This window comes from Triticum urartu, chromosome 5A (assembly GCF_056163025.1).
Source record: "Triticum urartu cultivar PI428250 chromosome 5A, HENAU_Tu73, whole genome shotgun sequence".
NCBI classification, from domain to species: Eukaryota; Viridiplantae; Streptophyta; class Magnoliopsida; order Poales; family Poaceae; genus Triticum; species Triticum urartu.
In genome coordinates this window covers 507302745-507446923 of record NC_141877.1, presented here as the reverse complement: position 1 = coordinate 507446923, position 144179 = coordinate 507302745, and the positions used below count along the sequence as shown (strand labels likewise).

The following is a 144179-nucleotide window of genomic DNA, read 5'->3' as shown; positions in this document are numbered from 1 at the left end:
GCGTTTTCTTCCACGGTCCTCTCGTATGGTAACTTCTCTAGAGGCTTGAGAGGTGGACCGAATCTGTATTGCCTCCCGCCTCTGGATGTACTGCTAGACGCCGGAGCAGACGGAGCGGATGCGGCTGTCTTCTTTCATGCTTTCTTATGAGGCAGAGGAGAAGGACTACGACGCGCCGGAGCAGCCGGGGCGGCGGCGGGTCTCTTCCGCCCTTGTTGGCGAGGCGGAGAAGGAGGAGGCTGGTGGCTGCTCGGGCGTGCCGGCGCAGGCGGAGAAGGAGGCGAGTGCCGCCACGCGCCGGAGAAGGAGGCGAGTGCCGCCACGCGCCGGAGAAGGAGGAGGCTGGTGGCTGCTCAGGCACGCCGGCGTAGGCGGAGAAGGAGGCGGAGTGCCGCCACACGTCGGAGAAGGAGGCTGAGTGCCCTGATCACTCGCCGGAGGAGGAGGCGGTGGAGGAGGCGGAGTGCCCTGACTCGCCTGAGGAGCAGGAGGAGGTGGAGGCGTCCAGTTCGGAAGGTTGATGAGCTCCTTCCGCCATAGGCATGGAGTCTTCAGACAAGAACCCAGCCGAGTCTCCCCGTCACCCGTAGGGTGGTCAAGATGGAGGTCCTTAAATACTTCTGTGATTCCATCCACCATCACCCTAGCATATCCTTCTGGAATCGGCCGACAGTGAAAAGTTGCGCCAGGTTCAGGAGGTGCAACAGAGCCAACAGCCGCCTTAACTTTAAATTCCACCCACTGCATCATAAGGTGGCAATTCTGAGACTCCGTGATAGCATCCACGGGGTAGCTAGAAGGATCTGTGAAGACAGGCTCCTGAAGCAGCTCTGTGGAAGCCACGCTGCTTCTCTGCTGAGATGGCGGGGTAGCTTCGGGTGTAGCAGCTTCGGCAGGTCGCGCGCTGCGGCCTTGTCTCATTCCTCTAGCGCTTGTACCCTTGTGTGCTGCGCCTGTAGTTGGGTCAACTCCTTTTTCTTCTTCCTCTCCCGGCGTTTGTAACCGCCTGCGTCGGGAAATCCAGCCTTCCACGAAAGGGAGCCTGGCATGCCTCATGTCCGTCCGGGGTGCTCAGGATTCCCGAGGGCCTCTATGAGCTTGTCGTTCTCTCTGTCCGGAACGAACGTCACTTGCTATGCCTTTTCGATATACTACTGAAGCTTCTCGATGGGTGTGTTCAGCTGCTCGTTGGTCCAAACGCACTTCCCTGTTACAGGGTTCAATTTTCCCCCAACCCCGAAGAACCAAGTCCTGCAACAGTCTGGCCAGCGTCGCGTCTCTGGTTCGATCCCTTTATCAATGAGGTTATTCTCAGCCTTGTCCCACAACGGCCGGGCTTTCAGGTAGCCACCTGACCCCGTGCGATGGTGATGCTTCTTCTTTGCAGCATTTTTCTTGTTTGTCGCTGACATCTTCGCTGCTCTCTCAGATTTCTTTTTGGTGACAAATGCGGGCCACTGATCTTTGATGTTCTCAAATCGGCCGATGAATTCTGGAGTCTTGTCTTGGTCGACAAACGATGATTTCAGCTCATTCTTCCACCTCCTGAATAGCTCAGCCATCTTCTTAAGAGCATAAGCCTTGATCATTGGCTTTTTAACTGGATTCTCCAGACCCTCCTCTGGCGGGAAGGTGAAATTTTCCTGCAGCGCGGTCCATTGATCAGCTTTCTGCCTATCGCTGACATAACACCCCTGAGAGTCTTTGTCCTTAGGCTTCAACCATTGCTCGATGCTGATCGGGATCATGTCCCTAACTAGAACCCCACATTGAGCATTAAATTTTTGCTTGGTCCAGAGGGGTTCAATCGGTTGGCCAGTGCGATCAATTTCGATGATCGTGTACCTTTCATCCGAGCGCAACTTTCTCTTCGGGCCTCATCTCGTTACCAAAGTGTTGCTCGATCCGGAGGGCTAGAAAAGAAGAAAAAGAAGAGAGTTAATATGTGTACATACCAAAAACAATTAATGCATCAATTAGCTATAGTCAGCACATGCTTAATTAATTAATATATATACCTGGCCGGACTCCGTTCGGTCACCGGAGCCGTCATCACGTGTCCTTCCCCCTCCATTCGGTCACCGGAGCCGTCATCACGGTGTCCTTCCCCCTCCATTCGGTCACCGGAGCCATCATCACGGTGTCCTTCCTCCTCCATTGTTTGATCATCATCGTAGACTGCTTCTTCATCCTGTCTTTCCAGACCAGCGGGCATGTGTCGTTGAGAAACGACAAGACGGCATCACTTCCGTGTGCGATTATCTCCCCCAACACCACTTCTTGTGCTTCGTCTCGGGGGTGCGAATCCATAGTTTCTACAAATATTTACAACATGGCAATTATTATTCAAACATGACCGATGGATATATTAGTGGCAAATGTTGAACTAGCTAGATAAGCACAATAAGGAATCATATTAGTGGCCTGGCCTCGACGCTTCTCTAGGGTTTGGGGTGGCCTCGACGACAATGCTCTTTTAACTTGGTAAATTTGGGTGGCCTCGAGATAGTTTGTCGGGTAGGGGCGCGACGGGAGGGGGTAGGAGACCGACATCGTTTTTCCCTAGGGTTTGGGTGTCCTCGAGATTTTTGGTCGAGCGAGAGGGCCCGGGGGGGGGGGGGGTGCTCCCGTGGTATAAGTTATCACGGTCGAGAGGGGGTATATATATCGACCGCCCCTCAGGTCGAAGTTATCCGTAAGGGGGTTATATCGACAACGATGACATACATACATGGGAAAATAATGTTATTGGGGAGGGGGTATATCGACCCGCCCCTCGTGTTGAAGTTATCGGGAGGGGGTATATCGACAACGACATACCCGATAAAAAAATAAGAAGACGAAGAAGAAATAAAAAGAGGAGAAGAAGAAAGGAATAGAGGAGAAGATCGAAGAAAAAAAACAAGAAGAAAAAAGAGGAGAAGAAGAAAGGAATAGAGGAGTCTTCTTTTTCTTCTTTGTTCCTCTTCTTATTTATTTCTCCTCTTCTTCCTCTCCTCTTCTTCTCCTTTCTTCCTCTTCTTATTTTTCCTTTTCTCTCATTGTTTCTCTTCTTCTTCCTTTCCTAGCTAGATATATAAAACTTTTCTAAAAATGTAACTTTTGCATATATAAAACTTTTTCTTCTTCTTCCTTCTTCCTTCTCTTCCTTCTTCCTAAATATATAAGACTTTTCAAAAAATGAAACTAACCTAAAATGTACTAAATCAGAGAACATATATACATAAAACTTTTCTAAAAATCTAACTTTTGCATATATGTATTTTTAAAACATCATGCATATTACAATTGAAAAAAAACATACATACATAGAAAAAACATGTAAAAAATACATACATATATGAACATACATAAAAAATACATATATCTAAAAAATACATACATATATGAAAATATAAAAACATGTAAAAAATAGCATGTATAACTAAAAAAGTACGGCGACGGCGGGGCCGGTAGGGGTGCGATGCTCACAGAGGGACGCGTCGGAGTAGGAGCGCGCGGCGGGCGGCGTCGGGGCGAGCAGGGGCACGGGGAGTGGCGCGGCGACGGCGTCGGGACAGGAGCGACGTTCGTCGGGGCAGGGGCGGCGTGCGGCGACGGTGTCGGGCGAGGGCGACGGCGAGGGCGCGGGCGACGGCGGCTGACGGTGGGGGTGGCGGGTGGCGTCGGGGCAGCCTGGCGGCGTCGATGTCGTCGAGGGGTCGTCGGGGGCAACTACGAGATGAAGATGAAAATTTTCACAAGTGTTGGTTATATACCCAGAGCTTTGGTCCAAAGGGCGGGAAGCAGAGGCCTTTGGTCTCGGTTGGTGGCACCAACCGGGACTAATGGGGGGGCATTGGTTCCGGTTGGTGCCACGAACCGGTACCAATGCATCCCTTTAGTCCTGGTTGGTGGCACCAATCGGGACCAAAGGCCTCTTGCTGCCCGCGTCGCGGCCAAAAGTTTAGTCCCACCTCGCTAGTTGAGAGGGATCGAGAGTGATTTATAAGCACTGCTGCGCCCACCCTCTCGAGCTCCTCTCAACTGCAGGCTTTCGGGCCTAATCTGTCAGTATGTGCCTATGGGCCTACTGGGCCTCCTGCGGGCCTGAAACCTGGCCCATGGTTAGGTTTCTAGTCGTATTCAGGCCGTGGGGGCCCAGTAGGTGGCACTTTTTTATTTTTTTGTTTTCTTTGTTGCTTTATTTATTTTATTTTGTTTCTACTTACAACAAAATACTTACTGTTGCTATATTTATTTATTTTATTAAAGTTTATTTATTTTACTTTATTAAAATTTATTTTGTTTCTACTTATTTATTTTATTTTATTTTGTTTCTACTTATTTATTTTACTAAATTTTAATTTAATTTATTTTGTTTCTACTTATTTATTAAAGTTTATTTGTTTCTTTCTGCATTTCATGTTTTGAACAGAAAATACTTATAATACTAGAGGTTTATAAAAGCTTTTTAGTTGATTCCTTTTGCTATTAGAGTTTTATAAAAGTTTTTAGTTGATTTTACTTTTGCTATTAAAGAATATTATAGTTTTGTTGTAGTTGATCATAACAGAATATTTTAATTGATTATTTTTGAGCTAAATGATGTGGCCTTTTAGTTGATCAGGGTTTCATACGGAAACTCATCTGTTACACAGGGATTTCATTTTTTTTTGAAATTATTTGAACTCCAGACTTTTTGTGTGCTCCAAATGCACCATTCAAAGCCACATCATCAATTTTCAACCCTTTCTGACTTCATTTGTTATTTTTCATGCATTTACTGAATTTTTTGAGCTATAAGACCCTGAAATTCAAAAGCATTTCAAATGAACTCTGAAAAGGTTGAAAGTTGGCATGGTATCATCATTTCACCCACATAGCATGTGCTAAAAAGTTGAGAGGGTTACGGCAAGAACTAGATGGACTTCGTGTACAAAATGGACAATCTTTTTCGAAGTATCAGGGTTTCATACGGAAACTCATATGTTACAAAGGGATTTCATTTTTAAACTTATTTGAACTCCAGACTTTTTGTGTGTTCCAAATGCACCATTCAAAGCCACATCATCAATTTTCAACCCTTTCTGACTTCATTTGTTATTTTTCATGCATTTACTGATTTTTTGAGTTATAAGACCCTGAAATTCAAAAGCATTTCAAATGAATTCTGAAAAGGTTGAAAGTTGGCATGGTATCATCATTTCACCCACATAGCATGTTCTAAAAAGTTGAGAGGGTTACGGCAAGAACTAGATGCCCTTCGTGTACAAAATGGATAATCTTTTTCGAAGTATCATGGTTTCATACGAAAACTCATCTGTTACAAAGGGATTTCATTTTTAAACTTATTTGAACTCCAGACTTTTTGTGTGTTCAAAATGCACCATTCAAAGCCACATCATCAATTTTCAACCCTTTCTGACTTCATTTGTTATTTTTCATGCATTTACTGATTTTTTAGCTATAAGACCCTGAAATTCAAAAGCATTTCAAATGAACTCTGAAAAGATTGAAAGTTGGCATGGTATCATCATTTCACCCACATAGCATGTGCTAAAAAGTTGAGAGGGTTACGGCAAAAACTAGATGCACTTCGTGTACAAAATGTCAATCTCTTTCGAAGTATGAGGGTTTCATACGGAAACTCATCTGTTACAAAGGGATTTCATTTTTTTAAACTTATTTGAACTCCAGACTTTTTGTGTGTTCAAAATGCACCATTCAAAGCCACATCATCAATTTCAACCCTTTCTGACTTCATTTGTTATTTTTCATGCATTTACTGATTTTTTAGCTATAAGACCCTGAAACTCAAAAGCATTTCAAATGAACTGTAAAAAGGTTGAAAGTTGGCATGGTATCATCATTTCACCCACATAGCATGTGCTAAAAAGTAGAGAGAGTTAGCCTCAGCCACTTTGAAAAACATAATTATGTGTGTCTGTCACCGTACATCCATTGCCAGTTCATCTACGTGCATTATATATAATTATGTGTGTCAAAAACCATTACATGTTCACATGGATAGATAAGTGACAAAATTAATAGAAGTTCATCATCACATTAAAAACAAAGTACATACATAGTTCTCATTGAACAACATATAGCTCTCCAGAGCATCTAGTTAAACCATACATTGAAACTATGTAAAACCATTCAATGCAACAACAAATGCGATCATAATCACAACCAAGGTAAAAATTGATCCAACGGCATAATGATACTAAGCCTCAGTATGAATGGCATATTTTCTAATCTTTCTAATCTTCAACCGCATTGCATCCATCTTGATCTTGTGATCATCGACGACATCCGCAACATGCAACTCCAATATCGTCTTCTCCTCCTCAATTTTTTTTTATTTTTTTCCTTCAAGTAATTGTTTTCTTTTTCAACTAAATTTAACCTCTCGACAATAGGGTCGGTTGGAATTTCCGGTTCAACTACCTCCTACATAAATAAAATCTATGTCAACTTGATGGGCATAATTGTCATAAACAATAAATGAACCAAATAGTTGTAAAAGATAATATATATATATATATATACCACATCCGAATCATAGCCAGGACAAGGGCCGACGGGGGCGGATGCCAAAACCATCGCACTATATAATAACAAGCAATAATGAAAATAAGAAAATTAGACAAGTATCTATCTAAAGTAAGAATTTTTTCTTTCAGAAGAAGATAAGAGGCTCACCACACTGGTCTAGGTGACGAGATCGGCGCGGGCGATCGATGGCGGTGAGACGGGGACGGGACGTGACGGACCGCTAAACCTAGACAAATCTCGGGGAAGATGGAGCTTGGAGGTCGAGCTTCGAGAGGAGAAAGCTTAACTAGCGTGGCTTGGGCATTTCATCGAACACCTCGTGTGCATAGGAGGTGAGCTAGAGCACCCAAATGGCCTCTCCTCGCCGGCCAGAAAAAACAGAGCACTGTGGAGTGCTCTGCTGCGGCGACGGGGTATACATAGGCAACTCATTTGTCCCGGTTCATGGCTGGAACCGGGACTAAAGCCCAGCCTTCTGTCCCGGTTCGAGCCAAGAACCGGGACCAATGTTTGTGGGCGAGGAGCGAGGCCCATTGGTCCTGGTTCGTGCCTAGAACCGGGACAAATGGGTCCATACGAACCTGGACCAATGCCCAAGAGGCCCCGGTCGGCCCCCTGGGCTCACGAACCGGGACGAATGCATCCATTGGTCATGGTTCATGGAAGAACCGTGACTAATGGGCTGGCCAGGCCCGAACGAAAGCCCCTTTTTCTACTAGTGCCATATCCTCTTGTCCACGCCACTCCATTTGTTGAACTTGTCTGAAATATACTAGATAAAAATATTAGTCCAACAAGAGATATGTTGACATTAATTACCAAAACCACCCATGGAGCACTTGTGCTTTCAATATCCCCCTTTTTGGTAATTCATGATAACATACATCAAAGCTTTAGATAAAGATATATAGAATAACAACTAAAGCTTTGGAAGAACATGTGACACTCATAGGCTCCCCCTACATGTATGCATCCATGTAACACAACTGGAATCTAGTAATTTGCCGTCTGCCAACTCTTTGCCGTCCGCTTCCACATAGCGGACGACCATGAATGGGCAGATGGCAAAAAGTCTATTTGCCGTCAGCTGGCTGATGGCAAACAGCTAGAAGGCAGACGACAAAGGGCCAGGTGGGCCCCACAGGGCACGGCGTGGCTAGGTCAGCTTCTTTGCCGTCTGCCTGGTCTTTGCCGTTTGCCTTCTGGACCTTTGCCGTCCGCTGGCGGACGGCAAAGAAATGGCCCAGCTAACGGCCGTCTCCCCCCTCATATACTTGCTCTCTGTCTCTCCGGCCCCACCCCCTCTCTCTCCCCTCTCTCCCAACTCAACCGCGCCCGCGCCCGCAACGCCGCTGTCGAACACCGCTGCCGCCCGGGCGCAGCCGCCACCCACCGCAGCACCACCCCGCCGCCCCGGAGCCCCGTCGCCACCACCGTCCGGCCAGCGCCGCCCCGCCGCCGCCCCCACGCTGCCACCACCCCACCCTGCCGCAGCACCACCCCGCCACCTGGAGTCCTGCGCCCTCGTTGCCACCACCGCCCGGCGCCCCCTCCGCCCGGCTAGTGCCACCCTGCCGCCCCGAAGCCCCGCAGCCCCGTCGCCACCACTGCCCGGCGCCTGATACATCTCCAACGTATCTACTTTTCCAAACACTTTTGCCCTTGTTTTGGACTCTAACTTGCATGATTTGAATGGAACTAACTCGGACTGACGCTGTTTTCAGCAGAATTACCATGGTGTTATTTATGTGCAGGAGCAAACGTTCTCGGAATGACCTGAAACTTCACGCAACCACTTTTCAGAAAATAAGAAAAATACCTGCAAAAGATGAAGGCCAGGGGGCCCACCACCTTGCCACGAGGATGGAGGGCACGCCTGCCCCCCCTAGGGCGCGCCCACTACCTCGTGGCCCCCCTGTTGCCTCTCCGACTCCAACTCCACCTCCATATATTGAGTTTTGATGAGAAAAAAATCAAGGAGAAGAAATCATCATGTTTTACGATACGGAGCCGCCGCCAAGCCCTAAAACCTCTCGGGAGGGCTGATCTGGAGTCCGTTCGGGGCTCCGGAGAGGGGAATCCGTCGCCATCATCATCATCATCAACCATCCTCCATCACCAATTTCATGATGCTCACCGCCGTGCGTGAGTAATTCCGTCGTAGCTTGCTGGATGGTGATGGGTTGGATGGGATCTATCATGTAATCGAGTTAGTTTTGTTAGGGTTTGATCCCTAGTGTCCACTATGTTCTGAGATTGATGTTGCTATGACTTTGCTATGCTTAATGCTTGTCACTAGGACCCGAGTGCCATGATTTCAGATCTGAACCTATTATGTTTTCATCAATATATGAGTGTTGTTGATCCTATCTTGCAAGTCTATAGTCACCTATTATGTGTTATGATCCGTTAACCCCAAAGTGACAATAATCGGGATACTTACCGGTGATGACCGTAGTTTGAGGAGTTCATGTATTCACTATGTGTTAATGCTTTGTTCCGGTTCTCTATTAAAAGGAGGCCTTAATATCCCTTAGTTTCTATATGGACCCCGCTGCCACGGGAGGGTAGGACAAAAGATGTCATGCAAGTTCTTTTCCATAAGCACGTATGACTATGTTTGGAATACATGCCTACATTATATCAATGAACCGGAGCTAGTTCTGTGTCACCCTAGGTTATGAATGTTACATGATGAACCACATCTGGCATAATTCTCCATCATTGATCCATTGCCTACGAGCTTTCCATATATTGTTTTCCGCTTATTTACTTTTCCGTTGCTATTGCTATCATCACTAAAAAATACCAAAAACATTGCTTTTACTACTGTTACCTTTTTCTACCGTTATCACTACTATCATATTACTTTGCTACTAAACACTTTGCTGCAGATATTAAGTTTCTAGGTGTGGCTGAATTGACAACTCAGCTGCTAATACTTGAGAATATTCTTTGGCTCCCCTTGTGTCGAATCAATAAATTTGGGTTGTATACTTTACCCTCGAAAACTGTTGCGATCCCCTATACTTGTGGGTTATCAAGACTTTTTTCTGGCGCCGTTGCTGGGGAGCATAGCTCTATTCTTCGAGTCACTTGGGATATATATCTGTTTATCATTATGAAGACCTTAAGAGATCCAAAAACCAAGATCTATCCCTCAACTACGAGGGGAGGTAAGGAACTGCCATCTAGCTCTGCACTTGATTCACCTTCTGTTATGAGTAAATTTGCGACACCTACACCTGCTTCTGCTATTCCTTTTGATATGTTGCATGTTATTGATGATGCCACTTCTGCTATGCATGATACTTATGATGAAACTACCTCTATGCCTGATACTATTGTGCCACTTAGTGATTTTCTTGATGAACAACTTGCTAGGGCTAGCGAAATTCAAAATATTGAATCTGATGATACTGATGAAAGTGATGATGAAGAACCACTTGTTATTCCTAAGGGTTACGTTTTTGATCAAGAAGCTTCTTTCGCTATATTAGCTTGCGAAAATAGAAATGAACTAAAAAGGTTATTATCTAAATGGAGTAAGCAATCTCTAAGTGCTAGAATGAAACCTGACCCTGCTTTTACTACTTCACCTATCTGTGTTATTGATAAGGATTATGAATTCTCTGTTGATCCTGATATAATTACTTTGGTAGAATCTGATTCTTTTCATGGTTATGAATATGAAATTGTTGTGGCACATCTTACTAAATTAAATTATATAGCCACCCTGTTCACTAAAGATGAGAGAACCCATTACTTTTACATTCTTAAAATATTTCCGTTCTCATTAAAGGGTGATGCTAAGATATGGTTTAATTCTCTTGATCCTGGTTGTGTGCATAGTCCCCAGGATATGATTTACTACTTCTCTGCTAAATTTTTCCCTGCTCATAAGAAACAAGCTGCTTTAAAGGTAATATACAACTTTGTGCAAATTAAAGAAGAGAGTCTCCCACAAGCTTGGGGGAGGCTTCTCCAACTACTTAATGCTTTGCCTGATCATCCTCTTAAGAAAAATGAAATACTTGATATATTCTATAATGGACTAACCGATGCCTCCAAAGATTACCTGGATAGTTGTGTTGGTTCTGTTTTTAGGGAAAGAACACCGGATGAAGCTGAAATTCTATTGAATAATATGTTGACAAATGAAAATAATTGGACACCTTCGGAGCCAATTCCTGAGCCTATTCCTAAACCAACTCCGAAGAAGAGGAGTATTCTATTTCTCAGTCCTGAAGATATGCAAGAGGCAAAGAAATCTATGAAAGAAAAGGGTATTAAAGCTGAAGATGTTAAGAATTTACCTCCTATTGAAGAAATACATGGTCTTGATAATTTACCGCCTGTTGAAGAAACATATGATCTTAATCCATTACCTATTGAAGAAACTCATGGTCTTGATAACCCGACATAGGTAGTAAAGGTAAATTCTCTTTATAGATATGATAAAGCTGAAATCCCATTTACTAAATTTGCTAGCCCATGCTTAGATGAGTTTGATAAATTTATGGCTAAGCAAGAAGATTTTAATGCTTATTTTGGTAGACAATTGAAAAATAATTCAAATATGCTTGAACACTTGGGTGATTATATGGATAATGTTAAAGGTGAACTTAAACTTATTAGTAAACATGCTTCTATGGTTACCACTCAAGTAGAACAAGTACTTAAAGCTCAAAATGACTTGCTCAATGAATTAAATAGTAAAAATAATGATTATGCTGTTAGAGTGGCTACTATAACTGGTAGAATGACTCAGGAACCTTTGTATCATGAAGGCCACCCTAAGAGAATTGAGCAAGATTCTCAGAGAAATAATATAGATGCACGTAGTTCGTCTAAAAAGAAGAAAAAGAAAAATGATAGGACTCTGCATGCTTCTAGTGATCCTATTATTGAAACACCTGAGAATCCAAATGATATTTCTATTTCTGATGCTGGAACACAATCTGGTAATGAACCTGAAACTAGTGATAATGTTAATGATAATGTTCATAATGATGCTCAACCTGGTAATGATAATGATATAGAAATTGAACCTGCTGTTGATCTTGATAACCCATAATCAAAGAATCAACGTTATGATAAGAAAGACTTTGTTGCTAGGAAACACGGTAAAGAAAGAGAGCCTTGGGTTGAGAAACCCATGCCTTTTCCTCCCAAACCATCCAAGAAAAGGGATGGTGAGGATTTTGAGCGCTTTGCTAAAATGATTAGACCTATCTTTTTGTGTATGCGTTTAACTGATATGCTCAAAACCAATCCTTATGCTAAGTACATGAAAGATATCATTACAAATAAAAGAAAGATACCGAAAGCTGAAATTTCCACCATGCTTGCTAATTATACTTTTAAGGGTGGAATACCAAAGAAACTTGGAGATCGAGGAGTACCCACTATACTATGCTCCATTAAAAGAAATTATGTTAAAACTGCTTTATGTGATCTTGGAGCCGGTGTTAGTGTTATGCCTCTCTCTTTATATCGTAGACTTGATTTGAATAAGTTGGCACCTACTGAAATATCTATGCAAATGGCTGATAAATCAACTGCTATACCTGTCGGTATTTGTGAGGATGTGCCTGTTGTAGTTGCAAATGTTACTATTTTAACGGACTTTGTTATTCTTGATATTCCCAAGGACAAAAGTATGTCTATTATTCTTGGGAGACCCTTTTTGAATACTGCAGGGGCTGTTATTGATTGCACTGAAGGCAATGTCACTTTTCATGTTAATGGCAATGAGCATACGGTACACTTTCCGAGGAAACAACCTCAAGTTCATAGTATCAACTCTATTAGAAAAATCCCATCGATTATATTTGGAGGTTTTGAATTTCCTCTTCCCACTGTCAAGAAGAAATATGATATTCTTATTATTGGGGATGTGCATATCCCCGTTGAGGTAACATAGTGTTATTCGAAATTTCTCCGGTTCCATGATTATTCGGAATGAGTTCGTTAACAAGACTTGATCAACCTTGTTAGAGGATTCCTTTTGATGACCATGAGATGGATGAAACTAGAAGGCACAACCTTCTGTACCCCACTTTTACTTTCTGTTATTTATATTAAATAAAATAAAATAAATATTTTTCTGTCTATTATCTGATTATCCATGCAATATAAAAATACTTCGAAAATAAAAGTTCTCCGAATGCCCTGAAATTTAAATATGATTTTTTCTAGAATATTTGAGGATTTATGGAACTGAGAACACACCAGGGGGGTTAACCACCTGGCCACGAGGGTGGAGGGCGCGTCCACCCCTCTAGGGCGCGCCCCCTGCCTCGTGGGCCCACGGTGGCCCTCCTCCACTTATTCCTGCACCCACACACTTCATCTTCCTCCCACAAACACGAATATCCAGCTCAAGCACGAGCTTAAGCTCATTTTGCTGCCATTTTCGATCTCCTTGCTCAAAGCACCTCTCACAAAACTGTTTGGGGAGATTGTTCCTTGCTATGTGACTCCTCCATTGGTCCAATTAGTTTTTGTTCTAGTGCTTTATTCATTGCAAATTTTTGCTGCTTAGGTGACCCTATTCTTGAGCTTGCATGTCAAATTTATATGGTTAAAAGTTGTTTTGATGCATGATATAGGCCCTAGGCACTTGTAGGAGTAGTTGCTATCAATATTATTGAGTTTGGTTTACTTTTATTTTCAAGTTACTAAAAAATTTCAGAATTTTTCAGAGGAAGAAAAATGCTTAGGAAAATGTTCCAAGGTGGTTCCTCAAGGAAGCAAGGACCCAGGCTTGCAATGCGTGATGCTGACGAAGAGCCACCAAGAAACGCTCCAGTGCGTCCTTGTGAATGGCCTTCTGAGAACTTTATGGATCAAGCAGGAATTAAAGAAGAATTTAAAGCATATTTGCGTAACGCTGATCTTGTGAGCTTCGAGGAAGAGAAGTGCAGCCAGTATCACAATCTCAGTAGTTCCTTTGTGAGGAGGTTTGAATTTTCAACTTCATGTAATTCTCCAACTGTCCTATTTGATCTTTATGATAAATCTTACACTATGGACTTAGAGGATTTTACCACTGCATGCAAACTTCCACAATGGGGTAGTATAAGGGATCCTCACAAATCTGAATTTAGAGATTTTCTTGCTAGCGTAACTGTGGGAGAATCTAGAGATATTACACAAGCTACCATAGGGAGCATTCACTTTCCTGCTATACATTATTTTGCTCTCTTAATAGGTAGATGCATTAATGGTAAAGATGAGGCATGCCTCATGTGTGTCCCTGATCTCAGTATTCTTAGGAGTGCTGTGTTAGGAGACTAATCATATAATTTGGGAGCCATTGTTGCACGTAGGTTGCACCTTAATACATATAATGGAGATTTCTTTGGAGGAATTTATGCAACCCGCATAGCTCATTTTCTTGGTATAGACATATGCGAAGATGATATTGAATTACCACCTGCTTACCTAGACTTTAATGCTATGGTTCATCACCAGTTTGTTGAGAGGAATGAATCACCTCTCCAGTACCGACTAATCTTTGACAGACGCCGTGCTGTCCATATTACTCTCCCAGCCCCTACCTTCTTTGATTATCAGGAAAGAGGAAGATATACTATTACCAGAGAGGAGGCAGATGAGTATGAGAGGAGAGAGGAGGCCGCTCATCGCCACGCTGCAGCTCAGCAGGCGATAGCCGCTGCATCGCAGTACGACCCCAGCTACTATTATGGATATCCGCCAGGCCAGCCGTGGCCATAGACCAACTTAGGCCAAAAGCCTAAGCTTGGGGGAGTACGTATTTCCCACCGACATTACATTTATGTTCACACACTCATTGCTAGATGTCGGTGCTCATACTTTTTCATTGTATCATCCATGCTAGTTTAATTTCCTTTTTATGCTTTCTTCTTGTGTGTTTAATAAACCTTAAGAAAAACCAAAAAATTAGTAGTAGCTTTTAGCTAGTTTTACTTTCCATGCTTGCTGTAGTAATTAAAAGAAAACACAAAAATATTTCCTATTCTTCTTTTGCTTGCTGGGAGCTTTCCCGTGTAAATAGTTTTATTTCTTTTCTTTTCTTTGGGGGTCGATAGGAGAAGACCATAATTAAATTGTTGAAGTGGCTCTTATATGCATTATTGTTGATCTGACAAAAGAGCCCATATTGCCTTGTCTTCTCCTATTTATTGAATGCTTACAGATTCCAGCTTAGTCAAATGCATGTGCACTATTATTATCATTCACATTATTCGGTCGTGCAAGTGAAAGGCAATTATGACGATATATGATGGACTCGCTAAGATGAGAAAAGCTGGTATGAACTCGACCTCTTTTGTTTTTGTAAATATGATTAGTTCATCGTTCCTGATTCAGCCTATTATGAATAAACATGTTTGCAATGACAACTAGATATCATAGTTTCTTGTGCCATGCTTGATTAGCTATGAGTTATAATGGTTTACCTTGCGTGCCAACATGCTATTGAGATGGTTATGATGTGGTATGATAGGGTGGTATCCTCCTCTGAATGATTTAAGTGACTTGACTTGGCACATGTTCACGCATGTAGTTGAAACAAAATCAACATAGCCTTCACGATATTTATGTTCATGGTGGATTATATCAAACTCATGCTTGCATTCGGTGTTGATTAATTTTAATGCATGTTCATGACTGTTGTCGCTCTGTAGCTGGTCGCTTCCCAGTCTTTTGCTAGCCTTCACCTGTACTAAGAAGGAATACTGCTTGTGCATCCAAACTCCATAAACCCCAAAGTTATTCCATATGAGTCCACCATACCTACCTATATACGGTATGTACCTACCGTTCCAAGTAAATTTGTATGTGCCAAACTCTAAACCTTCAAATAAATATCCTGTTTTGTATGCTCGAATAGCTCATGTATCAACTAGGGCTGTCTGTATCTTCCATGTTAGGCGGGTTATTCTCAAGAGGAGTGGACTCCGCTCCTCATTCGCAAGATAAATGGCTGGTCACCGGGATGCCCAGTCCCATGCTTTATGCAAACTAAATCAAAATAATTGCAAACAAAACTCCCCCTGGGACTCTTGTTAGTTGGAGGCACTCGTTGTTTCGAGCAAGCCATGGATTGATGCTTGTTGGTGGAAGGGGGACTATAAACTTTACCATTCTTTTTGGGAACCACCTATAATATGTGTAGCATGGAAGATATCGCCATCTCCTGGTTGTTATGTTGACAATGAAAGTATACAGCTCAAAATATTATTCACCTCTGTTTCAAAACCGAGCTCTGGCACCTCTACAAATCTCTGCTTCCCTCTGCGAAGGGTCTATCTATTTACTTTTATGCTGAGTCATCATCCTCTCATTAAAAAGCACCAGTTGGAGAGCACCACTGTCATTTGCATTCATTATTGTTAATTTACATTGAGTATGACTGTACTGGATCTCTTTTACCATGAATTACAATGTCTAGTCAGTCCTTGGTCTTTAAAGGTGCTCTGCATTTATGTTTTGTGGTCTCAGAAAGGGCTAGCGAGATACCATCCTGTTATATCATATTATGATTGTTTTGAGAAAGTGTTGTCATCCGAGATTTATTATTATGGCTCGCTAGTTGATTATGCTATTGATATGAGTAAACTTGAGACCTATGCGTTATTGCAAATGTGGTTAGTTATAATCTTTGCTGAAAACTTGAATGCTGGCTTTACATATTTACAACAACAAGAGCAAACAGAGTTTGTAAAAGTTTTTCTTTATCACTTTCAGTTTGTCAACTGAAAGTCTTGAGGACAAGCAAAGGTTTAATCTTGGGGGAGTTGATACGTCCCCAACGTATCTACTTTTCCAAACACTTTTTCCCCTTGTTTTGGACTCTAACTTGCATGATTTGAATGGAACTAACTCGGACTGACGCTGTTTTCAACAGAATTACCATGGTGTTATTTATATGCAGGAGCAAACGTTCTCGGAATGACCTGAAACTTCACGGAGCCACTTTTCAGAAAATAAGAAAAATACTTGCAAAAGATAAAGGCCAAGGGGCCCACCACCTTGCCACGAGGGTGGGGGCGCGCCCCCTACCTCGTGGGCTCCCTGTTGCCTCTCCGACTCCAAGTCCACCTCCATATATTGAGTTTCGATGAGAAAAAAATCAAGGAGAAGAAATCATCACGATTTACGATATGGAGCCGCCGCCAAGCCCTAAAACCTCTCGGGAGGGCTGATCTGGAGTCCGTTCGGAGCTCTGGAGAGGGGAATCCATCACCATCGTCATCATCAACCATCCTCCATCACCAATTTCATGATGCTCACCGCCGTGCATGAGTAATTCCATCATAGGCTTGCTGGACAGTGATGGGTTGGATGGGATCTATCATGTAATCGAGTTAGTTTTGTTAGGGTTTGATCCCTAGTGTCCACTATGTTCTGAGATTGATGTTGCTATGACTTTGCTATGCTTAATGCTTGTCACTAGGGCCCGAGTGCCATGATTTCAGATCGGAACCTATTATGTTTTCATCAATATATGAGTGTTCTTGATCCTATCTTGCAAGTCTATAGTCACCTATTATGTGTTATGATCCGTTAACCCCGAAGTGACAATAATTGGGATACTTACCGGTGATGACCGTAGTTTGAGGAGTTCATCTATTCACTATGTGTTAATGCTTTGTTCCGGTTCTCTATTAAAAGGAGGCCTTAATATACCTTATTTCCGTAAGGACCCCGCTGCCACGGGAGGGCAGGACAAAAGATGTCATGCAAGTTCTTTTCCATAAGCACGTATGACTATGTTTGGAATACATGCCTACATTATATCAATGAACTGGAGCTAGTTCTGTGTCACCCTAGGTTATGACTGTTACATGATGAACCGCATCCGACATAATTCTCCATCACTGATCCATTGCCTACGAGCTTTCCATATATTGTTTTCCGCTTATTTAATTTTCCGTTGCTATTGCTATCATCACTACAAAATACCAAAAACATTGCTTTTACTACTGTTACCTTTTGCTACCGTTATCACTACTATCATATTACTTTGCTACTAAACACTTTGCTACAGATATTAAGTTTCCAGGTGTGGTTGAATTGACAACTCAGCTGCTAATACTTTAGAATATTCTTTGGCTCCGCTTGTGTCGAATCAATAAATTTGGGTTGAATACTTTACCCTCGAAAATTGTTGCGATCCCCTATACTTGTGGGTTATCATCGCCCCCTCCGCCCGTCCAGCGCCCCTCCGCCGCCGAGCAACCCCGCCGCCGAGCAACCCTGCCGCCTGGCGCCCCTGGGCGTGCCCCAGGTGAGCCCCGTCTGCACCCCTCTTCTCCCCTTTTTTTGTTTTGATTACTTTTCGTTTTGTTTTAAATTTAGTTTAGTTTAGATTGCTCTTAGTTTGGTTCTTAATTTAGTTTAGTTTAGATTACTTTTAGTTTGGTCTTAGGTTTAGTTTAGTTTTAGGTTTATGTTTAGTCATGAAAAAAACTAAGAATAATTAGAAGAAGAGGAGGAGAAGAAGAATAGCTAGGTTTAGGTGTAGTTTTTCCTGTTTTGTTTTAGGTTAATTAGTGCTAGGTTTAAGAAGAGGAAAAAGGAGAAGAAGAAGAAGAAGAAGAGGAGGAGGAGGAGGAGAAGAAAGAAGAAGAATAAGAAGAAGAAGAAGAAGAAGAAAGAGAAGAGGAGGAGGAGGAGGAGAAGAAGAAGAAGAAGAAGAAGAAGAAGAAGAAAGAGGAGAGGAGGAGAAGAAGAAGAATAGAAGAAGAAAAAGAAAAAGAGACCCCGAGCCGACCCCCGACACCCGACAACCTGACACCTCGGCACGACACCCCGACCCCCGACACCCTGACACCACACCCCGACCCCGACACCACGACACCCTGACACCACACCCCGACCCCGACCACCGACACCCCGACACCTGACACCCTGACCACCGACACCCTGACACCACACCCACCCTTAATTACCCCGGCCCCCGACACCCTGACACCACACCCCGACCCTGACCCTGACACCCTGACACGACACCCATCCAAATTTTTTATGTGGTACTAATTTCGTTTACTTTTTGTCATTGCAGGTGTTGACAGGATGGTGGGCAAGGGTCCAGAGCGCCCCGATCCTCCCGCGAGCGCTACTGGGAGGGGTGGTTCCATTATTCCAGCCCAGCCCCTCCGGAGAGCGCTGCTAGACAGTATGCAGGCAACTGCGGCGGGCGCTTCTTCTTTGGCTGGGAGAGGTCGGGGGAGGACGAAGAAGCCTGCTAGAGGTGGACGTGGTAGTGGGAGAGGTAGGAAGGCTGTTATGCCTTCCTCGCCGCCACCCTCAGCTGATTCACCCGACCACATGAGTGCTCCGTCTGACATGGACCCGTCTCGGACTCCGGTCCATGAGCCTCCAGTCGCTGATCCTTCCCCCGACCAGACTCGGGTCGCCGATCCTTCGCGCCACGTGAGTCCGGTCCCAGAGTCTTTGTCTCAGAAGACTCCGGTCACGGGGTCTTCGTCCCAGAAGACTCCGATCACAGGGTCTTCAGCCCACGAGACTCCGGAGGCTAGCGGCTCAGAGGATGGTAGCGAGGACACCTTTTCAAATGATAGCTACAGCGACGATGAGCTGGTTGAGAAGGGCAAGAAGGTCTACAAGCGTGGCGCTACAAAGCTCCCGCCTATGCCGACGACCCCCGACCAGAGGTGGTTGATTGCACATAAAGGGTTGAAGTAAGTGCATTTACTATTTTTTAACCTTTTGCCTTCATGTTCCTTCAAATTAATATCTAATGCGTTCGCCTTTTCATACTGCAGGGGATGGGTACGCCCCAGTGGTTCCCGTAGGCCCAACTAGGTCCTTGGTGTGCTTTGCCGGCAGCACTTCCCTAGGTGGGTCACGTTGCCCGGTGAGGGTCAGGTTCCATAGCTAGCACTGACCCGGGAGCTGTATTCCGTTGCCCCGGCCCCACCAGAGGAGAGGGTCGACGGTGTCTTGTGCGAGATGGTGGCCGACACTGTGTTCCGTCGGTTTTGGGTAACTTCTCCTTTAGGGAATTAAAAATCAACACTACCTAGTGATTGTACTAATCAGTGTTGTCTTGTTTGATTGCAGACCTTCTACAGGGTTTCAGAGGGAGAGCAGGAGACCGCGTGTATGGTTGTCGAAAACAAGTGCAAGCGCCTACTTCAGAACTTAAGGCACGAGGCTCGGGTGCAGGCCGTTCGAGACTACTACGCCTCGAAGGGTATTAGGAGGGGCAAGCAGAAGTGTCGCGGCAAGTTTCTGAGTAAGTTGAAGTACATGCAGGTAATTACCTATTCTTAAGGCCTTGAACTTAGTTTTCTTGATTTGATTTGTAGGTGTAGCGCTGAAATTTCTCTTGACTCACTTAGGTGCCCCCGAGATGGTGTGTGTGGATAAGATGGACTATTGGGAGGCGTTGGTGGATGTGTGGTGCTCTCCCCAATGGAAAGTCGAACACCAAAGGGCCAAGGATAAGCTCGACCAAATGGAAGGTGTGCCACACCATCAAGGGAGCTCCGACCTATTTGAGTACGGGGATAACTGGGTATGTGGTTTTCTACATGATTCATGCAATTCATTCTTCATGCTAGCATTTATCCCTTCCAAAATGACTTAATATTCTATAGTTAGCTCTAAAATGACATAATGACCTTGGATAGCTCAATAATGACATAATTAGCATAACTTGGTCAAAAATGGCATAATAATCTTGGTTACCTCGAAAATGACATAATAACCTTTCTTAGCTCCAAAATGACCTATTTACATAGCAATATCATTCTTCATGCTAGCTTGAGCCCTTAACTAATATTTTGTTCCTCTCTCTCAGGCGCGCTACCACAAGAAGCCTGTGCCAGGTCTGTTCGACCTTTATGGCATGGCCCATATGGCCCCGTACAAGAAGGCCAAGCCATTCACGGAGTCTGACCTAGATGATCCTGAGAGCATCACCAACAAGACCTCCCACCACAAGCTTGTGAGGTACATAGACGAGGGGAAGGCGAGGAAAGGGGAGGACTTTAACCCGAGCCAGGATCCTTTTGATACAGAGCTGGTGATGATATCTGGTGGCGGGAGGTCCCATGGCTCTCAATCCATTGGTGATGGACTGATACGTTGTCCTAAGACTCTCCTGCTAATCAAGAAGCGCCTGAGTAGCTCTGATCCTGATATAATGCCTCATGCATGGCCCACGGAGATCGCCATGGCGGTTAGTTATACAGACTCTCTCACCTTTCCTCCATTACATTGTGTGTGCGTCCGTCGATGATTACAATGCTAATGAGGAGTGGTGTGTTGCAGGCTATTGTTGAGAAAGAGAGATTGAAGACGAAGGAGCTTGTGGAGGAGGCAAAAAGGAGATGGAGGAGAAGACGGCTAAGCTGTTGGAGGAGGAGAGGAACCGGAACGACATCGCTAACCGGGCCCTATACGAGCTCATCATGGTATGTTTCTCATGCATATTAGCCCAATCATGCACATAATGTTCGCATTACTATCTAATATGACTGAATCGTGAGAACCAAATGTGCAGACCCTATGCGAGAAAAATGGTCAGGCCCCTCCGCCGATGCCCCAGATTGCTCCGGCGAACACGGTGAGTTTGATTTGAATGGTCGTTGCTTACTACTATTCACATTTCAGTTTGCGAACTTGCTAACGAGATATTATTGGAAATGATCTTTGGTGCAGCATGGCTCCCGACAAGCATCAACCACTCCTTCTGGCAATGCTGGAACCCCGACCGGTCCTTCACCTCCGTCTGGCACTGGCGCAGCCCCGACCATTCCTACATCTCCGTCATAACGGTATTTTTCTTCTTATTTAGCGTGTTTAGTCCATTTATGACATAATTTAGCCTATTTAGTCCACAAATGACATAATAAGATGAAGAAAATCAAGGAAGAGGAAGGAAAGGAGGAATAGGAAGAAAAGAAGAAGAAGAAGAATGAGAAGAATAAGAAGAAGGAGAAGATCTTCTTCTTCTTCTTCTCATTCTTCTTCTTCTTCTAGTTTTCTTCTTCTTCTTCTTATTCTTCTCCAAAAATGAAGTTAGCTCTAAGTTATATCAAAAAATGGCATAAATATGCTTAGTTAGGTCAAACATGGCATAATTAGCTAGGTAAGCTCAAAAATGGAATTTTTCTTCTTATTTAGCCTATGTAGTCCATTTATGACATAATTTAGCCTATTTAGTCCACAAATGACATAACAAGATGAAGAAAATCAAGGAAGAGGAAGAAAAGAAGGAACTTCTTCTTCTTCTTCTTCTTCTTCTTCTAGTCTTCTTCTAGTCTTCTTCTTCTTCTTCTTCTTCTAGTTTTCTTCTTCTTCTCCAAAATAAAGTAAGCTCTAAGTTATATCTCATAATATGCTTAGTTAGGTCAAAAATGGCATAATTAGCCAGGTAAGCTCAAAAATGGCATTTTTCTTCTTATTTAGCCTATTTAGTCCATTTATGACATAATTTAGCCTATTTAGTCCAAAAATGACATAATAAGATGAAGAAAATCCAGGAAGAGGAAGAAAAGAAGGAATAAGAAGAAAAGAAGAAGAAGAAAAAGAAGGAGAAGAATCTTCTTCTTCTTCCTCTTCTAGTTTTCTTCTTCTTCTTCTTCTAGTTTTCTTCTTCTTCTCCAAAATGAAGTTAGCTCTAAGTTATATCAAAAATGGCATAATATGCTTAGTTCACTCAAAAATGGCACAATTAGCTAGGTTAGCTCCATTTTACCTAAGTATGCTTACTTCTTCTTTTTCATTTTCTTCTTCTTCCTCTTCTTCTTCTTCTTCTTCTTCTAGTCTTCTTCTTCTAACTTTCTTGTTTCCCATTTTGCAGATTTAATTCAATATATGGAAGCTTGCATGGATGGAGTGCTTGTTTCCCTTTTCTTTTTTTCGTTTGTATCGATACAAAATGTGGAACCTTGTTATATGGATGCATGCATGGAACAATGTGTTGCATGAACATTGTGATGTTACTGTAATATGTATGGATGGAACTCTGTTTCTTATTATGTATGTATGTTGTCATGGATGGAGCTATGTGTTGGATACATCATATGTCTGCTGTGCATGTGAAAAAAATATATATATGTATATCTGTGTGTGAATTCCTGTGAAATTAAATGGATTCAAATAAAAACAGGGGGTATGTAGCCTCTTTGCCGTCTGCTAGCTGATGGAAAAGAGGACACGTGGCAGCTACCTGTAAAACCTGGGAAACACTGGCTGCCTATTTGGTCACTTTGCCATCTGCTGGCAGACGACAAAGATTCAAATCACTTTGCCGTCCGCTGGCAGGCATCATAGCTGACCACGTGGCAGCTCCCCAGTACTGCCTAGCTGAGCTCTTCACCGTTTGTCAGTGGATTGCCGTCCGCTGGCAGACGGCAAAGAGCGCCGTCAACCCCCTAACGGCACTCACGCCACCGCGCTGCCGTCCGTTGTCGTTGCCGTCTGCTGGTCTCGGATGGCGGACGAAAAAAAAAATCCTTTGTCGTCCGTTTCTAGGAAGCAGACGACAAAGAAGGACTTTGCTGGCACGTGTTCAGACGGACAGTTTGCCGTCTGATGGCGGACGACAAAGACGTTTGGTGTCCGTGATCTATGCCTTTGCCGCCCGCCATGGCGGACGGCAAAGAAGCTGATTCCAGTAGTGTAACTATGGAATATGAGAGCATGTCAATGCATAGACATGACAGAGCAAGCAATGAGTTACATGTATCTTGGCTATATGAATCAGAGCAAATGATGTGAATATAGGAAGTTGTAACTTCATGCTCAAGATTCCTTCTTGCAAACAATATGTACATTAGCAAGAGATCCTCATGCACATGAGTGTGATGCATATACTTACCTTGTGGTCTTGAGCTGGCTTAGGAAGAGACGAACCTGAGTAAACAAGGTTAGATAACACAGATACATCTACTAGACTGAGTAAGCAAAAGAACCACAAGAGTACCAAGACTGGGATGACATGTAGAGAATGAGTACTAGGTACTCCCATTGGATATAGACATGTTCCCAAGGATAAAGATATGCAATGAATTCAACATTTCCTTCCCTTAGATGTCTTTCTCCCCCTGAATCTTATATTTGATAATGGGAGAATATAGGGAACAGAAAATCAGAGCAAAACAGATCAGAGAACAGAAACATAAAACATAAAACAAACTAATATGTCTTTCCCCTCTTAAAGACATGTGACTTCTCTCCTCTTGAATACCAAGCATCTGGGTCTCTCTCCGTTTGAAATGATTAAGCATTCCCCACCTTTGAAGTACTCTCCCCCTTTTTAAGTGAGTAAGCTTTGATGTGATCTCTCTCTCCCCTTTGACATCAATTTCCAAGAAGGGATCTTCTGGATTTTGAGTCAAAATAGGTTTGGTCCTTGAGCCACAGAGCAAAGTAGCACATAGAGTGTGATGCTGGTAGAGGACAAGAATCATTGAGTGGAGCTGGAGTAAAAATGCAGGAAACAAGTGGCAAACTGTCTTCTCTGCAATGAAATCGGTAACACCGAGTTGTATTCTTTGGTGGCACCGAAATGGTTCGGTTTGACCGAAAGCTACAGACCGGTGTGACCGAGTTCAACACAGAGAGAACATTTGTCACCTCAGCTCACTAGGCAAATAAGATCTCACAAAGATGTGCAATGAATTAACTGAAGGATTTGCAATTAATTGGATGCAGGGAATGCAGAACAAAACAAAGAAAATAAAATCTAGATGAAGTTTTTTATTAAAGAAAGGGGAACAAAAATGCAAGGGACAAATGGAAAAACTCAGAAACACTAGAGAACTTCATCTAGAATTGGGCGGTGACAAAGTCACCTATGTTAGAGTATATTGACTAAGGAGTCAAGTGAGAACACTTGATCGTAGGTCATACTCAACGTTTAAGCTCAAAATGGGGTTACCATTTTTCGCTTAAGCATCTTGATGTATTCGCATCTTGTTGAGTTGCTTTGACCCATGACTTGGGGTAAAGCTTCTCTAAGATGGAATAACATACCTTGGGTGGTGGTGTTGTACTTGATCATGTAGTTGAACTTGTATGGGATGCTCAAGGTTGATGTAGCTCATTGAGAGAACCGCTTGTAATTGGAGTTCATCTACCTACATGGGTTAGTCTTGCAAGGAGGAGCACTTGTGTATCCCAAATGACAATCATGAACTTTGATACCAAATGAAATTTGATATAGAACTTGTCAAAAGGATATGTTGAAAGGTTTCATGCTTCCTTGTCTTCAACCATCATATTGTAGAGACTTGGTGATGTAGAGGTTGCTCAAGATGTGAGTGAGTTGCAATCTCATAGAATTAGATTCACTCAAGTACTTAAAAGGGTTAGATAGCATGCAAGGGTACAAATATATCCAAGACACATGATCATCATCATAAGAGAAAAGTCAAGGATTAGTCATAGGCTCATGCCTTGCATGTATCCACATGGAGTTCCTACTCCATGTTTGAAGCATCAATGATGTTCAAGTCACCTCTCAGACGGGAAAATACTTTCTCGTCAAGCGGTTTGGTGAAGATATCCGCCAATTGCTTATCGGTACGAACATGCTTAAGATCAATGTCCCCTTTGGCAACATGATCTCGAATGAAATGATGACGAACTTCAATATGCTTAGTACGAGAATGTTGCACGGGATTGTGAGCAATCTTAATAGCACTTTCATCATCACAAAGCAATGGAACATGTTTCACATAGATCCCAGAATCTTTAAGAGTTTGGGTCATCCAAAGTAATTGAGCACAACATGAACCGGCGGTGGATAGTGATACCGAGTTTTGTTTCTTGGAGGACCAAGATACAAGGGATCTACCAATAAATTGAAAAGTACCCGAAGTGGACTTTCTATCAACCTTGTCACCGGCATAGTCCGAATCGGAGTAGCCAACAAGATTTGGTGTATGTATTAGGTATCTCACTATCCTTTTCACAGCCTTAAGATGACATTCTTTGGGGGCCGCTTGATATTGTGCACACAAGCATACACTTAACATGATATCAGTACGAGAGGCACATAGATATAATAATGAACCAATCATAGATCAGTAAACCTTTTGGTCAACTGGTTTGCCATCCTTGGTCAAGTCAAGATGTCCACTAGTAGGCATGGGAGTTTTCATACCTTTGCTTTCTTGCATGTTTAACTTCTTGAATAAGTCCTTGGTGTACTTTGTTTGAGAAACAAAGGTGCCTTCCTTAGTTTCCTTAATTTGCAAGCCAAGAAAGAACTTGAGTTCACTCATCATAGACATCTCAAACTTCTATGACATTAGCTTCCCAATATTTTCACTAAAATGAGGGTTAGTCGAACCAAATATGATATCATCAACATAAATTTGGCACAAATAATTCACCATTAACCCTTTTTGTAAAAAGAGTAGAATCTATCTTTCGAATCTCAAAGCGTTATTCAATAAGGATCTTGGTCAAGCATTTATACCACGCTCTAGGAGCTTGTTTAAGACCATAAAGAGCTTTGTGAAGTTTGTAAACATGATCGGGTTTCTTAGGATTAACAAAGCCGGGAGGTTGTTTAACATAAACTTCCTCCTCAATTTCACCATTTAGGAAAGCACTTTTAATGTCCATTTGGTACAAGGTGATATCATGGTGATTAGCATAGGTAAGTAAGATGCGGATGGACTCAAGTCTAGCAATGGGGGCATATGTCTCACCATAGTACATACCTTCAACTTGAGTGTAGCTTTGGGCGACGAGACGTGCTTTGTTGTAGATGACTTGACCATCTTCGTCTTGCTTGTTGCGAAACATCCATTTGGTACCAATGATGTTGTGGTTGTTGTCGGGATTCGCGACCAATGTCCACACTTGATTTCTCTCAAAGTTGTGTAGCTCTTCATGCATGGCATTTATCCAATCTGGATCTTCCAATGCTTCTTAAACCTTCATAGGTTCAATGCTAGATATGAATGAATAATGTTCACAAAAATTAGCCAAACGAGTTTTAGAGCGAGTGATTCTCTTGGTGTGAATATCGTTGAAGATTTTTTCAACGGGATGGTCTCGTGAAACTCTTGCTCGAACTCGTGCGAGCTTTCGTTTGGGTCGGGGTGGAGCATCTTCTTCATCATCTCGATCTTCTTGGCGTTCTTCATTGTTGGCATTGTCGTTCTCTTGTCTAGGTGGAGAAGGAGGTTGATGAGGTTCATCTTGGTGTACTTCCTCGTTTTCTTCATCTTGGCGTGTCCCACTTGTGGATGCTTCCATGTCAACTCTTGGTTCACCTTGTCGTGAGGTAGAAACTTCCACTTGGACGGACGAGGTACTCTCCTTCACCTTCGTTGGACGAATCTTGCCAATAGACAAGTCTTGGATTGCTTCTGAAGGGTCTTTGTCTCCTACATCAATTGGCAATTGCTCTACTTGCGAGCCGTTAGATTCATCAAACTTCACATCTACCGTCTCTTCAACCTTTCAGATTAAATTGTTGTAGACACAGTAAGTGTGAGAGTTTGAGCCATAACCGAGTAGCAAATCCTCATGAAATTTAGGAGCAAATTTAGAATGATGATGCTTATCAAGAATGTAGCACTTTGAGCCTAATACTCAAAAGTATCCAACTTGGGGTTTGTTACCGGTGAGGAGCTCATATGCCGTCTTGCCTAGTAGCTTTTGAAGATACAAGTGATTTGTTGCATGATAAGCCGTCTCAACCGCTTCCTCCCAAAAGTGTTTTGGAGTCTTGTACTCATCAAGCATCATTCTTGCCATCTCAATAAGAGTTCGGTTCTTCCTCTCAACAACTCCATTTTGTTGAGGCGTGTACGTAGCCGAGAACTCGTGTGAAATCCCTTCTTTGTCAAGAAAGGTATCCACATTTGAGTTCTTGAACTCCGTTCCATTGTCGCTGCGAACCTTCTTGATCTTCACTTCAAATTGATTTTGGGCCTTCCTAGCGAAGTTCTTGAAGATCTTTTGGACCTGCGATTTATCATCAAGAAAGAACACCCACGTAAATCTTGAAAAATCATCGACTATAACTAGACCAAATGAGTTACCACCGAGACTTTTATAGGCATTGGGACCAAAGAGATCCATATGAAGTAGCTCGAGCGGTCTTCTTGTGGTCATGATGTTCTTCACGGGGTGGCTTCCTCCAACTTTTTTTCCTGCTTGACAAGAACTACAAAGTCTATCCTTGTCAAATATAAGGTCTTTTACTCCAAGGATATGATCACCTTTAATAAACTTATCAAGATTTCGCATGCCCACATGACCTAATCTTCTATGCCACAACTAGCCTTTAGAGGATTTAGCAATTAAGCAAGTTCTAGGTTGAACCTTTTTAGTGAAATCAACAATATACAGATCACCTCTACGTATACCAGTAAAGACCATTTTATGATTATCTTTATGGAACACTTGGCAATCTACTTCAGTAAATAGGACATTGAAACCAAAATCAGCAAGTCTAGATACAGAAAGTAAATTGTACCCAAGAGATTCAATGAGCATACCATTTTGTATGGAGCTATCATGTGAGATGGCCACCTTACCACCTTACCCTTTGAGTTGTCATCAAAAGTGACATACTTTCAAGGGCCGTTGTTTTCAGCAAGCTCACGAAACACATCCTTGTCTTGGTCATATGATCGGCACATCCACTATCAAGGACCCATTCCTTTCCACCAGCCATGTAGCCGCAAAGATTAGCCATAAGACCAAAGTGTCTCATAGACTCATCGAGATCAAAGTCACTATCATCATCCTCATCACAGTATCCATGTTCAACATCGTCTTGTGATGGATCAATTCCTAGAGAAAGTGATTCATTAGAAGTATGACCATAACAATGTTCATCTCTATGGATTCTAATGACTTCGGAAATGATATTACTAATGATTCCAACATCTCCTTTGGCACGCGTAAGATTAGTAAGCTCAAATAGACAGTCACCAAAATTGGGGTCATTGGAACTCATCTTACTCAACGCAATAGACTTATGAAGGATCTCATCTAAGTTTTTCAAGGAATAGTTTGGAAATCATTCATCAAGAAATCTCCATATAGTGTAGGCACAATCAAGAGTAGGTAAGCAATCAATCAAGTTTCTAGGCAAACCTCTAGTGATAAGATTAACAGTTCTAAGGTTGTGAATCATGTCAATAGATTCATCAAGGGTAGGATGCAAATGATCAACATGAGGTGCACACGGGCTAGTAATGTACTTGTTCAAATGATATTCAATGAAAATCTCAAGCATCTCAATTTTCCACTCATGAAAGAACTCTCCATCAAGAATGGGCACTCTATGTCTAAGACTCCCCAACGTAGACTCATCCATCTTCCTCCAATGGTGATTAAACCAAAGCAATGGAGACCAAGGCTCCAATACCAATTGAAAGGATCGAGAAGAGGTGTCTAGAGGGGGTGTGAATAGACTCTTAACAAAGAAAAGTAGCAGTTTTTAATTTCTTCAAGTTAAGGTGGAGTTTTATCACAAGTTTAAACATTCACAATACATTCAAGCAAGCATGACAAGAGTATATGAGCAGCGGAAAGTAAAGCATGCAATTTGCAAGAAAGTAAAGGGATGGGATTGGAGTGTGCAAACGCAATTGGTGACACGGAGATTTTTGGCGTGGTTCCGATAGGTGGTGCTATCGTACATCCACGTTGATGGAGACTTCAACCCACGAAGGGTAACGGTTGCGCGAGTCCACGGAGGGATCCACCCACGAAGGGTCCACGAAGAAGCAACCTTGTCTATCCTCACTAGGGTAGATCTTCACGAAGTAGGTGATCTCATTGCCCGTACAAACTTCTTGGTTCAACTCCACAATCTTGTCGGGGGCTCCAAGTGACACTGCTACCTCTTGAGCACTGGGTTGGTTTTCCCTTGAAGAGGAAAGGGTGGTGCAGTAAAGCAGCATAAGTATTTCCCTCAGTTTTTGAGAACCAAGGTATCAATCCAGTAGGAGACCATGCGCAAGTCACCTCGTACCTACACAAACAAATAAGAACCTCGCAACCAACGCGATAAAGGGGTTGTCAATCCCTTCACGACCACTTGTAAGAGTGAGATCTGATAGAGATGATAATAATAAGATAAGTATTTTTGGTATTTTTATGATATAGATTGAAAGTAAAAGATAACAAAATAAAGTAGATGGGAAACTTATATGATGGAGAATAGACCCGGGGGCCATAGGTTTCACTAGTGGCTTCTCTCAAGAGCATAAGTATTACGGTGGGTGAACAAATTACTGTCAAGCAATTTGATAGAAAAGAGAATAATTATGAGAATATCTAGGTATGATCATGTATATAGGCATCACATCCATGGCAAGTAGACCAACTCCTGCCTGCATCTACTACTATTACTCCACACATCGACCGCTATCCAGTATGCATCTAGAGTATTAAGTTCATAAGAACAGAGTAACGCCTTAAGCAAGATGAGATGATGTAGAGGGATAAACTCATGCAATATGATATAAACCCCATCTTTTTATCCTCGATGGAAACAATACAATACGTGTTGTTTCCCTTTCTGTCACTGGGATCGAGCACCGCAAGATTGAACCCAAAGCTAAGCACTTCTCCCATTGCAAGAAAGATCAATCAAGTAGGCCAAACCAAACTGATAATTCGAAGAAACTTGCAAAGATAAACCAATCATACATAAAATAATTCAGAGAAGATTCAAATATTGTTCATAGATAAACTTGATCATAAACCCACAATTCATCGGATCTCGACAAACACACCGCAAAAGAAGAGTTACATCGAATAGATCTCCAAAAGAATCAAAGAGAACTTTGTATTGAGATCGAAAGAGAGAGAAGAAGCCATCTAGCTACTAGCTATGGACCCGAAGGTCTGAAGTAAACTACTCACACATCATCGGAGGGGCCATGGAGTTGATGTAGAGGCCCTCCGTGATCAATGCCCCCTCTGGCGGAGCTCCGGAAAAGGCCCCAATATGGGATCTATTGGGTATAGAAGGTTGCGGCGGTGGAAATAAGGTTTTGTGGTGCTCCTGGATGTTTGCGGGGTATGTGAACATATATAGGAGGAAGAAGTAGGTCGGTGGAGCAACGAGGGGCCCACGAGGGGGAGGGCGCGCCGCCCTGCCTCGTGGCCGCCTCGTTGATTGCTTGACGTCCACTCCAAGTCCCGTGGATCATGTTTGTTCCAAAAATAACATTCCCAAAGGTTTCATTCTGTTTGGACTCCGTTTGATATTCCTTTTCTATGAAACACTGAAATAGGCAAAAAACAGAATTTGGGCTGGGCCTCCGGTTAATAGGTTAGTCCCAAAAATAATATAAAAGTGTAAAATAAAGCCCATTAACATCCAAAACAGATAATATAATAGCATGGAACAATAAAAAATTATAGATACGTTGGAGACGTATCAGCATCCCCAAGCTTAATTCCTGCTCGTCCTCGAGTAGGTAAATGATAAAAACAAATTTTTTGATGTGGAATGCTTTCTAGAATATTCTTCAATGTATTTTTCTCTATTGTGGCATGAATGTTCACATCTGAAAGATTCAAGCTAAAAGTTTATTGTTGACATAAAAATAGTAATACTCCAAGTATGCTAATCAAGCAATTATGTCTTATCAAAATACCATAGCCAAAGAAAACTTATCCCTACAAAGTCATATAGTTTGGCCATGCTTCATTTTGGTCACACAAAATGCTCTCATCATGCACAACCCCCATGACAAGCCAAGAAATTGTTTCATACTTAGCTTTTTCAAACTCTTTCAACTTTTATGCAATATATGAGCGCGAGCCATGGACATAGCACTATGGGTGGAATAGAATATGATGATTGAGGTTGTGTGAGAAAACAAAAGGGAGAAAGTCTCACATTGACGCTAATAATCAATAAGCTATGGAGATGCCCACCGATTGATGTCAATGCAAGGAGTAGGGATTGCCATGCAACAGATGCACTGGAGTTATAAATATATGAAAGCTCATCAAAGAAACTAAGTGGGTGTGCATCCAACTCGCTTGCTCACGAAGACCTAGGGCATTTGAGGAAGCCCATCATTGGAATATACAAGCCAAGTTCTATAATGAAAAATTCCCACTAGTATATGAAAGTGACAAAATAAGAGACTCTCTATCATGAAGATCATGTTGCTACTTTGAAGCACAAGTGTGGAAAAAGGATAGTAACATTGTCCCTTCTCTCTTTTTCTCTCATTATTTACTTATTTATTTATTTATTTTATTTGGGCCTTCTTTCTTTTTTTCTTTCAGCCGCTTTTCTTTCTTTTTTTTTTCTCTTTTTTTTCGTCCGGAGTCTCATCCCGACTTGTGGGGGAATCATAGTCTCCATCATCCTTTCCTCACATGGGACAATGCTCTAATGATGATCATCACACTTTTATTTTCTTACAACTCAAGAATTACAACATGATACTTAGAACAAAATATGACTCTATGTGAATGCCTCCGGTGGTGTACCGGGATTGCGATGAATCAAGAGTGACATGTATGGAAAAATTATGAACGGTGGCTTTGCCACAAATACGATGTCAACTACATGATCATGCAAAGCAATATGACAATGATGATGCGTGTCATAATAAATGGAACGGTGGAAAGTTGCATGGCAATATATCTCGGAATGGCTATGGAAATGCCATAATAGGTAGGTATGGTGGCTGTTTTGAGGAAGATATAAGGAGGCTTATGTGTGATAGAGCGTATCATATCACAGGGTTTGGATGCACCGGCGAAGTTTGCACCAACTCTCAAGGTAAGAAAGGGCAATGCACGGTACCGAAGAGTCTAGCAATGGTGGAAGGGTGAGAGTGCGTATAATCCATGGACTGAACATTAGTCATAAAGAACTCACATACTTATTGCAAAAATCTACAAGTCATCAAAACCAAGCACTACCCGCATGCTCCGAGGGGGATAGATTAGTAGGAAAAGACCATCGCTCGTCCCGTGATACGTCTCCATCGTATCTACTTTTCCAAACACTTTTACCCTTGTTTTGGACTCTAACTTGCATGATTTGAATGGAACTAACCCGGACTGACGCTGTTTTCAGCAGAATTACCATGGCGTTATTTATGTGCAGAAACAAACGTTCTCGGAATGACCTGAAACTTCACGGAGCAACTTTTTAGAAAATATAAAAAATACCTGCAAAAGATGAAGGCCAGGGGGCCCACCACCTGTCCACGAGGGTGGGGGGTGCGCCCCCAACCTCGTGGGCCCCCTGGAGCTCCTCCGACTCCAACTCCAACTCTATATATTGTGTTTCAGGAAGAAAAAAAATCAGAGAGAAGAATTCATCGCGTTTTACGATACGGAGCCGCCGCCAAGCCCTAAAACCTCTTGGGAGGGCTGATCTGGAGTCCGTTCAGGGCTCCGGAGAGGGGAATCCGTCACCATCGTCATCATCAACCATCCTCCATCACCAATTTCATGATGCTCACCGCCACGCGTGAGTAATTCCATCGTAGGCTTGCTGGACGGTGATGGGTTGCATGGGATCTATCATGTAATCGAGTTAGTTTTGTTAGGGTTTGATCCCTAGTATCCACTATGTTCTGAGATTGATGTTGCTATGACTTTGCTATGCATAATGCTTGTCACTAGGGCCCGAGTGCCATGATTTTAGATCTGAACCTATTATGTTTTCATCAATATATGAGTGTTCTTGATCCTATCTTGCAAGTCTATAGTCACCTATTATGTGTTATGATCCATTAACCCCGAAGTGACAATAATCGGGATACTTACCGGTGATGACCGTAGTTTGAGGAGTTCATGTATTCACTATGTGTTAATGTTTTGTTCCGGTACTCTATTAAAAGGAGGCCTTAATATCCCTTAGTTTCCGTAAGGACCCCGCTGCCATGAGAGGGTAGGACAAAAGATGTCATGCAAGTTCTTTTCCATAAGCACGTATGACTATATTCGGAATACATGCCTACATTACATTGATGAATTGGAGCTAGTTCTGTGTCACCCTAGGTTATGATTGTTACATGATGAACCGCATCCGGCATAATTCTCCATCACTGATCCATTGCCTACGAGCTTTCCATATATTGTTCTTCGCTTATTTACTTTCCCGTTGCTATTGCTATCATCACTACAAAATACCAAAAACATACTTTTACTACTGTTACCTTTTGCTACCGTTACCACTACTATCATATTACTTTGGTACTAAACACTTTGCTGCAGATATTAAGTTTCTAGGTGTGGTTGAATTGACAACTCAGCTGCTAATACTTGAGAGTATTCTTTGGCTCCCCTTGTGTCGAATCAATAAATTTGGGTCGAATACTTTACCCTCGAAAACTGTTGCGATCCCCTATACTTGCGGGTTATCAAGACCATTTTCTGGCGCCGTTGCCGGGGAGCATAGCTCTATTCTTTGAGTCACTTCGGATTTAAATCTGCTTATCATTATGAAGAACTTGAAAGATCCAAGAACCAAGATTTATCCCTCAACTACGAGGGAAGGTAAGGAACTGCCATCTAGCTCTACACCTGATTCACCTTTTGTTTTGAGTAAGCTTGCGACACCTAAACCTACTTCTGCTATTCATTCTGATATGTCGCATATTATTGATGATGCCACTTCGGTTATACATGATACTTATGATGAAACTACTTCTATGCTTGATACTACTATGCCACTTAGTGAATTTCTTGATGAACAACTTGCTAGGGCTAGATAGATTGAAAATATTGAATCTGATAATAGTGATGAAATTGATGATGAAGACTTGCCTGTTATTCCCGAGGGTTATGTTTTTGATAAAGAAGCTTCTTTAGCTATTTTAGCTTGCAAAGATAGATACGAACTTAAGAGGTTATTAGCTAAATGGAATAAGCAATCTCTAAATGCTAGGATGAAACCTGACCCTGCTTTCGCTACTTCACCTATCTGTGTTACCGATAAGGATTATGAATTCTATGTTGATCCTGATATAATTACTTTGGTTGAATCTGATCCTTTTCATGGCTATGAATCTAAAACTATTGTGGCACATCTTACTAAATTAAATGATATAGCCACCCTGTTCACTATTGATGAGAGAACTCGTTACTTTTATATCCTTAAAATATTTCCGTTCTCATTAAAGGGTGATGCTAAGATATGGTTTAATTCTCTTGATCCTGGTTGTGTGCGTAGTCCCCAGGATATGATTTATTACTTCTCTGCTAAATATTTCCCTGCTCATAAGAAACAAGCTGCTTTAAGGGATATATATAATTTTGTGCAAATTAAAGAAGAGAGTTTCCCACAAGCTTGGGGGAGGCTTCTTCAATTACTTAATGCTTTGCCTGATCATCCTCTTAAGAAAAATGAAATACTTGATATCTTTTATAATGGACTAACCGATGCTTCCAGAGATTACCTGGATAGTTGTGCTGGTTCTGTTTTCAGGGAAAGAACACCGGATGAAGCTGAAATTCTATTGAATAATATGTTGACAAATGAAAATAATTGGACACCTCCGGAGCCATTCCTGAGCCTATTCCTAAACCAACTCTAAAGAAGAGGGGTATTCTATTTCTCAGTCCTGAAGATATGCAAGAGGCAAAGAAATCTATGAAAGAAAAAGGTATTAAAGCTGAAGATGTTAAGAATTTACCTCCTATTGAAGAAATACACGGTCTTAATTTACCGCCTGTTGAAGAAACATATGATCTTAATCCATTACCTATTGAAGAAACTCATAGTCTTGATAACCCGACACAGGTAGTAAAGATAAATTCTCTCTATAGATATGATAAAGCTGAAATCCCATTTACTAAATTTGCTAGCCCATGCTTAGATGAGTTTGATAAATTTATGGCTAAGCAAGAAGATTTTAATGCTTATTTTGGTAGACAATTGAAATATAATTCAAATATGCTTGAACACTTGGGTGATTATATGGCTAATGTTAAAGGTGAACTTAAACTTATTATAAACATGCTTCTATGGTTATCACTCAAGTAGAACAAGTACTTAAAGCTCAAAATGATTTTCTCAATGAATTGAATAGTAAGAATCATGATAATGCTGTTAGAGTGGCTACTGGAACTGGTAGAATGACTTAGGAACCTTTGTATCCTGAAGGCCACCCTAAGAGAATTAAGCAAGATTCTCAGAGAAATAATATAGATGCACCTAGTCCTTCTAAAAGGAAGAAAAAGAAAAATGATAGGACTTTGCATGCTTCTAGTGAACCTTTTACTGAAACACCTGAGAATCCAAATGATATTTCTATTTCTGATGCTGAAACTCAATGTGGTAATGAACCTGAAACTAGTGATAATGTTAATAATAATGTTCATGATGATGCTCATCCTATCAATGATAATGATATAGAAATCGAACCTGCTGTTGATCTTGATAACCCACAATCAAAGAATCAACGTTATGATAAGAATGATTTTGTTGCTAGCAAACATGGTAAGGAAAGAGAGCCTTGGGTTCAGAAACCATGCCTTTTCCTCCCAAACCATCCAAGAAAAAGGATGATGAGGATTTTGAGCGCTTTGCTGAAATGATTAGACCTATCTTTTTGCGTATGCGATTAATTGACATGCTCAAAATAAATCCTTGTGCTAAGTATATGAAAGATATTGTTACAAATAAGAGAAAGATACCGGAATCTGAAATTTCCACCATGCTTGCTAATTATACTTTTAAGGGTGGAATACCAAAGAAACTAGGAGATCCCGGTGTACCCACTATACCATGCTCTATTAAAAGAAACTATGTTAAACTGCTTTATGTGATCTTGGAGCCGATGTTAGTGTTATGCCTCTCTCTTTATATCGTAGACTTGATTTGAATAAGTTGACACCTACTGAAATATCTTTGCAAATGGCTGATAAATCAACTGCTATACCTATCGGTATTTGTGAGGATGTGCCTGTTGTAGTTGCAAACATTACTATTTTAACGGCTTTGTTATTCTTGATATTCCCAAGGACGATAGTATGTCTATTATTCTTGGAAGACCCTTTTTGAATACTGCAGGGGTTGTTATTGATTGCACTAAAGGCAATGTCACTTTTCATGTTAATGGTAATGAGCATACGGTCCACTTTCCGAGGAAACATCCTCAAGTCCACAGTATCAATTCTATTGGAAAAATTCCATCGATTATATTTGGAGGTTTTGAATTTCCTCTTCCTACTGTCAAGAAGAAATATGATATTCTTATTATTGGGGATGTGCATATGCCCGTTGAGGTAACATAGTGTTATTCGAAATCTCTCCGGTTCCATGTTATTCAGAATGAGTTCGTTAACAAGACTTGATCAACCTTGTTAGTGGATTCCTTTTGATGATCATGAGATGGATGAAACTAGAAAGCACAACCTTCTGTACCCCAATTTTACTTTATGTTATTTATATTAAATAAAATAAAAATAGTATTTTTCTGTCTGTTATCTGATTATCCGTGCAATACAAATGTGGCGACCCGACCCGAATGGATCAAGTCTACTGTGCTCGGGTATCATCCCTGGATCAGTAATGCTGACACCACACAGTACATCGAAGGATTTATAGCAGAGTGGCAATCACACACTTATTACATCGTTGTCTCAAAGAGAACTTATTACAATAAATATGGCTTAAGGCCATCTAATAATGATAACAGTGGAAGACTCGGAAGATAAATGGGTCCATCAACTCCAACGGCATCACTGAGTATAGAACCACGACCTAAAAGCACCTTACTCGTCGTCTGAAAAGTCTGCAACATGAGAAGTTGTAGCCCGAAAACGGGTCAGCACATGGAATATGCTGGCAATGTAACACATAGAGAGTAATGGAATGAAACAGCTATACTATATGCATATATGGTTGGTGGAAAGCTCTATGGTTACAGTTTTGCGTAAAGCCAGTTTTTCCCTACTGCAAAGGAATGAATTTATTTAACTATCATGGTGGTTGTGAAACATCGAGAATGGTTGACAGCATTCCGATCCCAATTAAGTGAACAATTAAAACCCAACAACATTAATTAGAAGTAACATGTTGAGATTCACATGATATTCAAGTACTAGATACTCAAGTTGTCCATAACCGGGGACACGGCTAATCTTGATTAGTTTGTACACTCTGCAGAGGTTTGCGCACTTTTCCCCACAAGACTCGATCGCCTCCATTGGATTTCTCGCACTACATGGTGTTTGAGAAACGGATGACCGAGACATAGCCTTTCAGAAGCGCTAGCACCTTACGATCGGGTAGACCGGTACACCTACATCCCCTACATCTGCTAGTCTACCACTATAAGAGTTCGCACAACTTAGTCAACTATGCCAGAGCCCATAATGGCTTGTGGCTGCACACGGAAGTTTCTAGCATGAAAGATCTTATGATCCCTTTGAGCCTGGGTGGCGGTCCAAAATAAAACAGGCAAGTCCTGATAGACATCAGGTGCCTCAATCCACCCAGATGTGTGTTTAAGTTGCCACCTTAGATAAACCATTAAAATTATCAACTCACATCTGTCATGGAATATCACTCACCCAATCCACGTCTACTAGCATAGCATGGCATAATAATAAGCAAATGTAGAAGTAACTCCCAAAGGTTTTGTAATAATACAGGTGATAGGTACTACCTCTTCTACTTCCCATCCCACAATTTAAATAGATCCTAATCATGCAGTGTGAGAGGATTGATCTAATGCAATAAAACATGGGTTGTAGAAAAGGTATGATCAAAGTGTTACTTGCCTTGCTGATGATCCGCGAGACCTAGGGAATCGAAGTAACAAGCGGCGCAATCCAGGTGATCTATCGCAGACAAACAACAAGCATACAATAAGTACTCGTCTAATGCACAGGTAAAACTCGAACAAGAGAACGAACCAGAAAGTTCAACTTAAGAACTCCGGTTGCAAAGAAAGAACGAACCGAACAAACGACGGAAAACAAACGGCGGAAGAAAACAACTCGGTTCTAGCAAGTTGAAACTAGGTCAAATTTTACCAGGGCAAAAACTTGTTTAAGTTGATTAGACGGAACGGCGGTTTCGAAACGAAACTACAGGCGCTTGAATCACCTGATTCCGATAAACGAGCGAGAAGAAAGACTAGAACGAAGATCAGATCTGAGATCACGATCGCGGAATAAATCCAATGAAAAAGAAAACGAAGAATGGTTAAACGAACGGATGTGTTAACCAGGAAAAATCGGTGATCACGTTCGTTGGGACGAACGGTCCGATAGAAGAACGAAAACCGATCTAGGGTTTTCGGAAGAAAACCGAAACAAAAACCGGAAGAAAAGAAAAGAATCGGAGAGAAAACGGAACGGTTCTTTTAGGAAAAACCGGACCGGGGAAGAAAAAGAGAGGCGCGACTACCGCAACGAGGCTCCGGCGAAGGGCTCCGGCGGTGGCAGGACAAGGGTGGCGGCGGCGGCGGCGCTAGGGCGGCGGCGGCTTGGGCACAAGGGTGGCGGCGCGGGTGTGGGGTGGCGCGGCGGCGGTGTAGGGCGCGGGGTGGGGCGCGGCTTGGGAGGAGAGAGGGGCTTGGGTTTTGGTGTGAGGAGAGGGGGGGGTGTGGGGGTATTTATATTGGTGAGGGGAGGGGGTTTCTTGGGGTAGGGGACAAGAAATAGAGTAGGAATAGGAAAGAAAAAGAGGAAACGGAGTAGGACTAAAGTCCTACTAGGAATCAAAAAGGGGCGGCGGCGGCTCCTGCCTCTGGCGCCTGGCGCGCGCGATGGCCTGGCGCGGCCGGCTGCCTGCGCTGATGAGGCGGTGGCTGGCCTGGGCCTTGGCCCGACTGGCCTGTTGGATTCTTTTTAAACGGTTTCGCGCGCAGAAAAACACAGAAAAGAAAATCTAAACGGGCTCCAAAATTTCTAAAGTAAATTTTCCCCGACTCCTAAAAATGAGCCGAACAAAATGAACTTTTCTCCGGACCTAAAATGCAATTTTCGAAAATGCGCATTTTTCCCTATCCAAATAAAATGCAAATAAAACTCCGGAAAACCAAAATTTGATTTATTCATTAAATCTTCATTTTTCCTAAATTTGGGAAAGTCATATTATTCCCTCTCTTATATTTTTGATATCGGAAAAATAATTGAAGATGAAATAAATAAATCAAATGATCCTCTTTTCAAAATTTGAGAAAACTCTCAAATATGAAAATAACGAAATCTCCAACTCTCTCCGTGGGTCCTTGAGTTGCGTGAAATTTCTAGGATCAACCAAAATGCAAGAAAATATGATATGCATGATGATCTAATGTATAACATTCCAAATTGCAAATTTGGGATGTTACAAACCTACCCCCCTTAAGATGAATCTCGCCATCGAGATTCGGGTTGGCTAGAAAATAGGTGAGGGTGGTCCTTGAGCAAATCTTCTTCTCTCTCCCAGGTGGCTTCATCCTCTGTGTGGTGGTTCCACTGAACTTTGCAAAACTTGATAACCTTGCTGCGAGTAACTCTACTGGCATAATCGAGAATCTTGACTGGCTTCTCCTCATATGTTAGGTCATCCTTTAACTGAATCGCTTCGAGTGGCACGGTATCTCTTAGCGGTACCTCTGCCTTCTCGGCGTGACATTTCTTCAGCTGAGAAACATGGAATACATCATGAACTCCTGACAGTCCCTCTGGTAATTCCAACTTATAAGCGACTTCTCCCATACGTTGCAAGATCTTGTACGGTCCAACGAAACGCGATGCTAACTTTCCCTTAACTCCAAAGCGCTTAACTCCTCGAAGTGGGGATACTTGGAGATAAACTCTGTCTCCGGTTTCGTAAATTGTCTCCTTGCGTTTTGAATCTGTGTAGCTCTTCTGCCTGGACTGGGCTACCTTGAGCCTATCGCGAATCAACTTAACTTTCCGTTCAGACTCCTTAATCAAATCTGGTCCAAAGAATTGACGGTCTCCAACTTCGTCCCATGACAACGGTGTCCTGCACCTCCTTCCGTATAAAGCTTCGAAAGGTGCCATCTTCAAACTGGTTTGGTAACTGTTGTTGTAGGAAAACTCCGCATACGGCAAGTTATCGTCTCAACTAGATCCATAATCTAGTGTACAAGCTCTCAGCATATCTTCCAAAATCTGATTGACTCTCTCGGTCTGTCCATCTGTCTGCGGATGAAAAGCTGTGCTGAACTCTAATCTGGTTCCTAAAGTCTCATGCAACTGATTCCAAAACTTTGAGGTAAATTGGGTTCCTCTATCTGATACGATACACCTCGGAACTCCATGCAAACATATGATCCTAGTCATGTATATCTTTGCCAACTTAGCACTGGTGTAAGTGGTCTTAACTGGAATGAAATGTGCTACCTTTGTCAAACGATCAACTACTACCCATATCGAATCATAGCCTGATTTTGTCCTGGGTAGTCCTGTGATAAAATCCATGCCTATCTTATCCCACTTCCACTCGGGTATCGGCAATGGTTGTAACAATCCTGCTGGCTTCTGATGTTCTGCCTTTACTCTCTGACATACGTCACAAACTGCTACATATGCTGCAATATCCTTCTTCATTCCGGTCCACCAGAATGTTTCCTTCAAATCCAAATACATCTTGGTATTCCCTGGGTGAATCGAATACGGTGAATCATGTGCCTCTTGCAAAATCAACTTCCTGATCTCTGGGTCATTGGGCACATAAACACGGTCCTCAAACCATAAGGTATCGTGCTCATCCTCACGAAATCCCTTTGCTTTTCCTTCGATCAATTTCTATTTTATAGCAGCAATCTCCTTGTCAGATTTCTAAGCTTCTCTGATTTTATCCATTAATGTTGACTGAATCTCCAATGCTGCTACATAGCCTCTCGGAACTATTTTCAAACATAGCTCACGAAGGTTTTCTGCTAACTCCTTGGGTATTTCCCCCGTCATTAGAGTATTAACATGGCTCTTACGGCTCAATGCGTCAGCTACTACATTAGCTTTCCCGGGATGGTAATGCAATCTCATATCATAATCCTTGATGAGCTCCAACCATCTCCTTTGTCGGAGGTTCAACTCCTTCTGAGTGAAAATGTACTTCAAACTCTTGTGATCCGTGTACACCTCACAATGGTTTCCAATAAGGAAATGTCTCCACGTTTTCAATGCATGCACTATGGCTGCTAACTCCAAATCATGCGTGGCATAATTCAACTCATGAGGCTTCAGTTGTCGTGAAGCATACGAAACAACTCTTCCTTCCTGCATAAGCACTGCTCCAAGTCCTCGACGTGAAGCGTCGCAATACACCTCATAATCCTTGGTCTGATCTGGCAAAATCAATACTGGTGAGGTAACCAAGCGTTTCTTCAACTCCTGGAAACTAGACTCACACTCCTCAGTCCATTTGAACTTAGTATCCTTCTTCAACAATTCAGTCATAGGCTTCGCAATCTTTGAGAAATTCTCAATGAATCTCCGGTAGTATCCTGCAAGTCCAAGAAAACTCCGGATCTCTCCAACTGTCGTTGGTGATTCCCATTCTGTTACAGTCTCAACCTTTGTGGGGTCAACTGCTATACCTTCTCCGGATATAACGTGTCCGAGGAATCCAACTTCCTTCAACCAAAACTCACATTTGCTGAATTTGGCGTATAACTGATGTTCCCTTAGTTTCTCCAAAACCAAACGCAAATATTCCTTATGCTCCTCTTCATTCTTTGAATAAACCAGAATGTCATCAATGAACACTATGATGAACTTATCCAAAAACTCCATAAACACTTTGTTCATCAGGTTCATAAAATAGGCAGGTGCGTTAGTCAATCCAAATGACATAACGGTATAGTCATACAGTCCATATCTTGTGGTGAATGCTGTCTTAGGTATGTCCTGCTCTCGAATCTTCAATTGATGCTACCCTGATCGCAAATCGATCTTGGAAAACACTTTAGCTCCTTGCAACCGATCAAACAGATCGTTGATCATTGGCAGTGGGTACTTATTCTTGATGCTTACTTCATTCAATCCCCGATAATCTACAACCATCCTTAATGATCCATCCTTCTTTTCCACTAGAAGTACGGGTGATCCCCAAGGCGAAGAACTTGGGCGAATGTAACCTTTATCAAATAACTCCTTAATCTGATTCTTAATTTCCACTAAATCCTTTGCTGGCATCCTATATGGTCTCTTTGATATTGGCCCAGTGCCTGGCAAAAGCTCAATCAAAAACTCAATGTCTCTATCCGGTGGCATGCCTGGCAATTCCTCAGGAAATACATCAGGAAAATCCTTTACCACTGGTACTTCCTCCTGCACAACTCCTGATAAGGAATTTACTTGTGTCCTGTTTGGCACATGCCGGGATACATACTTGATCCTTCTTCCTTCTGGTGTGGTAAGAAAAATTGTATTACTGGCGCAATCGATGTTTCCTCCATACATCGACAGCCAATCCATACCAAGAATCACATCCAGACCTTGGGATTCCAGAATAATAAATCCGTTGGGAAAACATGCCTTCCTATACTTAATGGCACTTGAAAACATCCTTGTCTGGCCATGTACTCTGCTCCTGGTGAGCTTACTAGCATAGGTGTCTTAAGAATCCTAGTGGGCAGGCTATACTTTTCCACAAATCCCCTTGATATGTATGAATGCGATGCACCAGTATCAAAAAGAACGAGTGCAGTAAATGACTTAACCAAAAACTTACCTATTACTGCATCGGGCTGATCTTCAACCTCCTCCACAATAACGTGGTTCACCTGTCCCCTATTGAAAGGGTTCGGCTTCTTCCCAGAGCTTCCATTGCCATTTCCATTCTGGCCTTTAGGACATTCATTTGCATAATGCCCTGACTTCGAACACTTATAGCAAGTGACGTGGCTCAAGTCCTTTTTGGTTGGGGTGGATGGGATGGTCCGATTCTGGCCGTTGCTTCCTCCATTCCCATTACCATTCTTGTGGCCATTATGGTTGTGCGAACTACCTCCCCCATGGGTATGCTGAAACTGAAATCCCTGTTTAGGGGTAAAACGGGGCTTCTGCTGGGCTCCAGAGTTATACTTCCCCTGTCCATATTTTCTCTTACGGTTCTCAATCTGCTGTTGCTTCCCTTCAATCATGATGGCACGATCTACCAACTCCTGGTAGTTGTTGAAACTTGCTACCATCAACTGCATGCTTAGTTCATCATTCAATCCTTCCAGAAACTTCTCCTGCTTAGCTGCATCCATAGCAACGTCATCTGGGGCATAACGTGCTAGCTTACTGAAGTCGTCAACGTACTGGCCAACTGTCCTTCCTCCTTGGCGTAAGTTGCGAAACTCACGCTTCTTTATGGCCATAGCTCCTGCTGAAACATGGGCAATGCGGAAAGCTTGCTGAAACTGATCCCATGTGACAGTGTCAACTGGGTAAGTGGCTGTGAAATTCTCCCACCATGCTGCCGTGGGTCCGTCAAGCTGATGTGCGGCAAACTTCACTTTCTCACCATCCGTGCATCCTGCAGTGGTCAACTCCCTTCCTATCTTGCGGAGCCAATCGTCTGCTACTATCGGATCGGTGCTACTAGAAAACACTGGCGGATTTAGCCTAAGGAAACGAGCTAAATGGTCAACAGGTGGTGGTGGGGGTGGGTTGTTGTTGTTGTTGTTCTGCTGGTTCTGGACTAACATCTGCATCAATTGATTCTGTTGCTGGATCAACTGAGTGAGCTCCGGTGGAAATCCATTATCACGTCTCGGAGGCATCTGAGGGTTTAGAAAAGACGAGAATTGAGAATAGAGTGAGGTCTAAGGGAAAACACTACCCCAATGCACATGAGCAAATGCACACAAAATCACTTCATTCAATCAAACAAGGGCTTACAATCGGTCTAAAACTATCGCAAAAGTGCTCGAACTAATGTTTACATGGGGGAATACTACTACTATTTGGTGGTCATCTAGAAATTTGAACCGGTGGAAGACTCCATGATATCTGCTCCAGCTTCGTCTTCAAAGTCGGGTTCACTTGGATCCGAATCGGTGTCATCGATGATGATGTAGTTGTCCGGACATGCGACGTACTCGTCGTCCTCCTGGGATGCTAACTTCCTCTTGAGTTCTTCAATCTCCTGCTTAAGATCGCCATTGTGTCTCGCTAGAGCTACGATCTCGTCCATGTAGTCCTTGAGTGTAGACTTCAGTTCTCCTTCTAGCTCGATGATCCTTGCCTTCGCATTCTTCAACTCTATCATATCATTGCACATCTGGTTCTCGTGACATCGAATGTGCTGGTTTAACTCCTGGATGAAAGATGCAATGGATCTATCCTTCTTGGTGCTGACTAACTCCCATTGTTCATCTCAGCGTCCGCAAATCTGGTAGATAGTGTCCTTGAGGTCTTCTTGATAAACTTCTCCAATGCGTCCTATGGTGATATGAGCTGCCATGCTCCTTCCCAGACTCCAGGTTGGTGCATTGAAAACACTATCTATGGGCTTAGTGATTGGCGCGAATGTCCTTCCTGGAATGTGAGCTTGAATCTTCCAGCGCTCCTCTTCAGGCAGAGTGGCGTTGAAGGTTCCCGTGAAGCTTGGTAATCCAATGTTCAGGTACTTGGTGACTTCCTTCAAGTGCAATCCAAAAGGTGTGCCTTCATCCGGTTGGGCGTACTTAATCTTCGCGTGCGTCATCCTAAAAGATTGGATAAGATGAGGAGTTAGAAAATGAGAAGAGAATGGTAATCTATGGCTTTAACTTAGTGGTCGTGTCCTACAGTCAGCGTGTGCTCTGATACCATCTCTGTGGCGACCCGACCCGAATGGATCAAGTCTACTGTGCTCGGGTATCATCCCTGGATCAGTAATGCTGACACCACACAGTACATCGAAGGATTTATAGCAGAGTGGCAATCACACACTTATTACATCATTGTCTCAAAGAGAACTTATTACGATAAATATGGCTTAAGGCCATCTAATAATGATAACAGCGGAAGACTCGGAAGATAAATGGGTCCATCAACTCCAACGGCATCACTGAGTATAGAACCACGACCTAAAAGCACCTTACTCGTTGTCTGAAAAGTCTGCAACATGAGAAGTTGCAGCCCGAAAATGGGTCAGCACATGGAATATGCTGACAATGTAACACATAGAGAGTAATGGAATGAAACAACTATACTATATGCATATATGGCTGGTGGAAAGCTCTATGGTTACAGTTTTGCGTAAAGCCAGTTTTTCCCTACTGCAAAGGAATGAATTTATTTAACTATCATGGTGGTTGTGAAACATCGAGAATGGTTGACAGCATTCCGATCCCAATTAAGTGAACAATTAAAACCCAACAACATTAATTAGAAGTAACATGTTGAGATTCACATGATATTCAAGTACTAGATACTCAAGTTGTCCATAACTGGGGACACGGCTAATCATGATTAGTTTGTACACTCTGCAGAGGTTTGCGCACTTTTCCCCACAAGACTCGATCGCCTCCGTTGGATTTCTCGCACTACATGGTGTTTGAGAAACGGATGACCGAGACATAGCCTTTCAGAAGCGCTAGCACCTTACGATCGGGTAGACCGGTACACCTACATCCCCTACATCTGCTAGTCTACCACTATAAGAGTTCGCACAACTTAGTCAACTATGCCAGAGCCCATAATGGCTTGTGGCTGCACACAGAAGTTTCTAGCATGAAAGATCTTATGATCCCTTTGAGCCTGGGTGGCGGTCCAAAATAAAACAGGCAAGTCCTGATAGACATCAGGTGCCTCAATCCACCCAGATGTGTGTTTAAGTTGCCACCTTAGATAAACCATTAAAATTATCAACTCACATCTGTCATGGAATATCACTCACCCAATCCACGTCTACTAGCATAGCATGGCATAATAATAAGCAAACGTAGAAGTAACTCCCAAAGGTTTCATAATAATACAGGTGATAGGTACTACCTCTTCTACTTCCCATCCCACAATTTAAATAGATCCTAATCATGCAGTGTGAGAGGATTGATCTAATGCAATAAAACATGGGTTGTAGAAAAGGTATGATCAAAGTGTTACTTGCCTTGCTGATGATCCGCGAGACCTAGGGAATCAAAGTAACAAGCGGCGCAATCCGGGTGATCTATCGCAGACAAACAACAAGCATACAATAAGTACTCATCTAATGCACAGGTAAAACTCGAACACAAGAACGAACCAGAAAGTTCAACTTAAGAACTCCGGTTGCAAAGAAAGAACGAACCAAACAAACGACGGAAAACAAACGGCGGAAGAAAACAACTCGATTCTAGCAAGTTGAAACTAGGTCAAATTTTACCAGGGCAAAAACTTGTTTAAGTTGATTAGACGGAACGGCGGTTTCGAAACGAAACTCCAGGCGCTTGAATCACCTGATTCCGATAAACGAGCGAGAAGAAAGACTAGAACGAAGATCGGATCTGAGATCACGATCGCGGAATAAATCCGACGAAAAAGAAAACGAAGAACGGTTAAACGAACGGACGTCATTAACCGGGAAAAATCGGTGATCACGTTCGTTGGGACGAACGGTCCGATAGAAGAACGAAAACCGATCTAGGGTTTTCGGAAGAAAACCGAAACAAAACCGGAAGAAAAGAAAAGAATCGGAGAGAAAACGGAACGGTTCTTTTAGGAAAAACTGGACCGGGGAAGAAAAAGAGAGGCGCGGCTACCTCGACGAGGCTCCGGCGAAGGGCTCCGGCGGTGGTGGGACAAGGGCGGCGGTGCTAGGGCGGCGGCGGCGGCTTGGGCACAAGGGTGGCGGCGCGGGTGTGGGGTGGCGCGGCGGCGGTGTAGGGCGCGGGGTGGGGCGCGGCTTGGGAGGAGAGAGGGGCTTGGGTTTTGGTGTGAGGAGAGAGGGGGGGTGTGGGGGTATTTATATTGGTGAGGGGGTTTCTTAGGGTAGGGGACAAGAAATAGAGTAGGAATAGGAAAGAAAAAGAGGAAACGGAGTAGGACTAAAGTCCTACTAGGAATCAAAAAGGGGCGGCGGCGGCTCCTGCCTCTGGCGCCTGGCGCGCGCGATGGCCTGGCGCGGCCGGCTGCCTGCGCTGGGGAGGCGGTGGCTGGCCTGGGCCTTGGCCCGGCTGGCCTGCTGGATTTTTTTTAAACAGTTTCGCGCACAGAAAAACACAGAAAAGAAAATCTAAACGGGCTCCAAAATTTCTAAAGTAAATTTTCCCCGACTCCTAAAAATGAGCCGAACAAAATGAACTTTTCTCCGGACCTAAAATGCAATTTTCGAAAACGCACATTTTTCCCTATCCAAATAAAATGCAAATAAAACTCCGGAAAACCAAAATTTGATTTATTCATTAAATCTTCATTTTTCCTAAATTTGGGAAAGTCATATTATTCCCTCTCTTATATTTTTGATATCGGAAAAATAATTGAAGATGAAATAAATAAATCAAATGATCCTCTTTTCAAAATTTGAGAAAACTCTCAAATATGAAAATAACGAAATCTCCAACTCTCTCCGTGGGTCCTTGAGTTGCGTGAAATTTCTAGGATCAACCAAAATGCAAGAAAATATGATATGCATGATGATCTAATGTATAACATTCCAAATTGCAAATTTGGGATGTTACAATAAAAATACCCCGAAAATAAAAGTTCTCCAAATGCCCTGAAATTTAATATGATTTTTTATAGAATATTTGAGAATATTTGGCACTGAGAACACAACAGGGGGGGTCAACCACCTGCCCACGAGGGTGGAGGGCGCGCCCTACCCCCTGGGCGCGCCCCCCGCCTCGTGGGCCCATGGTGGCCCACCTCCACTTATCCTTGCACCCACACACTCCTTCTTCCTCCCACAAACACGAATATCCAGCTCAAACCCGAGTCCAAACTCATTTTGCTGCCATTTTCGATCTCCTTGCTCAAAGCACCTCTCACAAAACTGCTTGGGGAGATTGTTCCTTGGCATGTGACTCCTCCATTGGTCCAATTAGTTTTTTCCTAGTGCTTTATTCATTGCAAATTTTTGCTGCTTAGGTGACCCTGTTCTTGAGCTTGCATGTCAAATTTATATGGTCAAAAGTAGTTTTGATGCATGATATAGGCCCTAGGCACTTGTAGGAGTAGTTGCCATCAATATTATTGAGTTTGGTTCACTTCTATTTTGAAGTTACTAAAAATTTTCAGAATTTTTCAGAGGAAGAAAAATGCTTAGGAAAATGTTCCAAGGTCGTAAGCAAGGACCCAGGCTTGCAATGCGTGATGCTGATGAAGAGCCACCAAGAGACGCTCCAGTGCGTCCTTGTGAGTGGCCTTCTAAAAACTTTATGGATTGAGTAGGAATTAAGGAAGAATTCAACGCATATTTGCGTAACGCCAATCTTGTGAGCTTCGAGGAAGAGAAGTGCAGCCAGTATCACAATCTCACTAGTACCTTTGTGAGGAGGTTTGAATTTTCATCTTCACGTAATTCTCCAACTGTCCTGTTTGATCTTTATTAAAATTCTTATACTATGGACTTAGAGGATTTTACCACTTCTTGCAAACTTCCACAATGGGGTAGTATAAGGGATCCTCGCAAATCTGAATTTAGAGATTTTCTTGCTAGCATAACTGTGGGAGAATCTAGAGATATAACACAAGCCACCATAGGGACCATTCACTTTCCTGCTATACATTATTTTGCTCTCTTCATAGGTAGATGCATTAATGGTAAAGATGAGGCATGTCACATGTGTGTCCCTGACCTCAGTATTCTTAGGAGTGCTGTGTTAGGAGATAAATCTTATAATTTGGGAGCCATTGTTGCACGTAGGTTGCATCTTAATAGATTTAATGGAGATTTCTTTGGAGGAATTTATGCAACTCGCATAGCTAATTTTCTTGGTATAGCCATACGCGAAGATGATATTGAATTACCTCCTGATTACCTAGACTTTAATGCTATGGTTCACCACCAGTTTGTCGAGAGGAATGAATCACCTCTCCAGTATCGACTAATCTTTGATAGACGCCGTGCTGTCCATATTACTCTCCCTGCTCCTGCCTTCTTTGATCATCAGGCAAAAGGAAGATATACTATTACCAGAGAGGAGGCATATGAGTACGAGAGGAGAGCGGAGGCCACTCGTCGCCACGCTGCAGCTCAGGAGGCGATAGCCGCTGCATCTTAGTACGACCCCAACTACTATTATGGATATCCGCCAGGCCAGCTGTGGCCGTAGACCAACATAGGACAAAATCCTAAGCTTGGGGGAGTACGTATTTCCCACCGACATTACATTTATGTTCACACACTCATTGCTAGATATCGGTGCTCATACATTTTCATTGTATCATCCATGCTAGTTTATTTCCTTTTTATGCTTTCTTCTTGTGTGTTTAATAAACCTTAAGAAACCCCAAAAAAATAGTTGTAGCTTTTAATTAGTTTACTTTCCATGCTTGTAGTAGTAATTAAAAAGAAAACCCAAAAGATTTCCTGTTCTTCTTTTGCCTGTTGGGAGCTTTCCCGTGTAAATAGTTTTATTTATTTTCTTTCCTTTGGGGGTCGATAGGAGAAGACCATGATTAAATTGTTGAAGTGGCTCTTTTATACATTATTGTTGATCTGACAAAAGAGCCCATATTGCCTTGTCTTCTCCTGTTTATTGAATGCTTGCAGATTCCAGCTTAGTCCAATGCACGCGCACTATTATTATTATTATTATTATTATTATTATTCACATCGTTCGGTCGTGCAAGTGAAAGGCAATTATGACGATATATGATGGACTGACTGAGATGAAAAAAGCTGGTATGAACTCGTCCTCTTTTGTTTTTGTAAATATGATTAGTTCATCGTTCCTGATTCAGCCTATTATGAATAAACATGTTTGCAATGACAACTAGAGATCATAGTTTCTTGTGCCATGCTTGATTAGCTATGAGTTATAATGGTTTACCTTGTGTGCCAACATGCTTTTGAAATGGTTATGATGTGGTATGATAGGGTGGTATTCTCCTCTGAATGATTGAAGTGACTTGACTTGGCACATGTTTAGCATGTAGTTGAAACGAAATCAACATAGCCTTCACGATATTTATGTTCATGGTGGATTATATCCTACTCATGCTTGCATTCTGTGTTGATTAATTTTAATGCATGTTTATGACTGTTGTCACTCTCTAGCTGGTCGCTTCCCAGTATTTTGCTAGTCTTCACCTATACTAAGCGGGAATACTGCTTGTGCATCCAATCCCTTAAACCCCAAAGTTATTCCACATGAGTCCACTATACCTACCCATATACGGTATCTACCTGCCGTCTCAAGTAAATTTGTATGTGCCAAACTCTAAACCTTCAAATAACTATCATGTTTTGTATGCTCGAATAGCTCATGTATCAACTAGAGCTGTCCATATCTTCCATGTTAGGCGGGTTATTCTCGAGAGGAGTGGACTCCGCTCCTCACTCACGAGATAAATGGATGGTCACCAGGATGCCCAGTCCCATGCTTTATGCAAACTAAATCAAAATAATTGCAAACAAAACTCCCCCTGGGACTCTTGTTAGTTGGAGGCACTCGTTGTTTCGAGCAAGCCATGATTGATGCTTGTTGGTGGAAGGGGGAGTATAAACTTTACCATTCTATTTGGGAACCGCCTATAACGTGTGTAGCATGGAAGATATCGCCATCTCTTGGTTGTTATGTTGACAATGAAAGTATATCGCTCAAAATATTATTCACCTCTGTTTCAAAACCGACCTCTGGCACCTCTACAAATCCCCGCTTCCCTCTGCGAAGGGCCTATCTATTTATTTTTATGCTGAGTCATCATCCTCTTATTAAAAAGCACCAGTTGGACAGCACCGCTGTCATTTGCATTCATTACTATTAGTTTACATTGAGTATGACTTGACTGGATCTCTTTTACCATGAATTACAATGTCTAGTCAGTCCTTGGTCTTTAAAGGTGCTCTGCATTTATGTTTTGCGGTCTCAGAAAGGGCTAGCGAGATACCATCTTGTTATATCATATTATGATTGTTTTGAGAAAGTGTTGTCATCCGAGATTTATTATTATTGCTCGCTAGTTGATTATGCTATTGATATGAGTAAACTTGAGACCTAAGCGTTATTGCGAATGTGGTTAGTTATAATCTTTGCTGAAAACTTGAATGCTGGCTTTACATATTTACAACAAGAAGAGCAAACAGAGTTTGTAAAAGTTTTTCTTTATCACTTTCAGTTTGTCAACTGAATTGCTTGAGGACAAGCAAAGGTTTAAGCTTGGGGGAGTTGATACGTTTCCATCGTATCTAGTTTCCCAAACACTTTTGCCCTTGTTTTGGACTCTAACTTCCATGTTTTGAATGGAACTAACACGGACTGACACTATATTCAGCAGAATTACCATGGTGTTATTTATGTGCAGAAACAAACGTTCTCGGAATGACCTGAAACTTCACGGAGCAACTTTTTGGAAAATATAAAAAATACCTGCAAAAGATGAAGGCCAGGGGCCCACCACCTGTCCACAAGGGTGGGGGGCGCGCCCCCTACCTCGTGGGCCCCCTGGAGCTCCTCTGACTCCAACTCCAACTCTATATATTGTGTTTCGGGGAGAAAAAAAATCAGAGAGAAGAATTCATCACGTTTTACGATACGGAGCCGCCGTCAAGCCCTAAAACCTCTCGGGAGGGCTGATCTGGAGTCCGTTCGGGGCTCCGGAGAGGGGAATCCGTCGCCATGGTCATCATCAACGATCCTCCATCACCAATTTCATGATGCTCACCGCCGTGCGTGAGTAATTCCATCGTAGGCTTGCTGGACTGTGATGGGTTGGATGGGATCTATCATGTAATCGAGTTAGTTTTGTTAGGGTTTGACCCTAGTATCCACTATGTTCTGAGATTGATGTTGCTATGACTTTGCTATGCTTAATGCTTGTCACTAAGGCCCGAGTGCCATGATTTCAGATCTGAACCTATTCTGTTTTCATCAATATATGAGTGTTCTTGATCCTATCTTGCAAGTCTATAGTCACCTATTATGTGTTATGATCCGTTAACCCCAAAGTGACAATAATCGGGATACTTACCGGTGATGACCGTAGTTTGAGGAGTTCATGTATTCACTATGTGTTAATGCTTTGTTTCGGTACTCTATTAAAAGGAGGCCTTAATATCCCTTAGTTTCCGTAAGGACCCCGCTGCCACGGGAGGGTAGGACAAAAGATGTCATGCAAGTTCTTTTCCATAAGCACGTATGACTATATTCGGAATACATGCCTACATTACATTGATGAACTGGAGCTAGTTCTGTGTCACCCTAGGTTATGACTGTTACATGATGAACCGCATCCAGCATAATTCTCCATCACTGATCCATTTCCTACGAGCTTTCCATATATTGTTCCTCTCTTATTTACTTTCCCGTTGCTATTGCTATCGTCACTACAAAATACCGAAAAACATTACTTTTACTACTATTACCTTTTGCTACCGTTACCACTACTATCATATTACTTTGCTACCAAACACTTTGCTGCAGATATTAAGTTTCCAGGTGTGGTTGAATTGACAACTCAGCTGCTAATACTTGAGAGTATTCTTTGTCTCCCCTTGTGTCGAATCAATAAATTTGGGTTGAATACTTTACCCTCGAAAACTGTTGCGACCCCCTATACTTGCGGGTTATCATCCCCGACCGCCACTCATAAGGAAAGCAATCAAAGAACACCCCACGCTTCAAATTTGTCACATAACATTCACCATACGTGCATGCTACGACTTGCCAACTTCAACACAAGTATTCATCAATTTCACAATTACTCAACTAGCACACTTCCAATATTACCACCTTTATATCTCAAAACCATCTATCAAGCATCCAACTTCTCTTAGCATTTAATATTTATAACAAAATTGAATTACCATGCTGTTCTAAAGGACTCTCAAAATGATATAAGTGAAGCATGAGAGATCAATTATTTCTATAAAATAGAACCACCGCCGTGCTAAGATATAAGCGAAGCACTAGAGCAAAAACTATATAGCTGAAAAGATATAAGTGTAGCACATAGAGTATTCTAATAAATTCCAATTCATGCGTGTCTCTCCCAAAAGGTGTGTACAGCAAGGATGATTATGGTAAACTAGAAAGCAAAGAATCAAATCATACGAGATGCTCCAAGCAAAACACATATCATGTGGCGAATAAAAATATAGCTCCAAGTAAAGTTACCGATAGACGAAGACGAAAGAGGGGATGCCTTCCGGGGCATCCCCAAGCTTAGGCTTTTTGGTGTGCTTGGATTTTACCTTGGGGTGCCTTGGGCATCCCCAAGATTAGGCTCTTGCCACTCCTTGTTCCATAATCTATCAAATCCTTACCCAAAACCTGAAAACTTCACAACACAAAACTTGAAAGAAAATCTTCGTGAGCTCCGTTAGTAAAAGAAAAAAAAACCACCACTTAAAGGTAATGTAATGAACTCATTCTTGATTTATATTGGTGTTAAACCTACTATATTCCTACTTTTCTATGGTTCATAAACTCTACTACTAGCCATAGATTCATCAAAATAAGCAAACAACGCACGAAAAATAGAATCTGTCAAAAACAGAATAGTCTGTAGTAATCTGTAGGTTTCGAATACTTCTAGAACCCCAAAAATTCTAAAATAAATTGCTGGACGTGAGTAATTTATCTATTAATCATCTACAAAAATAATTAAATAAATAGTACTCTCCAGTAAAAAAATGGCAGCAATTCTCGCGAGCGCTAAAGTTTCTGTTTCTTACAGCAAGATCAAAAAGACTTTCCCCAAGTCTTCCCAATGGTTCTACTTGGTACAAACACTAATTAAACACAAAAAACACAACCAAAACAGAGGCTAAATAAATTATTTATTGAATAACATTAAGGAAAAATATTGGGTTGTCTCCCAACAAGCGCTTTTCTTTAAAGTCTTATAGCTAGGCATCTTATAGGCAAACAAATTACTAGACAAGAATTGAAGCACAAAGAGAGCAACATAAAACACGTGACAAACACATCTAAGTCTAGCATACTTCCTATGCATAGGCATCTTATAGGCAAACAAATTACCAAGGCAAGCAAAAACTAGCATATGCAAGGAAGCGGAAAGAAACAATAGCAATCTCAACATAAAGAGAGGTAATTTAGTAACATAGAAATTTCTACAACCACATTTTCCTCCCTCATAATAATTACATGTAGGATCATAAGCAAATTCAACAACATAGCTATCACAAAACATATTCTTAACAAGATCCACATGTATGCAAAGTTGACACTCTTCCAAAATAGTGGGATTAACATTAACTAAAGTCATGACCTCTCCAAACCCACTTTTATCAAAAACTTCGTAAGATTGAACATTATCCAAATATGTGGGATCTAAAGTTGACACTCTTCCAAACCTGTTGTGGAATTGTCATGGCACATGTCTTAGTGAAAGGACTTAGTCGTAGAGCCATCGCAACTAGGAAGCTTAAAGGGGTCAATTGTGACAAAGGACACGAGATGTTTATACTAGTTCGGCCCCTTATGGTGAAGGTAAAGGCTAGTCCAGTTGATGTGGTATTGCTAGGTTTCGATACCAAGGAGCGAATACGCTAGCTTGGCTCTCGATCTGTTGTTTTCCTGCCCTAAGCCGCCGTCGGGTCGTCCCCTTATATACACGGGTTAACGCCTGGCGGCCTACAAAGTCCTGGCCGGCTCATATAACGTGTCCGGCTCGGTGACTCCTTTTACGTGCCTTACTTTATAAGTTTTACTCATACATGGCGGTTTACAATTACGGGCCTTAAGACGCCTCTGGGCTTGGGCCTACTACAAGCCTTATAATGAATCATCGCCTTGTATATCCACTGGGCTTCTTTTAGTAACCCGCCATTAGGATTGACCCGGCCCCTCCTGGGCGGGCCATACCTGGTAGTCATATTCCCAACATTAGGCCCCAGGTTGATTTGAACTTTGTTCTTGTCAATCTCCAACAGTTAGACGAAATCCATCTTCTTCTGTTTGAAAAAACTCTGTAACCCGCCATGACATCATCTTCAGAAAATATGAAAGTCTGCCATGATGTCATCTTCAATGGATCTTTATCTTTAAATGTCTTTCGAGAATCGAGGCGTCCGTTTAGCTGGATAATCATTATTTTGGTCTTCCTCAATTTTCGCACTTGCCTGTTCACCTGTTTCCTTATAAATAGGCACGGCCGGTCCTTCCTCTTTCTTCTTCTTCCTTCCTTCGCCACCACTCTACCTCTCAAGCTCCGCCGCCGCTGCAGCACTCACCGTTGTCCTCAACGTTGGCCGCTGCATCACCCTGAGCTCGTCCAGAGAACAGCGGCAATCCTCCGCAGTAGCTCCGCATCCGTAAGCTCTTGATTTTTCACCCCTTAAATCTGTGTTTAGGGTTCATGAGTTCTCTTTCCTGTGTTCTTTGCTGTTCGTCATAGATTCCTTGCAACTTCTCCACAGCACCCTCTTTTGATCTAAAAGAAGTGTAGAAGCTATGCGGTAGTTGTTTTGTATCCATTTTAGATGCTAGCAGATCCCTTTCTCTTGTAAAAATACCTCTTTAGAGATGATGAACTCCCCTGCGCTGGTTTGTTAGGTTTAAATTTATTTTTATTTTCTGAACCATCTTGATCCAGAATAATAGCAATAGCTTGTAAACTTGTTTGTCTTAGTACTTAGCCAATTCTGTTTCCGACAACCTTCGAATATCTTTAGTCATGGCGGCTTATCATGCCGACTCACTTTTACTTTACATGTCATTAGCCCTTACTTAAGCCGCCATTACTCCTTTGTACTACCATCATTTAACCTGTAATTCCACCAATAAAGTGAGCCGGCACATTATTTTCTTTTCAGTTTGTCCTTTTCTCATCATGCCGTCAAAAGCGCCAACGGTCTGCAACTGGGTTCCTTCCATAGTCATTGAGGATACCTTGAAGGACTTTGTCTCTATTGGATGTTATGTCCTATCGTGCTCCTGACCCGGCCGAAGAATGACCTCAGCCAAAATAAGGAGAAGTCATCGTCTTCACTGATCACATGAACCGGGGATTTTCACCACCCGGCTCAAAGTTCTTCAGAGACGTTCTGCATTTTTTCAAACTTCATCCCCAAGATCTAGGACCCAACTCCATATCCAACATTTGCAACTTTCAAGTTCTTTGTGAGGTTTATCTGCAAGAAGAACCTACTGTGGAACTCTTCAGAGAGTACTTCTATTTGAACCGCCAGAATGAATGCACCAATGGCCTTAGCTTGGAGCTTGGTGGAATCTCAATTCAGCGCCGTCAGGGTGCTGTCTTTCCCTTGATAGTCTTACCAAGCCACCCCAAGGATTGGAATCAAACTTGGTTCTATTGCAAGACACGTCACCAGCTAATGAAAGACCCCTGCCGGGTTACTGCTGCTGAATTCTAAGTTTGTGCTCCCTGACAGGCTTACTGCTGCTGAATGCAAGAAGCTTATCCCATCTATCAAAAGGATTGAAGCTTTACTAGGAAACGGCCTCACTAGAGTCGATTTGACACGTTGCTGGGTCGCATGGCGGGTCATCCCTCTGAGCCATCGTTCCGCCTTGATGCATACTTATGCCGGAGGACCAGATGACCCTCTGCATCACAGCCCTCTGCAATTGACTGAAGAAGCTATTGTAGAGATGTCAACCACCCTCGTAAACGACAAATACGAGGACTACAGTATGGTTGGATTAAACCCCTTCTGCAAACTTAACCCGGCACCAGAGGTGAAGCCCCTTGACCTCCTTTTTTCTTCGGTAGTTAAGTACTTGCATGACTTTTAACCTATTATTTGCCTACAGGCCAAATCTGACTTCTGGAAAGCCAAATATGATCATGAAGCTGCCAAGAAGGCTAGAGCCGCCGCCATAGCCGCCAGGAAGATGACCCGGAAGCCCAAGAAGAAGAAGCTTGCATCTGACATATTCCAGCTGGATGATGTTTCTGAGTCGGAGGTAGCCCTTGACTCCCTTGGCCAGTTTTTAACAACCTTATTGACACTGACTATTGCCAGGATGACACGGGGGCCAGCCAGGCTGTAGAAGAAGAGGTAACTATTTCCTTTAACTCAGCCTCTTTGCCAAGACAAAAACTTCGACTGGCAACCCGGAAATTAAGGTTTTCACACCATTTGGCTTATTTGTATCCTCATTTTCTTTTGAAAAATAGCAACATGAGAGCCGCCGTCAGGCCCAGACTAATGACGACAATGAACCGCTCTCTGACTTACAAAAAACTCCTCGAAAATGCCAGAATGAGGTTTCTTTAACCTTTGTCTTTTGCTTTTATCCATGAATCTATTTCCTTACTCTCTTAACTTCATTTTACCTTTGCAAGAGGTTTCTCACTCTTCTGGCGATTCGTCACAAACTCAATTTCCGGCTTTCAAGACTGCCCTTGGGTAAGGAAAATCATCTTTCTTCTGCATTTCAAAAACTGCATCATTATACTAACTGTCTCATAAAATCTTTCTTAGTGGTCAAGCCAAGTCTAAGAAAGCCAAGGTGACTAAACCGGCAGAAGACCCAACAGATCCTGCACCTGAACCGGCAATACCAACTCCTCCTGAACAATCAGAAGCTGTAGAAGACCCTGTTGTCAACATTCAATCCGACCTCCCTGAGCCATTAGCTGATGAAACCATTGTCGATCCATCCACCGTTAGGCCGTCCAGTTCACCTAACCTGCCAGCATCTCCTGACCATGACATTTTAATCACTGGCAGCATGTTCGTTGAGCCGGGCAATCCAACCGTACTAGCCTGGCACTCTGCTAAGCAAGAGGCTTTAGAGAAGTAGAAGGTGCGGTTTGATGTCTCTCATTATGCTCACTTGATCGTTAGTGATGTGCTATTTGGCTACCTCAGTCATGTGCATTCCAGCCGTGACTCGAAAATTGAGATGGTCAAGCAACTGCAGCTGAAATACAAGGTATGTTCACCGGCTGTCACCATCTTATATATGCTCTACCAGCCCCCAAGTCTCCGGATTATGATGAACCTGAATGATCTGTAGACTTGTGATATAGGTTGATGCTCTGTTTTAAATTTTCCTTAAGTCTATCATAAACTTCACCTGTAGTCCCCAAGGGCCAGCTCAATTTATCATGAATGAGCCGGTACTTGTCTTCATAGTTGCCTTGAATCAGTTCAAACAAATAATACGATCCGGCTCAACATGAAAAAAGATTCTTAATATCATGCATTAGCCCCCAAGTGCCAAGCGTTGTTACTTGTAAAACACTTGGGACTTTAATCATAGAAGAGCCATTTCACATTAAAAAATTGCTTTGGCAGATATTAGCCCCCAAGTGCCGAGTGGTGTTGCGGTGCAAACCACTTGGGACTTTAATCATGATAACCTTTATTGAAATACATTGTAACATACCTGTGCATGTTTGCAGACCGCCCTAACTGAATTGGGCTCTCAATTGACTGATGCCAAGACCCGGCCGGCGGATCAAGAGGCTGAAATAAAGAACACTAACTCCAAACTCCAGTTGAGCCTCTCTGAAGCTGAAAAACTGAAGACCAGATTTGATGCGAAGAAGAAATGCTGGGCCGATGAGATAACATTGTTGATACAGCGTGCTGAGACAGTAGAGGCAGCTCTCACAGAGGTTACTGCGGAGCTCACCGGCTTAACAAACCGTGTGTCTCAGATGGTCTCCGCAATCTTTGGTAAGTCATTTGCATTAGCTACTTACATTCTATTGTTGCCAGAAATATAAGCCACCTACCTAACCTTTTGTAAAATACTCATAGGTCCACAGAGTAATAATCTGAGTCAAAACAACGTGACAAAACTGAAGGCGGTTTATACCTTGGTGGAGCAACTGTACACTGGGACTCAACGGGCGCTTGCTGCTATCTCCCCTGCCAACCAAGGACCCAACCGTTTAAGTGATGTTTTGAAGAAGTTGTCTATCTTACCCGCCAGATTCCAAGAGGTCAAACGGTCTTGCTCAAGAGCCGGAGCCCTGACTGCCCTGAGCCGCTCCAAGGGGTACCCTCCTTTGAAGGAAGAGGGGTCTCCATTTGAGCAAGATGATTTTATTTCCTGTGTGAGGGGAGTTTGTCCTCAAGCTACCATTCTTAGCGAGGAGACCAACATCGACAAATATCATCCGAGTTTTGATATGGAGAATAAGAAGATGGCGACTCCCTCTTATAAAGTGACAGATCTTATCCCGCCGGTTCGCCAACACACTTTTGCCCCGGAAGTTGACCCGGCCGGCCTAATTGACGATGAAGCTGAGTTCATTGCTCTGAACGGCTTTGATTGGTCCAATCCCAGCTTCCAACCAGTGGGGGGAGGTGAACCGGCGAGGGAGGAGTCATAACCGTATGAATAATCCATCCTTTAGCTTAAGATCTGCTTAAGAGAGAAAATAGTCTAACCTTTTGGGCTCTCAAAGCCTTGTAATAGGTTAGTTTGAAAACTGCATGTTTTGCCTATACCATCGTGCATAAGATGTTGCATATAACTCTTTGCCCATGATGTCAATATATATGCATTACATTCGTGATCACATCTGTAGTGTTTAAATCTGTTCCTGTATACAAAAGATGAAAAAACTGTCCTGGCGGTTTATCGCTGGACGGGCAAAACACCCGATAGATAACTATGAAATCATCATAGTGAAAAAACAGTACCAGATGTAAGATAAACAAGGCTTGAAAAAACCTTGATTAACGAAAAGATACAGATAAGTCTGTTTATGAACGATAATGTCATACCTATGCCCTTTGAATCTGGACTGCCGGCTTACATGACCCGAACAGTAAGGTTGATAACACAATTTTTTAGAAGTCGATACTTCCATATGCCTGATGACTGTTATGCCTCGGCAACTCATTGTCAAATAACCGAGCCAGTTTAATTTGAAACCATACTTACAGTTAGATTTGAGACAACAAAAAGCTAGTAAAACAAAACAATAGGCTTCAAACAATGTAAATCAAACCTTTAAATAAAATTTGGAGGCTTCTGATTCGAATACGATCAGTAAACCAGACCAAAGGGGTTAAGCTAAGATTCGAATACGATCATATAGCCCCCAGGGGCTTTGGCGTTGCGCCGATCAAGAGGGTACCGACAACTATGTTCTCTTTGGTTTGAATACGACCTATGTTTGAACAGGATGCCCCCAAATGACCTTGAGAGTTTTTGAACAATGCTGATTCGAATACGATCAACGTCGGACCCAAAAGGGGTTGAGCTATGATTCAAATACGATCAAGAAACCCCCCAGTGAGTTTGGCAGTGTGCCGATCAAAAGGGTACCGACAACTATGTTCTCTTTGGTTCCAATACGACCTATGTTTGAAGGAAGCCCCCTAGTGACCATAAGGTTTACGGCTAGATTCGAATATGATCATGAGCTGGACCAAAAGGGTTAAGCTAGATTCGGATACGATCAGCCCCCTAATGGTCGTTTGAATAAGGAGAATAATAAAGATATATGATCATTGAGGAGGAAAAGGACAGAGGTCCTGCTTTATTACTTATCATAATATGTACAACGTCAAAGTATGTACATGATGAGAGCCGGTGGCTCAAGTATAGTATGGCTGAAGCTGAGCAATATTCCATGGCCGGCGGGTCTCCTCCTCCGACTTACGTGAGTCTTTGTGCTCTTGAACGTCGATAAGGTAATATGACCCGTTGTTTAAGTTCTTGTTGACCGCAAAGGGCCCTTCCCAAGGAGGGGATAACTTGTGTGCATCAGACTGGTCCTGGATGAGCCGGAGCACCAGGTCACCTTCTTGAAAGGTTCTGGACTTGACCCGACGGCTGTGATAACGGCGCAGGTCCTGTTGGTAAATTGCTGATCGGGCCGCCGCCAAATCTGGCTCCTCATCTAACAAGTCAAGTGCATCCTGTCGAGCTTGTTCATTATCAGCTTCAACGTAAGCCTCCACACGGGGTGAGTCATGACGGATGTCACTAGGCAGGACTGCTTCTGCTCCATAAACCATGAAGAAAGGTGTATAACCTATAGATCTGTTAGGAGTGGTATTGATGCTCCATAGCACCGAAGGTAATTTCTCTACCCAACAACCCGGCGTCCATTGTAAAGGAACCATAAGCCGGGGCTTGAGACATTTTAAAATTTCCTGATTTGCTCTTTCAGATTGACCATTGGATTGGGGGTGAGCTACTGATGAAACATCAAGCCGGATATGCTCACGTTGACAAAATTCCTCCATAGCACCTTGGGACAGATTAGTACCATTGTCAGTTATAATGCTGTGTGGAAAGCCAAAACGAGAGATCACCTTTTTCATGAACTGAACCGCCGTGGCTGCATCACACTTTCTAACTCGCTCTGCCTCAAGCAATTTTGTGAATTTGTCAACTGCCACCAAAAGGTGTGTCTTTTTATCCTTGGATCTTTTGAAAGGTCCAACCATATCAAGCCCCCAAACTGTAAACGGCCAAGTGATTGGAATCATCCGCAATTCTTGAGCCGGCACATGCGCTTGTCGTGCGAACTTTTGACACCCATCTCACCTACTGACCAGATCCTCCGCATGAGCGTGAGCTGTTAGCCAGTAAAAACCATGAAAAAAAGCTTTGGCCACAAGAGACTTTGAGCCGGCATGATGGCCACAATCTCCTTCATGGATCTCACAAAGAATTTCTTGACCTTCTTTAGGAGAGACACAACGTTGAAACGCTCTGGTGATGCTGCGATGATACAACTCACCACCTAACACCTTTTTAGATGTTTTTTCTGCGGTCAATGTGCTCCACTTGATAACCTTTGAAGTGTCCAGCCACAGCGTCAACTTCACGATGATAAGCTGCCATGAGATGATCCTTGGAATCCCACTTGCCTGATACTTGCCGAGCCACTAAATCTGAGTCACCAAGGCACCGTACCCGGCTTAAACTCATTTCTTTAGACATTTGAAGACCATGGATCAAAGCCTCATATTCTACTGTGTTGTTAGTACAAGGAAACATCAATCGCAACACGTAACAAAACTTGTCACCTCGAGGAGAAGTTAAAACAACTCCAGCCCCCGAGCCTTCCAACTGTGGACCCATCAAAATGAAGCGTCCAATATGTGTTGTCTGGCTTCTCTTCAGGTGTCTGCAACTCCATCCAATCGCTAATGAAATCAACCAGCGCTTGAGATTTGATCGCAGTATGTGGCATATACTTTAAACCATGTGACCCAATCTCAATGGCCCACTTGGCGGCTCGTCCTGTTGCTTCTTTATTTTGAAAAATATCTCCTAACGGAGTAGAGCTAACCACAGTGATAGGGTGACCCTAAAAGTAATGCTTGACCTTCCGGCTTGCCATGAGCACCCCATAAACAAGCTTCTGCCAATGTGGATACCTTTGCTTAGATTCAATGAGCACCTCACTGACGTAGTAAACCGGCCGCTGAACCAGATATTCGTTGCCAACCTGCTTACGCTCCACAACAATGGCCAGACTGACAGCACGTGAGTTAGCAGCCACATATAACAACAGTGGTTCTTTCTCAATGGGAGCAGCCAGAACCGGTGGCTCAGCGAGCTGCCTCTTCAGATCTTCAAAGGCAGAATCAGGAGCGTCACTCCAGACAAAATCATCCGTCTTTTTCATCATCTGATACAATGGCATAGCCTTCTCACCTAACCGGCTTATGAACCGGCTTAAAGCTGCAACACGACCCGCCAGCCGCTGAACGTCATTGATGCACGTCGGGTTAGCCAAAGATGTGATTGCCTTAATTTTCTCCGGGTTAGCCTCAATGCCTCTATTAGACACCAAAAAACCCAAAAGCTTGCCAGCTGGGACTCCAAAAATGCACTTGGCCGGGTTAAGCATCATCTTGTAGACCCAGAGGTTATCAAAGGTTTCCTTCAGATCAGCTACCAAGGTTTCCTTGTCTTTGGATTTCACCACTATATCATCCACATAAGCATGAACATTACGCCCAATCTGATTATGAAGGCAATTCTGTACACACCATTGATAAGTCGCCTGGGCACTCTTAAGCCCAAAAGGCATAGACACATAGCAGAAGGCTCCAAACGGAGTAATGAAAGCCGTCTTCTCCTGGTCTTTAACCGCCATTTTGATATGATGATAACCAGAATAAGCATCCAAAAAACTCAGACGCTCACAACCCGTCGTCGCATCAACAATTTGATCAATACGAGGGAGAGCAAAAGGATCAGCCGGGCAAGCTTTGTTTAAATCCATGTAATCCACACACATACGCCAAGTGCCGTTCTTTGTTAGCACGAGCACCAGGTTAGCCAACCACTCTGGGTGAAAAGCTTCAACAATAAACCCAGCTGCTAAAAGCCGGGCCACCTCTTCTCCAATAGCCCTGCGCCTTTCCTCATTAAACCGTCGAAGAAACTGCCTGACCGGCTTAAACTTTCGATCAATATTAAGAGTGTGCTCAGCGAGTTCTCTAGGTACACCCGGCATGTCAGAAGGCTTCCATGCAAAGATGTCCCGGTTCTCACGGATGAACTCGATGAGTGCGCCTTCCTATTTCGGATCCAAATTAGCACTGATAATGAACTGCTTGGATGAGTCGCTAGGCACAAAGTCAATCATCTTGGTGTCATCCGCTGACTTAAATTTCAGCGCCGGCTCATGCTCCGTAGTTGGCTTCTTTAAAGATGTCATGTCTGCCGGCTCAACATTATCTTTATAAAACTTCAATTCCTCGGTCGCACAAACAGACTCGGCGTAAGCGGCATCACCTTCTTCACATTCTAGCGCTATCTTCCGGCTTCCATCCACTGTGATGGTGCCCTTATAACCTGGCATTTTGAGTTGCAGATAAACATAACACAGCTGTGCCATGAATTTAGCATAAGTCGGCCGTCCAAACAGAGTGTGATATGGGCTTTTGATCTTGACTACTTCAAAAGTTAGCTTTTCAGCCCTGGAATTATACTCATCTTCAAAGGCTACTTCCAGCTCAATCTTACCAACTGGATATGCCGACTTACCAGGCACCACTCCATGAAAAACTGTAACGCCCTCAATGCGGCTATATCTCCCACGTGTCGAAGCACGACTTAGAGGCATAACCGCATTGAAAGCAATGCCGCAAGTGAGGTAATCTTCACACAACCCATGTAATACATAAGGGAAAAGATACATAGTTGGCTTACACTCGCCACTTCACACAATACATGAATAAGGCATTACATCAACCAGATACAATCAGGGTCCGACTACAGAACCAAAATGAAAGAAGGCTACCCCAAATGCTACATAGATCCCCGATCGACCCCAACTGGGCTCCACTACTGATCAACTAGAACGAAACAACATAAAGGACAAGATCTTCAATGAGCTCCTCCTTGAGCTTGGTTGCGTCACCTGCTCGGTAGCATTGGTACCTGCAAACTGGTTTTGGAAGTATCTGCGAGTCACGGGGACTCAGCAATCTCACACCCTCGTGATCAAGACTATTTAAGCTTATGGGTAAGGTAAAGGTAGGAGGTGGAGCTGCAGCAAGCGACTAGCATATTTGGTGGTTAACATATACGCAAAAGAGAGCAAGGAGAGAAGGCAAAAGCATGGTCGAACAACTATGATCAAGAAGTGATCCTAGAACAACCTACGTCAAGCATTACTCCAACACCGTGTTCACTTCCCGGACTCCGCCGAGAAGAGACCATCACGGTTACACACGCGGTTGATGTATTTTAATTAAGATCAACTTCAGGTTTTCTACAACCGGACATTAACAAATTCCCATCTGCCCATATACGCGGGCACGTCTTTCGAAAGTTCAAATCCCTGCAGGGGTGTCCCAACTTAGCCCATCACAAGCTCTCACGGTCAACGAAGGATATTCCTTCTAGCGGGAAGACCCGATCAGGCTCGGAATCCCGGTTACAAGACATCCTCGACAATGGTAAAACAAGACCAACAAAGCCACCCAGATGTGCCGACAAATCCCGAGAGGAGCTGCACATATCTCGTTCTCAGGGCACACCGGATGAGCAAGACGTCGGGTGGGCCAGCCCAGAGTTGCCCCTGGTAGCTCCGGACATCGCTCAGTTGGACCAACGCTTAGAGAAGCACTGGCCCGGGGGGTTAAAATAAAGATGACCCTTGAGTCTGCAGAACCCAAGGGAAAGAAAAGGCTAGGTGGCAAATGGTAAAAACAATGTTGGGCATCGCTGGAGGAGTTTTATTCAAGGCGAACTGTCAAGGGGTTCCCATTATAACCCAACCGCGTAAGGAACGCAAAATCCGGGAGCATAACACCGATATGACGGAAACTAGGGTGGCAAGAGTGGAACAAAACACCAGGCATAAGGCCGAGCCTTCCACCCTTTACCAAGTATATAGATGCATTAATTAAATAAGAGATATTGTGATATCCCAACAAAATATCCATGTTCCAACGAGGAACAACTCCAAATCTTCACCTGCAACTAACAACGCTATGAGGGGTTGAGCAAAGCGGTAACATAGCCAAACAACGGTTTGCTAGGACAAGGTGGGTTAGAGGCTTGGCATAACAATATGGGAGGCATGATAAGCAAGTGGTAGGTATTGTAGCATAGGCATAGCAAAGGAGCGAGCAACTAGCAAGCAAAGATAGAAGTGATTTCGAGGGTATGGTCATCTTGCCTGAAGTCCCTCAAGGAAGAAGAACGAGTCCATGAAGAAGACAAACGGACGTAGTCGAATGGGTCCTCACAAACGCAACATTATCAGAACCAACCCGAAGGAGCAACACTGGAAAGAAGCACACAACATAGTAAACAACCAACACATGAACATGGTATGATATGCGGGATGCGGTATGTGATGCAGATGCATGATTTGGAAAGGATTGATTGAACCTGGACTCAACTTGGAAATCCAAGAGTCCCACTGGAAAGGTGAGATGATTTCGGTTGAAATCGATATAAAGATCACCGGGATCGGAAGCACGGTTTGGAAATGGCAAGCAAAACAAAAATGACAACGGTCTGCGATTAACAGCAAGTTGCCTTCTAAATGCATCAAGATAAATATGCTATAGCACTCAAACATAACAACAGAATACATGGCAGGGATCAACTCATGATGCTTGACAAAATATGAACACTGAGCTACGGCTAATTCACTCAATAACAGGTTCAAACAAGCATGGCAAAAGTGCAAACGATAACAGGTTTCAGACTTGGTGAAATTAACAGGATGTTAGGAATTTATCAACAGGAAGCAATGTTTAGAGTATGAAAACTACAAACTACAGGAACATATCAAGGCAAAGCAAGGCATGGAATGAAGCTACTCTAAGCATATAATAAAAGTCCCTAAGTGACCTTGAGCCAAAAGGGATCAGAAAATACAATTGCAAGAATGTGAACATAGCAAAAACATAAACAGATTCAGACTTAGTGAAAAACTGGAGAATGCAAAACAGTTAACGAGTAGGCATGTTTACGAGCTCGTTGCACTCACTACAGAGCATGGCATGACAATCTAATCATACACCCATCAAGAAGACATGGCATGGAAGCTAGACATGGCAAGAACAACAACATAGCATGCACGGATCAATAGCAACATCCTCGGCAAAATCGCTAAACATGTCAACAATCTGCCAGGATCATTTGATAGCAAAAGTAGAGCTCGATTGACTCAAGCTAGGGTGCTCCATAAATGCAAACAAAGACATGGATGGATAGAGCACCACAATATTAACAAAACATCCTTACTGATCATCCTCAAAAGAGGCACGGATCACTAGGAAACAACATGAACATATGGCATAAAAACAAAATAGGACAAGGACTTAGTGAAATTCTAAGTCTCTGAAATCAGCATCAACGATTACGCTAATTTGCAAGCTTGTGCTAGTCACCACAAAGATCACAAAAATACATGGCATACACCCCTGTAAATATGGCATGGCATATAACAAAACACATGTAGAGCTCAGGGTCATATCATGCACACATTAATCATGGCAAAAATGACAAAATGCCATTTGCTGAAACAGATCTGACAAATTCATCACATAGCCCCTTTCCAACAGCATTTCGGGCATCAAGATGAGCTCAAATGAAAATGATGCAATGGGATGAAATGATGTACTCGTCGAGACGAACATTTTGATATGCTACACACACGAATCAGAGTCACGATGAGGGAGTTATGACATGACGAAGATTGCATAAAAATTAGGGTTCGGAGGGAAAAAGTCAACCCGAGGGGATCCAGATCCAGATCGACCCGAACGGTTACTGTAGCACGCACGCGGTCCGAGGTTCGCTGGCCGAAGCTGTTTACCGGAGAGAAGTCGATGAGGCAGTCGGAGCTTGCGGGCGTCGCCGGACTTGGCGTGTCCGGCTGGAGGAGGACGGCGGCGGTGGGCGGCAGCCGGAGCGGCGAAGCGCGGCGGGGTCGCCAGCGAGGTGGCGGCCGCTGGCGCGGAGGCGGACCGAGGCGGCTCGGCGAGGAGCCAGGCGAGGAGGCGCGGGGCTCTTGGGCCCGGATCGGCGGCGGGGAGGGCCGCGCACAGTCCAGGCGGGCCGGCGCGGGTGAGGCGGCGAAGTGGGGCGGCAGGGTGCCACTTGGCGCAACGGGAGTGGCCCGGGGCGGCGGCGCTGCTGATGTGGCACGACCCGGTTGGTCGGAGTGAGGTGGAGGGCGCGGTGGACACGTCCGGTGCGGCGCGGACATGTCCGGTGGCGCGAGGAGGAAGACACTAGGGTTAGACTGCGCGGAAATTTCGGGGAGGCCACATATTTATAGGTAGAGGGAGCTAGGAGAGTCCAAATGAGGTGCGGTTTGTGGCCACGCAGTCGTGATCGAACGACCGAGATGATGGAGGATATTTAGGTGGGCTTTGGGCCACTTTGGAGGGGTGTTGGGCTGCAACACATACGAGGCCTTTTCGGTCCCTCGGTTAACTGTTGGAGTATCAAACGAAGTCCAAATGACACGAAACTTGACAGGCGGTCTACCGGTAGTAAACCAAGGCAGCATGACAAGTCTCGGTCCAATCCGAAAACGTTTAACACCCGCACATGAAAAGAGGTAGAACGGGACACCGGGTGACATAGTAACGCCGGATTGCAAAACGGACAACGGGGAAATTTCTCGGATGCATGAGGCGAACATGTATGCAAATGAAATGCACATGATGACATGATATGAGATGCATGACACGCAAGCAATGACAAGGCAACAATAGCGAATAACTGGAGGACACCTGGCACATTGGTCTCGGGGCGTTACAAAAACAGTGTTGGATGTCTTAAGACTTTTGTCAGTTAACCCCATGCGACGGAACGTCTCATAATAGAGGATCTTGATGCTACTTCCTCCGTCCACGAGCACTTTAGTGAACTTATATCCACTAACTTGAGGCGCTACCACCAAATCCAGGTGACCCGGGTTATCCCGGGGAGGGTGATCTTCCATAAACCACACAATAGGCTGCTCAGACCATCTCAAATAACGTGGAACCGTTGGTTCAACAGCATTCACAACCGTCTTATGGAGCTTCTGGTCCCTTTTGCACAAACTGGTGGTGAATACGTGATACTGCCCACTGCTTAACTGTTTTGGGTTACTCTGATACCCAGACTGCTGTTGCTGCTGATTACCTTGGCCGGATTGCTGATTATAGCCTCCCTGGCTGCCTTGAGGGCCCTGGCCATGAAAGCCGCCACCGCCTGAGCCGGCGCCCGGTCCATGAAAGCCTCCACCACCTGAGCCGCCGCCGGGTCCGTGGTTACCATCAAACATGTTGGAATTTTTAAAAGCCTTCATAATCGTACAGTCCTTTCATAGATGGGTGGCTGGCTTCTCCCGGGTGTCGTGTCTTGGACAAGGTTCATTTAGCAGCTGCTCAAGGGTGGGACCTGACCCGCCTGACCGAGGAGGTGGCCTCCCCTTGCACCGTTGATTGTTTCCCTGTGCATTGGCATTAGCCAAAAACTCTAAACTACTGTCAGCCTTACGTTTATTACCTCCTTGTTTCGCCGGGTTGTGCTGGTGACCCTTACCGTTGCCGTTCTTCTTTCCCTTTCCTGCCTTCTCTTCATCAGACGCATGTCCTTGGTACTGTCAGAATCGGCGTACTTGACCAGAGCTGCCATCAGCTGGCCCATGTCATTACAATCACGCTTGAGCCGCCCAAGCTTCTGTTTTAGAGGTTCAAAATGGCAATTTTTCTCCAACATTAAGGCCACGGAACCAGCATCCATCTTGTCAGATGAATGTATTATTTCCTTGACCTGGTGCACCCAATGGGTCATGGATTCGCCTTCCTCCTGCTTAGAGTTAGTCAAGTCCACAATCGACATGGGTTGCTTACATGTATCTTTGATGTTCTGAATGATCCGGGCCTTTAACTCCACCCAAGAGCCGATGGAATTGGGTGGCAACCCCTTCAACGAAGTGCGAGCTGTTCCATCCAACATCATAGTGAAGTACTTGGCCATCGCTACGTCACTGACCTCCAATAACTCCATGGCCATCTCATAACTTTCAAACCATGCCCCGGGCTGCAAGTCGGCTGTGTAATTAGGCACCTTATGAGGCCCCTTAAACTCCTTTGGCAAACACTCATTACGCAGAGCTGACACTAGACAAGGGACACCTCCTGTCCTTGTGGCCACGCCTACCTCAACAGAGGTCGCTAGATAAACCGGAAATGTCTAGTGAGCCGCCAGCTCAGCTGCCTATTGAACCGCCCGCTCGGCATCTTGGCGGATCCTCTCCTGGAACACCAAGTTAAGACCTCCACCCTGGTCCAGGCCATGCCCGCGTGGTTGGTTACGGCGTTAGGCGATGGTTGACATGGCCGCTGAGTCCATATGCCTGCTATAGCTCGGGCTCCGTCTTGGGCGAGGGGTTGAATGGATTCTGTCTCGACTATAAGAGTATGCATCCTGTTGTGCCACAGCCATCTGAAGAAGTTCTCTGACCCTTCGTGTTTCGATCGCTGCTGGAGAGTCGCCTTCCATTGGGAGAGCCGCCAAATGAGCCGACGCAACGATAAGATTCTCCAAAGGGTTAGAAAAGTGACCTGGTGGTATTGGTGTGTAATGAGGCGGAGCAGTATTCATGCGGGGGGGAGGTCTATGGCCCGCGGTTGAACCGGCGCCCCGGTCCCGGTTGTCATGATCCGGTTTGCCTCCGACGGGTTACTAGGCCAGCCCAAGGTGTGTGGAAGAGGTTCCTAGGATCATAAGTTAGAGGTAGACGCGACTAAGCCTTTTGGTGCCTTCTCCTCATGACCTCATTTGATGCGTTTAGATCCACCGAGAGTCGTAAAGTCTCTGCTTGAAGCTGCTGAGCACGAGCATCCAGAGTTGCCCGCTCTGCAGTCATCCTTACGTCCTCCGCTGCCAAATTTTCCTTGGCTTGTGCTACCTCCCCATGTAACCATGCCAGCTCTGCATCATGCTGAGCCTTGTCTGCCGGTTCAACCGTGGCGGTCAACAAGGTCGTCATCCTATCCATCAGATCCATTAGCACCTGAGCCGGCGGGCGCACGGGGTCTCTTGACCTGGCTGCCGCCGATCCGGTAGTAACTCCTACCGCAGCTGTAGAATTCTGACTGGTTTGAGTACCAGCCATGAAAACTCTGGCTCGATTCGACGGCTCAAAGGGGTCCAGAATACTGCAGCCATTGGAACAGCCCCCAAGCCGACCATCTTGTAGTTGATACAAAGAATCTATCTCGCCTATGGAAGACTCACCATCGGAGTAGATGGTCGTCTCACCGCCGTCCACTGACTCTTCCGGAAGTTCCCCTCCATGGATGCAACCCACGAAGGCACGCCTTGCGGCGGGTTGAGCCCAGGCGGGTCTTGCACGCTGATCCGTCTCGATGAGGTCGGTGCAGATGTCCGGCTCAGGGCCCGGCTCGCCGGTCTGGTCGATGAAGACATGTATTCAGCCGAAGGGGACCCGGTACCCATACTCGATTGAGCCGGTGTCGGGGCCCCAGCCTACGTCGTTGATGTAGAGCTTGCCGCGACGACTCTTGGTCATCCGGCTCACAGCGTATCTGATAGGTGGGAACCCGATGAACGAGTTCACGCCCGAGGGTGGCCCGATCTTCACGTCGTAGGATCGAATCAGGAGGGATAACTAGCTGCAAGTAGCCGGGATAACTAGCTTTATACCTGCCAAGGTTGGATGTAACCCGTACGTTGGGGATGGCTGACCGAAGCTACAAGAACTCCAACCCACTGTCCGAACAATCACAGAACCACAAACCGGGACTAATCCGCACAAAATGGCCGAAACCGTAGAGCACGAACTAGGGGGAACCAGAGGATCCTTCTCGCGAATCCGAATGAACTCACAAGAGCGAAGGTAGCAAGATCTCTCGGATCTCTCTAGCAGTCTTGCTACATAAGCTTGTAGCTGAATGGTTTGATAAAAAGGTTTCCTAGAGGATGGGGGAGATGGGGTTTTATAGTAGGGACAACCTACTATAAAAAGGTTTCAAAAGTAAGCAGGTTTGCATGGCTTCCTTGGGTGAATAAGCAGTCAACTTTATTTGTTGTAGAGCTCCTCGGAAATTCGCGAAGTCTTAACAGCCTGGACACCTTCCACGAGAATGACTAGAACTTTTGACTCACAACTCCAAATGATGTGAGGTTTTTTGCAAAGATAATTTGATGTAGCTTCTGTTGATGTACCCCTATGGCCCCGTCTCTCCATCATATGGGTGTGCCACACCAAAACATCAGAGGTAAAAACTGACACCATCATCTTCACTTGAAACTTGTTTTCTTCAAGAGCTCATAGGTTGTTGGATTTCTTCCATGTTATACCTAAGTTCAACCAACAACAATGGAGATGAAAGCATAGTTGTGTCATCAAGGTTACAAGGTAAACTTAAGTTAGCGTTCACCTGGTCACTTATTTGTTTGGCACGACTTCTTGTGATTGGACCTATAATTGTTGGAGACTTGTCGATGGTTGTGGTGTCCTCATCATCCTCCCCCTCTTGAAGAGGAGTCGTCCTCGAATCTGATGGTCCAAAGTATGGAGAGAGGTCGGACACATTGAAAGTTGGACTAACACCATAATCCATCGAAAGGTCAATCTTGTAGGCATTGTCAATGATCTTCGCAAGAACTTTGAATGGAGCATCTCCACGTGGCTGCAACTTTCATTTGCGTTGATCTGGAAAACGATCCTTCTTCAGGTGTACCCACACAAGATCACCTTCTTCAAACAACACCTTCTTTCTTCCCTTGTTTGCTCGTTTTGCATATTGTTCAGTCATCTTCTCAATATTTTCCTTGGTCTACTCATTAATTTTCTTCACGAATTCAGCACGCTTACTTGCATCAAGATTGGTTCGCTCCTGCAATGGTAAAGGCAAAAGATCTATGGGAGCAGCAGGTTTGAAACCATAAACAATTTCAAAAGGACAAAATTTAGTCGTCGAATGTACTGCCCTGTTATATGCAAACTCCACGTGGGGGAGACATTCCTCCCACATCTTCAAATGTTTCTTTAGTGGTTGACAACTTCAGTTTGTCCATCCGTGTGTGGGTGACATGTAGTGGAAAAGAGAAGCTTTGTCCCTAGCATTGCCCACAATGTTTTCCAAAAATAGCTCAGAAACTTGGTGTCACGATCTGAAACAATAGTGTGTGGTACTCCATGTAGTCGCACGATTTCCCTGAAAAACAAATCAGCAATGTGTGAAGCATCATCGCTCTTATGACACGGGATAAAATGAGCCATCTTGCTAAACCTATCAACCACCACAAAAACTGAATCACTCCCCATCTTAGTGCGTGGTAATCCAAGAACAAAATCCATAGAAATATCTTCCCAATGTATACTAGGAATGGATAAGGGCGTATAAAGTCCATGAGGGTTTAAACGTGACTTAGCTTTGCGGCAAATTTCACAACGTAGTATGTAGAGCTCAACATCACGCCTCATCCTTGGCCAAAAGAAATGGTCAATCAGCACACTCTCAGTTTTCTTTGCTCCAAAATGTCCCATGAGACCACCAGCATGAGCCTCCTGCAAAAACAACAAACGAACAGAGCAATCTTGGATGCACAATTTGTTAGCTCGAAATAAGAATCCATCATGCAAGTGAAACTTTTCCCAACCTTTCCCCTCACTACACTTTGAGTGTGGTTCAGCAAAATATGGGTCATTGGCATACAATTCTTTGATGCTTTGCAGCCCAAGAATTTTATTATCAAGTTGTGAGAGTAAAATATGGCGTCTAGACAAAGCATTGGCAAGAACATTATCTTTTCCTTTCTTGTACTTGACAATATAGGGAAAAGATTCTATGAATTCAGTCCATTTTGCATGTCTACGGTTCAGTTTTTGTTGACCCCTAAGGTGCTTTAAAGATTCATGGTCGGAATGTATCACAAATTCTTTAGGCCACAAATAATGTTGCCATGTTTCTAAAGATCTCACAAGTGCATATAATTCTTTGTCATAAACTGAATAATTTAGAGTTGGACCACTTAGCTTCTCACTAAAATATGCAATAGGCCTACCTTCTTGCATTAGTACGCCTCCAATACCCACACCACTTGCATCACATTCAATCTCAAAAGTCTTACCAAAGTTGGGTAGTGCAAGCAATGGTGTAGATGTCAATTTTTCTTTCAGCTCTTGGAAGGCCTTCTCTTGTGCATTTTGCCACTTGAAGGGAACATCTTTCTTGGTTAGCTCATTCATTGGGGCAGCAATGATGCTGAAGTCCTTCACAAACTGACAGTAGAAACCAGCAAGGCCAAGAAAGCTTCGTACTTGGCTTACATTTTGTGGAGGCATCCACTCACGGATGGCCTTGACCTTCTCCTCATCTACCTCCACACCTTGACCTGAAACAACAAAGCCAAGAAACACAACTTTTTCTATGCAAAATGTGCACTTCTCCTTGTTAGCATATAATTTCTCCTCTCTTAGAACAACAAGCACACACCGAATGTGTTCAACATGTTCATCCAAAGTTTTGCTATAAATCAGGATGTCATCAAAGTAAACAACCACAAACTTGCCAATGAACATTCTAAGCGCATGATTCATCAATCTCATGAAGGTACTAGGTGCATTTGTCAATCCAAATGGCATAACTAGCCACTCATACAAACCAGATTTTCTTTTGAAAGCAGTTTTCCATTCATCACCCTCTCTCATTCTTATTTGGTGGTAGCCACTTCGCAAGTCAATTTTAGAAAAGATGGTGGCACCACTAAGTTCATCAAGCATATCATCAAGCCTAGGTATTGGGTGCCTATACCTCACGGTGATGTTGTTAATAGGCCTACAATCACAACACATTCGGGAAGATCCATCTTTCTTTGGTACTAAAAGAACGGGTACAGCACAAGGAGAGAGACTTTCCCTTACATAACCTTTGTTTAGTAGGCCTTCAACTTGTCATTGAATCTCCTTGGTTTCCTCCGGGTTTGTGCGGTATGGTGGTCGGTTCGGCAATGGGGCTCCTGGTGCCAAATCAATTTGGTGCTCAATGCCTCTTTGTGGTGGCAGCCCTGGTGGTATCTCCTCGGGGAACACATCTTCATACCCCTACAACATTTCAACAACAACACTAGGAGTGGTGGAGATTAATTCATTAGTAGAAAGAAAATTGTCCTTGTACAAAAGTACAAAGAACACGGAACTGGGTTCTCTCAACTCTCTCATGTCCCTTTTCCTAGCCATCATAACTAATCCCTGTTTTTCCCATGTCTTGGTCAATTTAAGCTGTGGGGTTTTATTTGGCTTTGGATTCTCTCGCTCACTATGTTGGTGGATGTCACTCAAGTGTTTCTCGCTCACTCTCTCTTTCTTTTTCAGATCATCCATCAATATTTCTTCGGGTGTCAAAGGGATCAAAGATATGCGCTCTCCCTCGTATTGGAATGATAGACGATTAGTACGGCCGCTGATTTGCACATCATGATCATACAACCAAGGTCTTCCCAACAACAATTGGCATGCTTGCATTGGCACCACGTCACATTCCACTTGATCTTGGTACTTCCCAATGGAAAACTAAACGGTGACAATGTTGCTTACTTGAAGTGTACCACAATCATTGAGCCATTGCATCTTATATGGACTTGGGTGCCTTCTTTGTTTAAGTCCCAACTTCTCTACCAAATTTGAACTTGCAATATTGTCGCAACTGCCATTGTCAACAATAATTCTGCAAACCTTGTCCTTGATGGTGCCACGAGTGTGAAAAATATTATGTCGCTGTCCTTTCTCTTCTCTAGCTGCATTAACACTAAGCAAACGATGAGAAACAAAGCAATCTCCCATGTCGGCCTGAATATCACAACCACTCTTGTCGCCCTCTTCATCCTCATGATCACCTAATGCTCCATTGTCTTCTTGCTCACTCTCAAATTCCCATTCACCTTGTTCATTCACAAAGAGAACTCTCTTGTTTCGACATTCAGAAGAAATGTGACCATGCCTTTTGCACTTCCAACACTCAATATCCCGGCTTCGAGATGATGGTACAGCCGTGGGGTTAGAAGTACTTCCAGCAGCAGAAGGAGCATGCTTGTCAACATTCCTAGGAGACGGTGATGATGCCGATGAAGCCGCTGTTCGCTGGGTGGTGGTAGGGTGTGAAGTATGCTGAAACTGAGAACCACCATGAGAGGCACTTGGCTGCGACCTTTGCCATGGTGTGGTGGTGCAGCTATGAGATATCCGTCCACGACCACCTCGCTGCACCTTCCTCTCCATGCGCTTTTCTTACTCCAAGATATGTTGTAGAGTGTTATAGGGAAACATCTCCACAAAATCTGAAATTTCATTGTTGAGACCATGCAGAAATCTTGCCATCTTTGACTCCTCGTCTTTATGAATACGAGCACGAACCAGCAACAATTCCATCTCTTTGTAGTACTCATCCACCATGCGCGTAGCTTGGCTGAGGCGCTGCAATCTATTTCGGAGATCTCTTTGATATTGCGAAGGGACAAACCTTCGCCTCATGGCTTGTTTCATCTCTTCCCAAGTGTCAATGTGGTCACGGCCTAGCAGCAGCTGATTTTCTTGGAGTTGGTTCCACCAAGTGAGTTCGTAACCAGAAAACTCAACACAAGCAAGGTTGTCTCTCTTTGGATCAGCAAGGTTATGGATATGAAAAATCTGACCACACTGCTCGTCCCAATCAAAATATGCATCGGGGTCTTCCTTTCCTATGAACTTGGGGACGTGCAACTTGATTCTTGCCATGTCATCTCGATCATGACGTTCTGTACGATGCCCATCTTCAGCAGCACGATGGTATGGGACACCATCATAATCATCAAAATCATCTCCATGACCACGAGCAACACGCTCATGAGGGTCATAGTAGTGCCCACGAGGACCATGGCCTCGCCCTCGAAGTTGTCCTCATCGATGCCCTCCATGAGCAGCAGCACCACGCCCACGAGCAGCAGCCACATGTCCACCATGGCTGTTGTTATCATCCTCCAAGTCACCGTCAACAGCAGTATGCACAGAATTCTCATCGCCAACTTCCTCAAGTGGATCAATAGGGTGTTGTCGTTGTCGAACCCTATCACCACCTACTAGAGGACGCTCGTGAAGCATCCTTTCCATGGCTTGGGGTAAGTTGTTCTCGAGTCGCTGCAGCTCGACACGTGTGACCGGGGCATCTTCTTCCCCATGGTTTTCTCCATGAACACTCGATCTAGACCCTGCAATGTTAGTAAGGCCAAAAGTGGAATAGGATAATTTTGTGGAATCACACAACCTCACCTCTTACTCACCAAAGTTCTTATGAGTTCACATCAGATTGTGCTTCTCCCGGATGTGTTAAAGCGATTGAAAGACAGGGATCAAAGAACTAGCTTCGGTTTTTGGTGGAGCTCGGTGGGGTAAACAAAAAGGGGCTTCTGCTGAAATCAAGTTGATGTAGCGATCTTCACGTCCGAGGGTGGCCCGATCTTCACGTCGTAGGATCGAATCGAGAGGGATAACTAGCTGCAAGCAGCCGGGATAACTAGCTTTACACCTGCCAAGGTTGGATGTAACCCGTACACTACTACAAAAACAGCTATAGCCAATATGGACACTAATGGCGCACTGTACATGTGGTGCGCCATTACTAAATACTAATGGCGCACCATGTGTTGGTGCGCCATTAGTAGTTTTGAAAAAATAAAAAAAAATTAAACTAGTAATGGTGCACCACTCCCACGATGCGCCATTAGTAATTATGTTTCAAAAAAAATTCAATTTTTTTATTTTTATTTTTTAGACTACTAATGGCGCACCGTGGGAGTGGTGCGCCATTACTACTTGAACTAGTAATTGCGCACCATCCCATGGTGCGCCATTAGTAACTTGGCCACCACTTCCACCGAATGCACCCCCCCTCCCCCTGTGGATCGCCTTTTCAGTTTTTTTTAAAAAATAATGGAAATGTCAAAAAATAAAAGAAAATAAGTTTCCCATGTGATATGTGGTCTAGTTGTTATGAAAATTTACAAATATGAATTTCGAATTTATTTTCGAAATCTCTCGAGAATTTGTAAAATGGGCATAACTTTTCCGTACGAACTCGGATGAGAAAGTTTTTTATATGAAAAATCATCTACTCGAAAAGTTACATCCGAATTTAACGGGGGGAACCACGTTAAACATTTTCAAAATCCTCAAAAACCTAACAGAAAAAAGATACGGGGCTTTTAAAATCTAGAGAGGCAAAAAAATTCAAAAAAATTCAAACTTACTAATGGCGCACCTGCCAATGGTGCGCCATTACTATCTTCCCGCCTTCAAAATTCAAAATAAGTCAAAAAATAAAAAAAAAGTTACTAATGGCGCAGCTGCCCATGGTGCACCATTACTATCTTCCCGCCTTCAAAATTCAAAAGAAATAAAAATAAATAAAAAAAGTTAGTAATGGCGCACCTGCCCGCGGTGCGCCATTACTATGCCGTATATATGGCTGGGCGTGGTCCTCTCCTCCTTACCTCTTCATTCTTCTCCTCCACTCCACCTCTCCTCCACTCCATCTCCTCCTCTCCTCCACTCCATCTCCCCTTCTTTCCTCCATCATACTACCCTCCTCCTCTCTGGCGACCTCCTCCTCCTCCTCTCCGGCGATCTCCTCCTCCTCTCCGGCGACCTCCTCCTCCCTCCTCTCCTCCCCTCCCCTTTCCTCACGGTTTCTCCTCCCTTCTCTTCAGTGAGCTCCTCCTCCCTCCTCTCCGGTGAGCTCCTCCCTCCTCTCCGGTGAGCTCCTCCTCCCTCCTCTCCGGTGAGCTCCTCCCTCCTCTCCGGTGAGCTCCTCCTCCCTCCTCTCCTCCCATCCCCTCTTGGTTTCTCCTTCCTCCTCTCCGATGCTCCGGTGAACTCCTCTCCGGCGACCTCCTCCTCCTCTCCGGCGATGTAGGCGAGCGCCTCTCCGGTGACCTCCTCCTCCTCCTCTCCGGCAAAAGAACATGGCAAAAGAACGTACAAGACCCGAAAACAAGAACAAAATTTGAAATAATATCGTGCCAAAAAACGAGCAAAAAAACGAGCAAAAAATGGGCAAAAAAATCACGATCCAGATTCAAATTCAAAATTCAAAAATAGCAATGGCGCACGGTGGGGGTTAGACGGTGTGCCACTACTATTTTCCCGCCTTCAAAATTCAAAAATACTAATGGCGCATCGTGGACTATACTAATGGCGCACCAGTGGCCAATACTAATGGCGCACCGTGACCTATACTAATGGCCCACCAGTGGTGCGCCATTAGTATACCAGATACTAATGGCGCACCAATGGTGCGCCATTAGTAAAAAATACTAGTGGTGTGGTACTAGTGGCGCACCAGTAGTGCGCCATTAGTAGGCAAAACTGGTGCGCCACTAGTAGGCCTTTTCCTAGTAGTGGTACATTGGGGATGGCTGACCGAAGCTACAAGAACTCCAACCCGCTGTCCGAACAATCGCAGAACCACAAACTAATCCACACAAAATGGCTGAAACCATAGAGCACGAACTAGGGGGAACCAGAGGCGACTTCTCGCGAATCCGAATGAACTCACAAGAGCAAAGGTAGCAAGATCTCTCGGATCTCTCTAGCAGTCTTGCTGCATAAGCTTGTAGCTGAATGGTTTGATAAAAAAGGTTTCCTAGAGGATGGGGGGATGGGGTTTTATAGCAGGGACAACCCCCCTTAGCTAGGTGTGAAAATGGTTTCAAAAGTAAGCAGGTTTGCATGGCTTCCTTGGGTGAATAGGCAGTCAACTTTGGGAGTTATTGCAGAGCTCCTCAGAAATTCGCGAAGTCTTAACAGCCTGGACACCTTCCACGATAATGACTAGAACTTTTGACTCACAACTCCAAATGATGTGAGGTTTTTTGCGTTGGAAAGATAATTTGATGTAGCTTCTGTTGATGTACCCCTATGGCCCCGTCTCTCCATCATATGGGTGTGCCACACAAAAACATCAGAGGTAAAAACTAACAGCATCAGCTTCACTTGAAACTTGTTTTTCTCCAAACTTGTTCCTCCAAAGCGGTTGCTTCAAGAGCTCATAGGTTGTTGGATTGCTTCTATGTTATACCTAAGTTCAACCAACAACAATGGAGATGAAAGCATACTTGTGTCATCAAGGTTACAAGGTAAACTTAAGTTAGCGTTCACCTGGTCACTTATTTGTTTGGCGCGACTTCTTGTGATTGGACCTATAATTGTTGGAGACTTGTCGATGGTTGTGGTGTCCTCATCAGTATCCCTTGAGCCCTTCGAAGCTGCCCTTCGAGAACTCAAATGCACTGTGCGCTGGCCCCACGGTGGGCACCAACTGTCATGGAATTGTCACGGCAGATGTCCTAGTGAAAGGACTTAGTCATAGAGCTATCGCAACTAGAAAGCTTAAAGGGGTTAATTGGGACAAAGGACACGAGAAGTTTATAATGGTTCGGCCCCTTACGGTGAAGGTAAAGCCTAGTCCAGTTGATGTGGTATTGCTAGGTTTCGATAACCAAGGAGCGAATACGCTAGCTTGGCTCTCGATCTGTTGTTTTCCTGCCCTAAGCCGCCGCCGGGTCATCCCCTTATATATACGGGTTAACGCCTGGCGGCCTACAGAGTCCCGGCCGGCTCATATAACATGTCCGGCTCAGTGACTCCTTTTACATGCCTTACTTTACAAGTCTTACTCATACATGGCGGTTTACAATTACGGGCCTTAAGCCGCCTCTAGGCTTGGGCCTACTACAAGCCTTATAATGAATCATAGCCTTGTATATCCACTTGGCTTCTTTTAGTAACCCGCCATTAGGATTGACCCGACCCCTCCTGGGCGGGTCATACCTGGTAGTCATATTCCCAACAAAATCCACTTTCAATAATATTGCAAACACTATTATCAATCTCATATTCATCATGGGGCTTAAATAAATTTTCAAGATCAAAAGAAGAATCACCCCAATCATGATCATTGCAACAAATACTAGTCATAGAAAAACTAGCATCCCCAATCTTGAGGTTTTGCATATCATTGACACAATTGACATTAAGAGAATTTATAATAACATCATTGCAATCATGCTTTTCATCTAAGGAACTATCAAGTATGGGTGCAACAGCAACGATCTCATGTTTAACATAAGGAACTATAGCAAATTCATCTTCATAAACATTGGCATCATGGCCATAAGAATAGCAAGCATCATGTTCATCAAGGGATATTTCAATGAAATCATCAGAATCATAATTATCTATAGATTCATGCATATCATTATTTTCTTCCGAAGCAACGGTAATTCTTTCAATAAATTCTTTGACATAGACATTATGAGCATAGTTTTCATAGCAATATTTAAGTATGTCAAAATTTTCAGATTTGTAGAGAGTAATATCATACTTTTCAATCAAAGAAGCAACTTCATAAGCACCCTTAAAAGCAACAAATTCTTCAATTTGTTCGATATCGTAGTAACTATAAACACCCTTTGAATAATAAGATAAGATTTCATTATCATTAAACTCACATAGGTAGGGGAGGTGTTTTTTAGGGTCCTTAGAGCAACAAGTAAAATCACAAATTTCACAAAGATTCCAAGCATAACATAGCAATCTGTTTATTTGATCCTATAAGAGTCTCCCTTTTTTAGACAAATGGTGACACACAAAATGAGCATGCTCATCTAAAGATTTCCCATCAACTAGGGTAGTTGGGGTTTCAGCACGAGCGCATAAGGATCGAAGATGATCCAAGTAGAACACTTTAAGTGGATCCATATCAATAGATTTTTAGGAAGAAAAGATGCAACCAAATAGAAGGCACATGGAAACACAAACAAAGATACATATGGGAAGAAGGCGAACGAAAAAGGGTGAATAAAATGGCAAAGGTGAAGTGGGGGAGAGGAAAACGAGAGGCAAATGGCAAATAATGTAATGCGAAGGATAAGAGTTGTGATGGGTACTTGGTATGTCTTGACTTGGCGTAGATCTCCCCAACAACGGTGCCAGAAATCCTTCTTGCTACCTCTTGAGCACTGCGTTGGTTTTCCCTTGCAGAGGAAAGGGTGATGCAGTAAAGTAGCGTAAGTATTTCCCTCAGTTTTTGAGAACCAAGGTATCAATCCAGTAGGAGACCACGCGCGAGTCACCTCGTACCTACAAAAACAAATAAGAACCTCGCAACCAACGTGATAAAGGGGTTGTCAATCCCTTCACGGCCACTTGTAAGAGTGAGATCTGATAGAGATGATAATAATAAGATAATTATTTTTTGGTATTTTTATGATATAGATTGAGAGTAAAATATAGCAAAATAAAGTAGATGGGAAACTTATATGATGGAGAATAGACCCCGGGGCCATAGGTTTCACTAGTGGCGTCTCTCAAGAGCATAAGTATTACGGTGGGTGAACAAATTACTGTCGAGCAATTGATAGAAAAGCGAATAATTATGAGAATATCTAGGTATGATCATGTATATAGGCATCACGTCCGTGACAAGTAGACCGACTCCTGCCTGCATCTACTACTATTACTCCACGCATCGACCACTATCCAGCATGCATCTAGAGTATTAAGTTCATAAGAACAGAGTAACGCCTTAAGGAAGATGACTGACGTAGAGGGATAAACTCATGCAATATGATATAAACCCCATGTTGTTATCCTCGATGGCAACAATACAATATGTGTCGTTTCCCTTTGTCACTGGGATCGAGCACCGCAAGATTGAACCCAAAGCTAAGCACTTCTCCCATTACAAGAAAGATCAATCTAGTAGGCCAAACCAGACTGATAATTCGAAGAAACTTGCAAAGATAAACCAATCATACATAAAATAATTCAGAGAATATTCAAATATTGTTCATAGATAAACTTTATCATAAACCCACAATTCATCGGATCTCGACAAACACACCACAAAAAGAAGAGTTACATCGAATAGATGTCCATGATAATTGAGGAGAACTTTGTATTGAGATCCAAAGAGAGAGAAGAAGCCATCTAGCTACTAGCTATGGACCTGAAGGTCTGAAGTAAATTACTCACACATCATCGGAGGGGCCATGGAGTTGATGTAGAGGCCCTCCGTGATCAATGCCCCCTCCGGTGGAGCTCCGAAAAAGGACCCAAGATGGGATCTCTTGGGTACAGAAGGTTGCGGCGGTGGAAATAGGGTTTCATGGTGCTCCTGGATGTTTGCGGGGTATGTGAACATATATAGGAGGAAGAAGTAGGTCGGTGGAGCAACGAGGGGCCCACAAGGGGGGAGGGCGCGCCCCCTGCCTCGTGGCCGCCTCGTTGATTGCTTGACGTCCACTCCAAGTCCTCTGGATCACGTTTGTTCCAAAAATCACATTCCCGGAGGTTTCATTCCGTTTGGACTCCATTTGATATTCCTTTTCTACGAAACACTGAAATAGGAAAAAAACAGCAATTTGGGCTGGGCCTCCGGTTAATAGGTTAGTCCCAAAAATTATATAAAAGTGTAAAATAAAGCCCATTAGCATCCAAAACAGATAATATACTAGCATGGAACAATCAAAAATTATAGACACGTTGGAGACGTATAAGACACCTAACCAATCTAGGAGACACCACTCTCCAAAAGGTAATAGACGGTGTGTTGATGATGAACTCCTTGCTCTTGTTCTTCAAAGATAGTCTCCCCAACACTCAACTCTCTCTCTCTCTCACTAATTTGGATTTGGTGCAAAGATGATTTCAGTGGAAAGCAACTTGGAGAAGGCTAGAGATCAAGATTCATATGGTTGGAATGGAGTATCTTGGTCTCAACACATGAGTAGGTGGTTCTCTCCCAGAAAATGTATGCTGGAAGTGTAGGCACGTTCTGATGGCTCTCTTCACAAATGAAGAGTGGGTGGAGGGGTATATATAGCCTCCACACAAAATCTAACCATTGCACACAAATCACCAAACTCGGTGGGTCTGAATAATGAAACTCGGTCAGACCGATTTAGTTCAAAATCTGAACATTAGGCTTTTTTGGTGGGACCGATATGATCAACTCGGTGAGACTGATGTACTAGGGTTAGGGTAAAACCTCATCTCGGTTTGACCGATTACACAAACTCGGTGGGACCGATTTTGGTAATAAGCAAAATGGAGAGTTGGTCAAGCAAACTCGGTGGGACCGATTGCATATCTCGGTGGGAGCGAAATTATTGCAATAGGTAATAGAGAGTTTGCAAGCCTATCTCGGTGAGACCGAGATCCCATCGGTGAGACCGGATCGATTAGGGTTTCTGGCAGTGGCTATGTCAAGTGAACTCGGTGGCGCCGGATAGATCAAATTGGTGCGGCCGAGTTTGAATTTTGGTTTGGGACATATGTGGATATGAGAAAGTCATTGAGGGCTTTGGAGCATATCACTAAGCACTTTGAGCAAGCAAGCCATTAAGCAACACCTCATCCCCTTTTAATAGTATCGGCTTTCGTATGGACTCAATGTGATCTTGGATCACTAAAATGAAAATGTAGAGTCTTGAGCTTTTGAGCTTGAGCCAATCCTTTGTTCTTAGCATCTTACAGGGGTTCCATATCCTCTTGTCCACGCCACTCCATTTGTTGAACTTGTCTGAAATATACTAGATAAAAATATTAGTCCAACAAGAGATATGTTGACATTAATTACCAAAACCACCCAGGGAGCACTTGTGCTTTCACTTTCGTTGCTTTTCCTAAGATGACACAAAATTCTCGGCCCAGTTGTACTAACCAGTCACAAGTTAGTGGTGGCATTAGATTTTTCATGCACGTCGTAGGTGATAATTCTAGTGCCAGCGTGCCTTGTCCTGGAACGCCTTCAGTAACTTTTGGCTATATATAGGAGTGTTGGCAACCCTTATTTCTCAAACAATTTCACTTCCATTCTCCATTAAAATCTTCTCCCTAACTAGTTAGCTCATCGTAGTTTTTTGTTCCCCTTTAGCCAGCTACGTGGCTGGTAATGGACCCACTGGAGCTTGTCAAATTAGAATGAGCCTCGTGTGCAAGCCCACGTTGGCGGAGGGTGTCGAAAGGTCAGGACTCCACCGCCTTGGCCGAGCTCCCCTTGGCACTGTTGGGTACGCCGTGAGCTCGCCATGACCAATGTAGCCAACCCTGTTCGGCGAATCATCCTGTTGTAGCAGCTCGACTTCCATACGATCTGGCGGCTACACCCACTAGTAGAAAAGAAGGCTTTCGTTGAGGCCTAGCTAGCCAATTAGTCCTGGTTCAGCCACGAACCGGGACCAATGGAGGCATACGTCCCGGTTCATGAGCCCAGGGGGACGGCCGGGCCTCGTGGGGCATTGGTCCCGATTCGTCTGGACCCATTTGTCCTGGTTCCAGGAACGAACCAGGACCAATGGTCCTCGCTCCTGGCCACATCCATTGGTCCTGGTTCATGGCTGGAACTGGGACAGAAGGGGGGCCTTTAGTCCCGGTTCCAGCCACGAACCGGGACCAATGAGGTGGCTCTATATACCCCTCGCCAGCGAGCAGAGCACTCCACTGCTCTATTTATCTGGCCGACGAGGAGAGAACTTTGTGGTGCTCTAGCTCACCTCCTATGCACATGAGGTGTTTGATGAAATGCCCGAGCCACACTAGTTAAGCTTTCTCCTCTCGAAGCTCGACAAGCTCAATTTTGCTCGAGATTTGTCTAGGTTTAGCGGTCCATTAAGTCCCGTCCCCGTCTTCACCGCTGTCGATCGCCCATGCCGATCTCGTCACTGGCACCACCGTGGTGAGCCTCCTTTTCTTATCTTCTTTATGAATGAAAAAAATTCTTACTTGTATGATTAGATAGATACTTGTCTATTTTCTTACTTTTATTATTGCTTGTTATTATATAGTGAGATGGTTTTGGTATCCGCCCCCGTCGGCCCTCGTCTTGTCTATGATTCGGATGTGGTATATATTATCTTTTATAACTATTTGGTTCATTTATTGTTTATGACAATTGTGCTGACCAACATGACATATATTTTATTTATCTAGGAGGTATGTGAACCGGAAATTCCAACCGACCCTATTGCAGGAAACAATTACTTGAAGGAAAAAATAAAAAAAATTGAGGAGGAGAAGATGATATTGGAGTTGCAAGTTGCAGATGTCGTCGATGATCACAAGATCAAGATGGATGCAATACGGTTGAAGATTAGAAAGATTAGAAAATATGCCATTCATACTGAGGCTTGGTATCATTATGCCGTTGGATCAATTGTTACCTTGGTTGCGATTGTGATCACATTTGTTGTTGCATTAAAATGTTTTACATAGTTACAATGTATGGTTTAGTTAGATGCTCTAGAGAGCTATATGTTGTTCAATGAGAACTATGTATGTACTTTGGTTTTAATGTGATGATGAACTTCTATCAATTTGATCACTCATCTATCCATGATGTTCTATAATGGTTTTTGAAACACTTAATTATATATAATGCACACAGATGAACCGACAATGGATGTACGGTGATTGACACACCTCTGAGTACATTAAGGGCGTGTATAATTTTCTCGAAGTGGCTAAGGCAAACAAGTAGAATGGTTTTATGTGTTGTCCATGCCCTATATGTGGGAATACGAAGTCTTACTCGGACCGGAAAATCCTTCACATCCACCTGCTTTATAAGGTTTCAAGCCACACTATAATGTTTGGACCAAGCACGAAGAAATATGGGGTTATGATGGAAGATAGCGAGGAATATGAGGACGATGACAACTATGTGCCCCCTGAATACGGTGATGCTGCAACGGGGGAAGCTTCTGAAGATCAAGAGGAACCAGACGATGTGCTCAATGATGATCTCCTCCGAGTCATTTTTGATGCAAGGAGACAGTGCAAAACTCAAAAGGAGAAGCTGAAGTTTGATCGCATGTTAGAGGATCACAAAAAAGGGTTGTACCCAAATTGCGACGATGGCTACACAAAGCTCGGTACCGTACTGGAATTGCTGCAGTGGAAGGCAGAGAATGTTGTGCCTGACAAAGGATTTGAGAAGCTACTGAAAATATTGAAGAAGAAGCTTCCAAAGGATAACGAATTGCCCGACAGTCTGTACGCAACAAAGAAGGTCGTATGCCCTCTAGGATTGGAGGTGCAGAAGATACATGCATGCCCTAATGACTGCATCCTCTACCACGGTGCATACGAGGATTTGAACACATGCCCGGTATGCGGTGCATTGAGGTATAAGATGAGACGAGATGACCCTGGTGATGTTGACGGCGAGGCCCCCAGGAAGAGGGTTCCTGCCAAGATGATGTGGTATGCTCCTATAGTACCATGGTTGAAACATCTATTCAGAAACGAAGAGCATGCCAAGTTGATGCGATGGCACAAAGAGGACCATAAGAAAGACGGGAAGTTGAGAGCACCCGCTGACGGGTCGTAGTGGAGAAAAATCGAGAGAAAGTACCGGGATGAGTCTGCAGGTGACCCAAGGAACGTATGGTTTGGTTTAAGCGCGGATAGCATTAATCCTTTCGGGGAGCAGAGCAACAATCACAGCATCTGGCCCGTGACTCTATGTATGTATAACCTTCCTCCTTGGATGTGCATGAAGCGGAAGTTCATTATGATGCCAGTTCTCATCCAACGCCCTAAGAAACCCCGCAATGACATTGATGTGTACCTAAGGCCATTAGTTGAAGAACTTTTGGAGTTGTGGAATGAAAATGGTGTACATGTGTGGGATGAGCACAAACATGAGGAATTTAACCTGCATGCGTTGCTGTTTGTAACCATCAACGATTGGCCCGCTCTCAATAACCTTTCAGGACAGAGAAACAAGGGATACCACGCATGCACGCATTGTTTAGCTGACACCGAAAGTATATACCTAGACAAATGCAGGAAGAATGTGTACCTGGGCCATCATCGATTTCTTCCGACTAACCATCAATGTTGAAAGAAAGGCAAGCATTTCAAAGGCGAGGCAGATCACGGGAAGAATCCCGCCATGTGTACCGGTGATCACGTACTTGCTATGGTCAATGATTTACACGTAATCTTTAGAAAGGGTCCCGGCGGACTATCTGTTCCGAATGACGCTGAGGGACACGCACCCATGTGGAGGAACAAATCTATATTTTGGAACCTACCCTACTGGAAATACCTAGAGGTCCCCTCTTCAATCACGTGATGCACATGACGAAGAACCTTTGTGTGAACCTGCTAGGCTTCTTGGGCGTGTATGGAAAGACAAAAGATACATCGGAGGCACGGGCGGACCTGCAACGTTTGCATGAAAAAGACGGCATGCCTCCAAAGCAGTATGAAAGTCCTGCCAGCTACGCTCTTACCAAAGAAGAGAAGGAAATCTTCTTTGAATGCCTGCTCAGTATGAAGGTCCTATCTGGCTTCTCGTCGAATATAAAGGGAATAATAAATATTCCAGAGAAAAAGTTCCAAAACCTAAAGTCTCATGATTGCCACGTGATTATGACGCAACTGCTTCCTGTTGCATTGAGGGGGCTTCTACTGGAAAACCGCCGATTAGCCATTGTGAAGCTATGTGCATTCCTCATTGCAATCTCTCAGAAGGTGATCGATCCAGAAAACATACCAACGCTAAGGAGTGATGTGACGCAATGTCTTGCCAGTCTCGAGCTGGTGTTCCCACCATCCTTCTTCAATATCATGACGCACATCCTAGTTCATCTAGTTGAGGAGATTGTCGTTCTGGGGCCCGTATTTCTACACAATATGTTCCCCTTTGAGAGGTTCATGGGAGTCCTAAAGAAATATGTCCATAACCGTGCTAGGCCAGAAGGAAGCATCTCCATGGGCCATCAAATAGAGGATGTCATTGGGTTTTATGTTGAATTCATTCCTGGCCTTAAGAAGATTGGTCTCCCTAAATCGCGGTATGAGGGGATACTGACTGGAAAAGGCACGCTAGGAGGGGACTCAATAATATGCAGGGACGTGCATTCTTGGTCTCAAGCACACTACACATTTCTACAGAACTCTACCTTGGTGACCCCGTATGTCGATGAACACAAGAACAGTCTGCGCTCCGAACACCCGGAGCAGTGTGACGACTTGATTACATATGAACACATCAAGACTTTCGGCAGTTGGTTGTAAACACATCTCAGAGGTGATAACACTATGTCTGGTGAGCTGTACTCGTTGTCCAGGGGACCATCTTCGACTGTATTGGCTTACAAAGGATATGAGATAAATGGGAATACATTTTACACGATCGCCCAAGATCAGAAGAGCACCAACCAAAACAGCCGTGTCCGCTTTGATGCAGCAACCAAGAGGGGAAAGGACACATATTATGGTTACATAGTGGACATATGGGAACTTGACTATGGACATGATTTTAAGGTCCCTTTGTTTAAGTGCAAATGGGTAAATCTGTTAGGAGGCAGGGTACATGTAGACCCACAGTACGGAATGACAACAGTTGATCTGAACAATCTTGGGTACACAGACGAACCATTCGTCCTAGCCAATGATGTGGCGCAGTTTTTCTATGTGAAGGTGATGCGTCTCCAATGAATCTATAATTTTGATTTTTCCATGCTATTACATTATCTGTTTTGGATGTTTAATGGGCTTTAATATGCTCTTTTATATTATTTTTGGGACTAACCTATTAACCGGAGGCCTAGTGCCAGTTTCTGTTTTTTTGTGCCTATTTTAGTGTTTCGTAGAAAAGGAATATCAAACGGAATGAAACCTTGCGAGGATCTTTCTTGGAACAAACGCAAACCATGAGACTTAGAGTGGAAGTCTGGAACTCGGTGATGCATCCACGAGATAGGAGGGCGCGCCTAGGGGTAGGCGCGCCCCCACCCTCGTGGGCCCCACAGAAGTCCACCGACATACTTCTTTCACCTACATATACTCTTATACCCTAAAAATATCAGGGGAGCCACGAAACCACTTTTCCACCGCCGCAACCTTCTATACCCGTGTGATCCCATCTGGGGCCTTTTCCGTCGATCTACCGGAGGGGGATTCGATCACGGACGGCTTCTACATCAACACCATAGCCTCTCCGATGATGTGTGAGTAGTTTACCACAAACCTTCGGGTCCATAGGTTTTAGCTAGATGGCTTCTTCTCTCTTTGGTTCTCAATACAAAGTTCTCCTCAATGTTCTTGGAGATCTATTCGATGTAATACTTTTTGCGGTGTGTTTGCCTAGATCCGATGAATTGTGGATTTATGATCAAGTTTATCTATGAACAATATTTGGTTCTTCTCTGAATTCTTATATGCATGATTTGATATCTTTGCAAGTCTCTTTGAATTATCAGTTTAGTTTGGCCTACTAGATTGATCTTTCTTGCAATGAGAGAAGTGCTTAGCTTTGGGTTCAATCTTGCGGTGTCCTTTCCCAGTGACAGTAGGGTCAGCAAGGCACGTATTGTATTGTTACCATCGAGGATAAAAAGACGGGGTTTATATCATATTGCTTGAGTTTATCCCTCTACATCATGTCATCTTTCTTAAAGCGTTACTCTGTTCTTATGAACTTAATACTCTAGATGCATGCTGGATAGCGGTCGATGTGTGGAGTAATAGTAGTAGATGCAGAATTGTTTCGGTCTACTTAACACGGACATGATGCCTATATTTCATAATAATTGCCTAGATATTCTCATAACTATGCGCTCTTCTATCAATTGCTCGACAGTAATTTGTTCACCGACCGTAATACATGCTATCATGAGAGAAGCCACCAGCGAAATCTATGGCCCCCGGGTCTCTTCCTTATCATATTGCATCTCTTTTTATTTACCTCGCATCTCGTTTACTATTTTGCAATCTTTACTTTCCAATCTATACAACAAGAATACCAAAAATATTTATCTTATTATCTTTATCAGATCTCACTTTCGCAAGTGACCGTGAAGGGATTGACAACCCCTTTATCGCGTTGGTTGCGAGGTTCTTGATTGTTTGTGTAGGTACTTGCTGACTTGCGTGTTATCTCCTACTGGATTGATACCTTGGTTCTCAAAAACTGAGGGAAATACATACACTACTTTGCTGCATCACCCTTTCCTCTTCAAGGGAAAACCAACGCATGCTCAAGAGGTAGCAGAAGGACATGTCTACCAAACCGAGAAAAAGCAAAGATAAGGAAGCGAACGCATCATACGATGATCCAAAGCGCCACATAGTTCTTTCAGAAAAAATAGAGATCGTGGGGGTGGAGGGCAAGATAGACATGTCCGATTATTATGAAAAGTTTCATGAAATTCCTCCCTTCAAAGTCAAGGCTGACCCAAGCACCCTGATAAACGATGAAGATTATACATGGTTACGGCGCAATAAGCAAAGGACACAAGCGAAGAAAAAGTGAATACTTTCTCTCCAGAACTATTATGATGATGCCTTTGATCTAGAATATCCATGTGACAGACGAGTTTCCGTATGAAACCATGATACTTCGAAAGAGATTGTCTGTTTTGTACACGAAGTGTATCCAGTTTTTGCCGTAAACCTCTCAACTTTTTAGCACATGCTACGTGGGTGAAATGATGATACCATGCCAACTTTCAACCTTTTCAGAGTTCGTTTGTAATACTTTTTATTTTCAGGGTCATATATCTCAAAAAATCAAGAAATGCATGAAAAATAACAAATGAAGTCAGAAAGGGTTGAAAATTGATGATGCGGCTTTGAATGGTGCATTTTGAACACACAAAAAGTCTGGAGTTCAAATAAGTTCAAAAAATGAAATCCCATTGTAACAGACGAGTTTTCGTCTGAAATCCTAATACTTCGAAAGAGATTGTCCGTCTTGTATACGAAGTGCATCCAGTTTTTGCCGTAACGTCTCAACTTTTTAGCACATGCTATGTGGGTGAAATGATGATACCATGCCAACTTTCAACCTTTTCAGAGTTCATTTGTAGTGCCTTTTATTTTTAGGGTCATATAGCTCAAAAAACTAGTAAATGCATGAAAAATAACAAATGAAGTCAGAAAGGGTTGAAAATTGATGATGTGGCTTTGAATGGTGCATTTTTAATACACAAAAGCCTGGAGTTCAAAATAAGTTCAAAAAAATGAAATCCCTTTGTAACAGACGAGTTTCCGTATGAAACCCTGATACTTCAAAAGAGATTATCCGTTTTGTACACGAAGTGCATCCAGTTTTTGACATAACCCTCTCAACTTTTTAGCACATGATATTTGGGTGAAATGATGATACCATGCCAACTTTCAACCTTTTCAGAGTTCATTTGTAATGCTTTTCATTTTCAGGGTCATATAGCTTTAAAAATCAGTAGATGCATGAAAAATAAAAAATGAAGTCAGAAATGGTTAAAAGTTGATGATTTGGCTTTGAATGGTGCATTTTGAACACACAAAAATTCTAGAGTTCAAATAAGGTAAAAAATGAAATCCCATTGTAACAGACGAGTTTTCATCTGAAACCCTAATACTTCGAAAGAGATTGTCTGTCTTGTACACGAAGTGCACCTAGTTTTTGCCATAACCCTCTTAACTTTTTAGCACATGCTATTTGGGTGAAATGATGATAGCATGCTAACTTTCAACATTTTCAGAGTTCATTTGTAGTACTTTTCATTTTCAGGGTCATATAGCTCAAAAAAATCAGTAAATGCATGAAAAATAACAAATGAAGTCAGAAAGGGTTGAAAATTGATGATGTAGCTTTGAATGGTGCATTTTAAACACACAAAAAGTCTGGAGTTCAAATAAATTCAAAAAATGAAAGCCCTTTGTAACAGATGAGTTTTCGTCCGAAACCCTGATACTTTGAAAGAGATTGTCCATTTTGTACACGAAGTGCATCCAGTTTTTGCCGTAACTCTCTCAACTTTTTAGCACATGCTATGTGGGTGAAATTATGATACCATGCCAATTTTCAACCTCTTCAGAGTTCATCTGAAGTGCTTTTCAATTTCAGGGTCATTTAGCTCAAAGAATGAACTAATATAAAAAAGAATGATCTGGAAAACTTTTATGAAACTCTAATAGCAAAAATAATAAACTAAAAGAATGAACTAGAAAACTTTAACGAAACTCTAACAGAAAAAAGAATGAACTAGAAAACTTTAATGAAACCCTAATAACAAAAAGAATCAACTAAAAAGCTTTTATGAACCTCTAGTACTATTGAAACTAAAATTATATAAAATTTATGCAACTAAAATTATCAAAGTATTTTCTTTTTAAAACATTATAATCAAAAAGAATTTTAATAAAATAAATAAAAAAGCAAAAAATAAAATAAAATAAATAAGTAGAAACAAAATAAAATAAATAAGTAGAAACAAAATAAACTTTAATAAATAACTAGAAACAAAATAAACTTTAATAAAATAAATAAGTAGAAACAAAAAAAAATAAAATAAACTTTAATAAAATAAATAAAATTAATAAAAAATGAATAAAATTTAATAAAATAAATAAAAATAGCAACAGTAACTATTTTGTTATAACTAGAAACAAAATAAAATAAATAAAGCAACAAAGAAAATAAAAATAAAAAAGGGATACTTGAATAAGAGTTTTTCAATGAAAGACCTCGGTGAAGCTGCTTACATATTAGGCATTAAGATCTATAGAGATAGATCAAGACGCTTAATTGGACTTTCACAAAGCACATACCTTGACAAAGTTTTGAAGAAGTTCAAAATGGATCAAGCAAAGAAAGGGTTCTTGCCTGTGTTACAAGGTGTGAAGTTGAGTAAGACTCAATGCCCGACCACTGCAGAAGATAGAGAGAAAATGAAAGATGTTCCCTATGCTTCAGCCATAGGCTCTATCATGTATGCAATGCTGTGTACCAGACCTGATGTGTGCCTTGCTATAAGTCTAGCAGGGAGGTACCAAAGTGATCCAGGAGTGGATCACTGGACAGCGGTCAAGAACATCCTGAAATACCTGAAAAGGACTAAGGATATGTTTCTCGTTTATGGAGGTGACAAAGAGCTCATCGTAAATGGTTACGTTGATGCAAGCTTTGACACTGATCCGGGCGATTCTAAATCGCAAACCGGATACATGTTTACATTAAACGGTGGAGCTATCAGTTAGTGCAGTTCTAAACAAAGCGTCGTGGCGGGATCTACGTGTGAAGCGGAATACATAGCTGCTTCGGAAGCAGCAAATGAAGGAGTCTGGATGAAGGAGTTCATATCCGATCTAGGTGTCATACCTAGTGCATCGGGTCCAATGAAAATCTTTTGTGACAATACTGGTGCAATTGCCTTGGCAAAGGAATCCAGATTTCACAAGAGAACCAAGCACATCAAGAGACGCTTCAATTCCATCCGGGATCTAGTCCAGGTGGGAGACATAGAGATTTGCAAGATACATATGGATCTGAATGTTGCAGACCCGTTGACTAAGCCTCTTCCATGAGAAAAACATGATCAACACCAAGGCTCCATGGGTGTTAGAATCATTACTTTGTAATCTAGATTATTGACTCTAGTGCAAGTGGGAGACTGAAGGAAATATGCCCTAGAGGCAATAATAAAGTTATTATTTATTTCCTTATATCATGATAAATGTTTATTATTCATGCTAGAATTGTATTAACCGGAAACATAATACATGTGTGAATACATAGACAAACAGAGTGTCACTAGTATGCCTCTACTTGACTAGCTCGTTAATCAAAGATGGTTATGTTTCCTAACCATGGACAAAGAGTTGTTATTTGATTAACGGGATCACATCATTAGGTGAATGATCTGATTGACATGACCCATTCCATTAGCTTAGCACCCGATCGTTTAGTATGTTGCTATTGCTTTCTTCATGACTTATACATGTTCCTATGACTATGAGATTATGCAACTCCCGTTTGCCGGAGGAACACTTTGTGTGCTACCAAACGTCACAACGTAAATGGGTGATTATAAAGGTGCTCTACAGGTGTCTCCAAAGGTACATGTTGGGTTGGCGTATTTCGAGATTAGGATTTGTCACTCCGAATGTCGGAGAGGTATCTCTGGGCCCTCTCGGTAATGCCCATCACATAGGCCTTGCAAGAATTACAACTAATGAGTTAGTTGCAAGATGATGTATTACGAAACGAGTAAAGAGACTTGCCGGTAATGAGATTGAACTAGGTATTGAGATACCGACGATCGAATCTCGGGCAAGTAACATACCGATGACAAAGGGAACAATGTGTGTTGTTATGCAATCTGACCGATAAAGATCTTCGTAGAGTATGTGGGAGCCAATATGAGCATCGAGGTTCCGCTATTGGTTATTTACCGGAGACGTGTCTCGGTCATGTCTACATTGTTCTCAAACCCGTAGGGTCCGCACGCTTAAGGTTTTGATGACAGTTATATTATGAGTTTATGCATTTTGATGTACCAAAGTTTGTTTGGAGTCCCGGATGTGATCACGGACATGACGAGGAGTCTTGAAATGGTCGAGACATAAAGATTGATATATTGGAAGCCTATATTTGGATATCGGAAGTGTTCCGGGTGAAATCGGGATTTTACCGGAGTACCGAGAGGTTACCGAACCCCCCGGGAGGTATATGGGCCTTAGTGGGCTTTAGTGGAACAGAGGAGAGGTGGCCAGGGCTGGGCCGCGCGCCCCTCCCCCTAGTCCGAATAGGAAAAGGAGAGGGGGGCGCCCCCCCCCCTTCCTTCTCTCTCTCCTCTTTCCCCACTTCCCGAATCCTATTCCAACTAGGAAGGGGGGGGGGAATCCTACTCCCGGTGGGAGTAGGACTCCTCCTGGCACGCCCTCCTCCTGGCCGGCCGCACCCCCCTGATCCTTTATATACGGAGGCAAGGGGCACCCCATAGACACAAGTTGATCCACGTGATCTTATTCTTAGCCGTGTGCGGTGCCCCCTTCCGCCATAATCCACGATAATATTGTAGCGGTGCTTAGGCGAAGCCCTGCGACGGTAGAACATCAAGATCGTCACCACGCCGTCGTGCTGACGGAACTCTTCCCCGACACTTTGCTGGATCGGAGTCCGGGGATCGTCATCGAGCTGAACGTGTGCTAGAACTCGGAGGTGCCGTAGTTTCAGTGCTTGATCGGTCGGGCCGTGAAGACGTACGACTACATCAACCGCGTTGTGCTAACGCTTCCGCTGTCGGTCTACAAGGGTACGTAGATCACACTCTCCCCTCTCGTTGCTATGCATCACCATGATCTTGCGTGTGCGTAGGAAATTTTTTGAAATTACTACGTTCCCCAACAGTGGCATACGAGCCTAGGTTTTATATGTTGATGTTATATGCAGTAGTAGAACACAAGTGAGTTGTGGGCGATATAAGTCATACTGCTTACCAGCATGTCATACTTTGGTTCGGCGGTATTGTTGGACGAAGCGGCCCGGACCGACATTACGCATACGCTTACGCGAGACCGGTTCTCCCGACGTGCTTTGCACAGAGGTGGCTTGCGGGTGACAGTTTCTCCAACTTTAGTTGAACCGAGTGTGGCTACGCCCGGTCCTTGCGAAGGTTAAAACAACACCAACTTGACAAACTATCGTTGTGGTTTTGATGCGTAGGTAAGATTGGTTCTTGCTTAAGCCTGTAGCAGCCACGTAAAAACTTGCAACAACAAAGTAGAGGACGTCTAACTTGTTTTTGCAGGGCATGTTGTGATGTGATATGGTCAAGACATGATGCTAAATTTTATTGTATGAGATGATCATGTTTTGTAACCGAGTTATCGGCAACTGGCAGGAGCCCTATGGTTATCTCTTTATTGTATGCAATGCAATCGCGTTGTAATGCTTTACTTTATCAGTAAGCGGTAGCGATAGTTGTGGAAGCATAAGATTGGCGAGACAACAACGATGCTACGATGGAGATCATGGTGTCGCGCCGGTGACGATGGTGATCACGACAGTGCTTCGAAGATGGAGATCACAAGCACAAGATGATGATGGCCATATCATATCACTTATATTGATTGCATCTGATGTTTATCTTTTATGCATCTTATCTTGCTTTGATTGACGGTAGCATTATAAGATGATCTCTCACGAATTATCAAGAAGTGTTCTCCCTGAGTATGCACCGTTGCGAAAGTTCTTCGTGCTAAGACACCACGTGATGATCGGGTGTGATAGGCTCTACGTTCAAATACAACGGGTGCAAAACAGTTGCACACGCGGAATACTCAGGTTATACTTGGCGAGCCAAGCATATACAGATATGGCCTCGGAACACGGAGACCGAAAGGTCGAGCGTGAATCATATAGTAGATATGACCAACATAGTGATGTTCACCAATGAAACTACTCCATCTCACATGATGATCGGACATGGTTTAGTTGATTTGGATCACGTGATCACTTAGAAGATTAGAGGGATGTCTATCTAAGTGGGAGTTCTTTAAGTAAATTAATTGAACTTAAATTTATCATGAAACTTAGTACCTGATAGTATCTTGCTTGTTTATGCTTGATTGTAGATAGATGGCCCGTGCTGTTGTTCCGTTGAATTTTAATGCGTTCCTTGAGAAAGCAAAGTTGAAAGATGATGGTAGCAATTACACGGACTGGGTCCGTAACTTCAGGATTATCCTCATTGCTGCACAGAAGAATTACGTCCTGGAAGCACCGCTGGGTGCCAGGCCTACTGCTGGAGCAACACCAGATGTTATGAACGTCTGGCAGAGCAAAGCTGATGACTACTCGATAGTTCAGTGTGCCATGCTTTACGGCTTAGAATCGGGACTTCAACGACGTTTGGAACGTCATGGAGCATATGAGATGTTCCAGGAGTTGAAGTTAATATTTCAAGAAAATGCCCGGATTGAGAGATATGAAGTCTCCAATAAGTTTTATAGCTGCAAGATGGAGGAGAACTGTTCTGTCAGTGAACATATACTCAAAATGTCTGGGTATAATAATCACTTGATTCAATTGGGAGTTAATCTTCCAGATGATTGTGTCATTGACAGAATTCTCCAATCACTGCCACCAAGCTACAAGAGCTTCGTGATGAACTATAATATGCAAGGGATGAATAAGACTATTCCCGAGCTCTTCGCAATGCTGAAAGCTGCGGAGGTAGCAATCAAGAAGGAGCATCAAGTGTTGATGGTCAACAAGACCACTAGTTTCAAGAAAAAGGGCAAAGGGAAGAAGAAGGGGAACTTCAAAAAGAACAGCAAGCAAGTTGCTACTCAAGAGAAGAAACCCAAACCTGGACCTAAGCCTGAAACTGAGTGCTTCTACTGCAAGCAGACTGGTCACTTGAAGCGGAACTGCCCCAAGTATTTGGCGGATAAGAAGGATGGCAAGGTGAAGAAAGGTATATGTGATATACATGTTATTGATGTGTACCTTACTAATGCTTGCAGTAGCACCTGGGTATTTGATACTGGTTCTGTTGCTAATATCTGCAACTCGAAACAGGGACTACGGATTAAGCGAAGATTGGCTAAGGACGAGGTGACGATGCGCGTGGGAAATGGTTCCAAAGTCGATGTGATCGCAGTCGGCATGCTACCTCTACATCTACCTTCGGGATTAATATTAGACCTAAATAATTGTTATTTGGTGCCAGCGTTAAGCATGAACATTATATCTGGATCTTGTTTGATGCGAGACGGTTATTCATTTAAATCAGAGAATAATGGTTGTTCTATTTACATGAGTAATATCTTTTATGGTCATGCACCCTTAAAGAGTGGTCTATTCTTATTAAATCTCGATAGTAGTGACAAAACTATTCATAGTGTTGAAGCCAAAAGATGCAGAGTTGATAATGATAGTGCAACTTATTTGTGGCACTGCCGTTTAGGTCATATCGGTATAAAGCGCATGAAGAAACTCCATACTGATGGGCTTTTGGAACCACTTGATTATGAATCACTTGGTACTTGCGAACCGTGCTGTATGGGTAAGATGACAAAAACACCGTTCTCCGGTACTATGGAGAGAGCAACAGATTTATTGGAAATCATACATACCGATGTATGTGGTCCGATGAATGTTGAGGCTCGTGGCGGATATCGTTATTTTATCACCTTCACAGATGACTTAAGCAGATATGGGTATATCTACTTAATGAAACATAAGTCTGAAACGTTTGAAAAGTTCAAAGAATTTCAGAGTGAAGTTGAAAATCATCGTAACAAGAAAATAAAATTCCTACGATCTGATCGTGGAGGAGAATATTTGAGTTACGAGTTTGGTGTACATTTGAAAAATTGTGGAATAGTTTCGCAACTCACGCCACCCAGAACACCACAGCGTAATGGTGTGTCCGAACGTCGTAATCGTACTTTACTAGATATGGTGCGATCTATGATGTCTCTTACTGATTTACCGCTATCGTTTTGGGGATACGCTCTAGAGACGGCCGCATTCACGTTAAATAGGGCACCATCAAAATCCGTTGAGACGACGCCTTATGAACTGTGGTTTGGCAAGAAACCAAAGTTGTCGTTTCTGAAAGTTTGGGGCTGCGATGCTTATGTGAAAAAGCTTCAACCTGATAAGCTCGAACCCAAATCGGAGAAATGTGTCTTCATAGGATATCCAAAGGAAACTATTGGATACACCTTCTATCACAGATTCGAAGGCAAGACTTTTTTGTTGCTAAATTCGGAAACTTTCTGGAGAAGGAGTTTCTCTCGAAAGAAGTGAGTGGGAGGAAAGTAGAACTTGACGAGGTAACTGTACCTACTCCCTTATTGGAAAGTAGTACATCACAAAAACCTGTTTCTGTGACACCTACACCAGTTAGTGAGGAAGCTAATGATGATGATCATGAAACTTCAGAAAAAAGATACTACTGAACCTCGTAAATCAACCAGGGTGAGATCCGCGCCAGAGTGGTACGGTAATCCTGTTCTGGAATTCATGCTACTAGATCATGATGAACCTACGAACTATGAAGAAGCGATGGTGAGCCCAGATTCTGCAAAATGGCTTGAAGCCATGAAATCTGAGATAGGATCCATGTATGAGAACAAAGTATGGACTTTGGTTGACTTGCCCAATGATCGGCAAGCAATTGAGAATAAATGGATCTTCAAGAAGAAGACTGACGCTGACAGTAATATTACTGTCTACAAAGCTCGACTTGTCGCAAAAGGTTTTCGGCAAGTTCAAGGGATTGACTACGATGAGACCTTCTCACCCGTAGCGATGCTTAAGTCTGTCCGAATCATGTTAGCAATTGCCGCATTTTATGATTATGAAATTTGGCAGATGGATGTCAAAACTGCATTCCTGAATGGATTTCTGGAAGAAAAGTTGTATATGATGCAACCAGAAGGTTTTGTCGATCCAAAGGGAGCTAACAAAGTGTGCAAGCTCTAGCGATCCATTTATGGACTGGTGCAAGCCTCTCGGAGTTGGAATAAACGCTTTGATAGTGTGATCAAAGCATTTGGTTTTATACAGACTTTTGGAGAAGCCTGTATTTACAAGAAAGTGAGTGTGAGCTCTGTAGCATTTCTGATATTATATGTGGATGACATATTACTAATTGGAAATGATATCGAATTTCTGGATAGCATAAAGGGATACTTGAATAAGAGTTTTTCAATGAAAGACCTCAGTGAAGCTGCTTACATATTAGGCATTAAGATCTATAGAGATAGATCAAGACGCTTAATTGGACTTTCACAAAGCACATACCTTGACAAAGTTTTGAAGAAGTTCAAAATGGATCAAGCAAAGAAAGGGTTCTTGCCTGTGTTACAAGGTGTGAAGTTGAGTAAGACTCAATGCCCGACCACTGCAGAAGATAGAGAGAAAATGAAAGATGTTCCCTATGCTTCAGCCATAGGCTCTATCATGTATGCAATGCTGTGTACCAGACCTGATGTGTGCCTTGCTATAAGTCTAGCAGGGAGGTACCAAAGTGATCCAGGAGTGGATCACTGGACAGCGGTCAAGAACATCCTGAAATACCTGAAAAGGACTAAGGATATGTTTCTCGTTTATGGAGGTGACAAAGAGCTCATCGTAAATGGTTACGTTGATGCAAGCTTTGACACTGATCCGGGCGATTCAAAATCGCAAACCGGATACATGTTTACATTAAACGGTGGAGCTGTCAGTTGGTGCAGTTCTAAACAAAGCGTCGTGGCGGGATCTACGTGTGAAGCGGAATACATAGCTGCTTCGGAAGCAGCAAATGAAGGAGTTCATATCCGATCTAGGTGTCATACCTAGTGCATCGGGTCCAATGAAAATCTTTTGTGACAATACTCGTGCAATTGCCTTGGCAAAGGAATCCAGATTTCACAAGAGAACCAAGCACATCATGAGACGCTTCAATTCCATATGGGATCTAGTCCAGGTGGGAGACATAGAGATTTGCAAGATACATACGGATCTGAATGTTGCAGACCCGTTGACTAAGCCTCTTCCACGAGCAAAACATGATCAGCACCAAGGCTCCATGGGTGTTAGAATCATTACTGTGTAATCTAGATTATTGACTCTAGTGCAAGTGGGAGACTGAAGGAAATATGCCCTAGAGGCAATAATAAAGTTATTATTTATTTCCTTATATCATGATAAATGTTTATTATTCATGCTAGAATTGTATTAACCAGAAACATAATACATGTGTGAATACATAGACAAACAGAGTGTCACTAGTATGCCTCTACTTGACTAGCTCGTTAATCAAAGATGGTTATGTTTCCTAACCATGGACAAACAGTTGTTATTTGATTAACGGGATCACATCATTAGGTGAATGATCTGATTGACATGACCCATTCCATTAGCTTAGCACCCGATCGTTTAGTATGTTGCTATTGCTTTCTTCATGACTTATACATGTTCCTATGACTATGAGATTATGCAACTCCCGTTTGCCGTAGGAACACTTTGTGTGCTACCAAACGTCACAACGTAAATGGGTGATTATAAAGGTGCTCTACAGGTGTCTCCAAAGGTACATGTTGGGTTGGCGTATTTTGAGATTAGGATTTGTCACTCCGAATGTCGGAGAGGTATCTCTGGGCCCTCTCGGTAATGCACATCACATAAGCCTTGCAAGAATTACAACTAATGAGTTAGTTGCAAGATGATGTATTACGAAATGAGTAAAGAGACTTGCCGGTAACGAGATTGAACTAGGTATTGAGATACCGACGATCGAATCTCGGGCAAGTAACATACCGATGACAAAGGGAACAACGTATGTTGTTATGCGGTCTGACCGATAAAGATCTTCGTAGAATATGTGGGAGCCAATAGGAGCATCCAGGTTCCGCTATTGGTTATTTACCGGAGACGTGTCTCGGTGATGTCTACATTGTTCTCGAACCCGTAGGGTCCGCACGCTTAAGGTTTTGATGACAGTTGTATTATGAGTTTATGCATTTTGATGTACCGAAGTTTGTTCGGAGTCCCGGATGTGATCACGGACATGACGAGGAGTCTTGAAATGGTTGAGACATAAAGATTGATATATTGGAAGCCTATATTTGGATATCGGAAGTGTTCCGGGTGAAATCGGGATTTTACCGGAGTACCGGGAGGTTACCGGAACCCCCCGGGAGGTATATGGGCCTTAGTGGGCTTTAGTGGAAGAGAGGAGAGGTGGCCATGGCTGGGCCGCGCGCCCCTCCCCCCTAGTCCGAATAGGACAAGGAGAGGGGGGCGGTGCCCCCCTTCCTTCTCTCTCTCCTCTTTTCCCACTTCCCGGATCCTATTCCAACTAGGAAAGGGGGGGAATCCTACTCCCGGTGGGAGTAGGACTCCTCCTGGCGCGCCCTCCTCCTGGCCGGCCACACCCCCCCTGATCCTTTATATACAGAGGCAGGGGAACCCCATAGACACAAGTTGATCCACGTGATCTTATTCTTAGCCGTGTGCGGTGCCCCCTTCCACCATAATCCTCGATAATATTGTAGCGGTGCTTAGGCGAAGCCCTGCGACGGTAGAACATCAAGATCGTCACCACGCCGTCGTGCTGACGGAACTCTTCCCCGACACTTTGCTGGATCGGAGTCCGGGGATCGTCATCGAGCTGAACGTGTGCTAGAACTCGGAGGTGCCGTAGTTTCAGTGCTTGATCGATCGGGCCGTGAAGACGTACGACTACATCAACTGCGTTGTGCTAACACTTCCGTGTCGGTCTACAAGGGTACGTAGATCACACTCTCCCCTCTCGTTGCTATGCATCACCATGATCTTGCATGTGCGTAGGAAATTTTTTGAAATTACTACGTTCCCCAACACCTCTACCCCGCCATCGCCGCGCGCCGTCCCTGCCCCGATGCAGTTGCCGCACCGCCCCGCGCTGTCACCGCCCTGCGCCACCCCGACGCCGTCCCTGCGCACCACCCCGCGCCGTCATTGCCGTCGCTGCCCCATGCCGCCCCGATGCCGTCATCGGCCCGTGCCGCCCCGGCGCCATCACCACGCCGCCCCGCGCTACGGTCCGGCGGTCTTCTATGATGTTTTTTGTTCATATGATGTTCATATTTTATGTTTTTGTTCATATGATGTTTTTTGTGCATATGATGTTTTTTTCATATATGTATTAAATTTTTTTATTTAGGTTGTTAGTAGATATCGATTTTAGGTTAGTGCATTTTAGGTTAGTGTAGAGGAAAACGTAAAATAAGGAAAAGTAAGAAAAGAGGAAGAAGGAAGAAGAAGAACAAAAATAAGGAGAGGAAAAGGGAAAATAAGAAGAGGAAGAAAGAGAAGAAGAAGGAGAAGAAGAGGAGAGGAAGAAGAGGAGAAATAAATAAGAAGAGGAAAAAAGAAGAAAAAAAAGAGGATAAGAAGAAAGGAATAGAGTAGAATATAAAATAGAATTCTAGTTTTTCTTCTTCTCCTCTTTTTCTCTTTTTTTATTCTTCGGTCTTCTCCTCTATTCCTTTCTTTTTCTCCTCTTTTCTTCTTCTTCTTCTTTCTCTTCTTATTTTTTATCGGGTATGTCGTTGTTGATATACCCCCTCCCCGGTAACTTCGAGATGCTGGGGGGGTCGATATACCCCCTCCCCGATAACTTCGACATGAGGAGGGGTCGCCGAGGGTTCGAGGGGCGAGGGTCGGGAACTAAGGTAGAGTGCCGATGTCAAAACCGGCGGATCTCGAATAGGTGGTCCAGAACTGTGCGTCTAAGGCGGATGGTAACAGGAGGCAGGGGACACGATGTTTTAACCAGGTTTGGGCCCTCTTGATGGAGGTAAAACCCTACGTCCTGCTTGATTTATTGTTGATGATATGAGTATTACAAGAGTTGATCTACCACGAGATCGGAGAGGCTAAACCCTAGAAGCTAGCCTATGGTATGATTGTATGTTGTCATACGGACTAAAACCCTCCGGTTTATATAGACACCGGAGGGGGCTAGGGTTACACAAGGTCGGTTACAAAGTAGGAGATATACATATCCATATTGCCTAGCTTGCCTTCCACGCCAAGTAGAGTCCCATCCAGACACGAGGCAAAGTCTTCAATCTTGTATCTTCATAGTCTAACAGTCCGGCCAAAGGAAATAGTCTGGCTGTCCGGAGACCCCCTAATCCAGGACTCCCTCAGTAGCCCCTGAACCAGGCTTCAATGATGATGAGTCCGGCGCGCAGTGTTGTCTTCGGCATTGCAAGGCGGGTTCCTCCTCCGAATACACCACGGAAGAATTTTGAATACAAGGATAGTGTCGTAACCTGCAAAATAAGTTCCACATACCACCGTAGAGAGAATAATATTTCCACAAATCTAATCTACTGACGCATTTTGGCAACATGACATTATGCCATGGCCCAGTGATTATTCGAACCATTTCCTTTAACTAGCCCTGCACATAACGCGAGGCAGTTTCTTGACACATCTTGTCAAAGCAGAGATCGTGTCCCCCTTATTACAGGATTCTCATCAATACGGGCGTGGGTAACCCAACCGCGCCATCGATTATGGCACTTGGGGGATAAGCGAGTTTTACCAGGCTAGTGGGGGCGCATAGTTTCGGCCGCCCTTATAAAGGGATAAGGTTTAACCTTTTTCTACCAACGCCTTCTTCCTCCTTGCTCATCCATTCTTGCGCACTCGAGCTCCAACGCCCAAGTCCACATCTTTCTCCTCAACCTACTCCAAACATGTCCGGAGCGGGAGGCAAGTGGATGATGTCCTCCATCACGGAGGGACACATCAAAAAGCTGCGCGGGGCCGGATACCTAGCCGCGAATATCACGCATCGGCTGCCCGCTGCGGGGAAGATTGTCCCTACCCCGGAACCTCACAAGAGGGTAGTTTTCCTCCACCACTTCCTCCGCGGACTGGGGTTTCCCCTCCATCCATTCGTCCATGGTCTCATGTTCTACTATGGGCTGGACTTCCATGATCTGGCCCCGAACTTCATCCTCAACATTTCGGCGTTCATCGTCGTGGGTGAGGCTTTCCTCCGCATCCGGCCCCACTTTGGCCTGTGTTTAAAGACCTTCAATATCAAACCGAAGGTGGTGGGAGGCTAACAAGCAGAATGCGGCGGAGCCATGGTGGGCAAGATGCCCAATATTATATGGCTTGAAGGCTCCTTCGTTGAGACCATAAAGGGGTGGCAATCGGCGTGGTTCTACATCACCGAGCCGTGCGACATCAACTGGGTGGCGGCCCCCGAGTTTCGATCCGGAATCCCCACGCAGCTCACCTCCTGGAAAGAGAAGGGCCTATCCTGGGATTCATCGGTGGAGCTGGACGGACTCCAAAAATATATCCAGAATATGGCAAGCAAGAAGCTCAAGCTTGTCAACATAGTGTAGGTCATGCTCATCCGCCGGATCCTCCCGTGTCAACAACGAGATTTCAACTTGTGGGAGTTCGACCCAGCCCAGCACCAGACTCTGAGTGAGCTCTTCGACACGACACACAAGGATGTCTGGAGGGTGCTGTTCAAGGGCGCCGAGGTCCCTCCCTCTCTCACCGAGGACCGCGGGCTAAGCGCGAAGCGCCGAGCACATTCGGTGAGTTCTATACATACGGTAGGATATTTATTTCCCCTAGCTTAACCATGTGCGGGGTCTGAGCTCCATGCCTTTGACAGGACTGGGTGGAGACGTCGGGGCAGATTAACTGTCCGGCCCCTCTTCCCGAAGACACTGCGGATGCTCTCCTAACAGAGATGCTGACTCCGGCTCCTTACAAGGTACCGGAGAAGACCAAGAAGGCCAAGGGAACCCGAAAGAGTTCCCGACACCAGGTGTTATCGGACTCATTGTCCGATAACTCCGCGACGCACTCCTCCCCCGAAGACGAGGAGGAAGATGAAGATGCTCCCCCTCCAATCGGAAGAGACAAGAAAAGGAAGGCTGCCCAACCGGGGGGGGGGGGCGAAGGGTCCAAGAAGGGAAGGACTCTCCTTCCGGACTACTCCACCACCGCCGCCGAAGGTGAAGACGAGTGGCTGCTCAGGGCCAAGCCCCTGGCGAAGCCGTAAGTATTCGGATGCCAGAGTAACTCATAGCATATCTTTGTCGCACTGCTTCTCCTAACGCCGAATTATGAATATGCAGACCGCCACGAGCCCGTATCGACGTATCGTCGGACGGCTCCTTGGGCTCGTCGGATATGGATAGCGATCCACTTCCGACCGCCACCTCCCCTTGCCCTACGGGCAACACCGAGGTATTGTCTCAAGAGGCACCCGGTCGAGGGGAGACAGTCCCAGAGGCGCCCCGAGGCGACCTTCCGGATTCCGGGAGCAGAGGGAGCAAGGCTCCCGAGGGCTCCGAGTTCGGCCCTCAGCCGAACACAGCGCCGGAACCTCCAGTGGTTCCGGACTCAGGCAGGCTGCCTCCTTCCAAAAGGGGCAAGACGCCTGTGCCGGTGACCTCTGTCCATCCAGAGGCACCGGACAATCTGCTGGGAGCGCTTCATAGCGCTTCCATCGACGAAGAGCACCGCACTATTATGAGTGCGGTGATCCAGAAGGTTCAGTCTGCCAAGAGCGGACTGACTGAAGCCTATGCCAGCCTTCTGACAGGCTTTGAGGTAAGTATTTGAAATATAGGAAAAATATTATTGCATAGACAGTAGCCCGTGATGCTCTGTTCGGTGTTCACAAAGAAAAGCCGAACTGAGGATCAAACAATATCGCAGGAGTCTAATATAAGTATGTCTATATGCATATGCAGGCTTCGCTGCTGGCCTCTGCCGCACTGACTGCGGAGGTCGCCGCACTGAAGCAGGACCTCGAAGGGTCCAAGAGCTCGGCCTTGCCAAGAGGCAACTCGAGGAGAACAAAGGTAGGTAGTACCTAGTCTATGGATATATATATAAAAAGAATGCGATTGCAGAATGACAGGATCATCGTAAATTTGCTAGGGGCCACGACCGAGGTGGCGACCCTAAAGCAAGCGCTATCCGAGGCCGAAAACAAAGCGGCCAAGGAGCGCACCGAGCGGGAAAGGCATGAGGCACGGGTGGGCGAGGTGCAGCTAGAGCTCCACGCTCTCGTGACGAAGCACGAGGTGTTGGAGCTTGACTTGAAGATGCGAGAGTCCGAGCTTGCCACGGCCCTTGAGAGTGCAAAGAATGCCAAGGCCGAAGCCCAAAAGGCCCTCCAGGAGATTGATGCGATGAAGAAGATAGCGGCGGGTAAGGCATTCTATATGCAAAGCAAGCATGTGAAAGTGAACTACTTGTTACTTACCCGAATCCGGAGCTCTCCAGGAGCATTTGCAGATTTGCCCCGCAGCGTGTCGGATGTCGCATAGTTTTACCAGGCCGAGGAGGGAAGCTCAACGGAGAAGCTGTTCTGGTCTCAGTATACTGGGACCGAACACCCGATGCCTATGAGCGACCAGCTGAAGCAACTGGTCGAGCTGCACAAGGCGGCCGAACAGGCCATGAAGGGTTTTATAGTCCGGATGTGTCCTGGCGACGCCCTTCCCAATAGCTACTTCGGTCCGGTGAGGTGGCTTGTGGATACCTGCCCATGGCTGGAAGTCATCAAGCGGTCCGTCTGCATCAAAGGTGCACGCCGGGCTTTCGCCCGTGTGAAGGTGCAATGGGCCAATATGGACGCCGTGAAGCTGGTGAAGGAAGGGCCGCCGCAGGGCAAGGAGCATCGCCACCCCGAGATATACTATGAGGGTGTCCTGAAGGGTGCCCGTCTCGTAGCGGACGAGTGTGCAAAAGATGTAATATTTGAATGAACTTGCTCGTGTAATCCTGTATTATGAAAACTTGTTCATATGCGCTATGCAACGCTTGTCTGAATTTAAAATATTACCTTCTGTTTGGCTGTTTATCAAATCTGAGAGATGGCTAGTCGTCGGCTTCTGCCCCACGCCATGAGTGCTGGGGTGTTCGGGATAAATCTGAGCACTCTTGTTCCAATTGTTGGGTCCTTCGAGGGAGGTGCTCAACACAACGAACAAGGCAATCGGACTATAATGCGTTATCACTCTCACTTAGCCATAGAATTCTATAATTTTAAATTTCGGCGAAGCTCCTAGTATTCGGAAGGCCGAATTCGGGGCGCGATACACGCCTTAAGCCGGACAGGGCCGACTCCTCGCTCTAAGCGGCATAAGTCTTTAGGGACTTGAAACCTCTCAAACAGCGACCAGTCTCTCGCCTTATCATGACAGTCAGTTTTAGCTTTCTCTACTGAGGTGCTTAGCCCAGTAGAACCGGGGCACAATCGCAGTAGTTCTCCCAGTGCTACCTTAGCCGATATAGCGGAACGTAAGGTACCAAAACATGGGAGACGGGCAAACCCAACTATTGACCCAAGACATGATTCGCAGTTGATGCATATAATGCTATAAGTTCGAGGTGTCGCACTGTCGAAAGTGTTCGGATTTCTCACACCGTATTATGGGGTGTGCTTAAGCCCCTAGCGTATTGGCCGTACCAGAGTGTACGGGTGCTAGATGTCGTGAATGAACATATATATAAAAAGGAAGAATGCAATAATAGTCTTAATGCTATGCATTGTTTATTCAAAAAGGTGCGTTAAAGCAGAATGATACAAGTAGTGCGATAAGCAAAAAGTAGGACTGTTTGACATGTCCCTTCAAAGGGCAAGCTGAGGAATAGTACTAAAGCAAATATTTCACTCGTTATCGTAATCCACCTGGGACTTCCGTGGTGTGACGTAGCTTTCTGCCTCCTTGGTTGCTGCATCATGTGTTCGGTAATCATGCTGCCGGACGGGGTTTCCAGAGATTAAAGTCCTGAAAGAGAAAAATAACAAAGCGGGAAGCCCCTAGTGTGGTTTAAGCCGCGACTTTGGGGCGTGCCGCAGTCGTGCCCCCCTCCCCGCCTTTGCCCATGGTATTTTTAATGCGTAATTATGTACGCGTGGCACGGATTTCGCCGTTTGGCTGTGACCGGGGTGGGGCCGCATTGCTAAGCGAGCTCGGAACGTGCTAGGCGATCCTGTTGCCGATTACTCCGGGCGCGCTTGAAGGTGTCTGGGTCCTTAATCGCCAAACTAGTGGATTGCCTTAAGAAGCTGCTTTGTGCTTCTGCTGCGAGGGCCGCAGTGTGCTCCTCCGTGCGGAGAGAGCGCTCTGTGTTTCCATTGACTGCGATGACCCCCCGAGGTCCTGGCATTTTGAGCTTGAGATATGCATAATGCGGTACTGCATTGAATCTTTCAAATGCGGTTCGCCCGAGCAGTGCATGGTAGTCACTTTGGAACGGGACCATGTCGAAGATTAACTCTTCGCTTCGGAAGTTATCCGGGGATCCGAAGACCACTTCCAGTGTAACTGAGCCTGTGCAATGGGCCTCTACACCTGGTATGACGCCTTTAAAGGTCGTTTTTGTGGGTTTGATCCTGATAAAGCAGGTTCAGGCTGCTGCCGCCATTCATAAGGACTCGAGTGAGGTGAAATCCTTCAATGATTGGGTCTAGGACCAATGCGGCGAATCTGCCATGACGGATACTAGTGGGGTGGTCCCTGTGGTCGAAGGTGATCGGACAGGAAGGCCATGGGTTGAATTTTGGGGCGACTAGCTCCAACGCATATACGTCCCTGAGCGCACGCTTCCGTTCCCTATTGGGGATGTGGGTTGCGTATATCATGTTCACCATCCGCACTTGAGGGGGGCACCTCTTCTGTCCTCCGGTGTTCGGCTGCCGGGGCTCCTCCTCGTCATCGCTATGTGACCCCTTATCTTTGTTTTCGGCATTTAACTTGCTGGAATGCTTGAACACCCAACAATCCCTGTTGGTGTGGTTGGCTGGCTTGTCAGGGGTGCCGTGTATTTGACACGAGCGATCGAGTATATGGTCCAAACTGGACGGGCCCGGAGTGCTTCTTTTGAATGGCTTTTTCCGCTGACCGGGTTTAGAGCCTTTGAATCCGGCATTGACTGCCGTATCCTCGGTATTGTCGCTATTAATGCGGCACCTATGTTTGTTGCGACATGACCTACCATTGCCGTCCTTGGTATCTGAAGTACCATGGTTCTTTGATTTGCTATTACTGCGAGCCAGCTAGCTGTCTTCTCCCGCGCAAAAGCGGGTCATGAGTGTCGTGAGGGCTGCCATAGATTTCGGCTTTTCCTGACCAAGGTGCCGGGCTAGCCACTCGTCGCGGATGTTGTGCTTTAAAGTTGCTAGGGCCTCTGCATCCAGACAGTCGACGATTTGATTTTTCTTTGTTAGGAACCATGTCTAGAATTGCCGGGCCAATTCTTCTGGCTGCTGAATTATGTGGCTCAAGTCATCGGCATTTGGTGGTCGCACATAAGTGCCCTGAAAGTTGTCGAGGAATCTGGCTTCCAGATCTTCCCAACAGCCAATGGACTCTGCTGGCAAGCTGTTGAGCCAATGCCGAGCTGGTCCTTTGAGTTTTAGTGGGAGGTATTTGATGGCGTGTAGGTCATCACCGCAGGCCATGTGGATGTGCAGGAGGAAATCCTCGATCCATACCGCAAGATCTGTTGTGCCGTCGTATGATTCAATATTTACGGGTTTGAAACCCTCTGGGATTTGATGATCCATTACTTCGTCTGTGAAGCATAGGGGGTGTGCGGCGCCTCTGTACTGGGCTATGTCGCGATGCAGCTCGAATGAGTCTTGCCCGCTTTGTTCGGCCCGGGCGGACTTACTTTTACTATATCCGGTGTGACGATTATCGTCTCGCATAGTGGCGCGCCCTCGTGATCCATAGATCGATCTTGCATGTTTAGCTTTGTCCTCCAATACGTCTCGCAGGTCTGGCATATTTCCCCATGCCTTTTTGATTGAATGGCATCGGGGTGCAGGCTGAGCTTTTGGCTGGAATGTTTCTCTATCACGGCCACGAGGTGGCCGATCAGCCGCGTCGTACACCGGGGATGTCGGTTTTGGTGCTTCCTCCTCCAGTCGGGGTAGCAACCTGCACTTTGGGTAACTCTTGGAGGGGCATTCGAGTTTATGTTCCTCGGCTGCCAGGACTTCAGTCCATCTGTCAGCTAGCAAATCTTGATCAGCTTGAAGCTGCTGCTGCTTTTTCTTAAGGCTATTTGCCATGGCTATAAGCCTGCGCTTGAAGCGCTCTTCTTCGACGGGATCCTCTGGCACGACAAATTCATCGTTGTCGAGGCTGGCCTCATCTTCGGAGGGAGGTATATAATTATCATCCTCCGCCTCTCCATCTGCCACTCTCTCAGGAGGGCTGGCTCCTCCATCCTCCTACTCTAAATCTTGCTGGAGGGGATTATTGTTGTCTTCGACACTATCCGGAGTGCTATTATCTCCGATGCCGGTATCACCACTTTTGCCTTGGCGGGACTTAGAGTGGCGCCGCTGACACCGGCACTTGGGTTGCTTCCTGGAGGGGTCATCCTCCGTTGTCTTGTCGCCATTGCCTTCTTTGGGTGTGTCCACCATGTATATATCGTATGATGAGGTGGCTGTCCAGTGCCCTGTGGGCAGTGGTTCCTCTTCGTCTCCCGCATCATCATCCATACCGTCGATGTCTTAAGAGTCGAAGTCGAGCATGTTGGTTAAGTCGTCGACAGTGGCTACTAAGTGGGTGGTGGGTGGGCGGCGAATTTCTTTGTCATCCGCATCCCAATCCTGCGGGACATAGTTCGGCCAGGATCCTCCTGACAAGGAGAGAGACCTTAATGAGTTCAGTATGTCGCCAAAGGGCGTGTGCTGAAACATATCCGCGGAGGTAAACTCCATGATCAGCACCCAATCGGATTTGATAGGAACGGCCGCAGGCGGTTCGAAGTCTGTGGCCGGAGAAGGATCCGGCAGTTTGGCAACATGGTTCTCGTGAAGGGTAAGGTCGATATTCGGCTCGATCGCCGCAAAGGATATGGCCTCTGCGACGAGGTCTATCCACCAATCCATGGATGGCGCAACCGGCTCTGAATTGAGGGTCGGAGCGGCTGCCGGTGCGATTTCTTGAACACTATCCGATGGTAGAGCCAGATCGTACTCATCGTGACCATGTGGCGCACAAGGCAAGGGCTCGGATCCATCGAAGATCAAGGCTCTGCGGATATCGGCCGTGTAATTTAAGTTTCCAAACACGACCTGGTGGTCAGGGGCGTAACTTTCGATCTGCTCCAGATGGCCAAGCGAGTTGGCCCGCAGTGCGAAGCCGCCGAACACAAAGATCTGTTCAGGGAGAAAAGTCTCACCCTGGACTGCATCGCTATCGATGATAGTAGGAGCCATCAAGCCTAACGGCGACGACACAGAGGATCTCTCAATGAAAGCACCAATGTCGGGGTCAAAACCGGCGGATCTCAGGTAGGGGGTCCCGAACTGTGCGTCTAAGGCAGATGGTAACAGGAGGCAGGGACACGATGTTTTACCCAGGTTCGGGCCCTCATGATGGAGGTAAAACCCTACATCCTGATTGATTTATTCTTGATGATATGAGTATTACAAGAGTTGATCTACCACGAGATCAGAGAGGCTAAACACTAGAAGCTAGCCTATGGTATGATTGTATGTTGTCCTACGGACTAAAACCCTCCGGTTTATATAGACACCAGAGGGGGCTAGGGTTACACAAGGTCGTTTATAAAGGAGGAGATATACATATCCGTATTGCCTAGCTTGCCTTCCACGCCAAGTAGAGTCCCATCCGGACACGAGGCGAAGTCTTCAATCTTGTATCTTCATAGTCTAACAGTCCAGCGAAAGGAAATAGTCCGGCTGTCCGGAGACCCCCTAATCCAGGACTCCCTCATAGAGGGTCGAGGGTCACCAATGGCTCGAGGGTCACCGAGGGTTCGAGGGTGGTCGAGGGGCCGAGGGTTCGAGGGTCGAGGATCGCCGAGGGGTCAAGAGGTCGAGAGGTTGCCTAGTGTCAAAGTATTGAAGAAATCCATGGCTTCATCATAACTGGAAGTAACCGGGGCATGATGGTATGAAGTTCTCCAAAGTTATTCTGGAACGGAGTCCCGGATAGGATAATTCGTCTTTTGGTACGAATTTCAGCAAAGGCCTTCCAAATAGCAATATCCGGAAGGCTCTTGCTGAACTTTGTAATAAAAAGCGAATTATCCTATCTGAGACTCCGTTACAAAATAACTTTGGAGAGCTTCGTACCATCATCTGCCTATTACTTTCGCCTAATGATGAAGACATGGTTTTGTTGAATCCTTTGACATTATACAAACGTGACATGAGGGGGTTGAGGGTCGGGAACTAGGGTAGAGGGTCATGGATCGCTGAGCGGTCGAGGGTCGAGGGTCATCGAGGGGTCGAGGGTTGAGGATCGCTGAGGGGTCGAGAGGTTGCCTTCTGTCAAAGTATTGAAGAAATCCATTGCTTCATAATTAGGCGAAAGTAACAGGCGCATGATGGTACAAAGTTTTCCAAAGTTGTTCTAGAATGGAGTCCCGGATAGGATAATTCATCTTTTTTATGAATTTCAGCAAAGGCCTTTGGCATACAGAAAGACGAATTATCCTATCCGGGACTCCATTCCAGAACAACTTTGGAGAACTTCGTACCATCATGCGCCTGTTACTTTCGCCTAATGATGAAGACATGGTTCTGTTGAATCCTTTGACACTAGACAAACGTGACATATAGAAGGGTATATGTAATCAGGAAAAATATGGACCATTTTCTGCACATCCAGAATGGCACCGTTTTGTTAAGTCCCTTGTCAGTCCGGACGTCGGACAATCATGAGAGAGGCGGTCCGACCCAAACCCTAGAAGCGCTGCCGAGGCCATCCAAATTTACCAAGTTAAAAGAGCGTTGTCGTCAAGGCCACCCCGAACCCTAGAAGCGTTGCGGAGGCCACCCCAAACCCTAGAGAAGCGTCGAGGCCACCAATACGATTCCTTGTTGTGATTAGATAGCTAGGTCTATGTTTGCCACTAATATATTCATCTGTCATGTTTTGTATAATAATTGCCATGTTGTAATATTTACAAAAATTATGGCGCACCGAGACTTGGAAGCAGAATAGGTGTTGGGGGACATAATCGCAGCCGGAGGTGATGTCTCATACTATCTCAATGACACCGATGGTCTGGAAGGAGAGGGTGAAGCAGGCTACGGTTACCGAAGACTGCAGGAGGAAGGACATGATTATGATGGCTCCGGTGACCGAATGCCGGTGGAAGAAGGAGACCGTGATGACGGCTCCGGTGACCGAACGGAGTCCGGCCAGGTATATAAATTAATTAAGCCTGTGTTGACTATAGATAATTGATGCATTAATTGTTTTGGTATGTACATATATTAACTCTCTTCTTTCTTCTTTTCTAGCCCTTCGGATCGAGCAAAACTTCGGTAACGAGACGAGGCCCAAAGAAGAAGTTGCGCCAGGATGAAAGGTTCACAATCACAGCAATCGCGCGCGATGGCGAACCGATTGAACCCATCCGGACCAAGGAAGCATTTTCTGCTTAGTGCGGGGTTCTTGTTAGGGACATGATCCGACCAGCATCCACCAATGGTATAGGCCTAAGAACGAAGACCCTGAGGTGTCTTATGTCAACGATAGGCAGAAAGATGATCTTTGGATCGCGCTGAAGGCAAATTTCACCCTACCACTAGAGGAGGACCCGGAGAAGCCAGCTATAGAGCCATTGGTCAAGGATCATGCTCTTAAGAAGATGGCAGATCTATTCAGGAGGTGGAAGAATGAGTTGAAAACAATGTTTGTCGACAAAGAAAAGACTCCAATATTCACCAGCGGATTTGAGAAGATAAGAGATCATTGGGACGCATTTGTGACCCACAAGACATCGAAGAAGAGCAAGAAGATGTCAGTAACAAACAAGAAAAATGCTGCAAAGAAGGAGCTTCACCATCTCACGGGGTCAGGTGGCTACCTCAAAGCCCGGCCATTGTGGGACAAGGCTGAGAATGACCTGCTTCATAAAGGGGTCGAACCAGAGACATTGAACTAGCCAGACCATTCAAGGACTTGGTTCTTTGGGGTTGCGGGAACCTTGGACCCTGAAACAGGGAAGTGTCATTGGACGAACCAGCAAGTGAATATACCAGTCATGAAGCTTCAGGAGTATATCGCCGCAGCGCAGCAAGGGACGTTCGTTCCCGATAGAGAGAACGACGAGCTCACACTGGTCCATTGGAATCCTGAGCACCCTGGAAGTACACGAGGCACGCCAGGCTCTGTTTCGTGGAAGGCTGGTTTTCCTGAGGCCGGCGGTTACAAAACCTGGGAGAGGAAGAGGAAAGTGGGGTAGACCGAACTGCAGAAGCTACATGCGAGGGTACAAGCGCTAGAGGAAATAAGGACAGCCAGCGACATGTCGGAGCTACCCCAGAAGCTACCCCGCCATCTCAGCAGAGAAGCAGCGTGGCTTGCACCAAGCTCCTTCAGTAGCCTAACTTCACGGCTCTTGCTAGCTACACCGTGGATGCTGTCACGGAGGCTCAACCTTGCAACCTTATGACGCAATGGCAGAACTTCAAAGTCAAGGCGAATGTCGGCTTTGTTGCACCTCCTGAACCCGGCACAACTTTTCACTGATGTCTGATTCTAGAAGGATATGCTGTTGTGATGGTGAATGAAATAATGGAGGATTTGAGGACCTCGAGCTTGACCACCCTACCGCTGAAGGGGAGACTCGGCTGGGTCTTGCTCTGAAGACTCCATGTCTTTGGCGGAGGGAGCTCATCAACCTTCTGAACTGGACGCCTCCGCCTCCTCCTCCTCCCCTGGAGAGTCAGGGCACTCCGCCTCCTCCTCCGATGAGTCATCAGGGCACTCCGCCTCCTCCTCCAGCGAGTGATCATGGCACTCCGCCTCCTTCCCCGGTGTGTGGCGGCACTCCGCTTCCTTCTCCGCCTATGCCGGCACGCCCGAGCAGCCCGCCTCATCAGCAAAAGCGGAAGATAGACACCGCCACTCCAGCTGCTCCGGCGCGTCGTAGCACTCCGCCTCCTTCTTCTCCGCCTCGTAAGGAACGAAAGAAGACAGCTGCAGTCGCTCCGGTTGCTCCGGCGTCTAGTAGTACAGCCAAAGGCGGGAGGCAATAGAGATTCGGTCCATCTCTCAAGCCTATGGAGAAGTTACCATGTGAGAGGACCGTGGAGGAAAACACGGAGATTGTTCAAGCCTATGTGCAGGACTTCTTTGAAACGCGAAGAGCTAAGAAACATCCAACTCCGGAGGAGAAGATAGATTCGGTGAAATTGAAGCGCACTTTGGATGCCCTAAAGCGACCACCACCGCCTCCATCGGATGACAACCATGTCCGCGCTCTTAAAAAGGCAGCGCAAGAAACGCGCCGGTCGGGAACTAATTCAAGTGACTAAAGGTTACAAGAACGAACAAGTGGGAAAAAATTCCCCAGCTTAGTGAATAGGCGAACCAATCGTGCCCCCCACTGAAGGTGTCTAGCGATATCGTTGCAAATCTGCTGCCCGGTACCAGTCTTGGTGATTACAAGCCCGATGATGCACATTTTGATACAATGGAGGTGGACGAACACAAATACCGGTACGGGAAGCCTCTCGTCAAACCTAGAGCTCCTCCTCTAACAACGATAATGCGAAGATTCCATAAGTGGTACATGGACACCTGCAAGTCTAGGAAGGATATTTTGATGCTGAGAGTTAAAGAGGAGCACGACCTCATTGGAATTGATCTGTTGTTTGTTCCATTTGAAGAGTTCTTCCATTTTCAATCAGAAGGCCCTCAATAAAATAATCATCACTTGCTACTATCTGTAAGTACTACTTCTGTAATTAAGTCTCTATATATAGCTCAGCTCTTTCATTGTATGTATATATAATTATCCTCACTATATTATGCAGATTGAAGATCGTTGAATGCAAGAAAACACAAATATATGATATTGGGTTCATCAACACAAATATCATAGATGATTGGATGGTTAAACATGATCCCAAAGAAGCCAAGGGCAACTTGCTAAAATCGTTGCTTCAAAATCAAAACAAAGATAAAATACTCTTTCCTTACACCTTCAAGTGAGTGTTACTGTCTTGTGCATATTCAGTTTCCCTTATTACTCTAGGTTATAGTAATGTAATTGATGAGTTATGAATATGTGCGTAGCTTCCACTTTATTCTCCTAGAGATTAAGTTTGAGCAGGGACTAGTAACCGTCTTAGACTCAAGACGAAAAAAATCCCAAGGAGTATGCGGTCATGACTGAAATGCTCGAGAAGTAAGTTCAATCGATCATTATCTCACCATATCGGCAACTTTGTTCATTTCCTGATATCAAGTAATAATTATTTTCTTTGTCTTGCAGGGTTTGGAAAGTGTTCACTGCAGAAGCTTCGGGACTGCCGGGGAAGCTGCAATTTACACACCCGAAAGTAAGTACTACTAGCAAGTTCCGCGCATTACCCATTGATTCTAGCTAGCTAGTTTCATCAATACCATTTATAATTCTTGATTATCAGTTTGATTCTATTTCTCGTAAAGTGGTTATGGCAGGAAGGCGGGAATAATTATTGTGGATACTACATTTGCAAGTACATCTACAACGCGACGACCTCTAAGCGGGGCAACTGTAAAAAAAATTATGAAGTGCGTAAGCAATAATATTCAAAATTTTATTTTATTACCATCATTTGTGTTGAGTTTCATTCATATATATGTATTGACCCCTTTCTTCAAATTAGCTTTGGTAGCTGCGGGATGAACTCCTACCACAAGATCGCATAAAAGCAATTCAAGAGGAATTGGCGGGATTCTTTCTTGACCACGTCATAGATAAAAAGACGGGGAATACCATGTGGAAGTTGAGTTCAAATATTAGGGGATTGTAAGAGATCTTATATTGTATATATGTAGCCAGTAGCGCCGGTTAGATATACAAAAACTTGTTGTTCGACCAATCTCTCGGAGAAGGAGAGGTCGATCACTTCTCTCTGTATATATATATGTTCATGACGATCTTCTGTACTTAATGGTTTCCTTCATTTGCTTACTAGCTAGCATGTTGAGTCCTCTCTATACGTATAGTACGTAGCGTCGACCAGGAACGGAGATAAGAGAGGACACTTCTCTCTATTAGCTAGCTAACACAATATATGAAACCCCTAAATTAACCCTACAAAACCCCCAAACCCCCCTTAAAAAAACAAAAACCCCAGCCCCTGAACTACCGACACGTGGACGCTTATTGGTCACGGTTGGTGCTACCAACCGGGACAAAAGACCCCCTGCCTGGGCAAGCCGCAACGGCCACGATGAGCCCCATCTATCCCGATTCGTGTATGAAACATGATTAAATGTATTGGGATTTAGTACCGACCCTTTAGTCCCGGTTGCCGAACCGGGACAAATGGGCCTTATGAACTGGGACAAATGGGTCTTTTTCTACTAGTGACCACCGATGTTGAAGTTGTCGGAAATCGGGTGAGGGCACCCATGCTGCTTTGCGGCTATCCCCTCTTGATAAGAATATCTCGCACACAACATGGAATCCAGATCGAGAGTTCTATATTTGTGCCAGCCGTCAAAAGGTATATGACAAAAATACCTCGGTCTATTTCAGCAAATTGTTGAAATCAAAGCTAGCGGCACTCACATCATTATGTGTATACTGTGATCTGCTAGAAGAATCAAAGTTTTGGTACATTCAGATATGGGTCAATCTCCTGCAGAAATACGTAAGTGAGTCACTCAAGTACTCCAGTGGAGAACTAAGACAACAGATAGGGATGAGGTGCAAGTCAAGAATGATGCGATGCGAAAGCAAATCAAAAAATTTACAAAGCTTCGATATGCATGTTTGGCCAGTGTTATGATTGGGCTTGTTCTCCTAGCTGGATTGATGCTAGCATTTCTTCTGGTGGGACTCATTACACTAGTGATGTTCTTAGTCTAGGCAAATTAACTAGACCGAGTAGTGACTATTATATTTGCTATTCTTTATCCATCAATTACTTACCTAGGCCAGATTAATTAAAATGATGTTGTTCTAATTATGTTCTTCAACTATTTTATTATATACATTACACAAAAGAAATTACAATAAACATAATTATAAATATAGACAATGTGTATAAAAATTAAACTAAAATAAAGAAAAATTATAAAGTTAAAGAAAAAGGTAAAAATACATATGGTGTGGGCCACATCAGCCCACGCGAACAACTACCTGGCCGGACACCCCCACAACCACCCAACCATCCATTTCTCCATCCTGCGTCGGCGCCCCCAACGCCGTCACTGCTACCCCTACCCACGACGTCACCACCCCGCTGCTCGACTTCTCCACCGTCGGCATAGTCGTCTCTGTCGTCATCATCTCTACTGCCTCCAACGCCCCCACCTCCCTGTCTCCACCGCCACTGTCGCCGACGCCAACGCCCCCGGTGAGCCATACCCAAAGGCTAGTGTAGTAGTAGTTGTTGTATTTTTAGAATATTTAGGGTAGTTGTAGTTGTAGATTTTAGTGTAGTTGCAGATGTAGGTTTCAATGTAGAATTTTTATTGTAGTTTTTTTGAAGCAGAAACTATAGAACAATCGTTCTATAGTGTGTGTATAAATTAAAAAAGGAGTTCAATATGTACAATTAAAAGCCCTACAGGGAGTCAGCCAACTCTAGTTTTATGAAACCCAAGCGACATCATCGTACACTAAGCTAGGAACTGATCAACCCAATTCGAAAGTAATGCTTCAAATTTATTCTTGATGCGGTGCTTGAGTAGGAGGAGATATGTCTTAAATGCCCTTCTCCAAGTTTGAATAGCATGAAGCTGTGCTTTGAAGATTTTCCCATTATGCTGCATCCAAATATTCCAGCAACCCATGATCGACATTTCCGTTGCAATGTTTGGGGCAAGTGCTTCAGTAAGTAGCATGATCTCATCAAAGTGAAATTCCTATTCTTCGTTGAGCCAAGATGGAACTCCAGTAGTCGAGCGCAAAGTCACGGTCCCAGAATAAGTGTAAACTTGTTTCTTAGTGTGTTGTTGACAGAGCTCACAATTATAGGAGGGAAGGTGAAAAGATTTTCTATGAAGAAGCTTCCTGGAATTCACTCTGTCATGGAGGAGTAGCCAAAAGAACATTTGTATCTTAACATAGCAGCATTCTTCCAAATTTAGCTCTTTGAATATAGGAGGGGGTGAGGGGTCTTTCTTGGATAAGCATTTGTATATCTAGATGGATGACAATGTTGGTTCCTAAGGGTACACCCAATTATCAGTATTATTAGAGAGTTGTGTATTCTGGGTGATGAGCTGCAGATCTTAAAATTGATGTAGGGCTTGGACCGAAAGAGGTGTGTGGAAATTGTCCAGAGGATCTCCAACCTGAAGAAATTCTTGCGCTATCAGGTTTGCTCAGATAGAGAAGGAAAATAGCTTTGGGTATTTATGCTGAAGAGATTCATGACCCTAATTGTCTTGGCAGAAGCAGATTGTATTGCCTCTCCCAATCACTCCCCTAGAGCATTGTTTGTACAGAGGGAGAAGTTTGAGAATTCCTTTCCACCATAAGGAAGCCACTGGTCTAGGCGTGAAATTGCCATTGGGATAGTAGGAGTCCCAAATGAGCTTTATCCAAGGTAGATCTGCATATTTCAAAAAAATTATGAATGTGCTTCATGCGGAGATATTTGTTATGAGTGGCAATATCTAAAATTCCTAGTCATCCTTGTTCCTTGGGGATGAAGGTTTTCTTCCAAGCAATCAAAGCAGTTCGTTTATCTTCCATTGAAGGAAATATGCCCTAGCGGCAATAATAAAGTTGTTATTTATATTTCCTTATATCACGATAAATGTTTATTATTCATGCTAGAATTGTAATAATCGGAAACTTAGTACATGTGTGAATACATAGACAAACAGAGTGTCCCTAGTATGCCTCTACTAGACTAGCTCGTTAATCAAAGATGGTTAAGTTTCCTGATCATAGACATGTGTTGTCATTTGATAAACGGGATCACATCATTAGAGAATGATGTGATGGACAAGACCCACCCATTAGCTTAGCATAATGATCGTTTAGGTTTATTGCTATTGCTTTCTTCATGACTTATACATGTTCCTCTGACTATGAGATTATGCAACTCCCGAATACCGGAGGAACACCTTGCGTGCTATCAAATGCCACAACGTAACTGGGTGATTATAAAGATGCTCTACATGTGTCTCCGATGGTGTTTTTGAGTTGGCATAGATCGAGATTAGGATTTGTCACTCCGTGTATCGGAGAGGTATCTCTGGGCCCTCTCGGTAATGCACATCACTATGAGCCTTGCAAGCAATGTGTCTAATGAGTTAGTCACACGATGATGTATTACGAAACGAGTAAAGAGACTTGCCGGTAATGAGATTGAACTAGGTATGATGATACCGATGATCGAATCTCGGGCAAGTAACATACCGATGACAAATGGAACAACATATGTTGTTATGCGGTTTGACCGATAAAGATCTTCGTAGAATATGTAGGAGCCAATATGAGCATCCAGGTTCCGCTATTGGTTATTGACCGGAGATGTGTCTCGGTCATTTCTACATAGTTCTCGAACCCGTAGGGTCCGCATGCTTAATGTTTGATGACTATTTGTATTATGAGTTATGTGATTTGATGAACCGAAGTTTGTTCGGAGTGCCAGATGAGACCACGGACATGACGAGGAGTCTCGAAATGGTTGAGACATAAAGATTGATATATTGGAAGGTTATGTTTGGACACCGGAATGGTTTCGGAAAGGTTCGGGCATTTTCTGGAGTATTGGGGGTTAGCGGACCCCCCCCCCCGGGGAGTTAATGGGCCTTCATGGACCCTAGTGGAGAGAGGAGGTGGCGGCCAGGTGATGGCGCATGCCCCAAAGCCCAAACCGAATTGGACTAGGGTTGGGGGGGGGGTCGGCCCCCTTTTCTCATAGATATATCTTGCGTGATCGTAGGAAATTTTTGAAATACTACGTTCCCCAACGGTGGTATCAGAGCCAGGTTTATGCGTAGATGTTATATGCACGAGTATAACACAAAGAGTTGTGGGCAATAATTTTCATACTGCTTGCCAGCAGCGTCTTACTTTGATTCGACGGTATTGTTGGATGAAGCGGCCCGAACTGACATTACATGATCGCGTTCATGAGAATGGTTCTACCAACGTGCTTCGCACACAGGTGGCTAGCGGGTGTCTGTTTCTCCAACTTTAGTTGGATCGAGTTTGACTACGCCTGGTCCTTGTTGATGGTTAAAACAGCACACTTGATGAAAATCGTTGGGGTTTTGATGCCTAGGTAAGAACGGTTCTTGCTAGAAGCCCATTGCAGCCACGTAAAACTTACAACAAAAAATTAGAGGATGTCTAACTTGTTTTTGCAGGCATGTTGTGATGTGATATGGTCAAGACGTGATGAGATATAAATTGTTGTATGAGATGATCATGTTTTGTAACAGTTATCGGCAACTGGCAGGAGCCTTATGGTTGTCGCTTTATTATATGAAATGCAATCACTATGTAATTGCTTTACTTTATCACTGAGCGGTAGAGATAGTCGTATAAGCAATAGTTGGCGAGACGACAACGATGCTACGATGGAGATCAAGGTGTCAAGCTGGTGACGATGGTGATCATGACGGTGCTTTGCACATGGAGATCGAAGGCACAAGATGATGATGGCTATATCATAGCACTTATTTTGATTGCATGTGATTTTTATCTTTTATGCATCTTATTTTTCTTAGTACGGTGGTAGCATTATAAGATGATCTCTCACTAACTTTCAAGGTATCAGTGTTCTCCCTGAGTATGCACCATTGCTACAGTTCGTGGTGCCGAGACACCACATGATGATCGGGTGTGATAAGCTCTACATTCACATACAACGGGTGCAAGAAAGTTTTGCACACGCAGAATACTCGGGTTAAACTTGACGAGCCTAGCATATGAAGATATGGCCTTGGAACACAGCGACCGAAAGGTCGAGCGTGAATCACATAGTAGATATGATCAACATAGTGATGTTCACCATCAAAAACTACTCCATCTCACGTGATGATCGGACATGGTTTAGTTGATTTGAATCACGTGATCATTTAGATGACTAGAGGGATGTCTATCTAAGTGGGAGTTCTTAAGTAATATGATTAATTGAACTTTAATTTATCATGAACTTAGTACCTCATAGTATTTTGCATGTCTATGTTGTTGTAGATCAATGGCCCGTGCTACCGTTCCCTTCAATTTTAATGCGTTGCTAGAGAAATCTAAGTTGAAAGATGATGGTAGCAACTACACGGACTGGGTCCGTAACTTGAGGATTATCCTCATTGCTGCACAGAAGAATTGCGTCCTGGAAGCACCTCTAGGTGCAAGACCCGCTGCAGGAGCAACTCCGGACGTTATGAACGTCTGTGAGAGCAAAGCTGATGACTACTCGATAGTTCAGTGTGCCATGCTTTACGGCTTAGGACCGGGACTTCAACGATGTTTTGAACGTCAAGGAGCATATGAGACGTTCCAGGAGTTGAAGATAATATTTTAAGCAAATGCCCGGATTGAGAGATATGAAGTCTCCATTAAGTTCTATAGCTGCAAGATGGAGGAGAATAGTTCTGTCAGTGAACATATACTCACAATGTCTGGGTACCACAACCACTTGACTTAGCCGGGAGTTAATCTTCCTAATGATAGTGTCATTGACAGAGTTCTTCAATAACTGCCACCAAGCTACAAAAGCTTCATGATGAACAATAATATGCAAGGGATGGATAAGACAATTCCCGAGCTCTTCGCAATGCTAAAGGCCGCGGAGGTAGAAATCAAGAAGGAGCATCAAGTGTTGATGGTTAAAAAGACCACTACTTTCAAGAAGAAGGGCAAAGGGAAGAAGGGGAACTTCACACGGCAAGCAAGTTGCTGCTCAATTGAAGAAGCCCAAGTCTGGACCTAAGCCTAAGACTGAGGGCTTCTACTTCAAAGGGACTGGTCACTGGAAATGCCCCGAGTATTTGGCGAATAAGAAGAATGGCAAAGTGAAAGGTATATTTGATATACGTGTTATTGATCGGTACTTTACGAATGCTCGTAGTAGCGCCTGGGTATTTGATACTGGTTCTGTTGCTCATATTTGCAACTTGAGATAGGGGCTACGGATTAAGCGAAGATTGGCTAAGGACGAGGTGACGATGTGCGTGGGAAATGGTTCCAAAGTCGATGTGATCGCCGTCGGCATGCCACCTCTACATCTACCTTTGGGATTAGTTTTAGACCTGAATAATTTGTATTTGGTGCCAGTGTTAAGCATGAACATTATATCTGGATCTTGTTTGATGCGAGACGGTTATTCATTTAAATTAGAGAATAATGATTGTTCTATTTATATGAGTAATATCTTTTATGGTCACGCACCCTTGATGAGTGGTCCATTTTTGTTGAATCTCTATAGTAGTGATACACATATTCATATTATTGAAGCCAAAACATACAAGTTTAATAATGATAGTGCAACTTATTTGTGGCACTACCGTTTTGGTCATTTAAAGACATTATAACCGAGCACTTTTCCAGCCCTCTCACGCCTTCATTGATTTTGGCCGTCTGATGGCATAGATTGGTCGTTATTGGCCGTGCGATGCACCTCCTGTGTGGCTGTGTGGGCCGCTATTCTGAGAACAAAATCGGAGATCTCTTGGTTATTAATGCGGGTTGAGGTCTAATGCCAAACAGACAGCCGCGATACGGCTCTTTGTTCACCATCGCGCCCCGCCCCCTCCCCTCCCCACCGTGACCTGCATCCCACCTCTCTCCATGCCAACCTCTCCCAATCTTGGCCTAGGCCTTGAGATGTGGATCGTTGGGTGAGGTCACCGCTGTACAGAGAGACGATGGAAAATGGCAAGCATGTGCTTGCCGCTGGAGTGAGTCACCAATTAGCACATCTCTATCGAAGTCGAGCCGCCCGGATCGCTACAAATTCCAAATCTCGCACCAAAAAATAGAGATCATGGCAAGGCATAAAATCTCACCAGCGATGTTAGGTCTATCCTCTATAGGTATGTGTCTCTCCCCCTTCCATGCATCCCCTATTTTTTGATAGATTCACTTACTCGATCTGGTATCCGTGTTGGTGGAAGAGGAGATGAGAGGGTCGGATTACAGAAATTGGTCAGATTTCACAAGAGGAGAAAAGGAGATGAGAGGATCTGGTATGCTAATTGCAACCTATTGCTCCAAATCACGCAGGCATTAGGGCTCCCTTGATCTTGTCCTTGAGGAATAGGGACCTTGCACGACCTCGACCTCGAGTGACGCAACTGGTCAGCTTGCCGGTTACATGACGATTCAACCAGTGTCTCAGGCACGCTGCTGTTCAAGACAGCCTCTGCGCTTCTGCCCTACATCAACAATATCTTCCCCTAGATTCATGAGAAGGAGAAAGTAGGAGGACAGGAGGAGAACGCCTCTATCATGTAGAGTATTACTTAGTTATTTTTGCTTCATGATTTCCAACATAGATTGCACCGCAAGGTCAGTACTACAGATTGGTTCTGAAAGTCTTTTTTAGCTTGATTTGTTGCATCAGGCATCTAATTGTAATTCTAAATGTTTTTCTTGATTTCATGTTCAATTATAACTTGGTTTGATCTATTGTATCAGGCGAAACGAGTTAAGCTCGTTCGTGTGTAAAAAAGATTAGTGTAAATGTACATGATTAGATGGCGGAGCTATACAGAGTATGGACAAGATGGGGACAACAAGTTTCAAGATGGCACAAAGGAACCTTCAGAAGATGTATCATGGAGATTGCAACGAATCATGTCCTGCCGATTGGAGTCGACTAGCTGAATATTGAGAAAATAAATCGCCGTTGTTACACAGCTTTAACGGTGATCGATATGCACTAACTCACCGATGGCTGATTCTTGCAAGTCAGTTACCATGTCGCTTTGTATTCCTACTTCACTCCGTGAGCGTCTATATCGTCTCTCCCGTGTGTTGTCTCGCTGTTCGTTCCCCACTACCCTCCTTGACTCCTTAATTCTGTGACAGTCTTTGACAGACATAGTTGATGCTAAGGTCACCACTCCATCTTGTGAGCTATGCTTGTCTCCCCTCACTTCTACCTACCCTTTTAACTCAATTTTTTCTCTATGGAATTTAGAAACACTTCTACTCCGTAAAATAAAGAATTTAGGAACACTTCTACCCCCAATTATTTGATTCCTAGTTTTTTACTGAGTTCACTCTGACTTGCTGCTACAGGCTTGTGATTACATACACAAATTTGGATGTTCTGAGGCGGATATACCCCGGGTTGTCATGGGGGTTGCGTTGGTCGCCCATGATTTGTTTATGATACAACAATTGTATGTGTGGAAGTAGTGGCATGTTTAAGTAAAGATGGTTGACCGGAATTGAGTATGGCTGCGTGTAGTTTTGTGGTTCAGATTATGTACTATGTTTCCAGATCGCTTCTGTTTGGGTGTAACTGTGGACACAGAAGTTTTGGTTTCAGTTGTAGGCTTGTAGCTGATGCTTATCAACTCAATTACCCATGGCCACCTGTACATACGGAATCAATGCCTTAGATATAGTTATTATTCGTGCCCAGTTCAATTTGGTTGGCTTCTCCCTTGCTTCAGATTCTCCCTTCTTCCTATGTTCCTTACATCTTTCGCCGAGTTAATTATGGGTTCTGACTTTTGTTATAGTTTCTTCCCAATTTGATGCAGGTGGTGTTTGTGTACGAAGTGGCAACTGGTTCTACTCCATTGGCTGAAGGAATCCTATAGTTTTCGATCTCCAATAGCTAATGGCCAGGTCACTTAATGTACCTATACTCCTATTGGTTTTGTGCTTGCTAGGTGGCACTGGTTTGAAGACATAATGGATGTATGCTTAACTATTTTATTCAACTCCATGGATGTCTTGGGCATGTATATGTTAAAATATTCATCCGAGAAAAAATGACATACATGGAAATTTACTTAGTTAGATTTTCAAAATTTAATTTAATTTTTGAAATTATTTTTTTCATACCATATCTCAATTTTTGATGTGGCAAAAAAAATGAAATTATGTGGTGGTTCTGGTGTAGCCAACCAAAGGCATGAACTTTATGTGCGGACACAAGGAGATAGAGTCCATCGGAGGTGCCTCGGAGTCGCCCAGCCACCAATGGTGAAAGCAAGCTAGAATACCAGCCTGCTCCACCTATCGATGGAGCGGCCATCATTGGATAATTTCACAAAAGTTCCTATGCTTGAGCCCTGAGTTCTCTCCTATCACAACTTTAGCTTAGGGATGGCCGGAGAATCTGCTGGTGCATACATGGTAGGAGACACTGATTCATGGAGGACCTTCTTTGTTTGTTAATCTTGAAATTGGCTTATGAGGCTCACCTGTTATAGATCTTGGGTTTCATCAAAGCCCATGGTCAGTCCTTCCATTTCTTCGGGTAACTATGAGTGATCAATCCAATTATGTAGTGAACAGGGATCAGTAGTTATATTATTTTTGATATGTTCAGCAACTTCGAAGGAATTTCTTCTCTTTTGGGGAATATTTTTTAGCTATCCACCGAAACATTTTGGTTGTTTCTTGGATGATTCATATGTGAATCTAAGTTATTTTCATAGGTTCTGAACCTTATGTTCATCTAACCTTTATAATACCTCCAATTTTGGTAGTAAGATGTGATGTTTGCTTAGGATTGATAGTACAATCATTTCCTCAAAGTTCATCTCAAATCTGAGTGATATACGCTTTCTTTCATTGCAAAATCCATGGAGTTTGCTTCAGAAGGTATTGACAATGTCTATTCATTGTTTCTATAACTCACTGCAGGTAAACCTCATGATTCAGTTACATCAACATCCGACATGCTCACTTTTTCTTGAAGGGATTTTCCCCACTTTATACATGTGGCAATCCATGTATAATTAATGCTCACTTTTCACAAATGGCCAGGTGCATGAGGCTTGCCTAATTCTTCTTGGTTGTCGCGCATTATGTTACATTTGGAGATCTGAAGATTTCATCAATGTGCCATGTATAAAATCTACTATGCCAATTTAAGTTAATAACTACATGTTTGTTTGTCCTGCTGCTTATTATTTGTCTTGACAATACTCTATATTTACTAAGTGTATGTTGTTTCATCTGTTGTCATACCAAAGCCAGTTTGTACCTGTGATATTTTCCTTGATTACTAACTAATATTGATCTATGTTTATGCAAAATTTAATATGTTTCATGGGGTCGTATATTTATTGTACAAATATACGGGCGCGGCAACGCGCGCCATCATTGATCTAGTATTGGTGTAAAGCGCATGAAGAAACTCCATGCTGATGGACTTTTGGAATCACTTGATTATGAATCACTAGATGCTTGCGAACCATGCTTCATGGGCAAGATGACTAAAACTCCGGTCTCCGGAACAATGGAGCGAGCAACATAGTAGTTAGAAATAATACATATTGATGTATGTGGTCCAATGAGTGTTGAGGCTCGCGGCGGGTATCGTTATTTTCTGACCTTCACAGATGATTTGAGTAGATATGGGTATATCTACTTGATGAAACATAAGTCTGAAACATTTGAAAAGTTCAAAGAATTTCAGAGTGAAGTGGATAAACATCGAAATAAGAAAATAAAGTTTCTACGATCTGACCGTGGAGGTGAATATTTGAGTTACGAGCTTGGTCTACATTTGAAACAATGTGGAATAGTTTCGCAACTCACGCCACATGTAACACCACAGCGTAATGGTGTGTCCGAACGTCGTAACCGCACTTTATTAGATATGGTGCGATCTATGATGTCTCTTACTGATTTATCGCTATCGTTTTGGGGTTATGCTTTAGAGAAGGTTGCATTCATGTTAAATAGGGCACCATCTAAATCAGTTGACACGACACCATATGAATTGTGGTTTGCAAGAAACCGAAGTTGCCGTTTCTTAAAGTTTGGGTCTGCGATGCTTATGTGGAAAAGCTTCAACCTGATAAGCTCGAACCCAAATCGGAGAAATGTGTCTTCATAGGATACCCAAAGGAGACTGTTCGGTACACCTTCTATCACAGATCCGAAGGCAAGATATTCGTTGCTTAGAATGGATCGTTTCTATAGAAGGAGTTTCTCTCGAAAGACGTGAGTGGGAGGAAAGTAGAACTTGATGATGGAATTGTACCTTCTCCTAAATTGGAAAGTAGTTCATCACAGAAATCAGTTCCAGTGATTCCTACACCAATTAGTTAGGAAGCTAATGATGATGATCATGAAACTTTTGATCAAGTTACTGTAATCCTGTTCTGGAGGTCAGGTTACTGTAATCCTGTTCTGGAGGTCAGGTTACATGACCATGACGAACCTACGAACTATGAGGAAGCGATGATGAGCCCAGATTCCGCGAAATGGCTTGAGGCCATGAAATCTGAGATGGAATCCATGTATGAGAACAAAGTGTGGACTTTGGTTGACTTGCCCGATGATCGGCAAGCAATAGAGAATAAATTTTTCTTCAAGAAGAAGACTGGCGCTGACGATAATGTTACTGTTCACAAAGCTCGACTTGTTGCGAAAGGTTTTCGAGAAGTTCAAGGAGTTGACTATGATAAGACCTTCTCACCCGTAGTGATGCTTAAGTCTGTCCGAATCATGTTAGCAATTGCCGCATTTTATGATTATGAAATTTGGCAAATGGATGTCAAAACTGCATTCGTTAATGGATATCTTAAAGAAGAGTTGTATATGATGCAACCAGAAGGTTTTGTCGATCCAAAAAGGTGCTAACAAAGTGTGCAAGCTCTAGCAATCGATTTATGAACCGGTGCAAGCCTCTCGGAGTTGGAATATACACTTTGATAGTGTGATCAAAGCATATGGTTTTATACAGACTTTTGGAGAAGCCTGTATTTACAAGAAAGTGAGTGTGAGCTGTGTAGCATTTCTGATATTATATGTGGATGACATATTCTTGATCAGAAATGATACTGAATTTCTGAATAGCATAAAAGGATACTTGAATAAGAACTTTTCAATGAAAGACCTCGGTGAAGCTCCTTATATATTGGGCATCAAGATCTATAGAGATAGCACTACAAAAGAAAGGCACATCCGTGACATTTTCGGCCGAACAAATTTTTTCTGTCATTCTTATGACACTTCTATGACGATAATTGTGACAAAACCCGGTATTATCATAGATGTGGTGGGTTCCTACTTCTATGACAAAAAATGGGCTTTTCGTCCTGGCAGTCCGGAGACACAGCTGCATGACATTCTTTGCGCCGTCCATGACAGAGAAAACCATGGTAGAAGCGAGGGCGAGGAAACTATCAAGGGAGTTCCCGGTTACGGTGGTTGGTCGGGGGCCAAGGCGATGTGCATTTCTCTCGTACGTACGCGCGTGTGTGCGAGGCGTTGCGCTCTAACTAAACCCGAGTGAGGCGTTGGGCTCTAACTGAACCCGAGCGATTGCACTGCAGGCTATGCGTTACTGAACCCGAGCGATCGATCGATCCCTTGCTGTTAACTGAACCCGAGTGATTCCTTCGCTACTGCTGCTAACTGAAGCCGATCGAACACTGCTGCCTCCTTCCCTGGATGAATAGTGAGCGTCGTTGAGGGGGTTTGGATGAACAGTTCCTAGTGGGGGGTTGGATGAACATGAACCCGTGGTAGTAGAGGCCATTGCCGCTGGATGAACAGTACCGCAATCGATCGAGCTGGTGGATGAACAGGACCCCATGGAGGGCTGGATGAATAGGACCCCGTGGAGGGCTGGTTGAACAGTAGCCGGTGGAGTGCTGGTTAACAGTAGCCAGTGGAGGGCTGGATGAACAGTAGCCCGTGGAGGGGTGGTTGAACAGGACCCCGTGGAGAGGGCTGGTTGAACAGTAGCCGGTGGAGAGGGCTGGTTGAACAGTAGCTGGTGGAGGAGCGCGCGGTGGAGGCTGGATGAACAGGAGCCCATGGCTGGACAGTCGCAGGTGGAGGATGGAGGAGGTCGACGGTAGATGAACAGTAGCCCGTGGAGGCAGTCGACGGTGGAGATGAATAGTATCCGTCAAGTCCCATTTTGCGGTACGCCACACCCCTCCGATGAACAGGACCCCCGCTTCGACCGTAGCACTCCAACACAAGTCTGTTTCATCCGTTTTGTGGTACGCCACACCCCTCCCGAAACAAGACCCCGTTTCGACCGTAGGAGGTCCATTTCCTCTGTTTGGTGGTACACCAGACCCCTCTCGATGAACAGGACCCCGTTCCACCATGGCTGGTCGAACACAAGGCCGCTTCTTCCATTCTACAGTACGCTAGGCCTCGTTTCCATCGCCTGTTCCGTCCAAGCCGGTTGGCTCCTGATGAACAACACGCGTTCTGTTGCCTCCCGATGAACATGACGCATTCCGTTGCCTCCCCATGAACACGACGACGATGCAGTTTCTCCGTTCCGACCCAGCCATAGCCATGTACACGAGCCCTGGCCGTACGTATGCGCGAGTAGGCGTTCAAGACCCCGCTCGTATGTACGTACGTGGCCGTATTTACTTTCTTGCACCCTGGTTGGTATGTCTGCGCCTCTACTACGGCACGTGCGTGCCTCTACTATGACACGTGCCCTTCCTTGCACACCCATGCTTCATCGCTGCAGCCTGCAGACAGACCGATCGTATGTATGTACACGTTCCTGACCAGAATGATAACGCTACGTACTCTTTAACCAGGTGGGTCCCGACTGTCAGGCTCTTCCTTGCGTGTGTAGATGTAGCCGGTGGGTCCCAGCAGTCAGGGGGAGAAAACATTATTTTTTAGGGTAAAAAGGACATAGTTGCATGCATGCGTCCATGGGCGTGGTGCGTCCCCACTGTCAGCCTCTCACGTACAGTCATCTTCCGATGACTCTCGGTTGTTAACCACGTTGACCAAACCATGCCAAGCGCACCAAGGCCGGTGGACGACGGCGATGCCCCAGACTGGAATGACCCGGAGATGGGGAAGACGCGGCTATGGAGTCGCAGATGGAGAGGAGTGGGAAACTTGACTGGTAAGGGTGCGCAGCAGCATTGCCGTGGTGCCGCCCACGGGAGACAGGAGCAAGAACAGAGGTTGAAGAGGGAGCACGGCTGTTGGATTAACATCCAACGATCGGTCCAGCTGCTAGAATCATTTCTTGATTAAGTTGACAAAGCCCTTCGTACATGTCCGCTTAGTAGGCCCACAAGTCAGCCACCAAATTTGACGGGTCCTAGCTGTCAACGGGAGGAATAATTTTTTCGAATAACAAGGAGGCACTTCATTCCGTGCGAAGATACAGCCAGTGGGTCCCAGCTATCAGGGGGAGGAAAGATTTTTTTCAGCTTAGTAAGGAGGAACTTTCCTCGCATGCGACCATGGACCTCATGGGTTCCAGCCGTCAGGCTCTCCACGTATAGTCCTCTTCCGATGACTCTCGTTTGTTGAACACGCCGCACCGAGCACAGCGAGGCGGTGGACGATGGCGAGGCCCAGGACCGGAACGACCCGGAGACGGGAAGATGCGGCAGTGGAGTCGCAGATTGAGACGAGGAGAAGGGTTATAACTGGTTCTGGTGTGGCATGGGGCTGCAGTCGGTGGAGAATAACAGGAGGCGTGGAGGGGTGGAAGGATAGCCCGGCCGGCGGTGGGGTAGTGCTTCGTAGCGATGCGTGCTAAGCACAGCCGCTAGCCGCCGGAGGCCGGACCAGGCAGTCCCGGCGACGCTGGAGGAAGAAGACGAGAGATTGAAGGTGCATGTCGGCCGTTGGATATAAATCCAGTGGATGTGGATGTCATAATCATTTTTTGACCAAGTCGACAACGCCCTGCGTAGGCTTCGACTTATTGGCCCACATGTCAGCCTGCAAAAATGTGGCATATATTTAACCCATGTTTTGTCCATTTGCTGGGCTGGGTGAACAAATAATTTCGCATCAATGCGGCCCATTTATATTTTCTTAGAAATCCCAGCCCATTTGCACTTTCTTGAAATACAGAATTAGCTGGGCTCGTTCTATATATAATGTTAGGTTAGGAGGAGCAATTAATATCAAAAAATAAACCGGAGCGACACATTATATATATATAATTAACAAATTAGATAGTTATTGCTCAAAATAAAAATGAGCGCGTTATTATTACATTGGTCCTTAAAATCTTCGCAAGCTTTTGTACGCAATCACCAGGATTTTCCTTGCCTATGAGTCAAAAACAACCAGGATTTTCCTTCCCAACTTCTCTTAAACATTTACTTTTATAAGTTAAAAACATGTGGGATGTTTTTATAATGTATATATAAGTCTCTATAAAATATACAATAGTAGAAATAATATAAATATATATAATGTGGTTAGAAGGGAAAACATAAATTGGAGAGAGCATTATTATTCTTATATATAGATAAATAGAACAGAGATCCGCGTTTTACTAAGAAAAATACATTGGGCTGCTGATCTTTAAGAAAAAACCCATAGGCCGGTATGGACCTCAAAAAATAAGTTCAAACCACTGTCTCCGTATGTCGCGGGCTACGCATGTTAAAAAACAAAACCTAGGCCTAGCTGATACTTGTTCGCCCTCTGGAAAAAATGATAGCAGCTAGATCCCCGAGCGAACTAGATTAAAGAGGGGGAGGGTGGCGCGACTGAAGAAGCACATCGGGAGCGATTTTTTTCTTCAGTGGATGGCTCTCGATGGCGTATTTTTACTTGCTTCTGCACTATACAACTTGCATTTTTAGCCTCCCAGTTCGTTGTGGACCAGCAACCCATTTGCTGGGCGGGCCAACCTACCGAAACCAGCACTCGATTTTTCATCAAGCCCCCAAAACAACACAGTACCATGTTTGTTTTGAGGCCGGAAACATTACGGCAGGGGTTGAACGTGGGAGGGGGGCAGACAGAGCAAAAAGATTAAAAAGAGCTGATGCGTTGTTGCTACCCCAACAAAGCAGGTGCAATTCTTCTCGGGAAGAAGGTGTGCCGTTGACACCCACATGTCACAAATACCACAGTAGGCATACTAACAAGTTCACACACAAATACAATAGAAAAGGTAAACATTTGTATCAAACTCGGGTTCACAGGACACGTTCATATTCATAGCCAACATTCACAATCAACAACTCAAAAGATTCATATATACACAAGTTCAGCATGTATATGCATCCAAATGATTGATAGATCACACGATAATATTCATAGATAATTCACAAAAAGATTCAGATATACACATGTTTAGTATGTTTATGCATCCAAATGATTGAGATCACAGCAAATATCATCCATGGACGAACTTTAATTACCTAGGGTACAGACTAGTAAATGGTGTTCAGTCAGAGGTACTTCTTGCTAAAATTAATGCTTGTACGAGTAAACTTTCGAGTACATAAGAGGCAGCACAGACAATCTAAACTTTGCTTGTAGGTTTATTCTCAAATAGTGGCCTCATGCCGAGGGAGGTTTGAGCAACTTGGCCACTACTTTCATCCAACTAGTTTACTGCCTCATCTTGGTCCTGTAGCTCGCCAAAATTCTACATTGCAGACAAGAAAGGAGGCGGTTGAGAAAATGAACCACCCATTTTTTTGTGCAGTTCAACTGAAATGGAGCATCCCTGGCGTGTAGACTGATTAAGTGCCAGATGAATATACGCGTCAACGAACTTGTCTGGAATCTTTAGACTCCATGCCATACAGTTCGCTACCATATGTGCCGATAACCAAAAGGCACAAGTTGGGACCAAAGACTGGATTGCATTTTTCTGGGCTATGCGCCAAGCAATATTTTTGGTGTTCACTCTCCTAATACTTGGAGTTTGACAACTGGTTGACGCCGGTTGATACTAGAATGAATATAGGCACTTCTTCTTGTCAACATCGATGCGTTTCTGAGTGAACTTTGGCATACATTGCAGTAGCATAAGTACCTGTCCATCTGATCTTTTTGTGTAGTTCTACTGAAATCACCCAATGTAATGATTTGCGTGCGAGTTCAGGCTCCAAGTTACTCCTTTATGAAACCGGCAAATAGTAGCACAATACCAAATTACCAATACATATGACAAGCACAATAATCAGGATAAAGACCAGTACCAACCTGTGTGAGGTAGCATATCAATTACTATTTCCTTTCACTGGAAGCCGAGATAAGCCAAGCGACTGATAGCAAAGGAATAATGCAACCCGAGATTAGCGACTGACATGAAAGGAAGGAAGCTGTCGAGGCAATGAAGCACCCAAAGTTTTTGTGCAGTTCCACCAAAATCGAGCATCCTTGTTGGCACATATATTGAGAGAGTGAGATTACTGTAATAGTGGGACTAGTTGATGAAACATACACTAAAAAATATAAGCACCCTCATTATCTTAATGGGTAAAGTTAGCAACATAGTAGTCTTGCTTAAAGAGAGGTATTTCTTTATTTAATCACTGCCAATTAGCTCAAAACTCAAAGCATTGCCATGTATCATATGTTGCAAAACTTTAACGTGCAAAGATAAAGGAGTTTCTCATGACAGTAGCACGATACAAATAGAGATGACAACAAACTAATATGGATGAAGGCCATAGGCCCGTACCAATCTGAGCAAAAAAGCTTATTCATGTAGTCCCAGAAGAAATGATAAAGCACTCACTAGAATCACTCAATAGTATATATTTTTGTGCCCTTCAAATGTATGGTTGAAATCACTCTTGTTTACCAGTGCTGAGATTATATCGAAAGATTATCAAGAACTTCCAGAAGAGTTAAAGCACCGGCTGGGATATAGTTCATTGTATTGTCTTGTGTAGTTCCACTAAAATGTATGATTGGCACAACATGATCCCTATTTGCACAAGTATGAGCAAGGTGAAACCTTCATTAGCTTAGTGAGAAAGGATAGAAAGACATTAGCATATTACTCTAACAGTAGCATCAAATTCATCATGGACAATACGCAGAAGTGGAAAGGCTCCCTGGAGGATCGTCTCACATGTAACATAGATGTTGCCAGAGCCCTTGAATGGCCTCGACTGAGGCCTCGGCTTCAGCAATATCACCTTGGCACTCTTTATTTTTCTTCTTCTTCCTCTTCATGCTCTGTTTCTCTTTCTCCTCACTAGTTGGTGTACCTAAACCGGGGCATAAAGTGGTGATTCAGAGTTTGTTGCCTCGAGAAACAAACATCCAAGAAACATATCTGGGTTGGTCCCATTTTTGTTCACTCTAGCCACCTACTCCTATGTTTTTTTGGAAATGGAGGAGTGCCCCCGGCCTCTACATCATAATGATGCATGCAGCCATCTTATGTGTGGATAGCAAATCTAGTCCTGGTCATACCACTGGGTACAATGTTTCCCCTATATTTCCCTTTTCGACCAAGAGACTGGTTGGATGACCAGTCTGTACTACTTTCACCCCCTATCCTTCCTGTTTGTACCAAGTCCGATGCACATACTAAATTCCCCCACCCCCACTTTATTTCTTGTTTGAACCAAGTACAAGATCTGACTCCATGAAGTAGTTTTACCACTAATAATAGAAGAAAAAAATAGGTGACGTTGGACCATACGATCGAGAGGAGCTGAGAGGCAGAAAATGATGCACATGCAACAACGTAGCGACCTGGGGAAGTAGAGCTACAGCGGTTTCGAAGGAAGATATACCTGAAGGTCATCGGGATGTGGATAGGTGGGCGGCGGGAGGCCGGATCCGCCCACACTAGGGCAACGACGAAGGGATCAGAGGACCTCCCGCGCTGGCGCTCAGTTAGAGATAATGGTGCGGCTGGCAGTGGGTCTCCTCCCTCACTGTCGACGATGGCCTAAATGCTGCCCCTCCTCCCCTTCACCGGCAGTGGGGGATACGTCCAGATCTGTAACCAGTGGTGAGGAAAGAAAGACAATGTTTTTTGAAGAGAGAAAGACAGTGTTACCACCGCTATCTTGTTTAGATCTGGAGAGGACGAGAGTGTGTGAATAGAGAAACCCTAGCAAGCAAGCACGGAGGCTCCGGCCTATATATACGTAGTGGGGTAGTTTTCCTTTTTCACTCCATCAAAACAATTGTTTAAAATTGTGTACGTGATAGGTCGCCGTTTTTTTAGTTGTTGATTGTTTTTTGAGATAGCTACCCGCTTATTCGAAGTGGTGTTATGGTGTGCCAGGTCACGCTTTGTATCGTTCAAGTCTGGTACAAGAGCCTCCATTAAATGAACAATCACCCCCTCATAAAATTGTGAACAAGCCCACGGCTAAAATTATCGGAAACGTGGGCTTCCCCAACATGCATTATTATTTATATTTTCTACTCCCTCTGTTCCTAAATATAAGTCTTTTTAGACATTTCAAGTTAGGTGTGTGTTTGGTTCTAGCCACACCCAAGACAAGAATTTTTTTTATTAGCAGTGAACCCGACATGTCATAGACACAAAAAGTGTGGCAAGATTCCCTTAGGCAAGCCAAAGTGGGTCTAACAATTTGAGCAACTCAAGTTAGGCAAGTGTGGAAAGTGTGGCAAAAATAATGTGGCAACATAAGACAAACATAGTCACAATCCAAACAGCCCCGTAATTTTTCGTGACATGCACGATCATTTGGTTAGTTAAATTTATAGTCAAAATTTGGCAAGGTGCATCAAATCAACACATGCCAGTATCAAAAGGAAAGTCACGGCATGCATGCATGCATGCGGTGTACTCCCTCCGTTTCCAAATATAAGTCTTCTTAGAGATTCCAACAAGTGACTACATACGAAGGAAAATGAGTGAATCTACACTCTACAATATGTCCATTTGAAATGTCTAAAAAGACTTATATCCGTATGTTGTAGTCCATTTGAAATGTCTAAAAAGACTTATATTTAGGAACGGAGGGAGTAACTAATGCATCGGTAAATGCAAATTATTGAATTATATCGAGTGCAGTGCTTTGATGTGTCGCATCAACTCGTACAAGACCGAGAAGTTTGATTACTACAACGCCCTCTCGCCTTAACAACACCTACCTTTGGCTGCATGACAGGTGGGCCACTGACCTATTGGGCCCACCTATCATAGACGCAAAGGCAGGAGCAGAAGTCAATGAAGGTGCGTCCCTCTCTCGCCAATGAGCATGGTGGCTGGCAGGACTAGGAGAAGCTTTCTTTCGCTACACGCTCTCCCTCCCACACGCGGTGGACATGGAACAGTTCAATTGGTGTCAGATGGCCAGAAGCATACTGTAGTACTCCTCCACTGCAGTAGTACTCCATCATTGTTCGACTTCCCGAAGAGGCGAAGAGCCAAGCGCAGCCCAGACGCTTGTCTGGCAGTTTCATGTGTAGAGTAGTCTAGGATAGCGTGTACCTTGCCTGTAAGCTTAAAATCGTTGGGGCCAACTCCATGTTTTTTTATTAAAATAATCTTGTGGCCCTACCTGTTATCCTGGTGATTCTAGTTTGCACGCTCATCTGGTCAAGACAGGAATATATATTTTAATTTGTGGTGGGGTAAATGTTAGAGGTTGCTGCAAATAGTATTGTGCATTGCGGGTCTTTCAGGCAAGTTTAGAGGCAACCATGTGGGGCCAGTGCTATGATGTTTTGCGTCAACTCGTACAACGAGGAGAAGCTTGATTTTACTACTACACACCTTCTCCCTCGCCCATGCACGTAGTGGCTATCCCTCCCGCACGCAGTGGGTGGACATGCAGCAATGGATTCGATAATGTAGAAGCAATAGTAGTAACATCATTGTTCATCTTCTCGAAGAGGCGAAGAGCCAAGCGGAAGCCGAACGTGGTAGTTTTGAACCTTGGAGCACGCATATAGCCAGGCTCTTGCATGAGACAAAATTGCTATTTGAGCCCACTATTGTAGTACTAGTACTTGCTAGTATAGCCCTGTAAATCGGAAAGGAGTATTTCCCTTTCTAGAGATTTCACCGTGTGCAGTACTGGCTCAAATCTCAAATCTCATCAACCAAGGCATTTTGTGATTGGAGGAATGTATCTCGTACTTTACAAAGATTTGCCGGCGGTGTGGCTGTCATGACCCGTCATATCACAAAACCCACCTTTACCAGCAGCGGTAAAGTGGCCTCGAAGTTGGACTGGATGAAGCAACCATCATTTCACTGGAACGCTCGTTGAAGCCATTTCTCTCCTTTCTTGAAGAAAACCTCACCCTAGGCTACTCACTTCTGCCATTTTTCTCTTGTACCGACGAAGGAAAGGTGGGCGAATCAGTGATGCTACTATATTTTGATTCCAAGAATCTTCTTTTTGTGAAGCACCGACCGATTCTCACAGCCTATTCTTTTCCCGTTTTCATTGCGATTGTGGTTTCCTTTCGATTGCTTTTTGTTTGTCAGTTCATTGATGGATCATGGAGCACTAGCCAAAGAGTTGCCGGCGGACAACCCACTAGAGACAGCAATCTCCAGGAAGCGAGCACCGACCAATGAGTTGACCATGTTGGCGGGCCAACCCATGGAGACAAAGAACTCCAAGAAACAAGCACTGGCCAAATATTTGATGACGTTGGCAGAAGAACTCCTCAAAGAAAGTTGGAAGAACAGCAAGGGCCCCATCGTGCCTACCCCAGAAACTCTAATGGCCACCTATGCGAGGCTCAAGGCCGAGTTTGAGGAGATAGTCGCCGTTGAGAAGCAGTATTCCCCCGGAAAGGTGATGGCCCCTATCGAGGACGAGGAGATGGCCCTCGGAGGGATTGGATCCCCCGGTGAGCTGCACAAGGTAAAAAAACCATGGCTTACCATAGTTGTGGTTTTTGATTATGTGCAATGTGCTTTCTAATATGTCGCGGCCAGTCCTGTGGACAACGCCTCAGAGATCGTTTTTGATGTCGTGGTCCGTCCTGTTGACTTCGCCCCGGAGATCGATTCCGATATTGCTGTCCTTCCTGTGGATAGCGCCCCAGAGATCAATTCCGATGTCGCGGTCAGTCATGTGGACATCGCCCCAGAGATCGATTCCCATGCCGCTGTCCGTCTGTGCTCATTTCCCAAGAGATCGTTGACAAGAAATAGTTGGTCGCGCTAATCCTTCAGGGTAGTTTGCATTTCCCTGTGTTTAATTACCAGAACGATGCGTGTTATCGAACCATCTTAGGGCTAGTGCACTATCTTGTGTGGGCGGTACTTGCTACTTTTGTTTGATAGTGAATCATGTGAACCCTCTCCGAGTTATGGAAATAGATGTATCCTCACCAGCTTTTGATGTAATATATCGCATGCTTAGATGTAAGTTTGAACTATTTATCATATCAGCAGGGCTTGTTTGATGATTCTTGGTGTTAGTAGGCTAGCTACTGTGCCAGCTATAGTACATGCAAAACAATCACCAAAGAGAAACGTTGGGGCTGATGAGCTCGTGGTACGCTTATACTTATCCGTCATCGGTCGGCCAATAGCCCAAGCTCCTAAAATTGTAGGCTTAGCGATCGATCAGACAATAGTCGACACGGATACATTCAGGCCTCCTTTGGTTCATAGGGTAGGAAAATCATAGAAAAAGTACAGAGACGTACAACACAAAATCATAGCAGTATAGAGACGTACTCCCTTCGTTCCAAAATAGATGACTCAACTTTGTACTACTAACTTTGAAACAGAGGGCGTACAAATCCTAGGCGGGCTAGTTTGGCCTAGTGGAATTTAGTGATATGACGTGGTACAGTGCCGTCCAGTCTTCACGTGTGGTAGCAGTATTGCGGGTATAGTAAGTTTTCTTGAAGAAGCGGAATTCAACGAAGTCATGATGGTTCCTTCGTCCGACCAACATCGGGAAAGGTTGGGCCAGCGCTACGACCAAGGTGGACCAGGATAATTTTGGGCAAGGCAAGTGGACCAGGATGGTCGACGTCCCACATGTCGGCGAATGGAAAGTATGGTTTTACGATATAGAGGACGAGCAACGAGTATTCATTGTTTATTTTTGATGAAAGCTATTGTCTCCACTATTACGACGGAGGAGTGTGAAACACGGCAGCCCAGTGAACTTGGCATGTGCACCACTCCCTCCTTCCTCATGTAATACTACCATAGTGTTGACTATAAGGTTGGCTATAAAGGTTACAACTTTTTCTCACTATCTCTCTATCTATTTCCTCTCAAATGTTTTTTACCTTTATTTTTTTAGACACAATTGTTTTTTACGCCTATTTTTTAGAATTAGTTTTTTTATACCTAGGAGCACGTGTAGAGACGGGCTCTTGCAGATCCCACTCCTTGACTTTGTCAATGCCTCTCTCTCCTCCACATAAGCGAGCTTATAGGCCAGTATTTAACTGGTACTACTTCCTATGAATGCGGGCAGCTGGCGTCTGAGGGGAGAGGGCTTGGAAGCGGTCCGGACTCCCATGGCCCACCTCACATTATCACCATATATTTCTTCGAGTCCGTGCGCGGTGGGCGGGCGATCTCTTCTCCCTCCCCCGTCTCTCTCCTCTCAGCCGACACCCGCCGAGCGATTAGATTTCGGCTATTGATGGTTTATCCAATTGCAGTCCCGCATGACAGTGAAATTGCAAGACAACGCGTGTCCCTTCTGGTGAGCGGCGTGCGAGCTGGACTGTCAGGGGAGCGACGCGTATGAGTCGTAAGTGTGCCACCTTTCCTTTTGAACTTCCAAAGTGAAACATTTTCGTGCGATCGATCGATAGAAATCCAAAACAAAATAATGAGGGTGGTCCTTTCCCGCGCGTTAGGCGGGCTAGTTTGAGTGATATGACGTGCTACAGTGACGTCCACTTGCTCCATTTTTATGTAAGCAAGAGTTTACAATCTTACGTGGGAGGAGTGCGAAACACAGCGGATCTGATTTTGATCGAGGGATAACTGTTCCCTACGAAATAATGGAGCACCGTTAATCTCCAGCGCTGGCCCACAAATTTACACCGGCGTCTGTCCGAGGACATGATGGATGCCATCCAATGCTGCTCGCATACCTTTTGACAACTATATGAACTAACCGGACGAAATTCGTGCAAACAAAGCAAATTTCAAATTAACCGGATGAAATTCATTACATTTCGAAAACTTTTCCTACAAACTGGACAAAATTCATTACATATTTCGCACAAATGGTACTAAAACCTACTGTAAACCTAATCTAAATGACCGCTGGCGCCCGACCACCATGTCCGGCCATGAACCCGACAAAGCCGGCCATTGCCTTTGCCTCCTCCTCATCCGCCTCGATAACCTCCTCCTCTGGAGCACAAGGTTCTGAAGATTTCCGCCTCCGCGTCGCCGTCAAGCGGCTAATCAGCCGCTGATGTTTATCGCACCAAGCCTGGCATCGACTGAGTGGAGGAGCGGTGGCCTTCCTGGGACCAGAGCGGCGGCGACCTACCGTGTACTACTCTTCCTCGTTGCCGGCTGCGCCCGTGCACGCGCGCCGACTTCGTGGTAGTGGCGGCGGACGGCGGCCGGGGGAGGGAGCCGACGATCTCCTTCATCTGCTCTTGTGATAGTACGTCCAAGAGAGGTTTGGAGCGCGCCCAGAGCGGAGCCGCCGATGTCCGTCGTCTGCTCCTCCGACAATATGTACAAGAGAGCTTTGGAGCGCTAGGAGGCCATGGTTGGAGTGGTGCCGACAAAAGGAAGGGAGTTGTGGCTATGGTTGGGAGCTGGGGCTATGAGGAGAATGAGTGTGGTTCTTTGGCTATGGCTGGGAGCTGGGGCTCAAGTTATTACTAGCAATGTGCCCGTGCGTTGCAACCGATCCAAAGTAGAATAGTACTTCACAAACTTGAAAGAAAACACTCTTTTTTTGATATACATATATACCACTAAAAATATATTACGTTTCACTCAAAATATATTTCTCAGGTTGTTTTGATGAGGCGAGGGAGGGATGTGGTTGCTTTCAAGATAATAAGGGGTTTTCTTCAAATTGGAGCAGAGAAGTGGGCTAGTGTTGCAAAAATGCCACAACTTACCTCGCAGCCATTAGATGTAGATCTAATGGCCAGAAATGACGGATGACAGACACACCATCATCACCGACTGCGTCTTTTATAGGAGTTGATATAGCGGGCGAATGGCAATGAGCTGCGGCAGACGGATGGACGGTTGGCGCCGGAGTAGGTTCGTCGGGCGTGACTGCGAACGTTGCTTCAGTGACTTAACTGCAGGTGCGTTGGGTGACTGATATGCGGGCCAAATGGGCATCTGGCCCGCATGTCAGTGACACAACAACTGCACCTACAGTTAAGTTCGGTGAATGCGGCATTGACGTTCTGGAGAGACGGTGACCGTTTCAGGCGGGAATCACGCGCTAGCGATGGAAGTGTATGCGGCAGTATTGACAACCAGGCGTCCATGCAACCAGTCTTGTCGCCAGCTAGCCTTCGACGACCACGACACCACACAACCACGCATAACTTATGAACAATGGACGAATCGATCAGACACACACTCGTGTTCAGTGGCACTATGATCGGTCGCTCACCATAGTACATACTCCGTACCATAGTACCCTCTCTAGCTAGGTAGTTTTATATATTGTCGTTGTGATGGACGATATACATGAGCAAGGCGCCGAGTCCCGAGTATGCCCGTTGGTGTTGAGCCAGGTGAATACATGCTCGGCGTTCGCGGAGGCCTCCATCGAACGTCTAAACATTAATGTCAGGCACCGTCGGGGCGCGCAGGTGACGGGCTCGCCAGTTGCGTTGCGCCATGAGAGGACTTTGATTGAGAGGGCGACATGCATGCATTAGCATGGTTTGACAGCGTCAACGTGAATGTCTGCACGCGTACATGCTACTTGCCTCTATGGACGGTGTGCGCTAATGTGTGCATCACGTATAATATAATGATCAAAGTGAGCTATCAACACAAGTTCGATGACCACCAATGCATTTTACTCGGTAATAAATAACCAGGATTGACGGGGAATCCAAATTTCCTTCGTCTTCTGTC

General features: G+C 44.2%; 2 pseudogenes; both read right to left on the bottom strand.

The window, feature by feature from the left end:
- Positions 1 to 70707: 70707 nt before the first annotated feature.
- LOC147972318 (uncharacterized) lies at positions 70708 to 74787 on the bottom strand (annotated as a pseudogene).
- Positions 74788 to 76218: 1431 nt separating this feature from the next.
- LOC147972317 (uncharacterized) lies at positions 76219 to 119563 on the bottom strand (annotated as a pseudogene).
- Between the last annotated feature and the right edge of the window lie 24616 nt (positions 119564 to 144179).